This window comes from Pristiophorus japonicus, chromosome 4 (assembly GCF_044704955.1).
Source record: "Pristiophorus japonicus isolate sPriJap1 chromosome 4, sPriJap1.hap1, whole genome shotgun sequence".
Lineage (NCBI taxonomy): Eukaryota > Metazoa > Chordata > Chondrichthyes > Pristiophoridae > Pristiophorus > Pristiophorus japonicus.
The window spans coordinates 277,193,699-277,337,877 of record NC_091980.1 but is presented as its reverse complement, the minus strand read 5'-3'; the positions used below and the strand labels follow the sequence as shown (position 1 = coordinate 277,337,877).

The window sequence follows — 144,179 nt, the reverse complement described above, 5'->3', positions numbered from 1 at the left end:
TTCCACATTTCCACGAACCTGTGTGTGAATAAGTGCTTCCTGATTTAACACTGGAATAACTTCGCTCTAATTTTAAAATTTGTCATTTTATTCTGGATTCCCTCAACAGAGGAAATAGCTTCTCTGTATCTTTTTAAAAATGTATTCATGGAATTTGGGCACCGATGGCAAGGCCAGCATTTATTGCCCAGCCCTAATTGCCCATGAAAAGGTGGTAGTGGTGAGCCACCGGTTTGAACCGCTGAAGTCTGTGCGGTGTTAGGGAGGGAGTTCTAGGATTTTGACCTAGCGACGATGAAAGAACAGCAATCTATTTCCAAGTCAGAATGGTGTGTGACTTGGTGGGGAACTTGCAGGTGATGGTGTTTCCATGCGTCTGCTGCCCTTGTCCTTCTAGGTGGTAGAGGTGGCGTGTTTGGGAGGTGCTGCCGAAGAAGCTTTGGTGAGTTGCTGCAGTGCTTCTCATACATGGTACACACTGCAGCCACGGTGTGCCAGTGGTGAATGAATGAATGTTGAAGGTGGTGGATGGGGTGCCAATTAAGCGGGCTGCTTTGTCCTGGATGGTGTCGAGTTTCTTGAATGTTGTTGAAGCTGCACTCATCCAGCAAGTGGGGAGAATTCCAACACACTCCTGACTTGTGTCTTGTAGATGGTAAAAAGGCTTTGGCGAGTCAGAAGATGAGACACTCGCCACAGAATACCCAGCATCTGACGTGCCATTTTTGCCACAGTATTTATATGGTTGGTCCAGTTAAGTTTCTAGTCAATGGTGACCCCCAGCACATTGATCGCCATCAGAAAACATTCCCACTTCTGACCTTATGATGGAGGGAAGGTCATTGATGAAGCAGCCCTGAGGAACACCTTCACCAATGTCCTGGGGCTATGATGGTTCACCTCCAACCACCACAACCATCTTCCTTTGTGCTAGGTATGAGTCCAGCCAGTGGAGAGATTTCCCCCTGATTCCCATTGACTTCAGTTTTAATAGGGCTCCTTTAATATGCCACATTCAGTCAGATGCTGCCTTAGTGTCAAGGACAGTCAAGCTCACCTCACCTCTGGAATTCAACTCATTTTCCATGTTTGGCCCAAGGCCCAATGAGGTCTAGAGCCAAGTGGTGCTGGTGGAACCCAAACTAGGCATCAGCGGGCAGGTTATTGGTGAGTAAATGCCACTTGATAGCACTATCGACGACACCTTCCATTACTTTGCTGATGATTGAGAGTAGACTGATGGGGTGGCAATTGGTCGCATTGAATTTATCTTGCATTTTGTGGACAGGACATACCTGGTGCCGGGTGGATGTTCCAATTCGGCCACCTCTTGAGGTCCCCACCATCACAGAAACCAGTTTCCAGCCAATTTGATTCACTCCACATGATATCAAGAAATGGCTGAGCTCATTGGATACAGCAAAGGCTTGTGCTCCAGAACTAGCTGCACCTCTAGCCAAGCTGTTCCATTGCAGCTACAACACTGGCATCTACCTGACAATGTGGAAAACTGCCACTTAATATGATCAGTTCTCATTTGAGTCAGCAGACAGATAATATAAATATACAACTAGATTATATCCATGAATGGCTTAAATGGGGCTGAATATTCTAAAAAGGATAATGGAGCATGAAATTCCTGGTTTAAGATTTTTGACTTCAGCAGACTCAGTTGGCAGTATGAGAAATGTGCAAACAATTAGGAATCATAATAAAAAAGCAAATTTATTTTAAGATTTACCAATCGTACTTATGTATTGGTACTAACTTTAGATTTTCTTGGAATACTGATCCAATTTGATAAAGATTAGTGTAAGGTTGCAAAATTCGTGGGAACCCCCCCACCACCACCTGTGTTTGGACTCATTGGAAAGGAAATTTAATTTTGAATTATCAACCAGAAAGTTGGAGATCTTAAAGTGCACATGGAAGAAACTATGAGTTTTAATCGAATTTGGGATTTTTCAAGGCAGATTGGGTCCGTGTAGGAAGGACTTAAAACTAAAGGATACCTATCCCTCAAAGAAACTAGCTTTGAGATTTGAAACTGTCTGGGTATTGAAGCTAAACAAATTGTCTGGGGAATTGTGTAAACTCGAAAACCCTTCTCCCCGGGAGACATTAACATAGCAATAATCAACCCAGAGATAGCCAGCCATCACCCTGAGACAGAAACCAATCCAGCATATACATAATGACAATGGCACATCCAGCCCACATGGAAAACTCAGGCCTAGGCAGACATTGCAAATACCAAAGCTAATTTTTCCCATCAAGAAACAAATTTAAAAGATCGACACATCCGAGGCAGATTAACAGTAATGGGCCTGCCAAAAATTAAACAAATAATCGGGACTGATTTGGCGCGAAGATTAGAACAGCTCCCAAAGTATAACTGGAGCCCTGTTTTCACAAAGTTAGGCAATGCATCAGAGGGAGAAAGGAGAGAGACCACCGCAGCAGTTTTAACAAGCCACTCCAGCCTCGACGACACTACCACACTGCCCTGCTATCAAAAAGGAAGGAAAAACATCGCCACGGCAGGAAAAGCAACCCCAGTAACTCTGGGCATCGCCATCACGGCAGCAACCGACGACAGCCAACATGGTACCACCGAAAACACCGCGATCAACCAACTCTGAAACCAAGCTCCTCAAAGAAGAAACCGAAGATTCTAAAGTTTCCACTCTACAATCTAGTCCTGACTACCAACAGATGAAATATTATCTAAAGAGACTTTTGAAACCTATTGCTCACGAAAGAAAGTGGGTACTCACCCCATAAGTCCAATACGCACCCCACTGCATCAGTGGACTCCACCCAACTGAAGACTATGCAGTAAGACGTCTTCTACAATGTTCGGGGTATGGCAAGCAGAATCTACAGAGTCCAGCGAACCCCGAAATCGCAAACCACCGCCAACTGACAATAAAGGATCGGTGAGCATAGTCCCTGTTTGCCCTGGAGTTTAACCTAGTCAGAGTTAGGCATAGAGAGGTGTATTGTTCTTTGTAACCCCTTTGAATGTGTGATATAGTGTTCTTTATTTGAATGATTACAAGTTTTACATTGTATTTTCTTGTCCTTAATAAAATCGAAGTTCTTTGCACCAAACCAGTTGTCTCTTGCACTTTGTCACATCCCCTAAATAAATTCAAAGTCTAGAACCCAGGGAGTGGGAGTGATTTGAACCACTCAGTAGATCAGAGGTGAACCTGATCCCAGAGACCACCCCCTACAGAATCCCTCTACATTAGATTGGATGGGTGAATGAAGGAAATGGGGCTCGAGGACTATGGGATCAGGGTAGGTAAATGTGATTAGAACTACTTGTTCACGTGGAAGATGCTGGTTAGCAGGGACTGGTCAGGCCAAATGGCTTGTTTCTATGTTGTAATTTCTCTCCAATTCTATGTAAGTCGTTCACATGTATGAAAGGGTAGTTGCAAATCATGTATTACGAATAATGACTCTTTGCAACCTTTGGTAGCATTTTAGGCAATACTGTGGGTGGCCTTATTCAGCACAAACAACAGAATGGTCAAGTCCCAATCAATCCTCCCGATGTGGAAACTTTACATAAATTTGTTTAATATTTAAAAGCATTGAAATAAAAAAGTCCTTTTCTCAAATTTTGCTTTCAATCTTGTGCCATTTATTTTAGTTCCTTTACATTTATGCAGGATGTTAAAATATAATTTTTTTTAATTACTAGTCATTTTGTACTTTTGACTAATGGGCTGAACGTGACTTCAGTTTCTCAAAAGCTGTGCTTTATACTGAAAATACCGATCATAAAACATTCTCCTGGAAGTCATAGGGAAATTCAGTCAGTATCAGGTTTTCAAGCTACTAGTTTTCAAGTGACTCCAAGGAACTCCTGAGCTTACCCTTGTCAAGTTATACACTATAGCCACTAATTACTGTTGCTGTAATGCCTGTGCAGTGGAACCGACAGTTTTTCTCAAACTCTATTTAGAGAAAGTGATTTCTGAATATTGAGAAATAATGAGGGAAATTATTTTTCTCTCAAATAAATCATTTATATTATGTTCAATTTTATACTAAGTCCTGCACTTAAGTCTTAGACTTAAAGGCCAGAATTTCGCCTACCTGGGCGGTGCCCATGGCGGGTTGCGACCCTGCTGCTGGCTCCATCCTGCTGCTGAAAATGAAATTACCTTAATGGGGCCTAGTAAGCCCGGTCAGTGCATTGCTAGGCCCAATTAGATGGAGCGGGTCTGGTGATGTAATCCATGATGCTTTTTCAGCCAGAATCCTTAAAGGGAGCATGACCACATTAAATTTGCGTATCAATGTAACTTAGTGCGGTTAGTGCACTACAGCATTGGAGCGCTGCAAACACTGACAATGACTGCACAGAGGCAGAGGCTGCACCCAGGTTCTCCTATGAATCCCTCCATTTATGAAAGGATTCAACGCATGAATCTTTCCTTCCGTTGGGCAAAAGAGACCTCGCCAGGAGACCAAGACAGCCTGGTTACAGATTGCAGAGGAAGTCACAAGCAGGGATGTGTTGAGGAGGACCTGGATGCAGTGGCATAAATGATTCAATGACCTTGAAACATTAGTACAAAGCTATACTCAACTTCATACTGCTGTGCCTCTCATCACATCCCCATCACCCTGCCTTCCCTACCCTACTCCTGTACATCCTTATTCACACCAACATACCTTGCAATGTCCACCCGTCCCCCTCTCTCTATCTACATTATTACATCCCCGTCTCACTAGCCACCCCTCACACTCACTCACATCCTTGTGCAATCCTATCAACTAACAACACACAAGGGCATTTTATCCAATGTTCATAAAAACTTTCTGATAATGTGCTGTAAAACATTAAAACCTTTATTTTCAACGCTTTCCATTCTTGGACAGATTTGTGTGCACATTTGGAAGTGACTTAGTGAGTTGCAGTGAATGGTGAGTGTGGTGAGTGTGGATGGAATGGCTTGGACATTGTAGTGTAAGAATTCGGCGAAAACATACTTTTGGACTTAAGTTTTGGACATTGCTTGGGCACATTTTCTGTTACTGCAAAAGGACAGACAGCTGACATAGGACAGGTCCAAACATGTCCCACAGGAATACACATCAGGTGGACAAGGAATCAATGGCAGGAATGGTTGATGGACAGGCTCTTTGTCATGCAACCAGTGAGAGATCAAACAAGATGGCTCAGTGCTCAGGACACAAAGGGAAGCTATTCGATCACACAGATTCAGCGGAGCCTTATCGAAGAAACAGCCAGTAACAAAGGAGCAAGCCCGGGACATTGATTTTGCTCTTTCAGTTGTACTGCCTCATGCAAAAGGAGAGTTAAACTTTTGGTGCGAGAAGAAGCATTTTTGCAGGTGTAAGGGTGGCAGTTTTCAGCCATCTCTCTCTCTCTCTCCCCTCTTCTATGCCTGCTTGCATTGTTCAACAGACAAGGACTGAGCACTCCGTCTGGGATGGAGCGAAGAAATACCATCTACGAGCAAATCGAGCCTCGCTATTTCGACTGGTAAGCTGACCTTGAGACTGGACTTGAATCATCATCATAGGCAGTCCCTCGGAATCGAGGAAGACTTGCTTCCACTCCAAAAGTGAGCTCTTTGGTGGCTGAACAGTCCAATACGAGAGCCACAGACTGTCACAGGTGGGACAGACATTCGCCGAGGGAAGGGGTGGGTGGGACTGGTTTGCCACATGCTCCTTCCGCTGCCTGCACTTGACCTCTTTATGCTCTCGGTATTGAGATTCGAAGAGCTCAACGCCCTCCCGAATGCACTTTCCCCACTTAGTGCAGAATACCACAGATTGGTACAGAACCAGAAGATACGCCTCATTGGGAGAAGCAGCGAGTAAGCCAGAGGGGTAATTGGTGAGCATTTATCCCAGCCCACGCATCTTTAAAACACCGCATAGTGTGAAAGGGTGTCATGTGTCCCAACCAACCTTAGGGGTTTTAGTGGGGAGGTTTTAGCACAGATCATAAGTGTACGCACAATTCTGTTGGACTGATTTCAGAGGTGCATTTTTGAATCCGAGCAGGGGTGTTTTAGACTTGGGTACTTCGCGTTAGGGGCCTGTTCAGATGAGCCAGGGTTGTGTGTTGTACTGTGTTTGTTTATTTTACACCACCAGGGTGTGTTTTTACTGGGTGCAGGTGTGTGTTTTAACTTGCATAAAAACATTGTGACGGTTGAGACCGAAAGATCCGGCTATAACTGTGTATTTTTGTTCACCACTACCGGTGTCTTGAACTGTTGTAAGGGGGGGTGATTCAAAACCACCAAGGACAAAACCACTTACATGGTACCAATGTGGCGCGTCATGTAGCAGCTAGGGTGTACAGCGTCAATTGAAGTAAATCTGGCCATGGTGAAACCATTCCTGGCCTCCCAGGCAGCAATGTGCTCTGGTGCTGATGTCCCGTGTCCCATGCAGCATCAGGTGAAGATCTGTCAGCTGGGAGCTTTTACTGTACATTTGAAGCTGTCAAGTAATCAGCTGGAGCAAAGGCCACTGAACTCCCACCTCAGGTTGACAGCCATGGTCCCTGAGCAGCGTGATACCCGTGGCCATGAAGTTCAAGTGAAAAGATAAGTTGAAAAAGCCTGTTAATGGTCTGTTAATAAGGCAATAATGAGTTTCATTGGGTCCCCAAATGCTGTCTGTTGGGTCTGCTCAGCGCTGACAGACCTAACATTGGGAAGGTCATGTGGCGGCGGGTAGACACCAGGATCCCGACCCGCTGTAAAAAAAAAACAATTTCCCACCCGATCCGCCACCAGTACCACATGCTGACCAGCAGGAAAATTCTGGCCTGGATGTGCTGTGGCACCTTGCCCCCGGCAATCAGTGTAATCAGTGAAACTGATGAAAACTTGGGCTTTCCCACTGTAATATCGCTGTTAAATACTTAATTAAATGTTAAACCTTGCTGGAATAGGTGTTACTGAAGTTTTAATAGCATATAGATTACAAAATGAATGTTATGGCCCTGAAAAACTAATTTTAATTTTGTGATGTATCAAATTTCTGCTAAAGGATAAAAATTACAATTTTTAAGAATCTTAATTTTTGTTTTAAGTTTGTTCTTGATATTTTTGGTTCTATTTTATTGCTATGTGAGAATCCTTTGTTTTGCTCTCTGTAACATTTTTTAAAAGTTGGGATAAAAGCAGCTTCTCATTTCCTGGTTCCCTGGCTGGGAAAATTCTGCAATGTGATTGGCTGCTTAGACAGCTTGTTGATGTCACAGCAGCATCGCATTTGGAATTCCCACTACAGAGCACTGAAATCAAATTGATTTCTGGCCTAAACGTGAAGCACAGCATGGTCAAAGTCACCTGATAGCGGAGTAACTGCGATTTCTGGAGTCTGATAGCGAATTTCGTCGCAAATTGACTTTTTCTCACTGAGTCCGGCACTATACGTAACCAAAATGCTGTCACTCACAGTGCACCCAAAATGTTTTGGACCACCTCCCCCTCCCATAGGTTCAGAAGGACTAAGTAGCTGGAATGACCTTTCAAATTGGCAGATCCCTGTTCTGCTTTATAATGGAAGAGGAGCAGAGAGGCTTGAGGTTTTGAGAGTGACGTGCCATGACAGAAGTCCCTGACCGAGTGAAGTCACTAGCACAACAATATAATGGTCGGGAAATTTCTCGAGCTACTCGCGCTCTGCTGACATTAATTGACCAGGAGCATGACGATATCCTCAAGGTGACATCACTCAAAATTGAAACTATATCTGACAGGGATGTTAACCTCACTGTAACTCTGAATAGTTCAACAAAGATGGGAAGAAGAAGAATGAATTAGGTTGAACTCATTCACTTGGTGGTTGAGTAGCTTCTCCAAAGCTCGCCTCTAATAAATCCACAATATAACTAAGGTCATATGAGCAAAAGCTCGGGGGGAAATTTGAAACCTCATAGTCGGTTGTGCTTATTGCAATTTTCCACCCACAAAAATGATATCACCCCCAATAATATTAATTCGATTTGAGAAAATCAGACCTAAGCGATAGCACCACCTAGTCCTCAAAATAAAAATTATATCCAGTAGATAAAACAATGTAATGTCTTTGGTGTAAATAAAAATATTCTCGCATCCTTTATTAATTTATCTATGAAAAGTTTATGGTTTACTTTAGGGAGCTTTTATCCCCCACAAAATCAATTGTGGTGCCTTTGATGGTTTAGTTGTGGCACTTGTCATTTCTAAACAATTTTAATCAGATTTTCACACAATCCTCTGCCGGGGATAATTTACAGTTGGTATTAGGTAACACTAACTAGATGCTGGTCTGACATAGTGTATGCAATGTACATTCATTATGTTCAGAGGTGCAATTCAGGATCACAGATAGTAGCAACAGATGTCTCAATCTGCAGGTAATATTACCAACTAAAATGTGTTTGAAAATGCAGTATATGACAGGTATGGGCAGCTGTTAATGCAGGATATGACAGCTGCTGTATTCTTTACAACCATACGAGAGTATTTATGCAGATTACTTCATATGGTCACCCCAGCAAATCATCAGTAACCATTGTGCTCATGGGCACGGTGATGCACATTGCTTGCATCCTGGCCAAAACACAGACATGCATTGCAAAGTGGTTATTTGGTATTTTGGTTATTCAGCTGATGATTTAAAATATTAGGCTCATAATTAACTTATCTCACCTAAAGCTTCAAATATAATGGGCCAGAATTTATTGTAAAAATAACAGAGAGGCTAACCGCTATCAGGGTTATTTATGTGCCAATCAGACAGCAACTTCAGGCGTGCACTGATGAGTGGTTAAATGTGAAAATCCAGAGTTGCTGTCTGAGATGCATCGCTCTTCCATAAGCTGCATGAAAACAACAATCCAGACCACCCATATCCAATGTTCAACCTTGCAAAGCTGCTCTCTACAGACAAGACAGATCGTTACGGAGCTCTACAACTCTGTCTGAGTGATTCCGTGGTCGCTATACGGGCGGGGATACGTGCGGGTGTCCTTATATCAGGGAATCCACCTTGAAGAAGATACCCAAACAAGGAGATACACAGTTGCTTGTTCTGTTCACACAGGTCCCGATGGCCTGTAGAGGGCGCCACACCATTTTGGTGTCTCACTTGCAGCAACTTGACGTGCAAAAGCTCATGGAAATTAAACGGACAAGGGCAAGTCAAATGAAGGACAGGCGCTGTTCATTCAGCGGTTAACGTAAATCCTGACCCCATATGTATGTGATCTATAAAATTATTTTGGTTGAAATGTTTGTTGTTAAAACAAATCTCACATTCTTAACAACTTGATGCAATGTTTATCTTCTCGGAAACTTACTACAAAAGCATGTAATTCTTAAATTGCTGCAAACTACAAACCGTCATTTGGTAAGCAGACCATTCTCATACCTTGCTGCAGCATCACAACAATTTATGTACAATCAAAAAAGACACTGTTAAAGTATATATTCTGTATAGAAGAAATATTTAATGTAATGGAACCTGTTTAATAAAAAGTATTTCCTAAATGTGTAGATGGTACGATTAGCTTAGAGGACAGCCATGATTCGTGGAAATATATATCATCATCATCATAGGCGGTCCCTCGAACGAGGATGACTTGCTTCCACATGAGTTAACAGATATTTCAATGAAGGACCCGATGTTCCAGTCCTGAACTCCAATTGAGGGGGTGGAAGATGCCTGTGCGTGGATTTTCTTAACATGTGGTGACCGTTGCACACCAGCCACCACAATATATATCACATTAACAAGAATAGATCTGTTTATGTAATGCACAAAGAAATAACTTGCATTTATATAGCGTATTTTGAGCAGTCGTTACTTTTGTTTTGTAGTCAAAAGCAGCTTCCCATTTCCTGGTTCCCGGTCTGTGAGAAGTCTGCAACGTGATGGGGTGTTTAGACAGCTTGCTCCTGTCACAGCAGCTCACGTTAGGGATTTCCACTGCAGGCGCTGAAATCAAGTGCGCATCAAAAAAGGCAAGTTCTCCCCAAGGAGATTGCTAGATCTCTGCGGGCAGCTTTCTTCGGGGCCAGAGCCAAACGCTTTTGCTTCGCCGCCAACCGCAAATTCCAGGCCACTGCACTTGACAAACTCTGAACACACTGCATTCTATGGGGGCAGAATTGGTGGTATGCCCATTTCTCGGCAGTTTGCCAGTGGTACGCGTTTCATACCGCCGGGTACCGCTGAGGCGGAGTGTGCACGATTTTTGTCACTTTTTTCTCGGCGATATGCCGAGTGGAGTGCAGCTGGCAGTGTGCGGGTGGTGAGTTATTTTCAATCGTAAATCTTCAGGTCCCGAGTTGTTCGCACGCACATGCTGCTGTGAAGCTCTGCCCCCCGAGAGGCACCGACGAGAATCCACAGAGACTGCCGGCCTGAGAGCGATGTGCAAGTATGTGGGGGGGGGGGGGTGGGGGGGAATCACTGCAGCGGAGGGAGATCGCTGCTTAGGGGGAGATCGCTGTGGGGGGGGGGGAACAGATCGCTGTGAGGGGGGGAAGAGACTGGGGAGTGGGAGAGATGGGGGGGAATGAGGCAAAAAAGCTATTTTATAGGTAAAGATGCACACCACCAACTGAAGATCGACTTAAAATCATCTTTTCCAGGGCGGTCTGCAGGGTCAGCGGTATGTCGGTGGTAAGTGATCAATTTGGCAATTTTGACCACTATGTCGGCGGTTGCATGAGCGGACAGTATGCATACCGCCCGGTGGTATGTCACTGATGAATTTTCCACTGGGTGGTATGTAAGTGTTTTTCAATCAATTTGTCGATTTTGGGTGGTAAGTCGACAGTCCGCGGGTGGTATGTCTACCAATTTTGGGCCCTATAACTGTTGTTTTAAACAATCTTCTGTTGTTCAGTTGAATATGAAAGAATTAAATCTTATAGTTATTGTTGTGTATCTGTAAAACATGCACTCCCATGTTCCGCCACCAGGGAGCGCATCCCCTGAAGTCCCAAGGGATCCCAGCATCCCTTGGGAGCACTGTATATAAGCCGGCCCCTAAGGCCTGTTCCTTACTCTGGAATGAGTTAATAAAGACTGAGGTCACTGTTACTATAACCTCCCTGTATGCAGTCTCATCTGTGTTAGGAACACAACAACTAGCGACGAGTATACAAATCCAACGCAAAGATGCAGCAAACTGTGGGCATCCTGGAGAAGTTCTCGGAGGGTGAGGACTGGGAAGCCTATGTCGAACGGTTAGACCAGTACTTTGTAGCCAATGAGCTGGACGGAGAAGGAAGCGCTGCAAAAAGGAGAGCGGTCCTCCTCACGGTCTGCGGGGCACCGACCTACAGCCTCATGAAGAATCTTCTGGCTCCGGTGAAACCCACAGGTGAGTCATATGAGGAGCTATGTACATTGGTTCGGGAGCATCTTAACCTGAGGGAGAGCATGCTGATGGCGAGGTATCGGTTCTACACGTGCCAGCGATCTGAAGGTCAGGAAGTGGCGAGCTACGTCGCCGAGCTAAGGCGACTTGCAGGACAATGTGAGTTTGATGGCTACCTGGAGCAGATGCTTTTTTGTACTGGGCATTGGCCACGAGACCATCCTACAAAAACTTTTGACTGGAGAGACACCGACCCTCAGTAAAGCCATTGCGATAGCACAGGCGTTTATGTCACCCAGTGATAACACCAAACAAATCTCTCAGCACAAGTGCTAACAATGTTCATAAATTAACTGGAACTGTGTTTGCGAGCAGAAATGTACAGGGCAGAAACCACGAGTCTGCAACTGCAGCAGGCCTCAGGTGACCCAGATGACTCAGAGTCCCCAACAAAAGGATGAATGCAAGGCAATTCACACTTTGTTGGCGTTGTGGAGGCTTCCATTCAGCCTATTCATGCCGCTTCAAAGGGTATGTTTGCAAGAGCTGTGGAACAATGGGGCACCTCCAACGAGCTTGCAGACAAGCTGCAACCTCTGCAAAACCTGCTAACCACCACAAGCAATTTTGACCCTCAGAGAGAGGAGGCAGATGCTGAAGTACATGTGGTGCACACATTTTCGACGAAATGTCCACCTATAATGCGAAATGTAAAATTGAATGCCATACCATAGCCATGGAACTGGACACTGGCGCTAGCCAACCCATCATGAGTAAAAAGATGTTTGAGAGACTGTGGTGCAACAAGGCACTCAGACCAGCCTGAGACCCATCCACATGAAACTGAGAATGTACACCAAAGAGCTCATCACTGTCCTGGGCAGCACCATGGTCAAGGTCACCTACGAGGGCACGGTGCACGAACTGCCATTCTGGATTGTCCTGGGTGATGGCCCCACACTGCTTGGAAGGAGCTGGCTGGGCAAAATACGCTGGAACTGGGATGACATCCAAGCGCTATCACATGTCGATGAGGTCTCATGTACCCAGGTTCTACACAAATTTCCTTCCCTTTTTGAACCAGGCATTGGAAATTTTTCCGGGGCGAAGGTGCAGATCCACTTAGTCCCAGAGGCACGACCCTTTCACCACAAGGTGCGAGCGGTACCTCACATAATGAGGGAGAGAGTGGAAATCAAGCTGGACAGGCTGCAACATGAGGGCATCATCTCCCCAGTGGAATTCAGCGAGTGGGCCTGCCCGATTGTTCCAGTACTCAAAAGTGATGGCACGGTCAGGATTTGCGGCGATTATAAAGTAACTAGTAATCGTTTCTCGCTACAGAATCAATACCCACTACCTAAGGCAGACGACCTATTTGCGACGCTGGCAGGAGGCAAGACGTTCACCAAGCTCGACCTGACTTCGGCCTACATGACGCAGGAGCTGGAGGAGTCTTCAAAAGGCCTCACCTGCATCAACACACACAAGGGTCTGTTCACCTACAACAGATGCCCGTTTGGAATTCGGTCGGCTGCAGCGATCTTCCAGAGAAACATGGAGAGCCTGCTCAAGTCGGTACCACACACGGTGGTTTTTCAGGACGACATATTGGTCACGGGTCGGGACACCGTCGGGCACCTACAAAACCTGGAGGAGGTCCTCTGGATAGCGTAGAGCTGCGGCTGAAGAGATCAAAATGCGTCTTCATGGCAACAGAAGTGGAGTTTTTGGGGAGAAAGATCGCGGCGGACGGCATTCGACCCACAGACGCCAAGACAAAGGCTATCAGGAATGGGCCCAGGCCACAGAACATCATGGAGCTGCGATCGTTCCTGGGACTCCTCAACTATTTTGGTAACTTCCTATCGGGGTTAAGCACCCTCTTAGAGCCCCTAAAGGTGAGAACTTGGTATGGGGAAAAAAACAAGTAATTGCTTTTGAGAAAGCCAGAAACATTTTATGCTCCAACAAGCTGCTTGTATTGTATAACCCGTGTAAAAGACTTGTGTGAGCATGTGATGCATCATCGTATGGAGTCGGGTGTGTATTACAACAAGCTAACGTTGCGGGGAAGTTGCAACCTGTCGCTTATGCCTCTAGGAGCTTGACTGAGGCCGAGAAGGCCCACAGCATGATTGAGAAAGAGGCATTAGCGTGTTGTGTTCGGGGTAAAGAAAATGCATCAGTACATGTTTGGCTTCAAATTTGAGCTGAAAACCGATCACAAGCCCCTCACATCCCTGTTCGCTGAAAACAAGGGGATAAATACTAATGCCTCAGCCCGCATACAAAGGTGGGCACTCGCGCTATCAGCGTATAACTATACCATCCGCCCAGGCCAGGCACCAAGAACTGTGCGGATGCTCTCAGTCGGCTACCATTGCCCCCCACAGGGGTGGAAATGGCGCAGCCTGCAAACTTGTTGATGGTGGCACAGCCCACAGACTTGTTGATGGTCATGGAAGCATTTGAAAATGATTAATCACCTGTAACGGCCCGCCAGATTTGGACTTGGACCAGCCAAGATCTTCTGCCGTCCCTAGTAAAAAACTGTGTACTGCATGGGAGCTGAGCCAGCATCACCGTTGTAATGCAAGAGCTAATCAAGCTGTTCCAGCAGCGAAAGGACGAGCCGTTGTGGGGTAACCGCGTAGTGCTACCCAAAAAGGGCAAGGAGATGTTCATCTTGGATCTCCACAGCACACACCCGGGTATAGTAATGATAAAAGCGATAGCCAGATCCCACGTGTGGTGGCCCAGTATCGACTCTGACTTAGAGTCCTGTGTACGGCAATGCAGCATGTGTGCTCAGTTGAGCAACGCGCCTAGAGAGGCACCACTAATTTTGTGGTCCTGGCCCTCCAGACCATGGTTGAGGATCCATGTCGACAATGCGGGCCCATTTCTCGGTAAAATGTTCCTGGTGCTGGTGGATGCTTTTTCAAAATGGATTGAATGTGAAATAATGTCGGGAAGCACCGCCACCACCACCATTGAAAACCCGAGGGCCATGTTTGCAACCCACAGCCTGCCTGACATACTGGTCAGTGACAACGGGCCATGTTTCACCAGTGCCGAATTTAAAGAATTCATGACCCGCAATGGGATCAAACATGTCACCTCGGCCCCGTTTAAACCAGCCTCCAATGAGCAGGCAGAGCGGGCAATACAAACAATCAAACAGAGCCTTAAACGAGTCACAGAAGGCTCACTCCAAACCCGCCTGTCCCGAGTACTGCTCAGATACCGCACGAGACCCCACTGGCTCACAGGGGTGGCCATGGCTGAGCTACTCATGAAAAGGACACTTAAAACCAGACTCTCGCTGGTTCACCCCAACCTGCATGATCAGGTAGAGAGCAGGCAGCAGCAACAAAATGTAAATGATGGTCGCGCCACTGTGTCACGGGAAATTGATCTGAATGAAACATAGAAATATAGAAACATAGAAAATAGGTGCAGGAGTAGGCCGTTCGGCCCTTCTAGCCTGCACCGCCATTCAATGAGTTCATGGCTGAACATGCAACTTCAGTACCCCATTCCTGCTTTCTCACCATACCCCTTGAATCCCCCAGTAGTAAGGACTACATCTAACTCCTTTTTGAATATATTTAGTAAATTGGCCTCAACAACTTTCTGTGGTAGAGAATTCCACAGGTTCACCACTCTCTGGATGAAGAAGTTTCTCCTCATCTCGGTCCTAAATGGCTTACCCCTTTATCCTTAGACTGTGACCCCTGGTTCTGGGCTTCCCCAACATTGGGAACATTCTTCCTGCATCTAACCTGTCTAAACCCGTCAGAATTTTAAACGTTTCTTTGAGATCCCCTCTCATTCTTCTGAACTCCAGTGAATACAAGCGCAGTTGATCAAATCTTTCTTGATATGTCAGTCCCGCCTTCCCGGGAATCAGTCTGATGAACCTTCACTGCACTCCCTCAATAGCAAGAATGTCATAGAAAATAGAAAATAGGTGCAGGATTAGGCCATTCAGCCCTTCTAGCCTGCACCGCCATTCAATGAGTTCATGGCTGAACATGCAACTTCAGTACCCACTTCCTGCTTTCTCGCCATACCCCTTGATCCCCCAAGTAGTAAGGACTTCATCTAACTCCCTTTTGAATATACTTAGTGAATTGGCCTCAACTACTTTCTGTGGTAGAGAATTCCACAGGTTCACCACTCTCTGGGTGAAGAAGTTTCTGTTCATCTCGGTCCTAAATGGCTCACCCCTTATCCTTAGACTGTGACCCCTGGTTCTGGACTTCCCCAACATTGGGAACATTCTTCCTGCATCTAACCTGTCTAAACCCGTCAGAATTTTAAACGTTTCTATGAGGTCCCCTCTCATTCTTCTGAACTCCAGTGGATACAAGCCCAGTTGATCCAGTCTTTCTTGAAAGGTCAGTCCCGCCATCCCGGGAATCAGTCTGGTGAATCTTCGCTGCACTCCCTCAACAGCAAGAATGTCCTTCCTCAAGTTAGGAGACCAAAACTGTACACAGTACTCCAGGTGTGGCCTCACCAAGGCCCTGTACAACTGTAGTAACACCTCCATGCCCCTGTACTCAAATCCCCTCGCTATGAAGGCCAACATGCCATTTGCTTTCTTAACCGCCTGCTGTACCTGCATGCCAACCTTCAATGACTGATGTACCATGACACCCAGGTCTTGTTGCACCTCCCCTTTTCCTAATCTGTCACCATTCAGATAATAGTCTGTCTCTCTGTTTTTACAACCAAAGTGGATAATCTCACATTTATCCACATTATACTTCATCTGCCATGCATTTGCCCACTCACCTAACCTATCCAAGTCACTCTGCAGCCTCATAGCATCCTCCTCGCAGCTCACACTGCCATCCAGTGTCATCCGCAAATTTGGAGATACTACATTTAATCCCCTCGTCTAAATCATTAATGTACAATGTAAACAGCTGGAGCCCCAGCACAGAACCTTGCATTACTCCATTAGTCACTGCCTCCCATTCTGAAAAGTACCCATTTACTCCTACTCTTTGCTTCCTGTCTGCCAACCAGTTCTCAATCCACGTCAGCACATTACCCCCAATCCCATGTGCTTTAACTTTGCACATTAATCTCTTGTGTGGTACCTTGTCGAAAGCCTTCTGAAAGTCCAAATACACCACATCAACTGGTTCTCCCTTGTCCACTCTACTGGAAACATTCTCAATAAATTCCAGAAGATTTGTCAAGCATGATTTCCCTTTCACAAATCCATGCTGACTTGGACCTATCATGTCACCTCTTTCCAAATGCGCTGCTATGACATCCTTAATAATTGATTCCATCATTTTACCCACTGTCGATGTCAGGCTGACCGGTCTATAATTCCCTGTTTTCTCTCTCCTTCCTTTTTAAAAAGTGGTGTTACATTGGCTACTCTCTGCTCCATAGGAACTGATCCAGAGTCTATGGAATGTTGGAAAATGATTGTCAATGCATCCGCTATTACCAAGGCCACCTCCTTAAGTACTCTGGGATGCAGTCCATCAGGCCCTGGGGATTTATCGGCCTTCAATCCCATCAATTTCCCCAACACAATTTCCCGACTAATAAAGATTTCCCTCAGTTCCTCCTTCTTACGAGACCCTCTGACCCCTTTTATATCCGGAAAGTTGTTTGTGTCCTCCTTAGTGAATACCGAACCAAAGTACTTGTTCAATTGGTGTGCCAATTCTTTGTTCCCTGTTATGACTTCCCTTGATTCTGACTGCAGGGGAACTACGTTTGACTTTACTAACCTTTTCCTCTTTACATATCTATAGATGCTTTTGCAGTCTGTCTTAATGTTCCCTGCAAGCTTCCTCTCGTAATCTATTTTCCCTGCCCAAATCAAACCCTTTGTCCTCCTCTGCTGAGTTCTAAATTTCTCCCAGTCCCCAGGTTCGCTGCTATTTCTGGCCAATTTGTACGCCACTTTCTTGGCTTTAATACTATCCCTGATTTCCCTTGATAGCCACGGTTGAGCCACCTTCCCTTTTTTATTTTTATGCTAGAAAGGGATGTACAATTGTTGTAGTTCATCCATGCGGTCTCTAAATGTCTGCCATTGCCCATCCACAGTCAACCCCTTAAGTATCATTCGCCAATCGATCCTAGCCAATTCATGCCTCATACCTTCAAAGTTACCCTTCTTTAAGTTCTGGACCATGGTCTCTGAATTAACTGTTTCATTCTCCATCCTAATGTAGAATTCCACCATATTATGGTCACTCTTCCCCAAGGGGCCTCGCACAACGAGATTGCTAATTAATCCTCTCTCATTACACAACACCCAGTCTAAGATGGCTTCCCCCCTAGTTGGTTCCTCGACATATTGGTCTGGAAAACCATCCCTTATGCACTCCAGGAAATCCTCCTCCACCGTATTGCTTCCAGTTTGGTTAGCCCAATCTATATGCAATGACCCTGTGTATGTGCTAAACTATGGACATGGTTCCAAGTGGATCGCGGGCACGGTGATATCTAAAGAAGGTGTTTGTCGTCAAACTAAACAAAAGACACATTTGCAAAAAGCACCTGGACCAAACGAGGCTGCGGTTCACAGACTGCCCTGAACAACCCACAGCAGACAGCACCTTTTTCGAGCCCACAACACACACCCAAAGGATCAATGACACCACCCTGGACCAGGAAATCGAACCCATCATGCCCAGCAGCCCAGCAAGGCCAGGTTCACCCAGCAGCCCTGCAGGGCCAACAGCACGCCAGAACAGAGGCGGTCCACAAGGGGAAGAAAGGCTCCCGACTGCCTCACCTTGTAAATAGTTTTCACTTTGACTTTGGGGGAGGGGAGTTATGTTGTGTATCTGTAAAACATGCACTCCCATGTTCCGCCACCAGGGAGCGCATCCCCTGAAGTCCCAAGGGATCCCAGCATCCCTTGGGAGCACTGTATATAAGCCGGCCCCTAAGGCCTGTTCCTCACTCTGGAGTGTTTTAATAAAGACTGAGGTCACTGTTACTTTAACCTCCCTGTGTGCAGTCTCATCTGTGTTAGGAACACAATAGTTATAATTTCTTTATTTTTCTACTTTAACATAAAAAATCAAACAGCGGAGTATAATTACCGCAGCGTATTACGCAGTTTAAAAGCAGAGTGTTTTCAGCAGTTCTGAGAGTATGTGCTCAGATCTTGTCGGTTTCTGACACAAAGCTTTTTTTTTGTATATACTGATTTCTTAATCAAACTGGAAGTGGCCTTGCCTTATTTAGCAGTCACTGGTCAGTGCATCAGCCTTCAGTCGATTCTTATGCACACAAGTTTGCATTTTTCCACACATTCATGTGTTAAAATCACTTTGTCTAGGTTGCAATGTCCTTGCTGAACATTCTATTGGCAGGAATCCCAGTTTCAGTCCCAAGGTCTCAATCTGGTCACTTGAACAGACTGGCTGTTGCTGAATAAAATGCATATCTCTCTCTCTTTCTCTAATCCTCTCTTTAATTATGCCAATCACCTTTTTACTTCCAAATGGAATGAATTAAACATGACCACTTTTCAGAAGCCAAATTAACTGAGTTACATGTACCAACAATAACCTGTAATTAATTATTTGTATAATGTTGAAACCATGCACAATTTAAAAAATGTTTACTTGCACACTTTCAAAAAAACTTGGGAGTATGACTTTAAAGTAAAGTTCGATATACCTCTTAAAATGTGTTCGCAAATGTACTGTAAGGGGCATGATCTATCACAAACTTAAGAGGCTAGATTTTACACTTTTGTGCTTTTCACCCAAAAATGGGCGTTATTTCCGGCGTGGGCAGTAAGAATCGGTTTTCAGATCACCGGCTTCTCGCTCATTCTCAAAGCACCTAGTCTCCATTTTTGAAATTGGGCGTTACCGTGAACAATATTAAATGGGCATCAGCGTTAAATCTCTCTGACCTTCTGCCGTAAAGTGTCGCCGTCCTTAGTAATGGCATAGCTTGATTCCCGCGATTCAGAAGGTCAAGGGTCATCATGACATGTGCAGAAGAGGAGAAAGAGAGAGAGGGAGCTGAGAGGGACTGAAAGTATGTGTGCCTGTGGTGTGTGCTTGTCTGGCTGTTGTGGGAGGCACAAGGGAGATTCACCAGCAGCAAAAAGCCTACTCAGCACCAAGAATATAGTTGGCAGCGAGTTTTTGTCCAACAAATAAGATATAACATGGATGGGATGGTGGAGGCCCTGGAGTTGTTAGCCAGGAATACTGGTGGCAGAGGGCTCCCAGTGGTCCTGGAGCGTGGCACTGCATCCCAAGGTGCCGCACCCCAATTGCCAACCGCACATGAGAGCCAAGAGCAACATTTTGCTTCTGGCTCGAAGCACGTTCCCACCTTCGGACCACTCTCTCCTGTATCCGTCCAAGCAGCGGTTCGGCCATCATCCCCCCCCTCCCACCACAATGAAGCATCACCTGAGAAGCCCCTTGGCCAGGTGGTTTGGAGTCAGGAGGGAAAGGGACAGGTTTATTTAATAAAACCTTGTTGTGCATTGGCTCAGATAGCTGCACCATTACACGCTGGTGATTCCTTAACATCAAAGGGTATAATTACACTTAACTTCAATTAACTTAAACTTTAACTGTCACCAAAGTGATTCCCACCATTGATGTGTGACCTGCACACCCAGCAGTGTGTCAGCCTTGTAAATAACACCAACGTTCTTTCAGGCAAAGCCATCATTGATGAGCTCCTGATATAAGGCTCTTGCAGCTATCATGCCACCACAGGCCCTTTCATGCGGTCTACAAGGGGGCGGGGGCATGACTTCAGCATCAGCCTGATTGTCTGGGCCGATGTCAGTGTCCGCCTCCTCGTCCTCTTCTACCTCTCTGTTGTGAGGTGGACTGTCAGATTCTTCAGGCAATTCTTGTCCTCTCCTGATAGCCAAGTTGTGCAGCATGGAGCACACCACCACGAATTGAGCTACCTGCTCAGGGTGGTTTTGGAGGTCACCTCCTGAGTGGTCCAGGCATCTAAAGCGCTGCTTAACACTCCAATGGTTTTTTCCATGATATTGCAAGTGGCTCTGTGGCTCTCATTCTATCACCTCGAGGCTTCTGTGTGGGTGTCACGCAGGAGGATCATCAGCTAGGTGGCGAGGCCATATCCTTTGTCACCAAGCATCCAGCATTCACCTTGTGGCTGATTGTTAAATAAGTCAGATACAGTGCTTTCACGCAGGATGTGAGCATCATGGATGCTGTCTGGAAATTTGACATTCACTGCCATTATAATTTGCTGGTGGTCGACAACCAGTTGGACATTCAGGGAGTGGAATCCCTTACGGTTCCTGAAAATCTCTGCATCCTGAAAAGGTGCCTGCATCACAATGTGCGTACAGTCTATTGCTCCCTGTACCTTGGGGAAGTTTGCAATTCTGGAGAATCCTAGAGCCCTCTCAGTCTGTGCCTCCCTGATCACAGGGAAGCTGATCAAGTCCCTCCTATGTGAGTACAGGGCTTCAGTGACCTGTGTAATGCAGCAATGTGTGACATGCTGAGACAGACTGCAAATGTTGCCAGCTGAGGCCTGAAAAGAACCCGATGCGTACAATGACAGTGCCGCGGTGACTTTGACCTCGACAGACAGTGCAGTACTGATGGTGTTGGCAGGCTGCAGATCTGCCCTTATCAACTGTCATACCTCAGTGATAACCTCTTTGTGGAAGCACAGTCTCCGAAGGCAGGTGATGTCGGGCAAGTTGAGCTAAGACCGCTTGTCCCTGTACCTGCGGGGGGTGTAACGTCTGGTCCTCCTCATCAGTCTGGCACGTTTTACATTGGGCACATAATGCTGTGGAGCGCACCTTCGGCCATCTTGAGCCTGCAGCATGTAATTCGTCATCAAGAGAGGGTGAGAAAGGACAGGCCCCATTACAATAGCTCTCTGTTTTCCACCGATTGTTCACAAAGAATGAATGTCCCAACGAAGACATCTATCGGTCATAGTATGGTCAAGATGTTTGTACAGATGTTCACATCATCTCTAAACACCTCCAGGGTACATCTGAATTCCCCCGAGGTTGAAGCAGAGCAGCCTTTTAAAGGATGCAACATGTGCTGTAGAACATGGTGTCTATAATGCTGTGATTAGTTCCGGTTAGTTCCATTTTTTCCGGGCGTTTTTTTGGGCGAGCGATATTGTGGCCGATATGTGTGCGAGATGATGAAAGTGACTGTGGGCAATCTCCTGGGCGGTAGTTTCGGCAAATGTGATCTTTACAACAAAAAAAATGGGCGGGCGATATTATTGAATCTCGGCATTAATTCCGTGCAGAAAGTAACGCTGGGATATTGTGGGCATTGATTTCGCCCATTTTGATGATTCCGCCCCAAAAAAGTGGGTGGGCGGTATTATTTTGTCCCTGCGTTACACACATGAGGAAAGTAATGCTCGGCGATAAGTTTCCGAAAAATGCCCGTCAGTTTTCATTTTGTGGCAAAATGGGCGATTTATGGGCTTTATACGGCATTCCAGCGGTAAAATGGACATTAAGTGGGCGTTAAGCATGCAAAAAAAGTGGAAAATCTAGCTCATAAACTTAGAAAAAAACTTGTATTTCCAAATTTAAATTCAGCAAATGTGTTCCTTTGAATAAACTTCATTATGCATAAACTTTTATATTTCAAATTAGTTTTAGTGTTCTGTCCTCCCCAATTTTTGATCAACTGATCTTCAGATCTTTAAGTGAAGATTTCTCATTCAAGTTGTTGCTGATTAAATTAAACATGGCTGTATGAGTACTTATCCTTGATTAGATCATTGTAAATTATCCTTGTTAACAGGATGCACAGCCACAAACAAGTTTAAATAAAATGAGGTTTGCAACTCTCGTTAGTTTTAGTTGCCTAGCTCAACAATTCCAAATTGGTGTTCAAAATTATGAGAGGCTTTGATCAAGTAAATCAGGAAAAATATTTCCACTGGTCAATAAGTCGGCAATTAGAGGGCATAAATCACCAAGAGAACAAAAGGAGAGGTTAGGAGAAATAGTTTTATGCAGAGAGTTGTTATGACACGGAATGATCCATCAAAAACAATGGTGGAGGCAGATCCATAAAAGCTGTTAAAAAGGGAAGTGGATAAATACTAAATAAGAAAAGTTAAAAGGATCTAAGCAAAGGGCATGGGGATGGAACAAAATGGATAGCTCTTTCAGAGAGCTGGCACACCAATGATGGGCCGAATGAAACTCCTTCTTGCTGAAAAATTCTAAGATAGTGTGAGTACTATGCACCCTGACTCAAACTTTCATTACAGTTCATTTTAAATACATTTAATTACAACAAGTTATTTTATTTGCAACATTAAGTACCTTTGAGATTTTAAATATTGGCAATCATTTTATTTCTCTTAAGTTCTCTTAAGTTCTGTTTATAATTCCATGAAAAATCAACTTTGATGGAGTTGTCTAATTAGAATGAATTGGAATTATGGGGCTGTGTAATAGAGCCTCCCCGCCACCCCCACCCCATTGGACTACTGTGGTATTGCAACTACTGCTGTAAATAATAAAAGGGCAATGTGGCAAAGTCACATGATGAAAGTTCCTGTTTTGAGCCATCTTGTGTGTGTGTGTGCTTCTTAGTGATGTCGTAAGAATATATCACAGGCTACAAGTTTATGAACAACAATAGTCTTGTGTAAAAATGTTGGAATTATCAATAAAACTTTAACATTATCCGATAATAAATGACACAATTTATTTAGAACAATGTAGTTTAGGGGACATCAGTCTATAATAAAAGAGGGGAAAAATGGACCAACGTGCACCTTTTCTCAATGCAAACTGTAATACATGAAACTAATGTGACAAAAACCTTTGTACCTTACTTGGCAAAGCTGATATAATTGTAAAGACCATTGGTTAGCAATGATAACTGCTAGACTGAAGGTCAGTTTACTGATTAATGTGTAACTCAGCTGTTTGCATTTGCTACTGTGTAAATTGACAATAAACAACAAGAACCAAGCCTGAGCAGGGAGAAAGCCAAAGTACCAACGGGCTGCTTCATTTTAGGTAGGTCTCTGAAATGATGATCAGAATTTAAGTAAGAAGCTCTGAGTAAATTGACCTGTTTTGGAAGTTAAATTGGCAATATTTGAATCTCTTTAGAACTCAGTTAGTTTACAAGATGTACTAAAGATTCATTGTTAAGGTTGTGCAGAATGTAAGTGTGACTCAGATGAAAGCTGGTCAGAATTTGAACAATCTCAAAACACTGCAATACAAGTATGTTCTTTGCTTTGCAGGTTCAAGATGGAGAAACTGATTCCTGTTGCTTTGCTACTGGTCACTGTGCTCTACAGTGGAATAGTTAGTGTTAATGCAAAGCCAGCTGTACCTAACGAAAACAATCTAAACAGACAACAGTCTATCTTCAAACTTTCAGCTGTAAATATGCATTTTGCCTTGCGTCTCTACAGGCAGATTGCCTCTCAACCAAGCTCGGCTTCTAAAAATATTTTCTTCTCTCCAATAAGCATCTCTGCCGCCCTCGCCATGCTCTCTCTGGGTGCAAAACATAATACTCTAGATCAGCTTCAACAGGTTCTCTGGCTCAGCAATATGACCAAGAATGATGCAGCAGAAATGCATGTGGCGTTCAAATACCTCCTGCAAGATTTAACCAGTGAAAGTAATGAACTGCATTTGAAGATGGGGAATTCTCTGTACATCCAGCAGGGATTAAATTTGAAAAATAAATTCCTTGAGGATACAAGGCAATTTTACGAGGCAGAGGCATCCAATGTTGACTTCACAGCGCCAGAGGAAGCAAAAGAACAAATCAACACTTATGTGAGAAATCACACGGATGGCAAAATTCAAGACTTCATTAAAGAGCTTAATCGTGATACAGTGATGATTCTTCTCAATTATGTCTTGTTCAAAGGTAAGAAATCTTTTTAAAGTTATACACATATCTTGAAGCATTTGAATGAAGAGAAGGTACAGCTTCTGCACCTTGAGTAGGACAATTTCTTAATGATTTGTTCAAGTTAAGTTCTTTGGAGCTAGACGATTGCTTTTATAATGCAGTAATTTTGATGATTGGTAATACAGACAAAAATGAAGCTATATTAAAGTGTATTGATAAGATATTAATCTTCAAAACAATTATTTTTTTTCATTTCGATATCTAAAAGAAAATGATCCTTTTTTTTCATCAAAGCTATGTTTTATTTTGAGTTGACTTGTTTGAGGGGTGAAAGTCTGGCTCCATGTTAGCAAATATAAAAGGGGTCAGAGGGTCAAGTAAGAAGGAGGAACTGAGGGAAATCCTTGTTAGTCGGGAAATTGTGTTGGGGAAATTGATGGGATTGAAGGCCGATCAATCCCCAGGGCCAGATGGACTGCATCCCAGAGTACTTAAGGAGGTGGCCTTGGAAATAGCGGGTGCATTGACAGTCATTTTCCAACATTCCATAGACACTGGATTGGAGGGTAGCCAATGTAACCCCACTTTTTAAAAAAGGAGGGAGAGAGAAAACAGGGAATTATAGACCGGTCAGCCTGACCACAGTAGTGGGTAAAATGATGGAATCAATTATTAAGGATGTCATAGCAGCGCATTTGGAAAGAGGTGACATGATAGGTCCAAGTCAGCATGGATTTGTGAAAGTGAAATCATGCTTGACAAATCTTCTGGAATTTTTTGAGGATGTTTCCAGTAGAGTGGACAAGGGAGAACCAGTTGATGTGGTATATTTCGACTTTCAGATGGCTTTTGACAAGGTCCCACACAAGAGATTAATGTGCAAAGTTAAAGCACATGGGATTGGGGGTAGTGTGCTGACATGGATTGAGAACTGGTTGTCAGACAGGAAGCAAAGAGTGGAAGTAAATGGGTACTTTTCAGAATGGCAGGCAGTGACTAGTGGAGTACCACAAGGTTCTGTGCTGGGGCCTCAGCTGTTTACACTGTACATTAATGATTTAGACGAGAGGATTAAATGCAGCATCTCCAAATTTGCGGATGACACTAAGTTGGGTGGCAGTGTGAGCTGCAAGGAGGATGCTATGAGGCTGCAGAGTGACTTGGATAGTTAGTTGAGTTGGCAAATGCATGGCAGATGCAGTATAATGTGGATAAATGTGAGGTTATCCACTTTGGTAGGAAAAAAAAGAAAACTATTATTTAAATGGAGAGAGATTACAAAATGCTGTGGTACAGAGGGATCCTGGGGGTGCTTGTACATGAAACACAAAAAGTTAGCATGTAGATGCAGCAGGTAATTAGGAAAGCGAATGGAATGTTGGCCTTTATTGCAAGGGGGATGGAGTATAAAAGTAGGGAACTCTTGCTACAGGGCGTTGGTGAGACCATACATAAAAACATAAGAACAAAAGAAATAGGAACAGGAGTAGGCCATAGGGCCCCTCGAGCCTGCTCCGCCATTCAATAAGATCATGGCTGATCTATATCATGGACTCAGCTCCACTTCCCCGCCCGCTCCCCATAACCCTTTCTCCCCTTATCACTCAAGAAACTGTGTATTTCTGTCTTAAATTTGTTCAATGTCCCAGCTTCCACAGCTCTCTGAGGCAGCAAATTCCACAGAATTACAACCCTGTGAGAGAAGAAATTCCTCCTCATCTCTGTTTTAAATGGGCGGCCCCTTATTCTAAGATCATGCCCTCTAGTTCTAGTCTCCCCCATCAGTGGAAACATCCTCTTTGCATCCACCTTGTCAAGCCCCCTCATCATCTTATATGTTTCGATAAGATCACCTCTCATTCTTCTGAACTCCAATGAGTAGAGGCCCAACCTACTCAATCTTTCCTCATAGGTCAACCCCCTCATCCCCGGGATGAACCTAGTGAATCTTCTCTGAACTGCCTCCAAAGCAAGTATATCCTTTCATAAATACAGAAACCAAAACTGCATGCAGTATTCCAGGTGTGGCCTCACCAATACCTTTTTATAGCTGTAGCAAGACTTTCCTGCTCTTGTACTCCATCCCCTTTGCAATAAAGGCCAAGATTCTATTGGCCTTCCTGATAACTTGCTGTACCTGCATACTTTCCTTTCATGTTTCATTCACAAGTACCCCCAGATCCCGCTGTACTGCGGCACTTTGCAATCTTTCTCCATTTAAATAATAACTTGCTCTTTGATTTTTTTCTGCTAAAGTGCATGACCTCACACTTTCCAACATTATACTCCATCTGCCAAATTTTTGCCCACTCACTTAGCCTGTCTATGTCCTTTTGCAGATTTTTTGTGTCCTCCTCACACATTGCTTTTCCTCCCATCTTTATATCATCACTGTAGCAACACCTCCCTGCCCCTGTACTCAAATCCCCTCGCTATGAAGGCCAACATGCCATTTGGGCAAATGCATGGCAGATGAAGTATAATATGGATAAATGTGAGGTTATCCACTTTGGTGGTAAAAACAGAGAGACAGACTATTATCTGAATGGTGACAGATTAGGAAAAGGGGAGGTGCAACGAGACCTGGGTGTCATGGTACATCAGTCATTGAAGGTTGGCATGCAGGTACAGCAGGCAGTTAAGAAAGCAAATGGCATGTTGGCCTTCATAGCGAGGGGATTTGAGTACAGGGGCAGGGAGGTGTTGCTACAGTTGTACAGGGCCTTGGAGAGGCCACACCTGGAGTATTGTGTACAGTTTTGGTCTGCTAACCTGAGGAAGGACATTCTTGCTATTGAGGGAGTGCAGCGAAGATTCACCAGACTGATTACCGGGATGGCGGGACTGACCTATCAAGAAAGACTGGATCAACTGGGCTTGTATTCACTGGAGTTCAGAAGAATGAGAGGGGACCTCATAGAAACCTTTAAAATTCTGACGGGGTTAGACAGGTTAGATGCAGGAAGAATGTTCCCAATGTTGGGGAAGTCCAGAACCAGGGGACACAGTCTAAGGATAAGGGGTAAACCATTTAGGACCGAGATGAGGAGGAACTTCTTCGCCCAGAGAATGGTGAACCTGTGGAATTCTCTACCACAGAAAGTTGTTGAGGCCAATTCACTAAATATATTCAAAAAGGAGTTAGATGTAGGCCTTACTACTGGGGGATCAAGGGGTATGGCGAGAAAGCAGGAATGGGGTACTGAAGTTGCACGTTTAGCCATGAACTCATTGAATGGCGGTGCAGGCTAGAAGGGCCGAATGGCCTACTCCTGCACCTATTTTCTATGTTTCTGTGTTTCTATCAGCAAACTTGGCTATGTTACACTCAGTTCCTTCTACTTGGCGTATTGCATACAGTTTTGGTCTCCTTAGTTAAGGAGGGATGCACTTGCATTGGAGACAGTTCAGAGAAGGTTCACTAGGTTGATTCCTGAGATGAAGGGGTTGGCTTATGAAGAATGGTTGAGCAGGTTGGACCTATACTCATTGGAGTTTAGAAGAATGAGAGGTGAAACGTATAAGATTCTGAGGGGGCTTGACAAGGTAGATGCAGAGAGGATGTTTCCTGTCATAGGGGAATCTAGAACTAGGGGGCATAGTTTCAGAATAAGGGGTCGCCCATTTAAAACAGAGATGAAGAGGAATTTCTTCTCTGAGAGGATCATGAATCTTTGGAATTCTCTGCCCCAGACAGTTGTGGAGGCTGGGTCACTGAATATATTTATGGTGGAAATGGATGTTTGAACGATAAGGGAGTTAATGGATATGGGGAGCAGACAGGGAAGTGGAGCTGAGTCCATGATCAGATCAGCCATGATCTTATTAAATGGTGGAGCAGGCTCAAGGAGCCAAACGGCCTACTCCTTCTCCTATCATGCTCTTATGTTCTTGTAAATCTGCTTCAATCTGTCTGCCTCTCTGTCTCTGCTTGAGCTGTTCTTTCTCGCTCCATTTCACTTCTCTTCTATTGGTCTGTCTCTGCTCTTATCTTTTCTCAAACTATGCTCCTGTCTGTTATTTTTTTTCTGCTTTTCTTTCGTTTCGGGCATAGTTTCAGTGGAGGACAGGCATGGCCAGACTCCCAGGTCGATGAGATGTGCCAAGTCGCTGGTGGAGGAGGTTTCAAAGTTAGAGAGAACTTGCATTTATGCCCTGCCTTTCAAGTTCTCCGGATGATGATGCAAAGCGCTTCAGAGCCAATTAATTACTTTAGAATTAGAGGGGTCAAGTTTTGGCCTGAGTTGCTCCTATTTTTTTGGAGCAACTGGTTTAGAATGGAGTATCTTAGAAATTGCAATTCTCGGCATTTAGTTTGCTCCAGTTCTAGTCAGTTAGAACAGTTTCATTTTGGAACAGATTTTTTTTTTCAAAAGGGGGCGTGTCCGGCCACTTACGCCTGTTTTGAAAGTTTAGGCTGTGAAAACTAACTTAGAATGGAGTAAGTGTAGATTTTTGTACACTCAGAAAAACCTTTCCTGCATTTTACAAATCAGGCGTAGGTTACAAATCAGGCGTAGGGAACGAGGGGGGGGTGCGGGGGTGGGGAGGGAAGTAATTAAATTCTACAAGCATTCAACAGTCTTACTTATACAAATAAAGAACCATCCTGAATAAAAAATTATAAACAAAGCAAAGACAAAATATTGAATATTCCTACCTGTGAAGCAGCAGCAGCCTTCGAGCTGTGGTGCTTCAGCCAGGCCTTCCATGTTGGAGACAGGGGCGGCGTCAGTGACTCGACGGCAGCCCAACAACAACGGCAGCAAGCAGCCTTCGAGCTGCGGTGCTTCAGGCAGGCCTTCCTTCCATGTAGGAGGCAAGGGCGGCGTCAGTGGCTCGATGGCAGCCGAAGACACAGCAAGCAGCCTTCGAGCTGCAAGGGAAGTTGAGGCCATTTGGCCACGGGATAGGGGCAGCGGCAGTGGCTGACGGCGGCCGAAGACACAGCAAGCAGCCTTCGAGCTGCGAGGGAGACTGTGGCCATTCAGCCAGGGACAGCGAGAGGCAGCCAGATAGCCAGGTTGAAACTTAAATTTGAAGAATGGGTGCTGCATTGTCAACACCATGGATTATGCAATGGTTCGCCAGCAAATCACTGCATAGGAGAGAATTGATTAGAGCTCACCGCACCAGGAACGTCATAGCCCGTAGGCTGATGGCAGGAGACCTTACCCACGTCGGCAATATCGAGCCAGGCGCTCGTACCTGGACATGAGCAAGGCTGATTGCATCAAAAGGCTGCGTTTCCGCAGAGAAGTTGTCGCTGAGATCTGTGATATGCTGAGAGCAGATTTGCAGCCCAGAAGTAGAACGCCAACTGCCTTATCTGTTGAAGTGAAGGTAACAGCTGCACTTGCCTTCTATGCCTCGGGATCATTTCAGGCTACAACTGGAGATGTGTGCGCCTTCTCTCAACGTGCAATACATGCCTGCGTTTATCAGGTCACGGATGCACTGAATGCGCTGAGGAATGACTTCATCAATTTCCCAATGACCGCACAAGCGATCCATGAGAGGGCTGTGGGCTTTTTCAGGATTGCCGGCTTCCCAAAGGTACAGGGTTGCATTGATTGTACCCACATAGCCTTGCAAGCACCTGTGGAGGATTCTGAGCAGTACAGGAATAGAAAAGGTTTCCACTCCATCAATGTGCTGCTCGTGTGTGACGACAAGCAGTGCATCATGTCAGTCGATGCGAGATACCCTGGCAGCACCCATGATGCGTTCATCCTATGCGACAGCATTATATCTGACATGTTTGAGTAGCAGCCAGAAGGGCAGAGCTGGCTACTGGGAGACAATGGGTACGGCCTGACCACCTGGCTCATTACGCCCCTACGCGTGACACGGACAGAAGCTGACCGTCAATACAACATGGCGCACATTGCGATGCGCAGCATCATTGAGAGGACCATTGGCATATTGAAACAACGTTTCCGATGCCTGGACCATTCCGGGGGCCACTTGCAATACTCTCCTCAGATTGTCAGTCACTTCACTGTTGTGTGCTGCATGCTCCATAACTTAGCCATCATGAGGCAGCAGGAGCTGGTAGTGGAACCAGAAGACCCACGTGAGGGTCCAGTGCCTGATGATAGTAATTTGGAAGAGCAGGATGTGGATGATGACGATGATCAGGAAAGCGTGCAAGTGTCTGATGCCGGAGCACGAGGTTGGAGGAGGGCCGTCCATCATGCTCCTTTAACGATTGCTCGAGCTCTGCGCCAGCAGCTCATCCGTGAACGCTTCAATTACTGATACCTGAGGGCTCTGTGACCACTGTTGCGCATGGACATGTTTATTCTTTGCAGTTGTTCCTACGTTGTGTTGTGTTAATGGAAGATGAATCAGTTTTAATGAAAAAATATTTTATTGAAAAGTTAACATCACTGTAATAAAATATTTGTTGTATCAAACTTTATTTTTTAATATGACTCTTGAAGATCACTTAAAAACTTTAAGATCAATTTTTAGATGCAAAATTAAATAAGATACAAAATGAGAGAGCATTTACACTATAAGATCACTTAAAAACCCTAAGATCACTTATAAGTTGTAAAGTTACAAAACTTACAAAACAATTTCAATTTGAAAAACGTTACTACAGCGACATCAAGAACAAGAACAAAAGCAGCAAAGAAAGGCTGCAACCATCTCTCATCCACATCTCAGTGAATGTTCACTTCTTCATGGGGGTATCATTTGATTGGCGGGTCTGTGTGCTCTTATTTCAGCAGCTACCTCCATGATGGCCTGTGCCGTCGATTGCACTCCCTCGGACATTCCCTCTCTAAGTTCCCGTGTCATTACTGCTATTTCTCCCATCAGGACCGTCACCTCTTCACCCACTGCACTGACGCTACCGATGAGTGAGTGATCGGGTAAGCTCATTGGTCTCCATGCCCAATGCCACAACCTGAGCCGCATCTGTTGCACGCTGCATCGCAGGAGAGCGTGTCTCCAATCTCCTTCTCTTCTGCCTGGGTCTGCCTCGTGGCACCACTACACTGGGAGGCGCGGGCACGGACGGTGGGACGCTTGGTGTTCCAAACGGCACCACTACACAGTGAGGTGCAGGCTGGGATGGTGGGATGCTCTGTGTTCCAGAGGGCAGTACTAGAGAGAGAGGCGCAGGCTGGGATGGTGGGACGCTCGGTGTTCCAGACGACAGCACTCGAGTGCGAGCCGTGGGCTGGGATGGTGGGTGAATGGGTGTAAACTGCTCCATTATATCACCAGCACCACTGGGACCCACAATGTTAGAATCAAAACCATGGGAGGTGGAACTAAAACCTATGCAAGGGGTTGAAACTCTGATGCCTCTTAATGGGGGCTCATAAACGTTAATTTGGAAGCTCTCCCCTACAGACATTTCAATCATTGCCACCATCATCCAGTCTGGATCGTCCGGATCTGGTTGTACTGGTTCTTGTTCTGTATCTTCAAGATCTTCAGGGTTGGCAGCATCATCATCATCAACATGTTCTGCAAAATACATCAGAACAGGCAAATGTTTAACAGCAAGGGAGGGGGCAGGATGGGTGGCATGAGTACTCTCACACATAGCAGGCCAGGCAACAGGTTGATTTGAAGGACCACGATGCATTTTCAGGACTTACCCTCTTCCTCGCGTGCGGGCCCAGCTTGTGCTGTACTGATTGCTTTTCTCCATGTACGACTCATCATAGCAGCTACCCTCTGTTGACTGGATGTAGATTGGGCGTGCCTCCTCCTGTTCGAGTTGCTTCCCTTTTGATGTGGGCCAATTTCTTCTGCAAAGAGTAAAATATAACTTTTTACAGAGTGCGTCTTTCTGCAGGGTGGGACATACAGATAGTCACATTAAAATTACGATTACATTAAAAATGGAAAATATTACTTACATTAACTACTTGATCAAGGTCGCGCCATTTCTTTTTACACTGACTTCCAGATCTCTTGGCATGCACCACTGCGCAGTAATCTTCTGCAACTTGGTTCCAGCGTTTCTTCATTTCTTTAGGTGGCACTTTTATGCGACCTCTGTTGCTGGTATCTAGCTCCTGCCATCTCTGCTCAATGACGTTGACTAATATCTCCACTTCCTCATGCAAGAAATTCTATGTTCTTGGTGGACGTTGTTCCATTGCTGTATTGAATTGACACTCTTATTTTTCAAGACACACAGTCCTTAATTTGCATGCACCAATGCAGCACCTGTTCTGGAAGTTTAGCAGTGAAAAGCAGCACTCACTGATTTCAGCAGGTGATTTATTCAACAGTGCTGCTAAAAGCACTCCTTCAGACACACAAAATCACCAAAATTCAATCCCAAGCCTTTCCAAGGGTCCACGAGACAAATCAACACTTTTCTTTAAGTCCCTTTAAAAATTGCCGAGTGCCAATGTTTCTGGGCTACTGTGCATGCGCGCACTCCAACGCGCACGAGCAGGGCTGCCGGCAGGACGTTGCCTCATTTATCTTAGCCCCGCCCCCCTCCACTTGCAGAATTGCCGTGACTCTGTGGCTCCGCCCCCTGCTGCTGTGTGTGCGCCGCGCCTAGCTCCCAGGGACCAGCAAGGAGCCGAAGAATTAAGAATTCTGTCGCATTTTTAGGCGCGAAAAACAGGCGTCCAGGTCGGGGCTGTGGCATTCTAGGCGTGGCCCGAAACTTGACCCCAATGTTACTGTTATTTTATAGGCAAAAGCAGCAGCCATTTTGCTCACAGCAAAGCACCATAAACAGCAATGAGATAAATGACCAGCTAACCTGTTTTTGGACATTGATAGAAGGATAAAAGTTGGCCACTGGTGGGGGAGGGATCGGTCCAGGATCACAGACTTGCGGAATATGGAGGATGCATGGTAATCTATATGGGAAGGGAAACAATGAGGGGAGCGCCAAAGCCTATAATTATAATGGTAAGTATGTTTGTTACAGCTTACATTGACACCAAGGCATGATGGAAATATTGTGGCAGAGAGACAGCCAAGTCATGATGCAGGAAATAAGGGTAACACTAATTGAAATTCTAAAATATCTTCAAACATTGCAGATATATATGATGATGAACAATACAAGAGAAATCTCAGGTACTGTAGGCTGGATTTTCGGGGTCTCGGTTCGCAGCCAATTGAGCCTTAATGCGAGAATAATACTGTACCGACCAGGCGCGCAGCTTTTAGTGTCCCAACGGAAAATTCAGTAGTAGAGGTTTACCGGGGTAGCAAACTGCTAGCGCCTGGCTGCTGACTATCAGTACGATCATGATATCAGTCCTGGTGCAACGCCCATGCTTGCGTCCCGCTCGCTAAATTAGGTGCGGCCATCTCATTTAGTGACGGCCAATAATCACGTCTGAAAAAACAGTAGGTACAGTCTTCCAGAATCGTTCATTGCTGGTTACTTAAAGAGATGAGGAAGCTCTTTCCTCGGATGTCACAGTCAGTACAACGTTTACACCAAGCACGGTGCGTGAGCCTTCGAGTTTGCAGTGGCAGACAGACATAACATTTCAGCTTGAGAAAAAGTAATTTTGAAAACTTTAATGGGGACATTACAAGTTCAGCAGCATTGCATTCTACATGGGACATTGGAACCGGCTCTGAGGGAGGTGGGACCAGTACAAACCAGACGGTCTGCACCTGGGCAGAACCGCAACCAATGTCCTTGGGGGAGTGTTTGCTAGTGCTGGTTGGGAGGGGTGAAACTAATATGGCAGGGGGATGGGAACCTATGCAGGGAGACAGAGAGAAGTAAAATGGGGGCAGAAGCAAAAGATAGAACAAAGAAAAATAAAAGTGGAGGGCAGAGAAACCCAAGGCAAAAATCAAAAAGGGCCACATTACAGCAAAGTTCTAAAGGGACAAAGTGTTAAAAAGACAAGCCTGAAGGCTCTGTGCCTCAATGCGAGGAGTATTCATAATAAAGTGGACAAATTAACTGCGCAGGCAGCTATTAATGAATATGATATAATTGGGATTACAGAGACATGGCTCCAGGGTGACCAAGGCTGGGAACTCAACATCCAGGGGTATTCAACATTCAGGAAGGATAGACAGAAAGGAAAAGGAGGTGGGGTAGCGTTGCTAGTTAAAGAGGAAATTAATGCAACAGTAAGGAAGGACATTAGCTTGGATGATGTGGAATCGGTATGGGTAGAGCTGCGGAATACCAAAGAGCAGAAAACGCTAGTGGGAATTATGTACAGACCAATAACAGTAGTAGTGAGGTTGGGGACAGCATTAAACAAGAAATAAGGGATGCGTGCAATAAAGGTACAGCAGTTATCATGGGCGACTTTAATCTACACATAAATTGGGCTAACCAAACTAGTAGCAATATGGTGGGGGAGGATTTCCCGTAGAGTATAAGAGATGGTTTTCTAGACCAATATGTCAAGGAACCAACTAGAGGGCTGGCCATCCTAGACTGGGTGATGTGTGATGAGAAAAGACTAATTAGCAATCTTGTTGTGCACGGCCCCTTGGGGAAGAGTGACCATAATATGGTAGAATTCTTTATTAAGATGGAGAGTGACAGTTAATTCAGAGACTAGGGTCCTGAACTTAAGGAAAGGTAACTTCGATGGTATGAGGCTTGAATTAGCTAGAATAGATTGGCGAAGGGTTGACAGTGGATAGGCAATGGAAAACATTTAAAGATCACATGGATGAACTTCAACAATTGTACATCCCTGTCTAGAGTAAAAATAAAACGGGGAATGTGGCTCAACTGTGGCTAACAAGGAAAATTAAGGATGGTGTTAAATCCAAAGAAGAGGCATATAAATTGGCCAGAAAAAGCAGAAAACCTGAGGACTGGGAGAAATTTAGAATTCACCAGAAGAGGACAAAGAGTTTAATTAGGAGGGGGAAAATAGAGTATGAGAGGAAGCTTGCTGAGAACATAAAAACTGACTGCAAAAGCTTCTATAGATATGTGAAGAGAAAAAGATTAGTGAAGACAAACATAGGTCCCTTGCAGTCAGAATCAGGTGAATTTATAATGGGGAACAAATAAATGGCAGACCAATTGAACAAATACTTTGGTTCTGTCTTCACGAAGGAAGACACAAATAATCTTCTGGAAATACTAGGGGACCGAGGGTCTAGTGAGAAAGAGGAACCGAAGGAAATCCTTATTAGTCAGGAAATTGTGTTAGGGAAATTGATGGGATTGAAGGCCAATAAATCCACGGGGCCTGATAGTCTGCATCCCAGAGTATTTAAGGAAGTGACCCTAGAAATAGTGGATGCATTGACGATCATTTTCTAACAGTCTATCGACTCTGGATTAACTCCTGTGGACTGGAGTGTAGCAAATGTACCACCACATTTTAAAAAAGGAGGGAGAGAGAAAATGGGGAATTATAGACCAGTTAGGCTGACATTAGTAGTGGGGAAAATGTTGGAATCAATTATTAAAGATGAAATAGCAGTACATTTGGAAAGCAGCGAAAGGATGGATTTATGAAAGGGAAATCATGCTTGACAAATCTTCTAGAATTTTTAGAGGATGTAACTAGTAGAGTGGACAAGGGAGAACCAGTGGATGCGGTGTATTTGGACTTTCATAAGGCTTTTGACAAGTTCCCACACAAAAGATTGGTGTGCAAAATTAAAGTATTGGGGGTAATGCATTGACGTGGATAGAGAACTGGTTGGCAGACAGGAAGCAGAGAGTCCGGATAAATGGGTCCTTTTCAGAATGGCAGGCAGTGACGAGTGGGGTGCCGCAGGGCTCAGTGCTGGGACCCCAGCTATTTACAATATATATCAATGATTTAGATGAAGGAATTGAATATAATATCTCCAAGTTTGCAGATGACACTAAGCTGAGTGGTGGTGCGAGCTTTGAAGAGGAGGCTAAAAGGCTGCAGGGTGACTTGGACGGGTTAGGTGAGTGGGCAAATGTATGGCAGATGCAGTATAATGTGGATAAATCTGAGGTTATCCACTTTGGTGGCAAAAACACGAAGGCAGAATATTATCTGAATGGCGGCAGATTAGGAAAAGGGGAGGTGCAACGATACCTGGGTGTCATGATACATCAGTCATTGAAAGTTGGCATGCAAGTACAGCAGGTGGTGAAGAAGGCAAATGGTATGTTGGCCTTCATAGCTAGGGGATTTGACTATAGTAGCAGGGAGATCTTACTGCAGTTGTACAGGGCCTTGATGAGGCCTCACCTGGAATATTGTGTTCAGTTTGTCTCCTAATCTGAGGAAGGACTTTCTTACTATTGAAGGAGTGCAGCGAAGGTTCAACAAACTGATTCCCGGGATGGCAGGCCTGACATAGGAGGAGAGACTGGATCGACTGGGCCTGTATTCATTGGAGTTTAGAAGAATGAGAGGGGATCTCATGGAAACATATAAAATTCTGACGGGACTGAACAGGTTAGATGCAGGAAGAATGTTCCCGATGTTGGGGAAGTCCAGAACCAGGGGTCACAGTCTAAAGATAAGGGGTAAGCCATTTAGGACTGAGATGAGGAGAAACTTCTTCACTCAGAGAGTTGTTAACCTGTAGAATTCTCTACCGCAGAGAGTTGTTGATGCCAGTTTGTTATATATATTCAAGAGGGAGTTAGCTATGGCCCTACAGCTAAAGGGATCAAGGGGTATGGAGAGAAAGCAGGAAAGGGGTACTGAGGTGAATGCTCAGCCATGATCTTATTGAATAGTGGTGCAGGCTCGAAGGGCCGAATGGCCTACTCCTGCACCTAGTTTCTTTGTTTTTATGATTCTATGCTCTAGCAAGGCATTGAGAAGTGTTGTTGGCCATGTTGACGGCCAAAGGAGGAGAGCCGCTAGTACTGGGGGCAGGAGGCTCTACCCACCACGGTTTTTCCAGCGGCAACCTACTTGGACCTGTCCAAGGAGTAGTGTGCCAGAAAGCTGTGCTTCCGAAAGGAGATCGTCAAAGAGATATCCCATCTCCTGCAGGCAGAACTGCAGCCTCACATCGGCACCAAAACTGCCCGTCGCAGTGAAGGTTACTGTGGCACTCACTTTCTATGCCTCCAGCTCCATTGGGCTTGTATTCACTGGAGTTCAGAAGAATGAGAGGGGACCTCATAGAAACGTTTAAAATTCTGACAGGTTTAGACAGGTTAGATGCAGGAAGAATGTTCCCAATGTTGGGGAAGTCCAGAACCAGGGGTCACAGTCTAAGGATAAGGGGTAAGCCATTTAGGACCGAGATGAGGAGAAACTTCTTCACCCAGAGAGTGGTGAACCTGTGGAATTCTCTACCACAGAAAGTTGTTGAGGCCAATTCACTAAATAGATTCAAAAATGAGTTAGATGAAGTCCTTACTACTAGGGGGATCAAGGGGTATGGCGAGAAAGCAGGAATGGGGTACTGAAGTTGCATGATCAGCCATGAACTCATTGAATGGCGGTGCAGGCTCGAAGGGCCGAATGGGCTACTCCTGCACCTATTTTCTATGTTTCTATCCAGGCTGGATCAGGGACATATGCAGCATCTCAAAATTTGCAGCACATTGCTGCAAGGGCGATGTCACCCAGGCTCTCTACACATGTGGATTGGACTTCATTACCTTCCTGATGACCAGGGAGTAACAGGATGAGCGTGCATGTGGGTTTGCCAGAATAGCGGGTGCAGATCCCTTGGGACTCTGGGGAATGAGCCCTCTGGTGGCTGTACAGAGTATATATAAGTCCAGATACATAACAACATTCCCCCCTAAAGTCAATCGTGTAGCTATTTACAATGTGAGTCGATCTGGGGCCCATCTTGCCCTGGTTGATTGTCTCGGTGTGAAGGCTGGTGTTGTTGAGTCATTTGTTGGGCCTCGCTGGGCTGCTGTGCAGCTGGCCTTGCTGGGCTTCCTTGTGTGTTGGGCCTTGCAGGGCTACTGTGGGTGATGGGTTCTGCTTCGTGTCAACCCTGGTGTTAGTTGCCACTGGTGTGTGTGTTGGGGGATCAAAAAAGGTAGGGTCCAAGGTGGGTTGCTCTGGGTAGTCCGTGAATCTGAGTTTGATTTGGTCCAAGTGTTTCCAGTGAATGAGTCCATTTGAAAGTTTGACCTGAAACACCCTGCTCCCCTCTTTGGCCACGGCAGTGCCGGGTAGCCTCTTGGGACCTTGTCTATAATTTAATACAAATACAGGATCTTTGACTTCAATCTTGCGTGACACATTTGCGCTATCATGGTATGCACTTTGTTGAAGCCGCCTGCTCTCTATCTGTTTATGTAGATCAGGGTGAACTAATGAAAGCCTTGTCTTAAGTGCTCTTTTCATGAGCAGTTCAGCAGGTGGGATCCCAGTGAGTGAGTGTGGTCTCATGCAGTAGCTAAGCAGTACTCAGGATAGGCGAGTCTGCAATGAGCCTTCAGTTACACTTTTCAAGCCTTGCTTGATGGTTTGCACTGTTCTCTCCATCGTAGGAGACCTTTACGGTAGTATTGTCAATGGTGGCAATGAATACCTGGGCTATCGCTTTGGCCTTACTCAAGGTTGGGGTATCTACAGTCAAAAGTTTGCGAAGTATGGTTTTGTGGCCAATGCCAAATACGAAAAAGTCTGTGAGCATGTGCTCCAAATGTCCTTCAAATTCGCAATGTCCTGCAAGGCGTCTTAGCTTGGTGACATAACTCACCATTTCCTGGCCTTCAGATCTTTTGTAGGTGTAGAACCGGTACCTCGCCATCAGAACGCTTTCCTTCGAGTTCAAATGCTCTCGGACCAGTGTGCACAAATCGTCGTACGATTTCTCCGTGGGTTTCGCTGGTGTGAACAGATTCTTCATGAGGCCATACGTTGGTGCCCCACAGACGGTGAGGAGGATCGTTCTACGTTTGGCAGTGCTCTCTTCCCCATCTAGCTCGTTGGCCATGAAGTATTGGTCGAGTCGCTGCACAAAAGTTTCCCAATCATCACTCTCCGAGAATTTCTCCACTGTTCTCCGCATCTTTGGGTTCGCTATCTGTGTCTCGTCGCCAGTTGTACTGTATGGAGAAAGAGTCAGACTGGACACTGTGAGCTCAAAGTAACGTGTTACCTTAGTCTTTTATTACAGATCTCCAGAATGCCTCTCCAACCTATGAAGCCTCCTTAAATACCTATGCTCCCAAGGGATTATGAGATCCCTTGGGACCCCAGGGACCTTTGGTGGCTGTACAGAATATATACAAGTCCAGATACATAACAGTGGGCTTCCCCAGAGTGCACGGAGCAATTGACTGCACGCACATGGCCTTGCGAGCATCATTCCAGAATGCAGAGGTCTTCAGAAACAGAAAGGGATACCATTCCCTAAATGTGCAGCTAGTGTGCGAGCACATGCAGCGCATCCTCGCAGTCAATGTTCGCTATCCTGGAAGCACACATAATGTGCTTATCCTCCGAGAGAGCACTGTATCTCGACTGTTTCAGCCACCACGGGAAGGCCGAGGCTGGCTGCTCGGGGACAAGGGATATGTCCTAGCCACCTGGCTAATGACCCACCTCCACAACCCAACCACACAGCCGGAGAAATGCTACACTGAGAGCCATGCCACCACCTGCAACATCATAGAGCAGACAACAGGGGTACTGAAGCAACGATTCCGATCCTGGAGGCAGCGTTCAATACTCCCCTCAATAGCTCACTATTCCTTGTGGTGTGCTGCACGCTGCACAACTTGGCCATCATGAGGGCCCAGGTCTTGCCAGTGGGGATCGCAGGCGCACCTCAGAAGGAGGGGTTGGAGGAGGAGGAGGAAGAGGAACAGGAGCCTAGCGATGCCCCGAATGTCCAGCAAGATGACGAGGACCAGCAGCAGGCACGAAAGAAGCAGCGTGCAAATGTTGGTGGCGCCAGGGCTATTCGACGGTGGCTCATAAGTTTGCTGAAATAGAGGGAACTGAGGGATGCAGCTAATAATGACCGCTTATTGTGCCATGATTATGCCACATCTCCATCACAAGTCCACAGTCATACACCAGAGGCTGAAGGAGATGCTTAAAATAACAGTTTATTTTTCACACGTCCTGCAAACAACCTCAAAAACTCCACACCCGCAAATAAAACAGAATACAACACCCACCCCTTCAAAGAACACAAAAGATGATGGGCTAGATTTTACACTTTTGTGCATATCACCCAAAAATGGGCGTTATTTCCAGCATGGACGGTAAAAATGGGTTTTCAGACCGCCGGCTTCTCGCCCATTTTCAAAGCACCTAGGCTCCATTTTTTTAATTGGGCGTTACCGCGAGCGTTATAAAATGGGCTGTAGCGTTAAATGTCACTAACCTTCTACTGTGACGTGTCGCCATCCTTAGCAATGGCATGGCAATGCTCGATTCCCGTGATTCAAGAGATCAAGGGTCATCATGACATGCGCAGAAGAGGAGACCGAGAGAGAGGGACTGAAGGCGTGTGTGGGCGTGGTGTGGCTGCTTTGGGAGGAAGGAAGGAGAGTTTAGAGCTTTACACCAAATAGAGAAACAAAAATGAGCTTTTCCCTGCCACATATTTGCCTGAATTTGGCCTATAATGGAGGGAGAGGTGGAGGCATCACAGCACGCTGTGGAGACTGACGCTGGAGAGAGCAGTGAGGTGGGAGAGGAGCACATTGGAGGGCGCAAAAGAGCAAGGAGGTTCTCGGATGAGGCAAATGCCTCCCTCCTGCAGGAGGTCGAATTACGCTGGGGTGATTTGACACAGGGAGGGTGTGGGAAGCCCACCCCAAAGGCCTACCAGAAGCTATGGACCGAGATAGCAGAACATGAGGGCAACCAATGCTGCAAACGATGGAACGGCCTTGTGGGATCCGCAAGAGTAAGTATTATATTTATTTACATGTACTTATATATTTACATAATTTGATTTGTAACAGTCATGAGTGACTATAAGCAGATGTGAGATCTTTCACTTTTACCGGGAATGTTTTACTCAAAGCATGCGGTCACGGTGCACATCTTTAAATAAAGAATGATAATTATGATAATAATCATGATTACATCTGTCGGTTATAGGTTTGAATCAGTCTCTGTGACAGTACCTAGCAATTATATCACGCAATGGTCTCATGCCATTTCGTCCTGTCACCTTTCACAGAAGAAGCTATCGACGATGAGGTCCATGCAAATGCGAACGGGTGGGGGGACACCAATCCCCAGCGACATCACTGACATGGAGGAGTGGGTGCTCGCACTCGTGGGGAAGCACACCCAGACAGCCACGGAAGCATCTGCAGACCCTGAAGTGATGCCATGTGAGTAAAGCTTACACCATTGCGTGATGTAATGTCAACAGATGCCACACCCACTCATATCAGAAAAATCATATATGATAGATGACTTCTAAAATTGTCATAGAAATAATGCTGGCCTAATGAAAATCATTGCAATGCAAATGTGTTGATGGTCATGAAATGTGATGTCTGTGATGATTTTGATAGTGGTGGTGCTTTTGTCGTGCACATGCTGTGTGTAGCGCTGGACTCACCTTGTCACCCTAGCACCCGCTTCTCCTCTAAAAAACCTCATTTGTGTTTTGCAGCTCAGCCAGCAGTGCGTCCCAAGGCAAGACCACAGAGGCCAGAAGTTGGGGGCGCGGGGCCCGACTCTCCGGACGATCCTACATCTGGTGCTTAGGAGCTCCGATTCTCGTCCGTCAATCCGCTGGATCTGTTCTCTATGGATGGGAGTGTGGACTTCGAGGAACCTGCATCGCCGCGGTCCAGAAGCCATTCCACCCCAAGACCTTCTAGTGCTCTTCCGGTCATTCCCACCTCCACACTGGAGGTACTGGCCCCAAGCACCTCGCCACAGGGCACCCCATTTGTCCCCAGGATGGCGCCAACCCTTCAGAGGCCTCGTGGACGCGGCAGGTCTGGTCCACGAGCGCCATATGAGAGCGGAGAGATGATACAGTTGTCCAGGAGGACTGTAGACATTGGTGACCAGCTCATCGAAGCATTGAGGGGCATATCCCGGCAGCTGGCCACCATGACTGAGTACACTCCATGGATGGCGGAGGCCCTGAATGCGATAGCAATAAACACTGCTGGCACAGACCTCCCAGTGGTCCCAGAGCGCGGCACTCCACCCCAAGGTTCCGCACCACCACTGCGAATGACAGATGAGAACAAGGACCAAGATCCTGCTTCTGCATCAGAGAATGTTGCCCCCTCAGCACCTCCCGCTCCCGTACCCTTGAAACCACTGCATCTGTCTTCATCCCGCCCCCCAATGAGGTACTGCCTGAGGGACTCCTCAGCCAGGCACATGGAGCGAGGAGGGGAAGGAGTAGAGGTGGGGAGAAGGGGAGGAGGGAAGGAAAGTGAGGTGCATGTCTGCAGGTGATGGCTGTGATATATCTCCATCTGGGTGTATGCAATTTGTTGTAATGTATGGGGGGAGGGGACCACCCTCCTGCTTTGCATTTGTATTCTGTGTTGCTGAACATGTTGAACATTTGATTGATGTCAATGGTGGAAAAAGTTGGGTGTGGGCGGGGTTTAGGTGTTTTTGCCCATGATACTTATGATTTCAAACCAATGTTGGTATGAAAAGTTTTGTTATTGAACATAAGCTTGTTGCGCATTGTCTCAGATAGCTGGACTGTTGCACACTGGTGATTCCTTAACATGAAAGGGTTAAATAAAACTTAACTTCAATCAACGTAAACTTTAACTGGCACCAAGGTGATGGGCACCATTGATGTCTGCGCTGCACACACACAGCAGTGTGTCAGCGTTGTCACTCACAGCAACGTTCTTTCAGGCAAATCGTTCAGATATCAGCTCCTCACGTAAGAGTCATGCAGCTATGTAACCACCACGGGCCCTTTCCTGCGGTCTGGAGGGGGTCGTGAGCATGGTTGCATAGCCAGCCTGATTGTCTGGCCCTAGGTCAGCATCCAGCCATTTCATCGTCCTCTTCCTCTCTCTCCTGAGGTGGAGCATCAGTCCCTTCTGGAAATTCTTGGCCCCTCCTGATAGCCAGGTTCTGCAGCATGGAGCACACGACCACGAATTTACCTACTTGCTCAGGGTTGTATTGTAGCTTCCCTCCTGAGTGGTCCAGACATCTGAAGCTCTGCTTAAGCACAGTTATTGTTTTGTGGACCACATTGCGTGTGTCTCTGTGGCTTTGGTTGTATTGCTTCTCAGCCTCAGTGTGGGTATCAAGCAGGAGGGTCATCAGCCAGGTGGCTAGGCCATATCGGTTATCACCAAGCATCCAGCATTGTCCCTGTGGCTGACTCTTAAAGATGTTAGAGACAACGCTCTCACGCAGGATGTGAGCCTCATCGAAGGTCCCCAGACATTTATCATTCACTGCCATGATGATCTGGTTGTCGTCAACAACTAGTTGGACCTTCAAGGAGTGAAATCCTTTTCTGTTGCAAAAAAGCTCCTGGTCCTGAGAAGGTGCCCGCATAGCGATGTGAGTGCACTGTACAGCTCCCTGCACCCTGGGGAATTTAGTAATGCGGTGGAATGCTCCAGCACTGTCAGTCTGAGCCTCCGTGGTCATGGGGAAGCTGATAAAGTCAACCCTTCGTGCATACAGGGTCTCCGTGACCTGTCTAATGCAACGATGGGTGGCATGGTGAGACAGAGGAAAATTCTCGACCGCGGAGGCCCGAAAGGAACCGGACGCGTAGAAAGACAGTGCCACGGTGAACTTGACCTCGACTGACACTGATGTCCTGATGGCAGGATGCATATGCGGCCTGATGAGCTCACATATTTCAATGATCACCACCTTGTGGAAGCGCAGTCTCTGAAGGCAGATGTGCACGGACACGTCGAGGTAAGACCTCTTTTCCCTGTGCGTGCGGGGTGTGTATGGTCTGGCCCTCCTCCTCATTCTTGCACATCTTAAATTGGGCACATAATGATGTGCATCACACATTGAGCCATCTGTACTCTGCAGCATCTGCGTATTAATCGATGCAGACTGCGAAATAACTGGCCCCATTGCAATGAAAGTATAATAGCGATCGATCAAAGGCAATAATTTCCTCACTAAAATACACGTGGAGTAAACCCCCAATAGTCCAGGGTCTGAAAATATGTCTGTTGAGATGGTCACTTCACCTGAGAAGAACTCCAGAGTCAATGCAAACTCCCCCGAAGTTGAAGCAGCCTTTTGAATGAAATGACCTGCGATTATAAAAATGGCAACCACACCGCTGGCTTTAGTTCAGAGCAGTTCCACTTTGTCCGGGCAGTTTTTTGGGCAAACGATATTGTGGGCGATATATGTGCGAGGTGATGAAAGTGACAGTGGCCGATCGCCTGGGCGTTACTTTCGCCAAATGTGCTCTTTACGACCAAAAAAAATGGGCGGGCGGTATTATTATTGAATCCCAGCATTAATTCTTTGTGGAAAGTAACGCTGGCCAATATTATGAGCGTTGATCTTGCTCATTCTGATGATTCCGCCCAAAAAGGTGGGCGGGCGGTATTATTTTTTCCCGGCATTACACACATGGGGAAAGTAATGCTCGGTGATGTTTCCTAAAAGTGCCCGTCAGTTTCCATTTTGTGGCTAAGTGGGCAATATCTGGGAGTTATACGTCATTTCAGCAGTAAAATGGACATTAAGTGGGCGTTAAGCATGCAAAAAATGAGGACAGTATAGCCCCATATGTCATAACATATCTGCAGAGGTACCAGTCCCTCAACTAAAACAACATGGAGCACCTGCCTCTTCAAATAACATAAAAGATGATTATACTTCATAACATTTCGACAGAGGTCCCGTGGGGGGACATTTGCTCAGTGGGTCTTGCGCAGGAATTTCCCACCCCTCTGCTCTACCCTCTCCTAGGCTTTATTGCTCCTCCTCAATGTGGTCTCAGTGCCTGCAGCAAGGCAGCTTGGGGGCTGCTGTGTGTCTGAGGGAGTCAGGACAGATGACTTACATTGATAACCTGGGCCAGCTGTGGACCTGGAAGGCCTGACTGCTGACTGCACTGCCTCAGGATGGGCGGCAGCAGTGTCGGACGGTTGGGGTGGTGCAGGCCGTGTCGGGTGCAAAGGTGGACTGGCAGTGGCGGGAGCCAGAATGCTGTCATTGTGAGGAAGGACAGCACCTTCCATTTCCAGCGGCACACTGCCATTCCTCCAGGATGGTGCCAGAGCATCAGCAGCAATATGTGGCCCCACATATTGCTGACCTACTGCGGCACCGTCTGTTCCCTGTCCATCTGGGGATGACTGAGAGGATGGCAGCGGTCACTGCTTGCATGGCATCACTCTGAGACTGCATAAGCACAGCCTGTGCTTGAAACGCTGCAGTGTGAGAGTGCATGCCAGCAACCAGTGTCTGCATAACATCAAAAGACCTTGCATGTCTTCGGCCTGTGATATCATGGCTGCTGCCATGCCAACCATGACATCGCTATCACTACGGTCACTCGCTGAGTCTGTTTCCCGGTTTAGCCGGTCAAGCATGGTCTCAGTGGACTGCTGAGAGCCTTGGGCAATGCTTGAGGTGGCCTCTACCTCACTCACAGCAAGTGCATCCACGCTCTGCGGCACCATCCCCAATGCACGGTGCATCTGCATGGACTGCCTGGACATCCAGCTTCTCATCTGCCCGTCTCTGAGCAGGACTCCTGGGCTGACTTATCCTCCAGAGAGCTGGCCCCCTGAGCTTCCCCTCGCGCTGCACGTTGCTGCAGGCCACTGGGGCCAGGAGCGTCCGGATCTGGGAACCCCAGGAACGTGGGCTCCTCCACAGAACTGGTCTCCTCACTCACTGGTACTGAGGACGGGTCCCACTCTGTGGCCACACATGTCTCCCCGTCCTCCTCATCTTCCACTTCGTGTGATGACGGCAGCTGGCAGTCAGACTGCAGCTCATCTGGCTCATCATCTGTAAGCACAAAGCAACAGGAGTGTGCGTAGCAGTTGGGGAGGGGAAAGAAGGAAGAGGCGTCGTTATTTTGGAGCTACATGTTGTAAGGCATGTAGGTCAAGGTTCAGGGCTCTCACAGAAAACAGACATCTCATTCACAAACCGTCACTGTCGAGCGTGGGCTCTGCCTCACCGTCCGCTATCGCCCCGACTGGTGGGCCCATGAGGGCGGACACTCGCTCCTCGATTGCGCTCAGGTCCTCGAGGTCTGGCACCCCGTCTGCTCCTGCTCTCGCCTATTGTGGGTGTTTGGCCTGCAATGACCAAAAACAAGAAGTTGTCATTAGGCTCTGTAGCTACTCGTGTGCCACATGTGTGTGCAGTAAGTGACTCCATACTAATGTCGCGAGGTGTGAATCTCTGCATCTCAGCCTGCGTGGCAGCCCACGGTGGATGTGTAAATGGTGGGATTTGGGGACAAAGAGCTACGAGTAAGTATGCTGCTGAAGGCCTGTGATCGCATCTGGAGAGTTAAAAGGTGTTGGTGGGTGTCCTCAGGCTGAGTCGGGAGCTAGAAGGGGAGAGACGCTTGGATAGGAGGGAATGCCTGGTGAGTGATAGAGAGCTTTTAGGGTGTCTCCAGCAAAGAGGAGCATGGCCTGGTACACATAGAGAAGGGGTGGCCAGTGTAAAGCCTTTACATTGTGTAAGACAGTGAGGCTCACATGAACGCATTGCAAGGTTACTGTAAAGGGTACTCACCCTGACGACCCTTGTGAGGTCATTGTATTTCTTGTGACAGTGCTGTCCTGGCGACCGTGTTGCAGGCAGAGATGTGCTGGGCCACTTCCCTCCACAGCTTCATGAATACTCGTGACGATGACCTTCGTCCCCCTCCAGGATGTAGGGCATTGTTGCGTCTCTCGACGGCCTCCAACAAGGTCTCAAGGGCCGTGGCCGAGAAGTGGTACGCTCTCTGCCTTCCTCCCTGCTCCTCCATTTTCCCGCTCTGAGTTCAGTGAGGAGGTGGAACTGCACATGCACATACTTATCTTGCCGCGCCTTTAAAACTCTGCTTTTCCCAGGATCTGAATTGGATTTCTGAGCATGCACAATGATTCAGCAAAATTTAGCGACAGCATTTTCGTTAGTGCACCCCCCCCCCCGTTCAAGTGTGTAAAGGCTGAGTTAGCGCCCACTTTAGTTCTTCATCCGATTCCAACAAATTTCTCGGCGGGAAACACAAACCTTTTCAAGGTGCAAAATTTACCGCTCCACCTGGATTATTGCCGTTGGATTAACAAAGGCCTGACCCAAGCCCACCCCATGGATGAGATTTTTGGAAGGATTAAATTAATTTAATTAGATGTTTAAAAGATTAATCTGAGTAATTATTTTTGATCAAAGTATTCCTATAAGGAGATTTGGTTAATACGCAAACACAGAGGTGAGATAGCGACATGCTAATGTTAAAATTGAAATAAAATTAATTCCTTGCTCAACATGAAATTCACAAATTATTTAATGTCGCATTAACATATTTTACTGGTTTAAAAGTATTTTATTTCTTGATTTATTTAAAATTATATTCTAAGAAGTAGTCCTCCAGATGATATTGTGGTATCAGGTTATTATTGCTCTGAGTCGCCCAGGCCTTCCAATGTGAGTTCCCTAAAATGGGAAGTCATGAAACACATATTTCACATAAAGTGGTGTTTACCATCAACAGCTCTTTAAAAATTGATGAAGTGGAGTTATGATGACTGTGTCACCTGTCCAATGAGTGTTAAGATCCACAGTGAAACAAATTTGGCCAGCCTTGACTTCATTCTTAGTAGGTGCGTGTCTATAGCACAAATCTGCCCATCATTCAGCAATACTTGCTACTTCGTGGCAGTTTGGCTTCAAAAGTTGTTATGGGATCTGAAGAAAATTTTATCACTCTTGTTCCTTTCAAAAGTTTGGCGTAAAGGTGCAAGGTTGTCAATGCTGAACGGAATATGTTTTACTTTGGTTTTTACACTCAGTGTCATCATGAAGCAATCTGAGGTCAGATAAAGCACAACATTTCTCATTCTACCTCAAAAGAGAACCCCATCCTGATCAATATCAGCAAATATCCAGGATACTTTATAAATCAACTTTCAACTATGTTACTTAACCCTTGCACCATTCCCCCGCCGCGTAACCCCCACTGCTAGTTTCCAGGTTTTATCAATAATTGTTATTTAAATACATAACCCAGAAAAAATAAAAAAATGTGAAACCAGAATTGTAGAACACAGCAACACTCAGCTGGCATTCAATTATTGGATGAATTCCATTCCATTGAGGAAGGAAACAGGATGACAATGTCTGTTCTTTCAGACCAGCTCTTCATTGACATCAGCTGAGTGGGGATTAGTGCCTCCACTTGATACAAAGGGCTAGAAATTGCCCAGCACCCCGTTTGGTGCGATAAATATTCAGGGAGCACCAAAGTATGCCGCGGCTAAAATCATTTTTGCTCCCGGGAACTTCCGCTTTAGCGCTCCAAGAGGGATGTGGAGAGCTAAATCAAGCGCTAGCACTTCCCTTAGGCGCTAAAGTGAGTGAGAGGAGCAGTAGTGGCAGTGCTGCACAATGTTCCGTGCAGTCGTCTTTGGAGGTTCCTGCCCTTGTTTAAATGTTGGTTTGAATCAAACCACATGCTATCTCTGTGGGGCCACGCAACCTGTGCTACATGCATAACAGCCCCAAGCGCTCTCTGAGAGTGCAGGGCTGAGGAATTGTGGCGTCCAAACAAAGCAAGAGGCACCAGAATGGGGAGATAACTAAATGTTTCCCTACCTGACCACAATTGCCTTTAAATATCGCTCCCCAGGCAGCCAGGTGAGGTGACAACGTCTCCTGCAATTGCCGTTGTTGATGCCTGGCAATGCTTCCGGGGCCTTGAGTGAATATTACATCCGGGGCGGTAACGGTGTGCTGCGCAGCAGATGAAGTCACGAGCTACTGTGCACAAGAGAGCAAGACGGTAGTTAGCGCCAGTGTAAAACCACCAGGGAAGTTCGTGGGCATCGGTGATTTCACTGCGCCCGGTTGATAACCCCTTAGCGACCCGTTTCCATCCCCTGCAGGCGCTAACAGGAGGCACTAACCAGGCCAATTTCTCCCTTCTGTACAGAGCTTGGCATCGCACTGAAACTCGCCAGTTCTCCTACAGAAGGAGGTTTTTCTCAAATCTAACCATTGGGAAAATATGAGGTGAACAAAACTATTTGCTTCAAATTAGCTGTAAGGTTGTGCTTTCATTATGCCTTTGTACAGGCTTGTATCTCCTGTGAAACTAGGCGCCTGCTTTACATACTGCTGTGAGGTAATGGACACCCTGCAGGGAGATGTAAATTAGGGGGTGTGACTTATACACATGATTTTACATTATTCTTTGAAGTGGGTCAAATTCTGAGAATATTAAATCTGAATCAATTTGTAGCAATACAGGTAGAGAGTCAAAACTCCCAAGTCTATTCTGCTCAGTTCTAGATTTGATGTCTCATATGTTATGAGAGACTTTCAGAAGGAAAGGAAAAGCAAAAGTTAGTGGGAATATGTTTGAGAAAATATAAGAGGTATCTTTTTAAATTGTAAAAATGATATATAACTTGTGAACTTAGATTCTCAACGGGTACATGAAGAGAAAGAGCAAGACCTGGCATTTATATAGCAGTTTTCACTACCTCAGGAAGTGCCAAAGCAACTCCGAGCCAATGAACCATTCGGTTTTAGAATGCCTGTGTGGTAGGCCTGAGTGCAGGGCATCCACTGACCCACTTTCTCAGGGCATGGCTAGTGTTCCATGCAACAAGATCTGAGTGGAAAAGATTATCTTTAAACTCAGGGATGTGTCACCATCACAGATAAATAACAAATAATACATCAGTTTAGATTTAATAATTGGCCATGAATTCTTTTTGGAATTTCTATGGAATTTAGTTTCCTTCCTTGTGATAGTTACAAGCAAAATCCGTGTCGATAGAAAGTGGGGAATTGTTCTACACTTGCACAGACTGAGGGTTAAATTATTTTTTGCTCTGATTTAATGTGTTGATGATCATTTCCTGTTGACTTTCAGTTAACCCTTACACTAAAATAGTTGCAACAGCAAGTTAACATAGAATCATAGAATGGTTACAGAATAGAAAGATGCCATTCAACCCATCGAGTCCGTGCCAGCTCTCTGCAAGAGCACTTCAATTAGTCCCACTCCCCCGCCCTTTCCCCGGAGCCCTGAATTTTTTTTCCTTCAGGTGCTTATCCAATTCCCTTTTGAAAGCCTCCACCACCCTTTCTGGCAGTGCATTTGGGATCCTAACCACTCTCCGCATAAAAAAGTTTTTCCTCAGGTCGCCTTTGGTTCTTCTGCCAATTACTTAAATCTGTGTCCTCTGGTTCTCGACCCTTCCACCAATGGAAACTGTTATATATGTAAACCAGTAAATACCTTGTTTAACCACCAGAGGGCTCATCCCCTGGAGACCCAAGGGATCCCACAATCTCTTGGGAGCACCTGTACTTAAGGAGGCCTCAAAGGCTGGAGAGGCACTCTGGAGACCTGTAATAAAAGACTAAGGTCACACTTTACTTTGAGCTCTCAGTATCTGGTCAGGCTCTTTAATCATACATGGCGATGAGATACAGATGACGAACCCACTGCAATGATTCAGAGAACAGTGGGCATCCTGGAGAAAGTTTCGGAGGGAAATATTTGGGAAACCTTTGTGGAGCGACTCAACCAATACTTCGTGGCCAATGAGCTGGAAGGAGAAGCGAACGCTGCCAAACAAAGGGCGATTCTCCTCACCTTTTGCGGGGCACCAATGTATTACCTCATGAAAAATCTGCTTGCTCCAGTGAAACCTACAGAGAAATCGTATGATGATTTGTGCACATTGGTCCGAGAGCATCTTAAACTGAAGGAAAGCGTTCTGATGGCGAGGTACCAGTTCTACACATACAAAAGGTCTGAAGGCCAGGAAGTGGCGAGTTATGTCGCCGATCTAAGATGCCTTGCAGGACATTGCGAATTTGAAGGACATTTGAAGCACATGCTCAGGGACTTCTTTGTAGTTGGCATTGGCCATGAAGTGATATTTCGCAAACTTTTGACTGTAGAGACACCAACCTTGAGTAAAGACATAGCGATAGCCCAGGCGCTCATTGCCACCAGTGACAATACCAAGCAAATCTCTCAGCACACGAGTGCTGCGACAAATACTGTGAACAAAGTAAGGTTGTTTTCAAATCGCAACGTACAGGACAGACCTCACATGCCTGCAACTGCATGTCTGCAGATGTCTGAGTCCACGATCAAGGGTGATAAGTGCTCGGCCATTAACACCTTGTTGGCGCTGCGGGGGTAATCATCATTTTCATTCATGCCGCTTCAAAGGATACATTTGCAAGGGCTGTGGGACAATGGGACACCTCCAACGTATGTGCAGGAGAGCTGCAAACCCTGCTAATCCTGCAAAGCACCATATTGCAGAGGAGGACAGATCCATGGTGGATCACGGCGAACCAGAGCCTCAAGCCAAGGAGGCAGAGATATATGTGGTGCACACATTTACCACAAAGTGTCCTCCAATAATGTTGAAGATTGAACTAAATGTCAATGGAGCTGGACATGGGCGCGAGCCAGTCCATTATGAGCAAAAAGACTTTCGATAAATTGTGGTTCAGCAAAGCCTCACGGCCAGTCCTGACTCCCATTCGCACTAAACTGAGAACGTACACAAAGGAACTGATTCCCGTAATCGGCAGTGCTACCGTAAAGGTCTCCTACGATGGAGCGGTGCACGAGTTACCACTCTGGCTGGTACCAGGCAGTGGCCCCACGCTGTTCGGCAGGAGCTGGCTGGGGAAGATACGTTGGAACTGGGACGTCCGAACGCTCTCGCCCGTCGACAACACTTCGTGTGTCCAGGTCTTAAACAAGTTCCCCTCGCTGTTCCAACCAGGCATCGGGAAGTTCCAAGGAGCAAAAGTGCAGATCTGCCTAATTCCGGAGGCGCGACCCATCCATCACAAGGTGAGAGTGGTACTGTACATGATGAAAGAAAGGGTGGAGATTGAACTTGACCGGCTGCCAGGAGAAGGCATCATTTCACCGATCAAATTCAACGAGTGGACCAGTCCGATTGTTCCAGTCCTCAAGGGAAACGGCACTGTCAGAATCTGTAGTGATTACAAAGTAACTATCAATCGTTTCTCCCTGAAGGAGCAATACCCACTACCAAAGGCAGACAACCTTTTTGCGACGCTGGCGGGAGGAAAGATGTTCATGAAGCTGGACTTGACCTCGGCTTACATGACGCTGGAGCTGGAGGAATCATCGAAGGGCCTCACCTGCATCAACACGCACAAAGGTTTCTTCAGTTACAACAGATGCCCGTTTGGGAAAGCCATGGCGATATTCCAGAGAAACATGCAAAGCTTACTGAAGTCGGTCCCGCGCACCGTGGTCTTCCAGGATGACATCTTGGTTACAGGTTGGGACACAGTCGAGCATCTGCAGAACTGGAGGAGGTTCTTAGTCGGCTTAACTGCATGGGGCTCAGGTTAAAACGCTCGAAGTGCGTTTTCCTAGTGCCTGAAGTGGAATTCCTGGGGAGAAGAATCGCGGTGGACGGCATCAGGCCCACCGAATTGAAGACGGAGGCAATCGAGAACGCACTGAGGCCACAGAACGTGATGGAGATGAGGTCGTTTCTAGGACTCCTGAACTACTTTGGTAACTTCGTACCGGGTCTCAGCACACAGTTAGAACCAATGCACTCTTTACTGCATAAAAGAGACGAATGGCTATGGGGTAAAAGCCAAGAAAATGCCTTTGTAAAAGCTCGAAAACTGTTATGCTCAAAGAAATTGTTTGTGTTGTATGATCCATGTTAGCGTTTGGTACTAGCATGTGATGCGTCGTCATACGGGGCCGGGTGTGTATTGCAACAAGCTACTGAATCTGGGAAATTGTAACCGGTTGCTTATGCATCCAGATGTCTGTCTGAGAGGGCCTACAGCATGATTGAAAAAGAAGCGTTAGCTTGTGTTTATGGGGTAAAGAAAATGCATCAATATCTGTTTGGGCTCAAATTTGAATTAGAAACCGACCATAAGCTACTTATATCCCTCTTTTCTGAAAGTAAGGGGATAAATACGAATGCATCGGCCTGCATCCAGAGATGGACGCTCACGTTGTCTGTATACAACTATGCCATCTGCCACAGCCAGGCACAGAAAACCGTGGAGTTCGTGGAGGCGGAGCAGCAGTGTCGGAGAGGACTACAAGAGACCCAACGTCGTCGCGGAGCAGCGGGAATTTGTGGAGGCGGAGCAGCAGCATCGGAGAGGCCTACTACAGGCCCAACGCTGTCGGGGAGCAGCGGGAGTTCGTGAAGACCAGCCGGTGCAGCTGCAGAAGGGAGTGAAGGCAAAAAGGAAGTAGAAAGAAATCGAAGGGTGACGTCACAGCCAAGGGGGTAAATGATTGGCTGGTGATTGGTGAGTAGATTTTCTTTTCTTTTCCTTTATCAGAAGGTAACCTTTGTCACTATTGTTGCCAAATTAAGTTAATCTAGGGGTTAAGTCATGGCAGGAGAGCTCGGACACGTGTTCTGCTCCTCCTGTGCTATGTGGGAAGTCAGGGACACTCCCAATGTCTCTGACGACTACACGTGCAGGAAGTGTATCCTGCTGCAGCACCTGACAGACCGCATTGCGGCACTGGAGTTGCGGGTGGATTTAATCTGGAGCATCCGCGATGCTGAGGAAGGGGGAAATAGCACATTTAGTGAGTTGGCCACACCGCAGGTAAAGGCTACACAGCCAGATAGGGGATGGGTGACCAACAGGAAGAGCAGTGGACGGAAGGTAGTACAGGGGTCCCCTGCGGTCGTCCCACTGAAAAACAGATACACCGCTTTGGGTACTGTTGAGGGGGCTGACTCATCAGGGGAGAGCAGCAGCAGCCAAGTTCATGGCACCGTGGGTGGCTCTACTGCACAGGAGGGCAGGAAAAGGAGTGGGAGAGCGATAGTGGTAGGGGATTCTACTGTAAGGGGAATAGATAGGCCTTTCTGTGGCCACAATCGAGACTCCAGGATGGTATGTTGCCTCCCTGGTGCAAGGGTCAAGGATGTCTCGGAGCGGCTGCAGGATATTTTGAAGAGAGATGGTGAACAGCCAGTTGTCGTGGTGCATATAGGTACAAACGATACAGGTAACAAAATGGGATGAGGTCGTACAAGAGGAATTTAAGGAGCTAGGGGCCAAATTAAAAAGTAGGATCTCAAAGCTAGTAATCTCAGGATTGCTACCAGTGCCACGTGCTAGTCAGAGTAGGAATCGCAGGATAACTCAAATGAATATGTGGCTTCAGGAGTGGTGGAGAGGGGAGGGATTCAAATTTCTGGGACATTGGAACCGGTTCTGGGGGAGGTGGGACCAGTACAAACCAGACGGTCTGCACCTGGACAAGACCGGAACCAATGTTCTAGGGGGGAGTGTTTGTTAGTGCTGTTTGGGAGGGGTTAAACTAATATGGGAGGGGGATGGGAACCTATGCAGGGAGACAGAGGGAAGTAGAATGGGGGAAGAAGCAAAAGATAGAAAGAAGAAAAGTAAAAGTGGAGGGCAGAGAAACCCAAGGCAAAAAGCAAAAAGGGCCACATTACAGAAAAATTCTAAAGGGCAAAGTGTGTTAAAAAGACAAGACTGAAGACTCTGTGCCTCAATGCGAGGAATATTCGTAATAAGGTGGATGAATTAACCGCGCTGATGTTGTTAACGGATATGATGTAATTGGCATCACGGAGACATGGCTCCAAGGTGACCAAGGCTGGGAACTCAACATTCAGGGGTATTCAACATTCAGGAAGGATAGACAGAAAGGAAAAGGAGGTGGGGTGGCATTGCTGGTTAAAGAGGAAATTAACGCAATAGTAAGGAAGGACATTAGCCTGGATGATGTGGAATCGGTGTAGCTGGAGCTACGGAATACCAAAGGGCAGAAAACGTTAGTGGGAGTTGTGTACAGACCTCCAACAGTAGTAGTGAGGTTGTGGACAGCATTAAACAAGAAATTAGGGATGCGTGCAATAAAGGTACAGCAGTTAGCATGGGCGACTTTAATCTATATATTGATTGGGCTAACCAAACTGGTAGCAATGCGGTGAGGAGGATTTCCTGGAGTGTATTAGGGATCTAGACCAATATATCGAGGAACCAACTAGCAGGCTGGCCATCCTAGACTGGGTGATGTGTAATGAGAAAGGGCTCATTAGCAATCTTGTTGTGCGAGGCCCCTTGGGAAAGAGTGACCATAATATGGTAGAATTCTTTATTAAGATGGAGAGTGACACAGTTAATTCAGAGACTAGGGTCCTGAACTCAAGGAAAGGTAACTTCGATGACATGAGACGTGAATTGGCTAGAATAGACTGGCGAATTATACTTAAAGGGTTGACGGTGGATAGGCAATGGCAAACATTTAAAGATCACATGGATGAACTTCAACAATTGTACATCCCTGTCTGGAGTAAAAATAAAATGGGGAAGGTGGCTCAACCGTGGCTAACAAGGGAAATTAAGGATAGTGTTAAATCCAAGGAAGAGGCATATAAATTGGCCAGAAAAAGCAGAAAACCTGAGGACTGGGAGAATGTTATAATTCAGCAGAGGACGACAAAGGGTTTAATTAGGAGGGGGAAAATAGAGTATGAGAGGAAGCTTGCTGGAAACATAAAAACTGACTGCAAAAGCTTCTATAGATATGTGAAGAGAAAAAGATTAGTGAAGACAAATGTAGATCCCTTGCAGTCAGATTCAGGTGAATTTATAATGGGGAACAAAGAAATGGCGGACCAGTTGAACAAATACTTTGGTTCTGTCTTCACGAAAGATGACACAAATAACCTTCCGGAAATACAAGGGGACCGAGGGTCTATTGAGAAGGAGGAACTAAAGGAAATCCTTATTAGGCGGTAAATTGTGTTAGGGAAATTGATGGGATTGAAGGCTGATAAATCCCCGGGGCCTGATAGTCTGCATCCCAGAGTACTTAAGGAAGTGACTCTAGAAATAGTGGATGCATTGGTAATCATTTTCCAACAGTCTATCAACTCTGGATCAGTTCCTATGGACTGGAGAATAGCTAATGTAACAAGTTCAGTTTGAGGGTGAGACAGCTACATCTCAAACTAGTGTCCTGAACCTAAATAAAGGTAATTACAAAGGTATGAAGGCAGAGTTGGTTAAAGTGGACTGGGAAAATATATTAAAGGGTAAGACGGTCGAAAAGCAGTGGCAAACATTTAAGGAGATATTTCATAACTCTTAGCAAAGATTTATTCCAGTGAGAAAAAAAGATGCTAAAGGAAGAATGAATCATCCCTGGCTCACTAAGTAAGTAAAGGATGATATAAAATTGAAAACAAAGGCATACAATGTTGCGAAAGACAGTGGAAGGTCAGAGGATTGGGACATTTTTAGAAACCAGCAAAGGACGACTTAAAAAATTATAAAGACAGAGAAGATAGCATATGAGAGTAAATTAGCATAAAATATAAAAAAACAGAGAGTAAGAGCTTCTACAGGTATATAAAAAGAAAATTAGTAGCTAAAGTAAACATTGGTCCCTTAGAGGATGCAACTGGGGAATTAATAATGGGAAACAGGGAAATCAGGGAAATGGCAGAAACTTTGAACAAATATGTTGTATTGGTCTTCCTGGTAGAGGACACTAAAAACATCCCAATAATAGATAAGCAGCTATTGGGGGGGTGGGGGAAAGGTGGGATTTAAATCAATCACAATCACTCGAGATAAATAGTTAGGCAAACTAATAGGCTAAAGGTGGACAAGTCCCCTGGACCTGATGGCCTGCATCATAAGAACATAAGAACATAAGAATTAGGAACAGGATTAGGCCATCTAGCCCCTCGAGCCTGCTCCGCCATTCAAAAAGATCATGGTTGATCTGGCCGTGGACTCAGCTCCACTTACCCGCCCGCTCCCCATAATCCTTAATTCCCTTATTTGTTAAAAATCTATTGATCTGTGATTTGAATACATTCAAAGAGCTAGCCTCAACAGCTTCCTTGGGCAGAGAATTCCACAGATTCACAACCCTCTGGGAGAAGAAATTCCTTCTCAACTCGGTTTTAAATTGGCTCCCCCGTATTTTGAGGCTGTGCCCCCTTGTTCTAGTCTCCCCGACCAGTGGAAACAACCTCTCTGCCTCTATCTTGTCTATCCCTTTCATTATTTTAAATGTTTCTATAAAATCACCCCTCATCCTTCTGAACTCCAACGAGTAGAGGCCCAGTCTACTCAATCTATCATCATAAAGTAACCCCCTCATCTCCGGAATCAGCCTAGTGAATTGTCTCTGTACCCCCTCCAAGGCTAGTATATCCTTCCTTAAGTAAGGTGACCAAAACTGCACACAGTACACACCAATACCCTGTACAGTTGCAGCAGGACCTCCCTGCTTTTTTACTCCATCCCTCTCGCAATGAAGGCCAACATTCCATTCGCCTTCCTGATTACCTGCTGCACCTGCAAACTAACTTTTTGGGATTCATGCACAAGGACCCCCAGGTCCCTCTGCACCGCAGCATGTTGTAATTTCTCCCCATTCAAATAATATTCCCTTTTACTGTTTTATTTTTCCAAGGTGGATGACCTCACATTTTCCAACATTGTATTCCATCTGCCAAACCTTAGCCCATTCGCTTAACCTATCTAAATCTCTTTGCAGCCTCTCTGTGTCCTCTACACAACCCGCTTTACCACTAATCTTTGTGTCATCTGCAAATTTTGTTACACTACACTCTGTCCCCTCTTCCAGGTCATCTATGTATATTGTAAACAGTTGTGGTCCCAGCACCGATCCCTGTGGCGTACCGATCCCTGTGGCACACCACTAACCACCGATTTCCAACCCGAAAAGGACCCATTTATCCCGACTCTCTGCTTTCTGTTAGCCAGCCAATTCTCGATCCATGCTAATACATTTCCTCGGACTCCGCGTACCTTTATCTTCTACAGTAACCTTTTGTGCAGCACCTTATCGAATGCCTTTTGGAAATCTAAATACACCACATCCATCGGTACACCTCTATCCACCATGCTCGTTATATCCTCAAAGAATTCCAGTAAATTAGTTAAACATGATTTTCCCTTCATGAATCCATGTTGCGTCTGCTTGATTGCACTATTCCTATCTAGATGTCCCGCTATTTCTTCCTTAATGATAGCTTCAAGCATTTTCCCCACTACAGATGTTAAACTAACCGGCCTATAGTTACCTGCCTTTTGTCTGCCCCCTTTTTTAAACTGAGGCATTACATTAGCTGCTTTCCAATCCGCAGGTACCTCCCCAGAGTCCAGAGAATTTTGGTAGGTTATAATGAAAGCATCTGCTATAACTTCCGCCATCTCTTTTAATACCCTGGGATGCATTTCATCAGGACCAGGGGACTTGTCTACCTTCAGTCCCATTAGCCTGTCCAGCACTACCCCCCTAGTGATAGTGATTGTCTCAAGGTCCTCCCTTCCCACATTCCCGTGACCAGCAATTTTTGGCATGGTTTTTGTGTCTTCCACTGTGAAGATCGAAGCAAAATAATTGATTATGGTCTCAGCCATTTCCACATTTCCCATTATTAAATCCCCCTTCTCATCTTCTAAGGGACCAACATTTACTTTAGTCACTCTTTTCCGTTTTATATATCGGTAAAAGCTTTTACTATCTGTTTTTATGTTTTGCACAAGTTTACTTTCGTAATCTATCTTTCCTTTCTTTATTGCTTTCTTAGTCATTCTTTGCTGTCATTTAAAATTTTCCCAATCTTCTAGTTTCCCACTAACCTTGGCCACCTTATACGCATTGGTTTTTAATTTGATACTCTCCTTTATTTCCTTGGTTATCCACTGCTGGTTATCCCTTCTCTTACTGCCCTTCTTTTTCACTGGAATATATTTTTGTTGAGCATTATGAAAGAGCTCCTTAAAAGTCCTCCACTGTTCCTCAATTGTGCCCCCATTTAGTCTGTGTTCCCAGTCTACTTTAGCTAACTCTGCCCTCATCCCACTGTAGTCCCCTTTGTTTAAGCATAGTACGCTCATTTGAGACACTACTTCCTCACCCTCAATCTGTATTACAAATTCAACCATACTGTGATCATTCATTCCGAGAGGATCTTTTACTTGGAGATCGTTTATTATTCCTGTCTCATTACACAGGACCAGATCTAAGATAGCTTGTTCCCTTGTCGGTTCTGTAACATACTGTTCTAAGAAACAATCCCATATGCATTCTATGAATTCCTCCTCAAGGCTACCCGTGCGATTTGATTTGATCAATCGATAGAATCCTAGCATTTTAAAAGAAGTGGCTGCAGAGATAATCTACCAAAATTCCCTGAATTCTGGAGAGGTCCCTGCAGACTGGAAAACCACAAATTTAGCTACTTGTTTCCTTTTATATATCTGTAGAAGCTCTTACTGTCTGTTTTTATATTTTGTGATAGTTTACTCTCATATGCTATCTTCTCTGTCTTTATAATTTTTTTAGTCATCCTTTGCTGGTTTAAGAAAGGAGGGAGGCAGGAAACTATAGACCAGTTGGCCGAACATCTGTCATTGGGAAAATGCTGGAGTCCATCTTTAAGGAAGTAGTAGAAGGACATTTAGAAAATCATAAGGCAGCCAAGCAGAGACAGCATGGTTTTATGAAAGGGAAATCATGTTTGACAAATTTGCTGGAGCTCTTTGAGGATGTAACGAACAGGATGGATAAAAGGGACCAGTTGATGTCGTGTATTTGGATTTCCAGCAAATATTCAATAAGATGCCACACAAAAGGTTACTGCACAAGATAAGAGCTCACGGGATTGGGGGTGATATATTAGCGTAGATAGAGGATTGGCTAACTAACAGAAAAGAGAGTCAGGATAAATAGGTCATTTTCAGATTGGCAAAATGTAACTAGTGAGGTGCCACAGGGATTATTGCAGGGGGCTCAACTATTTACACCTCTAGGGCTAGACTTTCCACTTAGATTGCCCATCTATCACCCATATAGGCAGGCTATCGCATATTTTTGCTGAAAAGTGGAAAGTTGAGCCAAAACATCGCCCGTTAATCGCCGGCCCAACTTTTGGCACACAAGAATGTGCTGCATCGCCCGACCTAAGGCTATTGCCCAGATAATCACCAACCGCAACTTTTGCCATATCGCCCTCACATCGCTGAGCTGATAGCTCACTGAGAAAATCACTGGAGATCGCTGGAGAAAAGCTGCTCTCACATGACCTCGGCACTACAGACGCCATTTTTAACATCAGAAAATCTGAAAGGCTACTTCAACAAGTGCTTATGAGGAGAATCAATTTGTGAGTGATTTTATGGGCTTTTTTGACTGTTGCCCATCATCTAATCACATTTGTATCTGTTGAGGACAAATTTAGGGCATTTATAGCGATGGGGTTTGTAATTTCTCAACCACTATTGGTCACTAATCACATGCTGCAGAAAGAAGATGGGAGAGGTATATTGAAAAGCATTATGTGCCCAAAGAGATGACAGACTCTGCGGCGAAGGAGACTTTACACCCAACGCATTTACAGGGAAAAGCGATCATACCTGAACGTAGCTGAACTTGTCCGATAACATGTGCCTTAGGACACTGCGCTTCCGAAAGGAGGTCATTAGTGAGATAAATATGCCAGCTCAATAAGGGAGATCTGCAGCCTATCAGGACCGCGCTGCCCGTTGAGATCAAGGTTACTGTGGCACTTTTCTTCTACGCATCGCGCTCCTTTCAGGCCTCAGCTGGCGACATTTGCGCTATCTCTCAGCACACCACACATTGCTCTATTCGACAGGTGACTGAAGCACATTACGCTCGCAGGATGGACTTTATAAGCTTCCCTATGACCAGGGAAGCACAGACTGAGAGGGCTTTGGGTTTCTCGCGAATATCGAACTTCCCCAAGGTACAGGGAGCAATAGACTCTACGCACATCGCCCTGCAAGCACCCTTACATGAAACAGAGGTGTTTCAGAACCGAAAGGGATTCCACTCCCTGAATGTGCAGTTCGTTGTCGACCACAACCAAATAATCATGGCAGTAAATGCTAATTTTCCAGACAGCATCCATAATGAGTACAGCTTGCGTGAGAAGACTCTCTCTGACCTGTTTAAGAGTCAGCCACAAGGTCACGGTTGGATGCTGGGGGATAAAGGATATGGCCTTGCAAGCTGGCTCATGACCCCCCCCCCCTGCATAAACCCCAGGCGAAAGCTGAAAAGTGCTATAATGAAAGCCATATAGCTACACGCAATGTTGTGGAAAAGATAATTGGAGTTCTTCAGCAGTGCTTCAGATGCCTGGATCGCTCAGGAGGCAACCTACAATACCACCCTGAGTAGATCGCTGAGTTTATTGTGGTGTGCTGCAGGTTGCATAGCCTAGCTATAAGGAGAGGACAATGCCGAGGTGATCACCCACCGCAACTTTCGCCACATCGCTGGGCGGATTGCTCGCCGAGATGATCACTGGAGATCGCTGGAGAAAAGCTGCTCCCGACTGACACTGTTTGGCAGGACTCGGCACTACAGACACCATTTTGAATGTCGGAGGAAGTGAGAGGCTGCTTGAAGAAGGGGCTATGAGGAGAATTAATTTGTGAGTTATTTTAAGAGTCTTATTGATTATTTGGCAATCATTTCTATTTACTGAGGATAAATTTAGGGCATTTACGGCAATAGTGATGGGGTCTGTAATTTCTCTACCAGTATTGGTCACATGCAGCATACTGAAGATGGGAGAAAGTATATTGAAGTAGGCAGACAGCTGCGGAGGAGGAGACCTTACACCCGACGCACTTACAGGGAAAAGCGATTATACCTGAACTTGTCCAATAACATGTGCCTTCAGAGGCTGCGCTTCCTAAAGGAGGTCATCGCTGAGATATGCCAGCTCATCAAGGGAGATCTGCAGCCTACCAGCACCATCAGGACCCCGCACTGCCCATTGAGGTTAAGGTTACTGTGGCACTTTCCTTCTACACATCGGGCTCCTTTCAAGCCTCAGCTGTGCTATCTCTCAGCACGCCACACATTGCTCCATTTGACAGGTGACTAAAGCCTTTTACGCACTCAGGATGGACTTTATAAGCTTCCCTATAATCAGGGAGGCACAGGCCGAGAGGGCTCTGGGTTTCTCAAGAATAGCAAACTTCCCCAAGGTGCAGGGAGCAATAGACTATATGCACATCGCCCTGCGAGCACCTTTAAAGGATGTGGAGGTGTTTTGGAACCGAAAGGGATTCCACTTCCTGAATGTGCAGCTCGTTGTCGACCACAAGCAAATAATCATGGCAGTAAATGCAAATTTTCCAGGCAGCATCCATGACGCACACATTTTGCGTGAGAGCATTCTCTCTGACCTGTTTAAGAATCAGCCACAAGGTCATGGCTGGATGCTGGGAGATAAAGGATATGGCCTTACCAGCTGGCTCATGACCCCCTGCGTAATACCCAGACAGAAGCCGAGAAGCACTACAATGAAATCCATATAGCTACACGCAATATTGTCGAAAAGACAATTGGGGTTCTTAAGCAGCGCTTCAGATATCTGGACCACTCAAGAGGCAGCCTACAATACCACCCTGACCAGGTCGCTGAGTTTACTATGGTGTGCTACATACAGCACAACCTAATAGAGGACAACAATTGCCAGATGGAACTGCCCGTCCACCTCGGGAGAGAGTGAAGGCGGAAGAGGAAGAGGAGGATGACGAGGACCTCAGGGAGGACAATCAGCCTGGCGATGAACCCATGCCCCCCCCCCCCCCCCGCAAGACTGGAAAAAAGCCCTGGGAGTTACGCAGCTGCAAAACTCTTGCGTCAGCAGCTCATAAATGAACGATTTGCGTGAACTGGCCTAGCCATTGTTTTCCAAGAATTGTATTCATGTTATACCTTACGTTATCAGAAGACAGTGCATGACAATTGTAAAATTTCAAATACATTTTTTTAATAATTTACAAAATTGTATAATTTTTTTTAATAACAGTCACCCAACAATAACATTCAACAAACACCCTCCCACCCTCCCAACATCCCCAGCATGTTAAAAAATAACAACAATAACAATCCCTCCTCCCTATCTGCGGCCATGCTACCCTCCAGATCCTACACCTCCCCCGTGTCCCAGGCCCTCGTTTTAATCCCACAGTATGCACGACTTGGATGACCTCAAGGCTTGCTGCTGTGGGGGAGGATGAAGGTGGCAGGATCCTCTCAGTGGGTGCTGGAGGAGAAGACGTTTCTGACTAAACAACTTCCGAGCCAGAAGGAAGTTCTTCCTCCTGACTCGCACCTGTGCTGACGTTTGGTTGGGTCGGCACCTTGGATTGCAGTGCCGCCTCCCATCATTAATGCATGCCGGAAGGCATTGATGGCGATGGTCTGCTGGCCCATTGCCACAACCATGCACTTGATACCTTCTGATATGCAAGCGGACATGTGGCAATGTTCTCATTCATCACCGTGATTGCCTGGAGGAGCTCCCGACTCAGATGGATGCTCTCCCTGCACAGTGTAGTCATGTCCTCCTTAGAATCTGCCCGTCGCAGCGCGTGCCTATCTCGCTGACTCAATCTCCGTGGGGTCAGCGTGGGCACTGTTGGACGCATTGTGGCCACCTGCTGCAAGCCGCTTGGACCCGCTACTTCTTCGGTCGATGACAACGTGGCCGCAGGTACAATAGATGGGATGATAGGGTCATTGTCCTCGGTGGTCTCCTCCTCATCCTCTCCTTCCATGCTGTCCTCTGCACCCGTGGTGATGACCACCTGTAAGGGGACAGGTGCGGCCTCCCTTTGCACCTGCGGAGTCTGGGGACCTGCAAAACATAATTGAGCTCATTAGAACAGAAGGGAGAATTCTTGCGCTGCTCTGGCATACTTAGGAGGAGCAACACGATTGCAATAAGTGTGAATGAGAGGCGTTACATATATGATTACATCATATGGTAGTACATCTATGGAATTTACTGCCCCAGAGAACTGTGGAGGCTGGATCAGTGAATGATAAGGGAGTAAAGGGTTATGGGGAGCAGGCAGGGAAGTGGAACTGAGTCCATGATCAGATTAACCATGATCTTATTAAATGACAGAGTAGACTCGAGGGGCCAAATGGCCTACTCTTACTCCTATTTCTTATGTTCTTATGTTGTTAACGTGAGAATAGTACAGAAGATGCATGCATAACATGACATCATTCATATATTATAATGAAATGCTGTTACATTACTTTGAATTACCACTGGTTTACACATTACTCACATGACTCAAGGGAGGGATCTGCACCACCACGGGTGGTGGCCAAGCGACTGTGGGTGCCCACAAGTGCTGCTGCACGTTCTTCTAGGTCGGTGAGGATGCTGAGCTGGGCAGGACCTCCTCCTGTGCACCTGCGCTCAGCCCGATTCTTAGATATATTCCTCTGCAAACGTGACAAGAGCATGGCATAAGCTAATTGATTAGGTAAAGACAACAGTTTCCAACGTTATATGCTAATAGGGTATCCACAGTTGATGGATGGTTATAACAAAGATCGTGTTTAGGATCTAATGCTTGACACAAACATCTCCAGTACAATCTCCATGAAGGGCCCCCAGTGGGGTGGGGGGCGGGGGCGGTGGGGAGCGGCGCAGGGGGAGAAATCAGGACAGCTGGTGAGCTCGGCAATGACAGGGGCTAATGTCCCAAAGTGTCCCAGGGCAGACAGTGAGCCAGGGCAGCTCTCTCCCTAGTCCAGGCTGGGTCACTGTGTAAGTGGCAGCAGCCAGAGAGACTGACGCAGTCTGGGTAAAGGTGACCGGGCCCCTCATTGCTCAGTTGTGCCCCATCCACCAACGTAACCCAAATGGAGATGGTGCCAAAATTAGACTTAAATGGTGCAGCTTCAGAACCCTGTCCAGATCTTAGCAGGAAATCTATGCAAGAATAACCAGCTTAATTTCAATACGGCAAATTTACATATTCTGTGGATCATTACAATTTAAAATCTATTTAATACTTACTGTTGTCGAAGCAACCAAGCTGTTCCAGTGCTTGCGGCACTGGTCAGGACCCCTCGGAGCGTGGGAGGCAGACAGCACCACGTCGATGATCTCGCCCCAAATTTTCTTGTAGGCCCGGGGTGGAGGTTTCCCACACCCAGCCGGGTTAATTGGCCCCACCGACTGTGGACCTCGTTGACGAGGGCCTCATTCATCTCATCAGTAAAGGCCTTAGCCCTCCTTCTCCCCTCCACATCCTAGCCACTCTCTGTCGACTCGTGCTGGGACATGGTAAAGGTTTGTAAAGTATTCGGATTTTAATCTCAACTGTTTTTTCTCTCTCTTTCTCAAAGCTCCTTTCTTTGTCTCTCTCTCTCTCTCTCTCTCTCTCTCTCCCTCCCTTTGCCTTCTGTGCATGCCTTGAAGACCCCTGACCTCCCGAATCGCGGGAAACCTTCTTTGCAAAAAAAACGCATGCGCCGAATGGCCGTTACTAGCGACGCCTTGCTTCCCACATTGCTGGGGCCCATTTCGCATCACTAAGGCCCAATCCACATCGCTGAGCTATCGCTGGGCTATCGCCGGAAAGAAAATGCCGAAAGTTGCGATCCATAAAATAGGCGATCGTCCAGCGATCCTGAGAGTTGAAACATCGCTAAGACTGGAACATCACCTATTTTTTGCGCCCAAGCGATCTAAGTGGAAAGTCGAGCCCCAGGAGTACTACGTACAGTTTTGGTCTCCTTATTTAAGGAAGGATATACTTGCATTGGAGGCAGTTCAGATAAGGTTCACAAGGTGGATTCCTGAGATGAAGGGGTTGTCATATGAAGAAAGGTTGAGTAGGTTGCGCCTATACTCATTGGAGTTTAGAAGAAGTGATCTTATTGAAACATATAAGATTCTGAGGAGGCTTGACAAGGTAGATGCAGAGAGGATGTTTCCCCTCATGGGGGAATCTAGAACTATGGGGCATAGTTTCAGAATAAGGGATCGCCCATTTAAAAAATAATGAGGAGGAATTTCTCCTCTGAGGGTCGGGAATCTTTGGAATTCTCTACCCCCAGAGAGCTGCGGAGGCTGGGTCTTTGAATATATTTAAGGTGGAGATAGACAAATTTTTGAATGATATGCGAGTCAAGGGTTATGGGGAGTGGGCAGGAAAGTGGAGTTGAGGCCGGTATAAGATCAGCCATGATCTTATTGAATGGCAGAGCAGGCTCGAGGGGCCAAATGGCCTACTCCTGCTCCTATTTCTTATGTTCTTATGTTCACTGTAATGTCTCATTATCTCTATTTGATTCTTCTAGGTAAATGGGTGAAAACCTTTGATCCTCTGGACACTTCAGAAGCTGACTTTTTTGTCGATGACACAACAACAGTAAGAGTTCAAATGATGAAGAAGATGGGGATGTTTTATCACAGTTACGATCGGCAACTTTCCAGTTCTGTGATTTTGGTTCCATATAAAGGCAATGCTTCCCTGATACTGATTCTACCAGACGCGGGAAAATTGGCGGAAGTGGAACAAAATCTGAATATTACCAATTTTCAAAACTTAATTTTTTCATCACAGTTTAGGTATGTTCATCACATCAGTGAAATCAAGTTAAATATAATTATTTTCTAGCCGCGCAGAGGTGGAGTGCTCCATTCAGCTTAAAGGAGGGGGAATAAAATCATTGGTTTACAGATAATGCTACTCTAGTCATCAACGTCCTTTAGATTGCACAACCTGAATGCTCCCAGGCACCTCAGCCACTAGCCTAAAAATCCATTCCCTCCCTCGCTGATGAACCGTGGTGTCATTGAATATTATCTATAGCATGCACTGCAGCAACTCGCCAAGGCTTCTTCAGCAGCACCTCCCAAAGCCACGACCACCACCACCTAGAAAGACAAGGGCAGCTGGGTTTTTTTTCACAATATGCTGGGATGAGGGCACGGCCAGCATTTATTGCCCATCCCTAATTGTCCTTGAGTAGGTGCTGGTGAGCCGTCTTCTTGAACCGCTGCAGTCCAGGTGGTTAAGGTGCACACTCGGTACATTTTGGGAGGCTGTTCCAGGATTTTGATCCAATGACGAAGTCAGAATGGTGTATAACTTGGAGGAGAACTTGCAGGTGATGGTGTTCCCATGCACCTGTTGCCCTTGTCCTTCTAGGTGGTAGAGGTCGCAGTGCTGCCAATGAAGCCTTGGCAAGTTGATGCAGTGCATCTTTTAGATGTTACACCCTGCAGCCATGGTGGTGGATGGGGTTCCAATCAAGCATAATGCCATGTCTTGGATTGTGTCGAACTTCTTGAGTGTTGTTCTAGCTACATTCATCCAGGCAATTGGAGAGTATTTCATCACGCTCCAGATTTGTGCTTTGTAATTGGTGGAAAGACTTTGGGGAGTCAGGAGGTGAGGCACAGTCTCTGATCCATTCTTCTTTCCATAATATTTGTGGCTGGTCGAGTTGTGTCTCTGGTCAATGGTGACCCCCAGGATGTTGATGGTGGGGCATTCGGCGATGGTATTGCCGTTGAATGTCAAGGGAATGTGGTTAGACTCTCATTTGTTGGAGATAGTCAGTGCCTGGCTTTTGAGTGGCACACATGTTACTTGCCACTTATCAATCCAAGCCAGAATGTCATCCAGGTCTTGCTGCATGCGGGCATGGACTGCTTCATTTTCTAAGGAGGTGTGAATGGAACTGAACACTGTGCAGTCATTAGCGAATATCCCCACTTCTGACCTTATGATGGAGTGAAGGTCATTGATGATGCAGCTGAAGATGGTTGGGCCTAGGACACTGCCCTGAGGAACTCCTGCAGCAATGTCCTGGGCTGAGATGATTGACCTCCAACAACCACAACTGTTATATATTCTTTAGGACCTCACAAAAACACAGTACTTCACAAAATGGCTCCATTCCTTCATCGCCAATGTGATATATTCCTTACGACATCACAACACACACAGACTGCAAGATGGCTTAATTAACACAGGAATTTGTCAGGTGACCTGTCACCTGATGTCTTTATTGCATTTACAGCAATGGCTGCTGTAAAGTCCTGTCCCCTCAGTACAAATTCACACGAGGCATGTAGTGAAGTCAAGGTCACTCTGGACCTGCACCTTTAATTCACAGCTCTGGAATGCTGCACTTGCCTGAGACCTGTGCTTATATACCTATCTCTTGCAAGTGCACCCCCGGTGGTAAGGTATGCTGGTGGTTAGAGGTCATATCTTATTACAGTCATGTATAGCATGTTGGCATACAGTTATATATAATAATGTAAGATACATGACATCACCCTCCCCCAAGGTCTTATTGTCTTTATAAGTTCAGTCTCTCAGGTGGTCTACGCTCTCGCGTGGAGCGTCTGAGTTGTGGTTCAGTTGTTTGCCTTGGTGTCTGTTTTTCTTTGGGTATGGTTGCTGGTATCTCGCCTGGGCTGTCTGTTTCGATTGGTGTGATTGTTGTTGACTCGCCTGTGCTGTCTGTTGGGATTGCTCTTTCCTCAGGTTGTTCCCTCTGTCTGTCCATCAGGTGTGGTGCGAGTTCCACATTGTAGTCTGCCTCTGGTTCCGCAGTGCTGTTAATAAATCTGCTTTTGACTTGGTCTACATGCCTCCGGCAGGTTTTTCCATTGTCCATTTGTACTACCAGTAGCCTGTTTCTTTCCTTGCCCATTACTGTCCCTGCAAGCCATTTGGGACCCCTGCCATAGTTTAGTACAAACACTTTGTCCCCTATCTCATTCCATCTCCCCCTCGAATTTCTGTCATGGTACTCAGTCAGCTTACTGCGCTTTGCCTCAACGATTTCGTGCATGTCTGGGAGGATTAATGAGAGCCTTGTTTTAAAGTCCTTTTCATCAACAGTTGCACGGGGGGGATCCCAGTCAGTGAGTGCGGACGAGATCTGTATGCCAACAGCAGTCGCGACAGGCGACCCTGCAGCGTGGGACCTTGGATTTTAAGCATGCCTTGTTTAATGATTTGCACTGCTCTCTCTGCCTGGCCGTTGGAGGCCGGCTTGAACAGTGCCGCCTTGACATGATTTACGCCGTGGTCAATTGTAAAGTCTTGGAATTCTGCGCTGGTGAAGCACGGACCATTGTCACTAACTAATGTGTCAGGGATTCCGTGCGTTGCAAACATGGTTGCGAGGCTCTCCACAGTGGTGGAGGTTGTGCTCGAGTTTAAAATGGTGCATTCGATCCACTTTGAAAATGCATCTACAATTACGAGGAACATTTTGCCCATGAATGGGCCCGCATAGTCTACGTGCACCCGCGACCACGGTTTGGTTAGCCAGGGCCAGGGGCTCAGTGGAGCCTCCCTGTGGACATTTCTGAGTTGGGCACAAATGGTGCACCTTTGGACGCAGAGCTCCAAGTCCGCATCAATACCAGGCCACCAGACGTGGAATCTGGCTATGGCCTTCATGAGAACGATCCCCGGGTGCTCGCGGTGGAGCTCCCGGACAAATGCCTCTCTGCCTCGCAGAGGCATGACTACTAGGCTGCCCCACATCAGGCAGTCTGCTTGTAGTGATAGCTCATGCACGCGCCTGTGAAAGGATTTTGATTCCTCGGGGCAGGCATCACGAGCCTCTGCCCAGTCACCGGTTAGGACACATCTTTTTACTAAGGATAACGTGGGGCGCTGGCCGTCCAGGCTCTGATTTGGCGAGCCATCATGGGCGAACTTATGGACTCAAAGGCATTGATTGCCATGACTATCTCACAGTCCTGTTCGTCAGACCCTTCCGTGGTCGCCAGGGGTAGCCTGCTGAGCGCGTCGGCACAGTTGTCTGTGCCTGGTATGTGCCTTATTGTGTAGTCGTAGGACGCCAGCATGAGTGCCCACCATTGAATTCGCGCCGAGGCATTGCCGTTTATTGCCTTGCTCTCAGATAGGAGGGACGTGAGGGGCTTGTGGTCGGTTTCTAATGCGAACTTGGCCCCGAAAAGGTATTGGTGCATCTTTTTGACACCGTACACGCACGCGAGCGGCTCCTTCTCTACCATTCCGTACCCGCGCTCCGCCCATGAAAGTGACCTGGAGGCATAAGCTATGGGTTGTAATTTGCCCGCACTATTGACATGTTGCAAAACGCACCCGACCCCATACGCTGACGCATCGCATGTGAGAACTAGCTTTTTACCTGGGTCAAAGAAAGTCAAAACACTGTTGGAACACAGAAGGTTGCATGCCTTATTGAAGGCGCGTTCCTGGGCGTCCCCCCAAAACCAATCGCACCCCTTTGACTAGCACGTGGAGAGGCTCCAGCAGCGTGCTTAAGTTCTGCATAAATGTTCCCAAAGTAATTGAGTAGCCCGAGAAAGGCGCGCAGTTCTGAGACATTCCGGGGCCTGGGTGTCAGGCGAATTGCTTCTGTTTTGGACTCTGTTGGGCGGATTCCATCAGCAGCAATCCTTCTGCCCAAAAATTCAACCTCGGGTGCGAGAAACAGGCACTTGGATTCCTTGACTCGTAGGCCTACCCGATCCAACCGCTTTAGTACTTCCTCCAAATTACGGAGATGGGAGTCGGTGTCCCTGCCCGTGATAAGTATGTCGTCTTGAAATACAACCATCCCCAGGATGGACTTGAGCAGATTCTCCATGTTGCGCTGGAATATGGCAGCTGCCGACCTGATGCCGAATGGGCATCGATTGTACATGAAAAGGCCTCGATGTGTGTTGATGGTGGTGAGTAGCTTGGATTCCTCGGTCAATTCTTGCGTCATATATGCAGATATGAGGTCTAATTTTGAGAAAAGTTTACCTCCAGCCAATGTGGCAAATAAGTCCTCCGCTCTGGGCAGCGGGTACTGGTCCTCTAGAGAGACTCTGTTTATGGTAGATTTGTAGTCCCCACAGATTCATACGGATCCATCAGGCTTCATAACTGGGAAAATGGGACTTGCCCAGTCGCTAAATTCCACAGGTGATATAATGCCTTCCCGCAGAAGCCTGTCTAGTTCGTGTTCAATCTTTTCCCTCATCACATAGGGTACAGCTCTGGCCTTGTGATGGACCGGTCTAGCATCCTGTGTGATGTAGATTTTGACTTTGGCCCCTTTGAAAGTGCCCACACCTGGCTGAAAGAGATGTTCAAATCGCTTTATAACTGTTGAGCAGGAGGTCCTTTTCTCTAATGACATGGCATGGACATCATCCCATTTCCAGTTTAGTTTTTCCAGCCAGCTTCTCCCCAGCAGTGCTGGGGGATCTCCGGGGACAATCCACAGGGGAAGTCGGTTCACTGTCCCTTTGTGTGTGACAGAGAGCATGGCGCTGCCGAGGACTGGTGCAATTTCTTTGGTATAGGTCCTTAGTTTGGTGTCGACCCTTGTGAGTTTTGGTCTGTCTCTTTTATGCGGCCACAGTTGTTCAAATTGTTGAGTGCCCATGAGAGATTGACTCGCTCCTGTATCCAGCTCCATATTGACAGATATCCCGTTGAGTAGGACCCTCATCATTAAAGGAGGCGTCCTGTCATAGGAGCAGCAGCCATTGATCGTTTTGACCCGCTGTACATCGGTGTCCCGGGTACTGTCCCCACCGTCTTCTGGTCCACTTTCCGACCCATCCGATTCATATACCAGCCGAGCTGCAGTTTTTTTGCACATGCGGGCCAAATGACCTATATATTCACAGTTCCTGCAAACAGCCTGCTGAAAGCGACATTCCCTTGACGAGTGCCCACCCCCACACCTCCAGCACAGACTGCTTGCAAAGAATGAGCTGCGTCTGGCTGATCTATCTTGAGCTTCTCTCAGTTTGTAGTTGATTGCTCGCATTGTGGGTTGATGAGGTGTGAACGGCCATTCCTGTAACCCTTGATGGCTTCTTTTGCCACTGCTTGCTGTCGAAAGCCTGTTCTGCCGGTTTTGTCTGTGTGTGGGAGTAGCAGCTTTTCTAATGCTGTGAACTCCTTGTTCCATTATTTCATTAGTTGTCGTACCTGCATTGTAAATCAACCTCGTTTCTTCTTCCCCTTCCAAGAATGTCTGTGCAACCAGTTCTGCTGCCTCGAAGGTCAGGTTCTTGGTCTCTATGAGCTTTCAGAATATGCCTGCATGGCCTATTCCTTCAATGAAAAAGTCTCTCAGCATTTCTCTCCTCAGTTCATCGGAGAACTCACATAAACTAGCCAACCTCCGAAGTTCCGCCACGAAGTCGGGTATGCTCTGGCCCACACAGCGTCTATAGTTGTAGAACCTGTGTCTGGCCATGTGTAGGCTGCTCGCTGGCTTCAGGTGGTCTCTTAACAGTGTGCTCAATTCTTCAAACAACTTGCTTGCTGGTTTCTCAGGTGCCAACAGATCCTTCATTAAAGCGTATGTTTTTGAGCCACAGCTGGTCAAGAGATGGGCTCTTCTCTTGTCTGCCGTATCGTCGTCTAACCAGTCTTTGGTTACAAAGCTTTGCTGGAGCCTTTCTATAAAGTCCTCCCAATTGTCTCCCGCATTGTACTTTTCATCTGATCCGGCGTTCGCCATTCTGTGGATTCTGTAATCCCGTAATCCGTCGCCACTGGAAAGTACTGTCCCCTCAGTACAGATTCACACGAGGCATGTAGTGAAGTCAAGGTCACTCTGGACCTGCACCTTTATTTCACAGCTCTGGAATGCTGCACTTGCCTGAGACCTGTGCTTATATACCTGTCTCTTGCAAGTGCACCCCCGGTGGTAAGGTATGCTGGTCATATCTTATTACAGTCATGTATAGCATGTTGGGATACAGTTATATATAATAATGTAAGATACATGACAGCTGCGTTACCACAGTAGTCTACTAGATGGAGCAGTAGTCCATTAGGTAGAACCATATATTACAACAACCATCTTCCTTTCTGCTCGGTATGATTGCAGCCAGTGGAGAGTTTCTCCCTTGATTCCCATTGACTTTAATTGTAGTTGGACTCCTTAATGCCACATTCTGATGCCTATGCATGTTATTTATATGGACTTACAGAAGGCATTTGATAATGCTCGGTCAAATGCTGCCTTAATCTAATTCTCACCTCACTTCTGGAATTCAGCTCTTTTGTCCATGTTTGGACCAAGGATGTAATGAGGTCTTGTGTCAAGTGATTCTGGCGGAACCCAAAGTGGGCTTCGGTGAGCAGGTTATTGATGAGTAAGTGCCAGTTGATAGCACTGTCGACGACACCATCCATCACTTTGCTGATGATTGAGAATAGATTGGGGACAGAACATACCTCGGCAGTTTTCCACTTGTCGGGTAGATGCCAGCGATGTACATGGCCTACAGGGCTGTATTGATACCTGCCCTCCTGTATGGCTCAGAGACATGGACCATGTACAGTAGACACCTCAAATCGCTGGAGAAATACCACCAACGATGTCTCCGCAAGATCCTGCAATCCCCTGAGAGGACAGACGCACCAACGTTAGCGTTCTTGACCAGGCCAACATCCCCAGAATCGAAGCACTGACCACACTCGACCAGCTCCACTGGGCAGGCCACATTGTCCGCATGCCTGACACAAGACTCCCAAAACAAGTGCTCTACTCGGAACTCCTACACGGCAAGCAAGCCCAAGGTGGGCAGAGGAAACGTTTCAAGAACACACTTCAAAGCCTCCTTGATAAAGTGCAACATTCCCACCGACACCTGGGAGTCCCTAGTCAAAGTGGAGGAAGTGCATCCGAGAGGGCGCTGAGCACCTCAGTCTCATCGCCGAGAGCATGCAGAAACCAAGCGCAGGCAGTGGAAGGAGCATGCGGCAAACCAGTCCCACCCATCCTTTCCTTTAATGACTGCCTGTCCCACCTGTGACAGAGACTGTAATTCCCATATTGGACTGTTCAGTCACCTAAGAACTCATTTTTAGAGTGGAAGTAAGTCTTCCTCAATTTTGAGGGACTGCCTATGATGATGATGATGTACTGGAACAGCTTGGCTAGAGACACCTCTGGTTCTGGAGCACAAGTCTTCAGTATGACAGCTGTGGCCTATAGCCTTTGCTATATCCAGTGCACTCAGCCATTTCTTGATATCACATGGAGTGATTCAATTGGCTGAAGACTGGCTTCTGTGATGATAGGGATCTCAGGAGGAGGCTAATATGGATCACCACTTGGCACTTCTGACTGAAGATGGTTGCAAACGCTTCAGCCTTGTCTTTTGGACTCGCATGGGGATATTCATGGCACCTCCTCCTCCTGTTAGTTGTTAAATGGTCCACCACCATTCTCAACTGGATGTGGCAAGATTGCAGTGCTTTGATCTGACCTGTTGATTGTGGGATCGCTTAGCTTTGTCTATAGCATGTTGCTTCCACTGTTTAGTATGCATGTTGTCCTGTGTTGCAGCTTCCCCAGGTTGGCACCTCATTTTTAGATACACCTGGTGCTGCTCCTGGCATGCTCTTCTTCACTCCTCATGGAACCAGAGTTGGTCCTCTATCTTGATGGTAATTGTAGAGTAAGGGATATGCCAGGCCATGAGGCTATGGATTGAGGTGGAATACAATTCTGCTGCTGCTGATGGCCAACAGTGCTTCATGGATGCCTAGTTTTGAGCTGCTTGATATGTTCTGAATCTATCCCATTTAGTACAGTGGTAGTGCCACACAACACGATGGAGGGTGTCTTCAGTGTGAAGACAGGACTTTGTCTCCACAAGGACTGTGCAGCGGTCACTGCTGCCAATGTTATCATGGAGAGATGCATCCGTGACAGGTAGATTGGTGAGGATGAGGTCAAGTAGGTTTTTCCCTCTCTCTCACCACCTGCCGCAGGCAGCTATATCCTTCAGGACTCAGCCAGCTCGGTCAGTGCTGGTGCTACCGAGCCACTCTTGGTGATGGATATTGAAGTCCACCACCCAGAGTACATTCTGTGATCTTGCTAGTCTCAGTGCTTCTTCCAAGTGTTGTTCAACATGGAGGTGTACTGATTCATCAGCTGAGGGAGGGCGGTAGGTAGCAATCAGCAAGAGCTTTCCTTACCCATACTTGACCTGAAACCATGAAACTTGATGGGGTCTGAAGTCAATGTTGACAACTCCCAGGGCCACTCCCTCAAGACTGTATACTACTGTGCCACCACCTCTGGTGAATCTGTCCTACGGGGGGGACAGAAAATATCCAGAGATGTTGATGGAGGAGTCTGGGACATTGGCTGAAAGGTATGATTCTGAGATTATGACTATGGCAGGCTGTTGCTTGACTAATCTGTGGAACAGCTCTCCCAATTTTGCCACAAGTCCCCAGATGTTAGTGAGGAGGACTTTGCAGGGTCGACTGGGCTGGGTCTGCCATTGCCATGTCCGTAGCCGGTTCCACGGTCGATGGCAAGTGTCCATCTGGTTTAATTCTTATTATTGTTTCTTGTAGTGGTTTGTTACAACTGAGTGGCTTGCTAGGCCATTTCAGAGGGCAGTTAAGTGTCAACCACATTGCTGTGGGTCAGGAGTCACATATAGGCCAGACCAGATAAGAACGGCAGATTTCCTTCCCTCAAGGATACTCTTGAACCAGGGATGGCGGGACTGACCTATCAAGAAAGATTGGATCAATTGGGCTTGTATTCACTGGAGTTCAGAAGAATGAGAGGGGACCTCATAGAAACGTTTAAAATTCTGACGGGTTTAGACAGGTTAGATGCAGAAAGAATGTTCCCAATGTTGGGGAAGTCCAGAACCAGGGGTCACAGTCTGAGGATAAGGGGTAAGCCATTTAGGACCGAGATGAGGAGAAACTTCTTCACCCAGAGAGTGGTGAACCTGTGGAATTCTCTACCACAGAAAGTAGTTGAGGCCAATTCACTAAATATATTCAAAAGGGAGTTAGATGAAGTCCTTACTACTCGGGGGATCAAGGGTTATGGCGAGAAAGCAGGAAGGGGGTACTGAAGTTTCATGTTCAGCCATGAACTCATTGAATGGCGGTGCGGGCTAGAGGGGCTGAATGGCCTGCTCCTGCACCTATTTTCTATGTTTCTATGTTAACGCCATCACCGACAAGTTCCCCTCCAAATCACACAACATTCTAATTTGGGCATATATTCCAGTTCTGACATTGTCACTGAGTCAGAATCACAGAAGTCCGTACCTAACAGCATTCTAACAGCACCTTCACCATACAGACTGCAATGGTTCAACAAGAAGGCCCACCACCACCTTCTCGGCAAACAGGAATGGACAATAAATGTAGGCCTTCCCAGCGATGACCACATCCCGAGAATGATTTTTTTTTTAAATAGCTTAATTCCTCTACCAGTGGAATTTTGAATTATAAATCTTCATCCCCTTAATGTCCTTTTGAAGTTACAATTTTATCACGGTCCTTTCAAAATGAACCAATATTTACCACCTCTTGCCTCTGGCATATAATATTTCTTTACATCACAAGTCTGCCTCTCATACCTGCACTAATATCATAGCAGTTCCCAGAGACTCTCCATGTTGCATCCCTTTTTCTTTTGTTCTCATTCTCCCAGTAGTTCTAAAGCCTAATATTTGTGAATCGAATACGCCTCTCCCAGAATAAGTCCCATTCATTCCTAGGTTACTGTATTACATCAAAGCAGTCTGAGGATGAAGAACAAAGACCATTTACAGAAGTCCAGACTGCCTGACATCTATCGGTCATCTTAAAGATTCTAGGCACAAGACAAACTCTACTTTAACTTTTAATTTATACAAAGAAAATACATATATAAGGCCAGATTGACCAACATATTAATTTATACCATCACTTTTTTTTATTGGTTTAATTTATGTATTGGTAAAAATGACATAACTAAGAAATGGCAAACTTAATAAGAAATGAGAAAATGATGTGGAAAGCAAAACCTTTCTGACACTATTATGTTTGTAATAGCTCTGCAAGCCTGCACCTCCCAAAGTTTTCATTGAAGGCATCGTACAAGCTCAAGGACCTGCTGACGACGATGGGGATTATAGACGCGTTTACTAATAATGCAGACCTTACTGGAATATCTGAATCTGAACCACTTAAAGTATCCGAGGTAATACACTGGAAAACTAATAATATTGAATTTGTTTTTGCAAACTAACAAAAGATCATGGAAACGCTGACCGAATTGGTCAGTGATACAGATGTTAAAATTTGCATACAATTGAATAATTATAATTGGAAGACACAAATATGCCATTAAGTCTTTCTCTCTCACACAATATCTTTCTGAAGTCCCACCTCAAGAAATATTTTACTCTGCATTGCCTAAAAGAAACTTAAACGGCTATTGTTGGATGTTCTGGCTACTGTAGGCCATCAATTTTCTGGCTAAAATAGCAAGTTCCAACTGTGACAAGCATACACATGATCAGTTGTTTCCATGTAATTGACAATATTCTGGAATCCATGATATAACATAAACGGGCATCCAATTTCCAAGCAAGAGTTAATCACAATTATAGAGATTACTACTCAAACAATAACTTAAGAATTATAAAGGATTCACAAGGAATGACGCAACAGGAACACTTTCTCCAGTATCTGAGTGCAATGTAACTTCAGCAAGACACAACTTATTTATTGGGAAACCAAAGTGAAGGGCAGAGGCTCTCAGTTCAAGACATCTGCTTGGTCAATAGTGTAAGAGGTGAGGGGTTCAAATTGCTGTGTGACATGTTTTCCATGCATTGGCCAACAAGATTCCTTCAATAGCCTGTATGATATTATAACAAAGATAAACAGGTTAGTCATATAGCTAAAATAACATACAACATAACTGATGTGAACACATTTCAACCCCAAGATGAGATGAATCATGATGAAGTAGCTGAATGATCTCAAATCTGAGTGTTAAAATCCTGTACATTGCAGACAGTTGGAAAAAAGAAACAAGGAAAGATATTCCACAGATTTGGGGTTCTAGGAAAGATTGAGTTACAGTGGTAAATATTGCTTCAAGTCCAATGATTTGGATGTGGGGACGAAATATAATATATCCAAGTTTACTGATGATACAAAGCTAGGTGGGAATGTAAGTTGTGAAGAGGATGCAAGGTGATATTGAATGGGCAAGAATGTGGAAAAATGTGAAGCTATCTGGTAGGAAAAATAGAAAAGCAGAGTATTTTAAAAATGATGAGAGATTGGGAAATGTTGGTATTCAGAGGGACCTGAGTGTCCTTGCACATGAATTACTGAAAGTTAGCATGGAGGTACAGCAAGCAATTAAGAAAGCAAATGGTATGTTGGCCCTTATTACAAGAGGATTTGAGTATAAGTGTAAAGACATCTTATTGCAATTATATAGGGTCCTGATGAGACCGCACCTGGAGTATTGTGTACAGTTTTGGTCTCCTTACCTAAGAAAGGATATACTTGCCATAGAGGGTGTGCAACAAAGGTTCAGCAGACTGATTCCTGGGGGGATTGAGCAGATTAGGCATATATTTTCTAGAGTTTAGAAGAATGAGAGGTGATCTCATTGTAATATATAACATTCTTACAGGGCTTGACAGGGTAGATGCAGGGAGAATGTTTCCTCTGGCTGGGGAGTCTGGAACCAGGAGTGACAGTCTCAGAATAAGGGGTCAGCCAGTTAGGACAAAGATCAAGAGAAACTTCTTCAATCAGAGGGTGGTGAATCTTTGGAAATCTCTATCCCAGAGGGCTGTGGAGACAGAAATCGATAGACTTTTTTAAATTAAGGGATCAAGGGATATGGCAACAGTGCAGGAAAGTGGAGTTGAGATAAAAGATCAGTCATGATCTTATTGAATGGCAGAGTAGACTCGAGGTGCCAAATGGCCTACTCATGTTCCTAATTCTGATGTTCTTATGTTGTCAATTTAAAAGCAACAAGCATGGAGCAAGGAAGAACAAGGTATGGGAAGAAATATTAGGAAATATGAAGAAACAAATGTTCAAAGCAGTACTGGCCATTTTGGTGTCAATAAAATAGAAAGAGAGAGAAGTTGGGGGCTGCAGGTGAAGGAAGGATCACTTAATTGAACAACAAGCGTTTGTTTAATTCCTGTCAAGGAATTCAAAAGAGTTTCTACAAGAGCCTTCACAAACATGGGAGCAGCACCTTCATCTTAGGCAGATTTGGGGTTATAGGGAGTTAAGAGCTGTTGAGAGGAAAATAAGTTCTTGGCTTTAAAAAGGAAACTGAGCTTTACCAATCAAGGAGATATAGGTGTTCTGTTTGAGATAAGAAGAAATGGAGAAGTTAAGAATGTCCATATACAAAGGAGGACAATGTTTGAGGTAATCAAAGGCAAAAGGTGGTCACTTTTGGTTGGATTTGAAAGTCACATGATAAAACTATATCCCTCGAAATGAGGATGACTTGCTTCCATGCCAAAAAAAAGGATGAGTTCACAGGTGTTTCAAATGAAGAACTCGAACTACTCTACAACAAATGAAAGCATCAACAGAGCTCAGGATTCATCAATTCAACGGTTGCATTGCAAGTAATGTGCACTGAGGGCAGGAATTTAATGACTGTTACACAGATTGTCCACAAAAGAGGAGATAGCGCTAGATGATGAGTGGATGAAGTTGTTGGTATGGAAAGAAAACAGAATTCTGGGGAAAGACTAAAGAGACATAACAAGATGAGAGAAATTCCCAAGGTCCAAAATGGGGATGTACAGTGTAATATCTTCTCTACAACATCACAGATGTTATAAGATGGATCCAATACATCATGTATGAGAGTAAGTTTGCAGGAAACATAAAAACTGACTGCAAAAGCTTCTATAAATATGTGAAGAGAAAAGGTTTAGTGAAGACAAATGTAGGTCCTTGCACTCAGAATCAGGTGACTTTATAATGGGGAACAAAGAAATGGCAGAGCAATTGAACAAATATTTTGGTTTTGTCTTCACGAAGGAAGACACAAATAACTATCCAGAAATACTAGGGAACCAAGGGTCTAGCGAGAAGGAAGAAATGAAGGAAATCTTTATTGGACAAGAAATTGTGTTCGGGAAATTGATGGGATTGAAGGCCAATAAATCCCCAGGGCCTGATAGTCTGCATCCCAGAGTACTTAAGGAAATGGCCCTAAAAATAATGGATGTATTGGTGGTGATTTTCCAACATTCTATAGATTCTGGATCAGTTCCTATGGATTGGAGGGTAGCTAATGTAATCCTACTTTTTAAAAAAAGGAGGGAGAGAGAAAACAGGGAATTATAGACCGGTTCGCCTGACATCAGTAGTGGGGAAAATATTGGAATCAATTATTAAAGATTTAATAGCAGCGCATTTAGAAAGCAGTGACAGGATCGGTCCAATTATGAAAGGGAAATCATGCTTGACAAATCTTCTAGAATTTTTGGAGGATGTAACTAGTGGAGTGGACAAGGAAGAACCAGTGGATGTGGTGTATTTGGACTTTCAAAAGGCTTTTGACAAGATCCCACACAAGAGATTAGTGTGCAAAATTAAAGTACACGGTATTGAGGGTAATGTATTGACATGGATAAAGAACTGGTTGGCAGACAGGAAGCAAAGAGTAGGAATAAACGGGTCCTTTTCAGAATGGCAGGCAGTGACAATGGGGTACCGCAAGGTTCAGTGCTGGGACCCCAGCTATTTACAATATACATTAATGATTTAGACGAAGGAATTAAATGCAATATCTCCAAGTTTGCAGATGACACTAAGCTGGGCGGCAGTGTGATCTTTGAGGAGGATGCTAAGAGGCTGCAGAGGTTAGGTGAGTGGGCAAATGCATGGCAGATGCAGTATAATGTAGATAAATGTGAGGTTATCCAGTTTGGTGGCAAAAACAGGAAGGTAGAATATTATCTGAATGGTGACAGATTAGGAAAAGGGGAGGTGCAATAAGCCCTGGGTGTCATGGTACATCAGTCATTGAAAGTTGGAAAGCAGGCGGTGAAGAAGGCAAATGGCATGTTGGCCTTCATAGTGAGAGGATTTGAGTATAGGAACAGGGAGGTCTTACTGCAGTTGTACAGAGCCTTGGTGAGGCCACATCTTGAACAGTGTGTACAGTTTTGGTCTTCTAATCTGAGGAATGACATTCTTGCTATTGAGGGAGTGCAGCAAAGGTTCACTAGACTGATTCCCGGGATGGCAGGACTGACATATGAGGAAAGACTGGATCGACTAGGTTTATATTCACTGAAATTTAGAAGAATGAGAGGGGATCGCATAGAAATATATAAAATTCTGATGGGATTGGACAGGTTAGATGCAGGAAGAATGTTCCCGATGTTAAGGAAGTCCAGAACCAAGGGTCACAGTCGAAGGATAAGGGGTAAGCCATTTAGGACCGAGATGAGGAGAAACTTCTTCACTCAGAGAATTGTGAACTTGTGGAATTCTCTACCACAGAAAGTTGTTGAGGCCAGTTCGTTAGATATATTCAAAAGGAAGTTAGATGTGGCCCTTACGGCTAAAGGGATCAGGGGGTATGGAGAGAAAGCAGGAATGGGGTACTAAAGTTGCATGTTCAGCCATGATCATATTGAATGTGGTGCAGGCTTGAAGGGCTGAATGGCCTGCTCCTGCACCTATTTTCCATGTTTCTATGTTTCTATGTGACTTTTATTGTATTTACAACAGCAGTTGCATTACCACAGTAGTCCACTAGGTGGAGATTTATATTACAATTCTGCCTCCTTAATGAAGAAGTAATCTTAACAAAAAATCATCATACATAACTTGTATGGTTATACACAATAAAAGATATGGACTTATTTTGCCATATTTACAAATCAAACTTAACCATTGGTTTTCTGCTTCGAAAAGGATACCATCACTCTCGAACTGAACTTTCCAAACTGGTTGCTGAACTTAGACTCATTCTAGGCTGATACTGAGGAGAGTTTTCCTCCAAGGGTAACCCTTGATCAATATTTGGAATCCCTATAACTTCAGACTGTTTGGCTGCCTGACTCGGACTCGGACTTAAATTCTGATTTTCTCTTGGACTTGTTTCAAGTACATCTGATGTAGGAGTTGCTACTGGTACTCTACTTGGGCCAGCCCGGGCTCACCGTATTGGGCCAGCCCGGGCTCACCCTATTGGGCCAGCATGAGCTGCTCCAAGTGAGATGGGCAGGAACATCGGTGGGGCCTAGGTACAGAGGAGTGGAAAGTTCGGGGCGGATGAGCGGTGAGAGTTTGTGGTGGAGGTGTGGTGATTCTTTTTGTGGCGGAGGAATGGCAAGAGATTATGGTGGAATGCGGCAAATGAGGGTACGGGGCCCAGAAGAGCCCAGGGACATCACAGGCCAGCTCACACTGCGATATGAGTGCGCATTAGGTCTGTGCAGCAGAGCAAGTCTTCAGTCGTCCTGGTTAACCCTTGCCACTGGATAAAGGCCTAGCTCTATCAAGCCCGTGTGGTGGCTGGTGTTCAACGGTCACCACACGTTAAAAAGATTACGCACAGGCACCTTCCAACACCTCAATTGGAGTTCAGGACTGGAACATCAGGTCCTTCGTTGAAACACCAATGAACTCGTGGAAGCAAGTCATCCTCGTTCAAGGGACGGCCTATGATGATGATCTACTTGTAACAAGACTATCTGACATCATCTAATCTTTCCAACTTTCAGCTCCTTCCACATCTCTAGGTAAAACATGATCAATGTAAACAAACCTAACCTGTTCATGATCAAACATCTTGACCAACTATGTGTGAGGGCAACATATCTTCAACTCTTCCTGGTAACCACTTTAACCATTTATGGGGATGGTTCTTCACTCTCACTTTCTGATTTAATTTCATACTTCTCTCTCTTACTCAATTCCATCATGATTCTCTTTCTGTCTTAATTGTTTCTCTTTACTGATTGTGCCAAGTTTGGATTTAACAATGAGAACCTGGTTCATGGCTGTCATTTGAGAAACATCTCTGCTGATGTTCTACAAGTAGTTGTACGAGGAGTATTATGATAAGTAATTGGAAAATGTGCCAATTTGTGATCCAACAATAACTGCCGTTTCTTTGGATTTGGATCCAACATTTGCTTGATGAGGGCCATTTTACAATTTGTACTGTGCACTCTGCTGCGCCATTTGACGCAGGGTGGTATGGTGGAACTTTGGTATGTTTCACACCATTTCTGCTCATGAACTGAGCAAATTCTTCTGAACAAAATTGTAGCCCATGATCAGACATAATTTCTTCTGGGAGGCCATATGAAGAAAACAATCTTCACAACTTGTCGAGTGTTTCACTTCTTATTTTCCGCATCGGTAACATCTCTACCCACTTCGAATGGCTATCAATCACAATGAACAATTGTTCTCCCTCTAGTTCAGCAAAATGTACATGTAACTTTTTCCACACCCTGGGAAGCAATTTCCATGGCTGTAATGGTACTGATGGTGATTTCTTGCTTACTGATTGACATGTTGTACACTGACTAACAATATATTCCATGGGCCGGATTTTCGGCTTTTGGATTTTTGCAACGAAAACCGTCGCAATATGTGACACTTACGGTTTTTGCTGCACTACCGTTTTTAGGCCGAATATTCGGGTTTTACGGGATTTGCGGCGCAAAAATACAAGTTTTGCCAAAGTTAGTCCCGGGCCGGGACCGCCTTGGGAGGGGGGGAAAATTTTCAAAAACCATGCCAAAAACATTCACATAACCCTTAACTATCGAATCGGTGAAAATAAAGTAAAAAATAAAAACTTTAACTTACCTTTTTTTCAGGTTTTCGTACTTACCGCTGTTGGTAAGGCTGCAGAGACAGGTTTGACCTATCGGTATTCTGGGTGTACGGGTCGGGGGAGAGCCAAAAGTATGACGCAAACGCAATCTGCGTTGTTGCACATCGGCTCACCTTTCCCCGACGGTACTTGGATACACCGCTGTAAACAGGTACCCGAGGATCCCGCCCGGGCTTTGCAATCGGGTTTTCGCCACGGAGGGTCAAATGGCGGCGAAGACCCGGTCGCAAACTTCTCGAGAACCCGGCCCAATATCTTTATATAGATTTGGCCACTATCAGTAACTGTATGCAAAACTCTTGGTCAAGCACATTCCCAGGTGCTGGTCATGAAGATCTAATAATTTGGACTGAACTTATTTGGAATAACTACTCTTGCACCCCACATTATACAATCTTTATACACTGATAATTCATTCCTACGAACGAAGTATGGATGAATATATTTTTGTGATACCTAGTTTGGCCAGTCATTTGCTATGTAATAATACACCTTTGACATAATTAGGTCACGTTTGGTTACTCTACCTATCTCTTCAGCTGTGACTGACAGTTCATTGATGTATGAAAAATAGAACACTTTTTCCCTATTCGAGATAATGTTCTCAATTTCTAGTCTTTTGAGTTCTTGCTCAACTTTCTCCTTGCTTGCATATGTATGGGACATGGCTTGCAGTAAAATGGTCTCGTGTCCTTCTATACTCTGACACTCATCTTGAAGCCTTGGATCAGAATGCCTCTTTCATGGAACACCTTCAGACATGGCTTGATGACATCATCTTTTGATGCAAATCTCATTTCAACACGAAAAATCTCATTCCAATCCAGCTTCAGTGATCGCAACCAATTTCTACCTATTAAGGCAGGCTTGTCTCCTTGCAGGCAAGCTCTGAAACTGATTCTTGTATTGCACCGATATGATGATACGTCCTACAACAGGGATTTGCTCTCCTGAGTAGACTCGCAGCTCTATCTTTGATTTCTACAGTGGAAAATCACTCAACTTGTCGAGATATAGCAATTCTGGTACAATGCTCATGGATGCACCAGTGTTGATTTCCATGGGTATCCTTGTTCCTGCAACATCTACTTGGATGACAATACCTCATAAATCGTTGTTAGATACCTTCATGTTCCTGATGACGTGTATCTCCAGAACTTTCTCGTCCTGTTGCTTCTCTTTTCCAAACAATGTAGTGTCTGGTGATTTCTACTTATAGCATTAAACATCGGTTTACTCTTCAGTCGGTATGCCTTCGCAAGATGCCCAGTTTTCACGCAGAAGAAATACTCTGCCTTCACATATGGACAGCTTTGAGCAATGTGTTGTCCGATAGCACGACTTCAATTTACTGTTACCCTGGCCAGTTTCTGAGGCCTTGGGACCCCACTGCCTTTTACTTTTAAACTGCAGGCGATTCACCTCGGTTGTCTGATGACTGGAAATGGCATGACATTCTCGGGAGTATTTGTCGACCATATTCATTGCCATAGCAGTCTGACAAGCTAAATCAAAAGTCAAGTTAGGTGTTATCAATCATTTTCTTTTGATTGCTTCATTTTTCATCCCACAAGCAAATCGATCACGCAATGCTCGGTCCTGAAAGTTTCCGAAATGACAGTGAATGGATAGTTTTTTTAACGCAACTGATACGCTCTTCATTCAACTGATTCTGTGTTCCAAAATGTTAACTTTCAGCAATGTACAGGGGCTCAAGACTATAGTGTTGTTCTAACTTGGTTAGAATCTGCGTCAGTGGCATGTCCTTTGGCTTGACGGGAACATGCAAATCTTTCATACACCTTGGGGCCTGCTTCCATCAGGAAAATAGCCTGTTTTCTTTCAAACACCACCTGGTTATGGTTTTCATCATCGGGGACTTCAACGATATTATTTGTAGTAAAAAAACATTTCTAGCCACTCCACATATGCCCGAATGTCTCTCGGTCACGATAGAACTCACCCAAGCGCCCCATTATTCCAATAGGCACGGCAATCTGGGCTCTTCAGTTCAGCCAAGCGTGCTTATAATTTACCTTGGATTTTTAGCTGTTTTGCAAAACAAAGGATCTCTCAAAGCCATTCTGTTGGTTGGCTGGATCATTTACCATCACAAATTTAAGCTAGGGAATTCAAAAATACCATCCTTATCGCCAATGTAAAATCTTCTCTACCACATCACAAACACACAGGGGCAGAAATTCAGCTCACGAATAAGGCCCGTTGCCGATGAATTGTGGCAGCCATGCGGTTGAGTCGAGCGGCCACTGATTTCTGGTCGAATGGCCACCACAAGCTAAATTCAGCAGGGGGGTATTTCTGGCGGTCCCCACTTTTGCCCTGCTGCTGCCAAGTGGCCATGAGTGCATCTTCAGTGCATGCATCGCAAGAACCACACACCTCCCTCAAAATTCAGCCTGAAAATGTAATGCCCTCCGAGCGGTGCCCATGACAGCTTTTTCTGTCGGTGCTCCTTTCATTTCTTCTGTCAGCCCTGGCTGCGCAGTGGTATTAAAGGCAAAGACCCAATGCCACAGCTGCCATTTTATTTTTTTTGCCGGCCAACTTCCATGTCAACCAGACTATGGTGCCTCCTGGTTCAGCCGGGCAGCCAACAGGCAACCTGGCATTCCCTCGTGGATGCCAGGTCGCTGGCCCAACCGAAACCCTCCCTGGTGGCCCAGTGGCTGATCCTAAATAATCATCGATTCTCTTCCCTTTAAGTTAAGGGGAGAGCATGGTGACGCAGACGCGCAATGACATCACCACTGCTCTGCTGCTGAGTGACAGCGACGGAGAATCCGTCCCGCCTCCACTTCCGCCCCGCACCAGCACATACTGCCGCACTTCCGCCCCCATTATAACTGACATCCTGGTCGTTTAAAAAAAGACAAAGCTGAATTTTGGGAAATAAGCGACCTCATCCGAGACAATGGTAAAAACGCTTCTAAAAAGGTAGGTGCACTAGGTTTCCGGCGTTGCTGAATTTTGGCCACACAGACTTTATAAGATGGCTCTAGTACATCATGTGACTTTTATTGTATTTACAACAGCAGTTGCATTACCACAGTGGTACACTAGGTGGAGTTCTATATTGCACACAGGATTAGTGAGCTTATTAGATTCGGGAAAGTGAAGGATCTAACAGACACATGGATATAAAATCTGATGTCTGACATAGTGATAAAGGAGGGAGGTTCTATTTCTTAAAACTAAGATTAATACATTATTGACATTTATATTAATGATTGTGTTCCATCCATTTTATCCCATTTCTTGAACAGGTGTAACACCTCCACACTATACACTGGGTGTGTTGATAGGATTAGATGAAGTAGGGTAGGAGGAAGTGTGTGTGGATAAACACCAGCATGGACCAATTGGGCTGATTGGTCTGTTTCTATGTGGCATTCAACGTAATTCTATGTATGATTGGACGATCCAATGCATGGAAGGTCTGTACTGCCCTAAAGAATGATAAAATTGTCTTTAAACCTACTGATTTTTTAATTGCTGGATTATAAGCATTGAGTTAAAATTAAAGTGTTGTAAAAGCACATTAAATTATTAAAAGGAATGCAATTTCCATTAATCAGATTTCATGACTCTTTGTTCTTGTAGGTGACTCATGAGGCTGTGCTGGATGTTGATGAAAAAGGAACAGAAGCGGCAGCAGTTACCGGAATTGAAATAATGCCAATGTCATTACCTCCTAAGTATGTATTTAATAAACCCTTCTTATTATTAATTGCTCAACACAACACAAAGAGTGTCCTGTTTGCAGGAAGAGTGATGAACCCCACTGTCTGACACTGGCGCGAACTCCACTCATTCACAAACAATGCAGCATCAATAAATGAAGTTACTTCTAACAGCTATTAAGATTTAAATAGTTTGAAGTTTAGCCTGCATGATTAGTTAATAAATTTGCTTTACAATAATGTGACAAGCATCTTATGAAGTGATTTCAAGTCAAATAAAGCTCTCTTCAATACTACCCAAGTGCATCAAATTTATTTCAAATGTAGAGTTATTGGGGGAGAAGTTTAGCTGCTTTGCACCTTCCGTTAGCACTTGCAGGGGTGGGAGGTCGGTAACAGGGAGCTGAGGGGTTACAGACTGGGCGCAGCAAATTCATTGGTGTCTGCGAACTCCCCTGGCGGTTTTGTGCTGACGCCCCATAGATCATGACATCATCCAATGCGCAGCGCATTGTTTTCACCCCGGATATGATATTCACCAGGTGTCAACAACGGCAGCAACAGGAGGCATTGTCATCTCAGCTGACCGCTTGGGGAGCGATATTTAAAGGCAGAGGTGGTCAGTAAGGGCAAACTTTATTCCTCGAACCAGTCTGGTGCCTTCTGATTGCTTTTCACCACTAATTTCTGGGCAATTCCACAGCCCTCCAACCTCTGGGGTTGTAATGCAAGTTGTGCAGGTCTTGTGGCCCCACAGGGAGAGCAATAAGAATGTTTCAACCCATCATTGGCCCTTTCCTTTAAGTGAGGGAAGAAGCCTCTAATGTCAGCAGCAATGCCACTCTCACATACTTTAGTGCTCTAACGCAAGTGGTAGCGCTTGATTTAGCATTCCATTTCCCTCTTGGAGCCCTAAAGCTGAATTCCCAGGTGCAGAAAATAATTTTTGTCTGGTGCTACTTTCACGATAATTCAAAAGTTATCACTCCAAATGGGGTGCTACACGATTTCCAGCCCATTGTTTTCGTGCTTTGCATTATACATAAGTACTTAAATTGCATATCTTATATTAAAGTAGAAATTGCATCTGAATTTTCCCAGTGTCATTTGCAGCTTGTTTTAATTAAATACTATTCGTGAACTAGTGTCTGGTGGACTTATATTTTGTTTGGTGAGTGAAAAGGAATGGAAGAAATAACCAAATTATAAACAGGATAATACCCTATCTGCAAAACACAATAATGCCTTTTTACACGATGACTTTCCATTTCTGTATTCACGACTTTTTTGAAGTGACCACATAAAACATGGGCTAGCAAGCACAGAAATGGAAAAACACTGGCCAATGTCACTGGGTTGTATTTATGAACTAATGGAAAAAAGTTGCCATGTCTTTCAAGAAGGCAATGCATGTAGAAAAAAGCAACAAATTACATTTTTGTTACAATGTGTGTTTACCAAAATAGGAATGGCAATAGCAGTGGCATCTTTTGTACCCTATTATATCCAGTGATGCTATTAAGGATGGCATGAGCAGGGTGTTCCTAGATGGCTCTGATATTATGGTTGAACAGCAAAGTGTCTCCTAACTGAGCATATCATTACGCTTTCTGCATCTTTCAGAGTTTTGGGTATCCTAGTAAAAGAAACACATGGGCCGAGATTTTCCAAACCTCGGCAGGTCCGGTGCAGGTGATGTCGGTGGCAGGTTACGGCCGCGCTGCTGGCTCCATCCCACTCCGCAAAATTAACTTACATTGATAGGGCTTGTTAAATCCACCCAGCACGTTTCCTGGGCCAATTAGAGGAAACGGGTCTGGTGACGTAATTCATCATGCATCATAAGCCAGTTTTTTAAAGGGACAATGACCAACTTTCTTTTGACATTTGTGCTGTCAGTGTTCTACAGCATTGAAGGCTGCAAACACTTACAGTCACTGAACAGAGGTGTAGGGCTGCACACAGGCTCTCCAAAGACTCCCACCATATGTTTCACTTCCGATGGTGGAAGAGGAGAACATAACAGCCTGGTTGCACATTGCAGAGGGGAGTACAAGCAGGGATGTGGTCAGGAGGACTTGGGTTCAATGGTGTGAACCTTTCAATGATCTCATTAGATCACAAAACACTAGTACCAAGCCAAACTCATCCTCATCCTGCTGTGCCTCTCATCACATCCCCATCACTCTGCCTTACCCTACTAATACACATCCTTACTTGTACCAACTTATGTTGCACCCCCACCCATTATTCTCTATCTACATTTTCACATTTCCATCTCATTAGCCACCCCTCCCACTCGCCCTCATACTAGTGCAATCATACCAAGTAACAACACACAAGGATAGGCACTTGGGTGTTTTATTCAATGTTCATGTAAAGTTTCTGATAATGTGCTGTTCAATATTGAAACCTTTATTTTCAACAGATTTGTGAGACATTCATGGACAGATTTGTGTGCACCTTTGGAAGTGGCTTAGTGAGTTGCAGTGAATGGTGAGACAAAGGGTAATCCCCACAATGGTGGTGAGTCTGAAAGGAATAGCTTGGATGGGGATGCTTTATGGTGTTTTAGTTGGGTGGTGCCAACCTAGCATGTCATGTGGCAGCCAGGATGTACAGCATCAAGTGAAGTAAATCTGGCCAAAGTGAAGCCATTCCTTACCTCCTGGGCAGCAATCTGCTCAGGCACTGATGCCCTCTGTCCTATGTAGCATCAGGTGATTGTGGAGAAGGTTGGTGTTATTGTTGGTGTTGCTGGTGTTGGGACTGATCGTGGTCAGATTCTGAGGACCAAGGTGAGACAGTACACCTGGCATCCATAGATGGCAGGTGAAGTACAGATGACAGAAACATTCTGTCACTGGTGAGAGAGTTCTTCCAATGATGTACGAGTGGATGGAGAGTGGGATGTGCAAAGCCTGCAGAATCTGTGCTGGAAGGAGACTGAGAAACAGCTTGTGGCTGAGAAAAGTGATGATCTGTCAGGTAGGAGCTTTTACTATACATTTGAAGTAGTCAAGTAATCAGATGTTGCAATTGCCACTCAAATCCTGCCTCAGGTTCACAGACATGGTCCTCGCGAAGCGTGGACCCTGTGGGTGGGCAGTTAAACGTAAGAGCATAAGAATTATAAGCAGAAGTAAGCCATTTGACTCTCGAGCCTGCTCCACCTTTCAATAAGATCATGGCTGATCTTCTACCTCACTTTCCTGCACTATCCCCATATCCTTTGATTCCCTTACTATCCTAAAATCTATTGATCTCGGTCTTGAACATACACAAAGACTGAGCCTCCACAGCCCCCTGGGGTAGAGAAAGTTAAAAGGTAAGGTTAAAAATAATCCAATAATTGGTTTACTTGGGTCGCCCGTCTCTGCCGGTCAGGTTGGATCGGAGATCACACATGGACCTTTAGGAAAGACGTGTTGCTGTGGGTTGACAGCAGGGTCCCAACCCGCAGTCAAAAAAATAAAATTTCTCACCTGACCCGCCAGCGATCCCGCCTGCTGACCCCCTGAAAATTCTGACCAGAGAGTTAGCATGCACGTACAGCAAGCAGTTAGGAAGGCAAATGGCATGTTGGCCTTTATTGCGAGAGGATCGGAGTACAAGAGTAAGGAAGCCTTGCTACAATTGTATAGGATTCTGGTGAGACCACCCCTGGAGTACTGTGCTTAGTTTTAGTCTCCTTATTTAAGGAAGGATATACTTGCCTTAGAGGCAGTGCAATGAAGGTTCACTAGGTTTATCCCTAGCATGAGAGAGTTATCCTCTGAGGAGAGATTGAGTAGATTGGGCCCATACTCTCTGGAGTTTAGAAGAATGAGAAAATATAAAATTCTGAGGAGCATTGACAGGGTAGATGCTGAGCAATTGTTTCCCCTGGCTGGAGAGTCTAGAACTAGGGGTCATAGTCTCAGGAAAGAGGCTGGCCTTTTAAGACTGAGATGAGGAGAAATTTATTTACTCAGAGTGTTGTGAATCTTTGGAATTGTCTGCCTCAAAGTGCTGCGGATGCTTAGTCATCGATTATATTCAAGGCTGAGATAGATATATTTTTGGATTTCAGAGGAAATAAGGGATATGGGGATAGGGCAGGAAAGTGGAGTTGATGTCAAAGACCAGTCATGATCTTATTGAAAGGCGGAGCAGTCTTGAGGGGCCATATGGCCTACTCCAGCTCTTAATTCTTATGTTCTTATCTTTTTATGCTTATTTACATATATTGATGAGGCAGTGATAAAAATGAATGTTAAATAAGTACTCATTTGACACCAAGGAGCACAGTTCACAAATAATATTATGAAGTAGTACATAAACTTAATTAGGCCTAGAAGTTCGGGTTGTTTGCACCTCCCGTTGCTAGCAGGGTGCAAACGACTTTCCGCAGGAGTTTAGCAGCGGCGGTAACCCACAGCACTCAGCTCCGCTGTGCCTCTGATGCTGCGCTCCATTATCGCCCCGGACCCTAAAAGATGCCAGCGACAGCTTCAGAGGATGTGAACAGGGCAGCAGGCCACTGGCGGGATGAGAGTTAAAGGGGAGGAGTCATCCATTGAAAAAGATATTCTGCCTATTTTGCTGAGCACCCCATTGGTGCTTTGAACGCGGGGTCCATCCTGCGATCGGTCAATCTGGCACTCTGCTTGAGTGCCGGGCAGTTGGCACAGCACCCATGGTCCCCGGTGGTCCAGGAAGGCCCATGTTTATACTGCAGAGATTGCAGCTTGGGCCCTTCCATTTAATTAAGGAAGAGCCCCACCTACGCGGCAGTGCTAAATGGCCCAATGCATAGCGCTGCGCCTCACTCCTTATGCGTGTATCCAGCTAGCACTTCAGAAAGGAAATGGAATGTGTTATTTTTGTGCTCCACTACCTTTCGGGGGCGGTAACCCGAAGTTAGCGAGCAGAGCAGGACTTCCCAAGTCGGGTGCAAAATGTCCCGCGTCCAGGATGTTACCACCCCCAAATGGGGTGCAACTGAATTTTTCCCCCCCAAGAATCAGATCCTAAACATCAAGTCAAAATGAACTTGGGGTCGAGAAAAGAGAAGCACTTTGTAGAAATTAGTGGACCTAAAATGTATATGGTTGTGAATGAAATTGTGACGCGAATAATACTGTATTTAGATGATTGCATTAGAGCTCAAGACAAAAGTCTCTTCAGACTAGTATTAGAATAACTGAATAGATGCTTAGAACTTGCTTATGTTTTTGGTTCCCCGTGGATGTTATAACATTTACATATGACCTTGTTTCCGTTAGCTATCTGTTATTTGCAAATTAGGATTTCGACTTTGTTTTATGTATCTTGAATCTGACCAACTAAGGCCCAAGTCCTATGTTACATCCATGACTGCTAATAACCATATTATAATGCTAAGTTAGGATTGTGACTTTGTTTAACAAAGCTGCTTAAAAATGTGTAAGCTAACCAGTGTCTGAGAATAGAATAGAGGATATCTTTGGGAATTTAATGATTCATTCCATGGTACAATAGTCTCATAATGGTTTTCCACAGCTATAGCTACATGAACAACATAAATAACTGATAACAAGCAGCTACGAACATCTGAAGGCCGAGAATGGCATGTCTGACTCCAAATGTGAGAGGATAAGGATGGGAGAGATAGGAAATCTGATGGATGGGCCTTCAGAATGTATAAACAGGAAAGACATGTGAGCAAAAGCATGAGACCCCTTAGGGGATGGTTTTCATCTGAAAATTAAGACAAAGAACTCGACATTCCATTGGGCAGCTTGGTTTAAGAAGGACCCTTACAGGTTAAATGGTCCTGTCCATATTCTACATCAGGATAACACCTGAAACAGAGAATAAAAGCAAGACCTAAAGAGTCCTTAGCACAGATGGTGAAGTGGAGAACTTCCAAGATTCATCGATGATTTAACACTCTTCCTTGCTGATCCTGGTCTAACACTCTTGGTGGTTCTAGAAGAGAGGAAAAGTGGGAGAAAGACGATAAGCTGAAGAGCTGCTCGCGCATGCCAGCCGTCTGTCCAATTGAGACCGGTATCAGCTACTTGTCACGGCCATATGTTTTTGCTGTATAACTAATGTCATCCTAAACTCTGATTAAACATATACCTAACATAATGGTTTACACTCGATCCTGATTATTTGAAAGACCAGAGATAAACTGATCTCAACAAATTGGCGAGCAAGGCAGAAGTGCAAAAGGGTAATTGTGGAGAAACGACTCAGTCTATAACATCACCACAAGGCACCAGGCAGGACAATCGGGTGGGAAAACCTCATAAGGGGTGCATTTAATCACTGAAACCTGAAACAAAATGGCAGATGCTTATTATAGAGATAAAGTCAGAGAAATTTGGAGATCCAAGAGGTTATCGGAGTTATCCAAAAGGTCGGATGTAGTTACTCCAAGCACTTAAATGAGATAGCATCCCAAGTGAATAATAAACTTAAAGAAGCCAATATAAACTGACTTTCACAACCCACCTCTGCGCCAAGCGTGGAGACTTGAGAAACAAAGATAGAGAGGGGAAGAGATCTAAACTGCACGCTTACCCATCTGAGAATTCAGCAAAGGAAAGGAAAAACAGGGAATTAGTGAATAAGCCGCCGAGACTAGAGTTTAAAAAGTGAAGCAAAAAAAAAACTTAAATTTGAAACTGACACGGAAGATTCTGAAAAATAAAACATAAAGGGGTAGAAATTACCCCGTGCCTGAAACGGGGCACTGCCCACCCCGTTTCGATGGTTTTTACCACAGCTGCTGTTCATGTCGCCTCTTGGGCGACATTCAGCTCTTTGTTGTTTTTCCGTGGATCCAGAACTCGATCATAATTGGGGTGATGACTGTTCCTGAGGGGCAGATACAGGGCGGTGACAGCAACTGAGGGGCTGAGGTTGGGTGCGGAGCGGAGTCACTGCCGCAATGATGTCATCACAGCACTGTGTCACCATGGCTCTCCGCTTCACTTAAAGGGGAGCACCTCCACGCTTTTAAAACTTCGGGCCACTGGGCCACCAGGGAGAGTTTCGGCTGGGCCAGCGGCCTGGCGGCCCGGCCAAACCTGGGAGCCTATTTGTCAGGCCGACAAGGCAGTCGGTCGACAGAAATAAAAACATGGCGGCAGCGGCAGTGCATCCTCCCCTTTAAGGGAAGCCATACCGCCGCTGAAGAAGGCCACAGCCTCAATGGATCATTGGGAAAAAAACAGGTCGGGCCGAAGATTTTCCATGGGGAATTGGGGAGGGTGGATCAGCGGTGCATATGATGATAATGTGCTTAACACCGATCGGCAGCAGCGAAACATTGGGAGGGGGATCAGGGCACCACCGGGAAAACTCGGGAGGGCAATTGGGCTAGCAGCGGCCATTCCACAAAAAGTCAGTGGCCACTCCATTCTGCAGCATTTGCAGTGGTTACAGGTCTTAAGGGGAGGGGCAATTCCGGCCCCAAGATTTGCTGAGTGAAGGAACCTTGAAAAAAATGGTGGAATTTCATTTTTTGTGAAAGTATGTGTTAAAGTATGTGCTGACTATGAATGTTTAAGAAGTTACAGTATTCCATTAGTTTGATAGATTGTCTTTAAACGAATGTGTTTGTTATGTTTGTTTTAACTCCATCCACTTCTTTGTGTATAGAGTTAAAAGCTGTTTAACCCATTGTAGTCTTGTCTTGTATGTTGGAAGTTTTAAGAAAGTGTGAATATGTTGAGTATGTTCATTTTAATTTTAGATTGTGTACCCAGAATTGAATTATATTTTAAGTTAAAGACGCAAGTACGGATTCTTTTTTTTACTATGATTTATCCAGCTATGAAATGCACAGAAGACAGTTTGTTTTACAAAAGATAAATTTCAGTCTTGAAGTTACGGTTGTCATGATGCCTGGAAAAAAAAATGCATTTGAACATTTACAAAGTACTTTGTTTTAATTGGATTATGGTAAAAAAAATTGCTATTGGCTTGTATAGTTTAAATTAAAAATGTGTAGTTTTATGTTGAATCAATTTGTCACTGTCTTCTTAATTTGGTTACTGCAAGTCCGAGAGGCCCACTCTCTAAGTTTTTGATAAGTAAGAAGTAATCAGTAATTATAAATTGGGTTGAAAGAAAAAAATTAATTAGCCTCTGATGAAATAAAGAAAGGAGAAGGGGAAAGATTCTGTCCCTTTTCTACTTTCACTTTCATGTCCCTTGTTTAAAAAATGTCTATATGAATGTTTTGAAACACTAAGTTGAGGAAAGCTCCGCCCTCTTTTTCCTTTTGTATAGAATTTTCATGATTTTTGTTTAAATATGAAAACTAATATTCCTCCAGTTATATTCAGTATTTTACAGTCATTTGGAAAGGCATCTGAAGAAATAACAAAGAGAAATATGATGGTTTACTGTTTTTTGTAAGCACGTGTTATTTTGCTTTGTTCTGTATTGTGTTTAGTTGATAAGATATTTGTCTGAATTAAATTGGAACTATTTAAGTTAACTAACCTATTGAATTGTAAAAACCCTACTTACATTGTGACCACAGTGAAATTCTGGTTTTTATTTTAAATGAGTTTCTAGTTCCGTAGAAGAGTTTCTCACTTTTTTTTAAATGGGAGTTTTTGAATTGGTATTTTGAGCCATTTGAGGTGATTCTCCTTGTTAAACATTTTGGTTGTACTGTAAAATCTTGGAGTTTGGAAAAATTTTTAAAGTGTAAAAAATGTAAAAACAATTGAAGTTTAATCTAAAATGCTCTCTTCCCTGATGAGAATGTTTTATTTAAAGCTAATCATTATAGCTTTACTAATGATTTCTGATGTTTTAACAGATTTTTTAATTCCTAAGGACGTTTTGAAGGTACAAAGTGTTGGGAGAAAACGTTTTGATCGGGAAAGTTTTTCAAAATGTTACATGAAGTGACGCAATTGCGTGTATCTGACAATATTTGCTCCACTTTCTTATAAACCTGCAAAGGTGTTAATCCTTTCTTCTGACAGCTGTATTTTTTAAGTTCACCAAGCAATAACTTTAATATTGCTGAATGAAATTTAAAAATACCGGACATTATTAAATTTAAGTTTTTTTAATTACAAGTGAATATTTTCTCAGTAGAGAAGAGAAATTATGATTTGGAAACTATGTATTAAGCGGATCCATAATGAATTCTCTGCTTTCTTTTGTTATGCGGAATTTACCTTGTAAACTAATTGCAAGCACTTCTGTCTCTAATGTTAAAACACCATGTAAAGCCATCAAGTCTGTTTCTGAAATTGGAATTGGTAAAGATAAATTGAAAAAAATAATGAAATTGATATGAGTTACTGTTTCAAGCGCTCGAGAAAGGAAAATCTAACTTAAGTTTAAGGGGATAATCAAATTTTAATTAAAAGAAACTGGTGGTTTCTGGAAGAAGGTTTTAGGGAAATAAAATTGAACATTGTCAAAACCTGTCAGTGCAACAATACTGCTATTTGGATATGGATATGTTTGAAGTGATAAAATGGACTTGGGCACAACATACTGGCTTATAAATAAATGTTAAAACTATGTTAATAACTTGGACTAAGTTGGAACATTTGATCTATGTTTTCTATATGTAATATTGTAGTGGACAGTAAAGTTCCTCCAGGGCTCATGAATGAGATATGAATAGTAATTAATGGGATGCCCTACTTATAATGCAGATAGAAACAGGAATGTTTCATTACACCACAAAATGGGAATTTTTCTAAAATTATTTTATTTATTTGAATTGGCATAAATCACCTGGGGCAATCTGGTATTAATCGACATTCTAGTGAAAGTCAGGAAAGTACCGTTGCGAATAGTAAATTGATAGCTTTCTCGGAGATATTTGTGTCCCTGTAGAGAATGAACTTTTTAAGAAAACTGAAGTTGATGGTCTGGTCACTATCCAAGACATTGGGACCATGCAGTGGAAGATGCGCAAAGATCTCCAGACAATCTTTTGATAAGATCACGTAAAAGCCCGAGAATGGCTTGGATCAGATGTCACATGTGGCATGACATTGGGATACTGGTGTGAATGTGAACGTAATTTGTAGTTTATGAAACAATTAGCATGCAGAAATGCATGGTGAATTTGCGCTGAAGAACGAGTCTCAGACATGCTCAGTCACTTGACAACAACAAGACATGAGATGGTTAATGTGGCTCAAGAGAGTGAGACAGCTTTTAAAGCATTGGCAAATACTCCACCAAGAAAAGATCTAATGAATGAAACAATCAGAATTGTGTTAAACATGCTGGTACCTGTCAGAGGGATTAACAATTACATAAAAAGTGACTTAGAATTTTGATTGGGACAATTGAATTGGGACAAGAGAAATCAGTTTAGCAAGAATTAACCACAAGATTGATACGAATAAAAGAGAGATCTGGAAAATCTTTTGAGATAATGATTTGTTGATTAGATGTTAAACTGTAGTTTTCTTTGCAATGTATCATGATTTTCTTTGTCTGTATCATTATCGCTTGATATGTATGTACTTGGTCAATGTATTAATGATTATAAAACTGAATTATAACTTGCAACTGTAATAATTGTGTTTTGTATGTATCAGTGTGTGGGAAAAGCCAGTACAAATCCAAGGTTTTGGTGATGCCTCCTGTACCATGCTTTACCACGAACCAACATGTCTTACTTAATATCAAAATCTATGCTCAAGTGAAGCTGACAGTAAATGAAACACTTAAGTCTGAGCTGCACAGTTATGTGGCACAATTCGGGTACGACATTCCCCTGTTGTCTGAGGGCTTTGGTGAGCTCGTGATGTGACTGAACTCCTCCCTCATGCAGAGGGTTGTGGGGGTCTGAAACTCACTGCCTGGAAGTATGGTGGATGCAAAAACCCTCACCACATTTAAAAGGTGCATGGATGGACACTTGAAGTGCCATAACCTGCAGGATTACAGACCTAGAGCTGGTAAGTGGGATTAGACTGGATAATCTCTTGTTGGCTGGCACAGATAAGATGGTAAGTACTGCAGGGAATTGAATATGGCCACGGTCATCACTAACATGGAAGGTGTCATCTGCAGTGCTATCAAGCAGCACTTACTCAACAATAACCTGCTCATCAATGCTCACTTTGGGTTCTGCCAGACCATTCAGCTCCAGACCGCATTGCAGCCTTGGTCCAAACATGGAAAAAAAGAGCTGAATTCCAGAGGTGAGGTGAGAGTGACTGCCCTTGACATCAAGGCAGCATTTGACCGAGAATGCCATCAAGGAGCCCAAGTAAAATTGAAGTCAATGGGAATAGGGGAAAAACTCTCCACTGGCTGGAGTCATACCTAATACAAAGGAAAATGGTTGTGGTTGGTGGAGGTCCATTATCCCAGCCCCAGGACATCACTGCAGGTGTGTCCTAGGCTCAACCATCTTCAGTTGCTTCATCAATCACCTTCCCTCCATCATCATAAGGTCAGAAGTAGGGATGTTAGCTGATGATTTCAAAGTGTTCAGTTCCATTCGCAATTCCTCAATAAATGAAACAGTCCATGCCAGCATGCAGCAAGACCTGGATGACATTCAGGATTGGGTTGATAAGTGGCAAGTAACATTCGCGCTACACAAGTGCCAGGCAATGACTATCTCCAACAAGCAAGAGTCTAACCACCTCTCCTTGATATTCAACAGCATTACTATCGCTGAATCCCCCACCATCAATATTCTCGAGGTCACCACAGACTAGAAACTTACCTGAACCAGCCACATAAATACCGTGGCAATAAGAGCAGTTCAGAAGCTGTGTATTCTGCAGCGAATGTTTCACCTCCTGTCTCCCCAAAGCCTTTCCACCATCTGCAAGGCACAAGTCAGGAGTGTGATGGAATATTCTCTACTTGCCTGAATGAGTGCAGCTCCAACAACAATAAAGAAGCTTGACACCATCCAGGACAAAGCAGCCCACTTGATTGGCACTCCAGCCACCACCTTAAACATTCACTCCCTCCGCCACCAGTGCGCCGTGGCTGCAGTGAGTACCATCTACAAGATGCAATGGAGCAACTTGCCATGGTTGCTTTGGCAGCACCTCCCAAGCCCGCGACCTCTACCACCTAGAAGGACAAGGTCAGGAGGTGCATGGGGGCACCATCACCTGCAAGTTCCCCTCCAAGTTACACTGACTTGGAAATATATCGCCCTTCCTTTATCGTTGCTGGGTCAAAATCCTTGAACTTCCTCCCTAACAGCACTGTGGGAGTTTGTTCACCAAAAGGACTGCAGCGGTTCAAGAAGGCGACTCACCTCCACCTTCTCCATGGCAATTAGGGATGCGCAACAAATGCTGGTCTTGCCAGCGACACCCACATACCGGAACAAACTTTAAAAAAAAGATGGAGTAGAGTGGGGAATGCATTTATACTTCTCAGTCAGGCATAACTACTGCAAATCCGGTAAGGGGCTTTCCATCCCTATGATAGGATGATCCATCAATGTAGACGATCTGGGCATCCCTTAGTGGAGTAGGAAAGGTGGGGTGATGGTCGAACGTCACTGCTGGAAAGGAGCATTCATGGTTCCTGCCCTCATACAATAGGAGCTAGGGTAGTAGAGTTGTCTGCCTTGGCGTTATTTGCAAATCATCTCTGAGTGAACAGAAGAGTCCTGTGACTGAGTCGAGCAGAGGAGACCAAAGTGTATCCCAGTGGAAAGGCTTTTCTCGATCAGGGCTTGTCAGGCATGTGACTTGCATAACGGCAGTTTTAAGTAGGTACACAGCCGTTGTATGATCGGTGGTCCAGTCACAGGCCACAGCGATGTCTTCAACATTTAACAGCTCATATAAGGGTTTGATCAGTTCTGCAAATCTAGATATAAACCCACTGATGGATCAAACAGTAGGAATTAACCCCTGGTTAACCACTTGTGTAGCAGCATTAAAACCGGAACGATTCAGAGCAGTACCTGAATGGGAGAAAGGGGCAGGATCATGTAGAATAGTCACGGCAGAGCCCGAATACATGAGCATGACATGGTGGCAGCCTTCATGATCAAAAGCTCATATGAAGGGTCTTGCATCCTTCTTATACCAAATGGGAGAGGAGGAGACGTTTGTCACTGGCGAGGCCGGTGACCATCAGTGTTTTGGAAGGGGGTGGGTGTTTCCGGCCACACACCCCCCCACTGCAGGAGACAGTCGCAACGGTTTGCCTCGTCCCCACCCACAATTGACCATGTCTCATGGTCCCTACCAGTGCCGACAAGCACTCCAATTGCTGTAGCACCTGCTATGCTGTCGTCCTGACCCGGAGGACGGTAACGTGCCCTATTATTTGGCCACCGACTGCTTCGGCATTTGCGAGCATAGTGTCCGGTCTTGCGCCAGTTAATGCAAGTCACATAGCGCCTCTCCTTCTCATTGTGAGGGCACCGTGGTTGTTGGGGATCTGGGATTGGGGGACCCTCCACTGCTGAAATCCTAGCTCGAGGGCGAGCAAAGGGATTTGCTAGGGTCCCAGGCTTGAATACAGGCTTCCATCAAGTCCGCCCAATGGGTTTGTTTATCAACTGCGATTCCCAGAGCATCGCTTATCATAAGCAAGAGACCGTTCAGAAATGTCACTTTGAATTTCTCAGCGTCCCAGTGCCTTTATTCATATCAGTATAATTGGGACTGATCGTATGTCATATAACCAATTACCAAAGGAAACGAGGTGTTCCTCCGGTCTCTGACGAGCGTCCCCAACCAGCTGGTTAAAGTCAACTAAATCCATTCCCAGGCAGGTGGGCACTGCCTCCGACACCGACCACCATTCTTCATTTGAATCATATATACCCTGGGAGAGTGAATCCTTAAGGTTAGGTGAGTGGGTAAATGCATGGCAGATGCAGTATAATGTAGATAAATGTGAGGTTATCCACTTTGGTGGCATAAACAGGGAGGCAGAATATTATCTGAATGGTGACAGATTAGGAAATGGGGAGGTGCAACGAGACCTGAGTGTCATGGTACATCAGTCATTGAAAGTTGGCATGCAGGTACAGAAGGCAGTGAAGAAGGCAAATGGCATGTTGGCCTTCATGGCGAGAGGATTTGAGTATCGGAGCAGGGAGGTCTTATTGCAGTTGTACAGGGCCTTGGTGAAGCCACACTTTGAATATTGTGTACAGTTTTGGTTCTCCTAATCTGAGGAAGGACATTATTGCTATTGAGGGAGTGCAGCGAAGGTTCGGCAGACTGATTCCCAGGATGGCAGGACTGATATATGAAGAAAGACTGGATCGACTAGGCTTATATTCACTGGAATTTAGAAGAATGAGAGGGTAATACATAGAAACATATAAAATTCTGACGGGACTAGACAGGTTAGATGCAGGAAGAATGTTTCCAATGTTGGGGAAATCCAGAACCAGGGGTCACAGTCAAAGGATAAGGGGTAAGTCATTTAGGACCGAGGTGAGGAGAAACTTCTTCACTCAGCGAATTGTGAACCTGTGGAATTCACTACCACAGAAAGTTGTGGAGGCCAGTTCGTTAGATATATTCAAAAGGGAGTTAGATGTGACCCTTACGGCTAAAGGGATCAAGGGGTATGGAGAGAAAGCAGGAATGGGGTGCTGACATTGCATGATCAGCCATGATCATATTGAATGGTGATGCAGGCTTAAAGGGCCAAATGGCCTACTCCTGCACCGATTTTCTATGTTTCTATGTTCTCGGAGATACACGCTAACAGAACTTTTTTGAAGTCTGCCTTTTCCAATTTAAGATGGCTGCGGTAGAACCTACCCCAATTACGGGCCAGGGTGACCGGTTTCATTCCCCAGGTTATCGGCCCCATTTCGTCTACTAGCGCCTTGCATTCTGCCGGATTCAGGCTCCTGCTAGTGGTAATGACTCTTTCTCTAGTGATTCAGTTGTATGTTACAGTAAAGGTAGAGACCTCAGAATTGGTATCAAACTCATCCTCGCCATCTTCTAGGACGGTCCAGGTAGTGGTAGTGATGAGACAAACTTTTTTTTGTCTCTACCGGGACGTTCTGTCCTGAATAAGGGGAAGGGAGTGCGGAAGGCAACAACACAAAACAACTTGTATTTATATAGTGCCTTTAAAGTAGTGAAATGCCGCAATGCGCTTCACAGGAGTATTATGAAATGGCAGGGGGCTATAAGAACATAAGAACATAAGAATTAGGAACAGGAGTAGGCCATCTAGCCCCTCGTGCCTGCTCCGCCATTCAATAAGATCATGGCTGATCTGGCCGTGGACTCAGCTCCACTTACCCGCCCGTTCCCCGTAACCCTTAATTCCCTTATTGGTTAAAAATCTATCTATCTGTGACTTGAATACATTCAATGAGCTAGCCTCAACTGCTTCCTTGGGCAGAGAATTCCACAGATTCACAACCCTCTGGGAGAAGAAATTCCTTCTCAACTTGGTTTTAAATTGGCTCCCCCGTATTTTGAGGCTGTGCCCCCTAGTTCTAGTCTCCCCGACCAGTGGAAACAACCTCTATCTTGTCTATCCCTTTCATGATTTTAAATGTTTCTATAAGATCACCCCTCATCCTTCTGAACTCCAAGGAGTAAAGACCCAGTCTACTCAATCTATCATCATAAGGTAACCCCCTCATCTCCGGAATCAGCCTAGTGAATCGTCTCTGTACCCCCTCCAAAGCTAGTATATCCTTCCTTAAGTAAGGTGACCAAAACTGCACGCAGTACTCCAGGTGCGGCCTTACCAATACCCTATACAGTTGCAGCAGGACCTCCCTGCTTTTGTACACCATCCCTCTCGCAATGAAGGCCAACATTCCATTCGCCTTCCTGATTACCTGCTGCACCTGCAAACTAACTTTTTGGGATTCATGCACAAGGACCCCCAGGTCCCTCTGCACCGCAGCATGTTGTAATTTCTCCCCATTCAAATAATATTCCCTTTTACTGTTTTTTTTTCCCAAGGTGGATGACCTCACATTTTCCGACATTGTATTCCATCTGCCAAACCTTAGCCCATTTGCTTAACCTATCTAAATCTCTTTGCAGCCTCTCTGTGCCCTCTACACAACCCGCTTTCCCACTAATCTTTGTGTCATCTGTAAATTTTGTTACACTACACTCCGTCCCCTCTTCCAGGTCATCTATGTATATTGTAAACAGTTGTGGTCCCAGCACCGATCCCTGTGGCACACCACTAACCACCGATTTACAACCCGAAAAGGACCCATTTATCCCGACTCTCTGCTTTCTGTTAGCCAGCCAATTCTCCATCCATGCTAATACATTTCCTCTGACTCCGCGTACCTTTATCTTCTGCAGTAACCTTTTGTGTGGTACCTTATCGAATGCCTTTTGGAAATCTAAATACACCACATCCATCGGTACACCTCTATTCATCATGCTCATTATATCCTCAAAGAATTACAGTAAATTAGTTCAGCATGATTTCCCCTTCATGAATCCATGTTGTGTCTGCTTGATTTTACTATTCCTATCTAGATGTCCCGCTATTTCTCCCTTAATGATAGCTTCAAACATTTTCCCCGCTACAGATGTTAAACTAACCGGCCTATAGTTACCTGCCTTTTGTCTGCCCCTTTTTTTAAACAGAGGCGTTACATTAGCTGCTCTCCAATCCGCAGGTACCTCCCAGAGTCCAGAGAATTTTGGTAGGTTATAACGAATGCATCTGCTATAACTTCCGCTATCTCTTTTAATACCCTGGGATGCATTTCATCAGGACCAGGGGACCTTGAGTCCCATTAACCTGTTCAGCACTACCCGCCTAGTGATAGTGATTATCTCAAGGTCCTCCCTTCCCATATTCCCGTGACCAGCAATTTGTGGCATGGTTTTTGTGTCTTCCACTGTGAAGACCAAAGTAAAATAATTGTTAAAGATCTCAGCCATTTCCACATTTCCCATTATTAAATCCCCCTTCTCATCTTCTAAGGGACCAACATTTAATTTAGTCACTCTTTTCCATTTTATATATCGGTAAAAGCTTTTACTATCTGTTTTTATGTTTTGCGCAAGTTTACTTTCGTAATCTATCTTTCCTTTCTTTATTGCTTTCTTAGTCATTCTTTGCTGTCGTTTAAAATTTTCCCAATCTTCTATTTTCCCACTAATCTTGGCCACCTTATACGCATTGGTTTTTAATTTGATATTCTCCTTTATTTCCTTGGTTATCCATGGCTGGTTATCCCTTCTCTTACCGCCCTTCTTTTTCACTGGAATATATTTTTGTTGAGCACTATGAAAGAGCTCCTTAAAAGTCCTCCACTGTTCCTCAATTGTGCCCCCGTTTAGTCTGTGTTCCCAGTCTACTTTAGCCAACTCTGCCCTCAGCCCACTGTAGTCCCCTTTGTTTAAGCACAGTACGCTCGTTTGAGACACTACTTCCTCACCCTCAATCTGTATTACAAATTCAACCATACTGTGATCACTCATTCCGAGAGGATCTTTTACTGGGAGATCATTTACTATTCCTGTCTCATTACACAGGACCAGATCTAAGATAGCTTGCTCCCTTGTAAGTTCTGTAACATACTGTTCTAAGAAACAATCCCATATGCATTCTATGAATTCCTCCTCAAGACTACCCCGTGCGATTTGATTTGACCAATCGATATGTAGGTTAAAATCCCCCATGATTACTGCCGTTGCTTTTTCACATGCCTCCATTATTCCCTTGATTATTGTCCACCTCACCATGAGGTTATTATTTGGGGGCCTATAAACTACGCCCACCAGTGACTTTTTCCCCTTACTATCTCTAATCTCCACCCACAATGATTCAACATTTTGTTCATTGGAGCCAATATCGTCTTTCACAACTGCCTTGATATCATCCTTTATTAACAGAGCTACTCTACCTCCTTTCCCTTCTTGTCTATCTTTCCGAATTGTCAGATACCCTTGTATTTTTAATTCCCAGTCTTGGCCACCCTGCAACCACGTTTCAGTTATGGTCACCAAAGTATACCCATTTATAATGATTTGTGCCGTCAACTCATTTACTTTGTTTCGAATGCTGCGTGCGTTTAGGTAAAGTGTTTTAATACTAGTTTTTAAACCGTGACTACCCCAGTGCTACTCTGCTCTGTTGCCTCCTGCCTTTTGCATCCTTTCATGGGGTCTGTTCATCTGAGCTCTCACCCACTCTAACTAGCTCAGAGCCCTCTCCTGGGTTCCGATCCTCCTGCCAAGCTAGTTTAAAGCCCTCCCAACCGCACTATCAAAACCACCCGCGAGAACATTGGTCCCGTCTCTGTTGAGGTATAACCTGTCCAACTTGTACAGGTCCCATCTACCCCAGAAGCGGTCCCAATTGTTCAGGAAACTAAAGCCCTCCCTCCTACACCTATGCCCCAGCCACGTATTTATCTGACTAGCCTTCCTATTTCTACCCTCACTGGTACGTGGCACTGGCAGCAATCCCGAGATTACCACCTTTGAGGTACTGGCTTTCAATCTTACTCATCGCTCCCTAAACTCAGCTTTCAGGACCTCACCCCTCTTTCTACCTATGTCGTTGGTACCAATATGGACCACAACCACTGGCTGTTCCCCTTCCTTTCCCAGAATGCCCTGCAGTCGCTCAGTGACATCATTGACCCTTGCACCAGGGAGGCAACACACCATCCTGATGTCACTTTTGCTGCCGCAGAAGCGCCTATCTGTTCCCCTAACTATTGCATCTCCTATCACTATAGCCCTTCCCGTCTTCTTCCTCCCCCCCTGTGCAGCTGAGTCACCCACGGTGCTGTGGACTTGGCCCTGGCTGTACTCCCCAGAGGCATCACAGCCCTCAACAGTAGTCAGAATAGAGTACCGGTTGGAGAGCGGGATAGCCTCAGGGGACTCCTGCACTACCTGCCTCGCCATACTCTTGTGTGCGACGGTCACCCATTCCCTATCCTCCTGCACCCTTTTAATCTGTGGGGTGACCAACGCCTGAAACGAGCTATCCACTTACCTCTCGTTCTCTTGGATGCTCCTCCGGTGCTCGAGTTGGAGGAGCTGGAGACACTTCCTGCACATGTGGTCATCCCCGTTGCGGGAAGCATCTAGGAATTCCCAAATGGCACAGGTGTTGCATTCCGTTTGAATGAGCTGCCCTGCCATCCCACTAGTTACCCTTAAATTACCCAGCAAAAACACTGACGCCCACTACACACACTAAACAGCTATTTAGCAATTTATCCTCTGATCTATTAGAACACAAAATCAAAGAGATATACTCACCAGCCGATCAGCCAACCATTTACCAGCTTGGCTGTGACGTCACTTTTTGATTTCTTGTCCCTCCTCCCCGCACTGCTCGCTCACCGACTGCCGCTGGGCCTTTGTAGGCCACTGACCCCGGATTGCCGCTGCCGCTACTCCTCCCCGCACCCTGACGTCACCTCTCAATTTCTCACCCCTCTATTTTTGTCTGCAGCTGGTTGGGCTGGTCTCTGGGCCTCCGTCTCCTAGTCTCGCACTCCTTATCAGTTGCCCTAGTGTCAGCACTGGTAGGAAAAACAAGACAAAACAGCACCTGCCACCCCCGCTTGCCCGGACTCAGCCACTTACCAAACTCATGAATGCCACTCTATGCTGCTGCACTCCATGCTCTGCACGAGCTGCCTCTTTTTAAACTGTATCTAGGTCAGTCGTTGAAATCCTAACTTGAAAACAGCAGATAGTCAGTTTGAAAACAAGATTATATGGGACTGTGCAGAATGCTATAACGTCCACAGGGAACCATAACCATAAGCAGATTCTAAGCATCTATGTAGTTATTCTAACAAATGTCTGAAGAGAATTTTTGACTCCAGCTCTAACACAATCATTTAAACACAGCATTATTCATGTCACAGTTTTGCTTGCATAACCATTTTTACTTTGGACACCACTAATCTCTAAGAGTTTGGAGAACTGCAGGCAGCATCACATTTCACACTACCCACTGATTAGCATGATTGTAATATTCAGCACAGTGTTGAACACGCTGTTGAATGGCTGAATGCTCAGTAAAGGGGCTCAAGTTCGTGCGAGACTAGCACCAATTAATGCTGGCCTGCACTACTTAAAGGCATTCTGCATCTTTTAAAGGGGAGGTGCAATCTGCCCACGGCAGCACAGTGAACTGTCTGGCAAAGAGATTGGCAAAAATCTATTAATAATGGCAAAACAGGGGAGAGAGCATGCACCAAGTTTTTCCGATGCAGCACTGGAGGCCTTGGTGCAGGAGATCAGTTAGAGGAGAGAGGAACCATTCACACAGGGGGCCAGGGGGCCTTCTAGCCAACAGACTAATGTGGTGAATGGCAGCAGTGCTTCCCCAAAGAGCTGGACTCAATGCAGGAAGAAGTTTAATTACCTCACATGAGTGGTCCAGTAAATTCATCTTCAAATGCCATATCCCACCATCTGCACAACTAGCCTCATATACTGCTCAATTAAATCTTATCGTAATGAAAGCTAACATACTATTTGCTTTCATAATTGCATGCAGTACCTGGACATTAACTCTGTAAGAACATAAGAACATAAGAAATAGAAGCAGGAGTAGGCCATATGGCCCCTCTAGCCTGCTCCGCCATTCAATAAGATCATGGCTGATCTGATCATGGACTCAGGTCTACTTCCCTGCCTGTTATTCCCTTATCGGTTAAGAAATTGCCAATCTCTGTCTTAAATATATTCAATGACCCAGCTTCCACAGCGAATTCCACAGATTTACAACCCACTGAGAGAAGAAATTCCTCCTCATCTCAGTTTTGAATGGGCGGCCCCTTATTCTAAGTTTATGCCCCCTAGTTCTAGTCTCCCCCATCAGTGGAACCATCCTCTCTGCATCCATCTTGTCAAGCCCCCTCATAATCATATACATTTCGATAAGATCATCTCTCATTCTTCCGAACTCCAATGAGTGGAGCTCCAACCTACTAATCCTTTCCTCATAAGTCAACCACCTCATCTCCAGAATCAGCCTAGTGAACCTTCTCTGAACTGCTTCCAAAGCAAGGCTATCCTTTCTTAAATATGGAAACTAAAACAGTCACAGTATTCTAAGTATAGCCTCATCAATACCCTGTATAACTGCAGCAAGACTTCCCTACTTTTATACTCCATCCCCTTTGAATAAAGGACAAGATTCCATTGGCCTTCCTGATCACTTGCTGTACTTACATACTAACCTTTTAGGCTAGACCTTCCACATTTCTGCAGATCGGCCAAAACTGGGTGTTATTTCCAGTGTGGGCAGTAAAAATGGGTTTTGAGACCGCTGGAGTATCATCCATTTTCAAAACCCTAATTTTCTATTTTTGAAAATGGGCGTTACTGCGAGCGACCTGAAATGGGCGTTAGCATTAAATTTTTTGACCTTCTACTGTAAAGTGTCGCCAACCATAGCAATGGCATGGCAATGCTCGTTTCCTGCATTTCAGGAGGTCAGGGGTCATCATTACATGAGATAAGAGGAGACAGAGAGGGAGGGTGCAGAGAGAGACTGAACGCATGTGTGGGTGTGGTGTGTGCTTTTTTGGCTGTTGTGGGAGGCACGAGGGAGATTCACCAGCAGCAAAAAGCCTACTAAGCACAAAAAAGATAGTTGGCACTGAGTTTTTGTGGAAAAAATAATATTTAACATGGAAGGGATGGAGGAGGCGTCCCAGCATGCTGTGGAGACTGAGTACACTGGCGAAAGCAGTGAGCTGGGAGAGGAGCAATTAGGAGGATGCAAAAGAGCAAGGAGGTTCTCGGATGAGGGTTCTCTGCCTCCCTCATGCAGGAGGTCGAGTCACGCTGGGGTCAATTGACCCACGGAGGACGTGGGAAGCCCACCCCAAAGGCCTATCAGAAGATATAGGCTGAGATAGCCGAGGTGGTCTCGTCGGCAACCAAAGAGGTGCATGAGGGTAACCAATGCCGAAAGCGATGGAACGACCTTGTCGGATCCGCCAGAGTAAATATAACATTTATTTACATGTACTTATATATTTATATAATTCTTTTACAAAAGAAGCTTTCGAGAAATAGGGCCAAACAGAGGCGAACAGGTGGGGGCCCACCAGTCATCATCGACCACACCGACATCAAGGAGCAGGTGCTGGCACTAGTGGGGACCCACCCCCGATCTGCCAGGCAAGTTTCAGCAGAGCCTGATGTGATGCCACGTGAGTAAAGTATACACCATTGCGTGATGTAAAGTCAGTAGATGCCACACCCACTCATATCCGACCAATATTATATGATAGTTGAATCATAAAATTCTTCTCTAAATAATGATGTCCTCATGAGAATCATTGCAATGCAGAATTTGGTGATGGTCATGAAATGTGATGTCTGTGATGATCTTGATAGTGTTGTTGCTTTTGTTGTGCATCTGCTACTGTTATGGAGGCTATAGACTACACCCACCAGTGACTTTTTCCCTTTATTATTTCTTGTGTAGCGCTGGACTCACCTTGTGACCCTAGCACCCCCTTCTCCTCCTCATTGGAATATATTTTTCTTGAGAGTTCTGAAATAACTGCTTAAATGTACACCACTGTTCATCAACCGTCCTACACTTTAATCTATTTCCAAGTCCACTTTAGCCAACTCTGCCCTCATACCTTTGTAGTCTCCATTATTTAAGTTTAGTATGCTGGTTTGAGATCCATTTTTCTCACTCTCCATCTGAATTTGAAATTCAACCATGCTATGGTCAGTCGTTCCAAGGGGATCCTTTACTAGGAGATTGTTTATTAATCCTGTCTCATTACACAGGACCAGATCTAAGCTAGCCTGCCTCCCGAGCTGATTCCATTACATACTGCTCAAGGAATCCATCCCTTATGCACTCTATGAACTCTTCCTCAAGGCCATCCTAACCAATTTGCTTTGTCCAATCAATATGGAGGTTAAAATCACCCATGATTATTGCTGTTCCCTTTTTACAAGCCCCTACTATTTCTAGGTTTATACTCCGACCAACAGAATTGCTACTGTTAGGGGGGCTATAGACTACACCCACCAGCGATTTTTTCCCCTTATTATTTCTTATCTCCACCCAAACTGTTTCAACATCCTGATCTCATTTGATTTCTGTACAAGGACACACAGTTCCCTCTGAATACCAAACTTTCCCAATCGCTCACCATTTAAAAACATTTTGCTTTGCTATTTTTCCTACCAAAAGCGATAACTTCATATTTCTCCACATAATATTCCATCTGCCATTTTCTTGCCCACTCAATCAATTTTTCTATATCCCTTTACAATCTCTTCATGACTTCCTCACAACTTACTTTCGCACCTAGCTTTATATCAACAGCAAACTTGGATTCATTACACTCGGTCCCCTTATCTGAGTCATTAACATAGATTGTAAATAGCTGAGAGCTGAGGCCCAAGCACTGATCCTTATGATGCACCACTAGTTACAGCTTGCCAATCCAGAAGTGACCCGCTTCTTGCTGATCTCTGTTTTCTGTCTGTTAACCAATCCTCAATCCATGGCAATATATTACCCCAATCCCATGAGCCCTAATTTTGTGTAAAAACCTTTTGAGTGCCATCTTATTGAATGCTTTTTGAAAATCCAAATACACCACATCAACTGGTTCCCCCCTATCTACTCTGCTCCAACAGATTTATCATACACAACTTCCCTTTCATAAATCATTGTTGACTCCACCTAATCATATTATAATTTTATAAGTGCCCTGTTAAAAATAATAAATTCTAGCATTTTCACTACCATTAATGGCAGGCTAACTGGTCTATAGTTCACTATTTGCTAAGTTCACCTTTTGACAACCCTAACAGAAACAGACCAGAACGCCACATCGCTATCATTGCCCGGGAACTCGGGCGCTTCAACATTGACATCGCCGCCCGAAGCGAGACCCGGCAGGCAGGGGAAGGCCAGCTCAAAGAACAAGGTGGTGGCTACACCTACTTCTGGAAAGGCAAACCAGAAGCAGAACTCCGCCTCCATGGGGTTGGCTTCGCCGTAAAAAGTGAACTAGTGGGCCATCTCAGAGATTCCACCTGCGGGATAAATGAATGCCTGATGACTCTTCGGCTCCCCCTAGCCCGGAACCAGTGCGCTATGGTCTTCAGCGCATACGCCCCAACACTGGAAGCTACAGACGAGACCAAAGAGGAATTCTACTCCAGCCTCGAACAATTACTGTCTCGAGTCCCAATGAGCGACAAGCTGATCCTCCTTGGCGACTTCAACGCCAGAGTAAGAAAGGACACTGATCTCTGGGGAGGTGTGATCGGCAGAGAGCGGGTAGGGAAAGTCCACTCCATTGGCACCCTCCTCCTGATGAAATGCTTAGAACACGGCCTCATCATAACCAATACCCTGTTCCGTCAGAAGGACAAATATAAAGCTTCATGGCAACACCCTCGCTCCAAGCATTGGCATCTGCTAGACTACGTCATCGTCCGAGCGAGGGACGGCAAAGACGTGCGCATCACCCGCGACATGACAGGAGCTGACGACTGCTGGATGGGCCACCACCTAATTCGCTCTGTCATCACCATCAACATTGCCCCAAAACAGAAATAATGCCGCAGGAAAATCAATGCCAGTGCACTCAAAGATCCTTCTAAGAAAGCCCTATTCAGCCAATGTCTCGCTACCAGCCTGACAACTTCCAGTGACCCAGAGACAGTGTCTCCAGAGTGACTGGTCAACCCTCAAGGCTTCCATAATCAGCACCTGCGAAGAGACGCTTGGTCAGTCGACCAGGAAACACCAAGCCTGTTTGATGAGAACGACCAGGAGATCCAGGAGCAAATATGCCGTAAGTGCAAGGCATTCTTGGACTGGAAGCAGCAACACAACCCAAAGGCAAGAAAGCAGCTCTACAGACATCTGACGGCCGAGGTCCAACAGAAAACCTGTGACATAAAGAACAAATGGTAGGTGGAGAAAGCTCAAGAAATCCAACAGCTAGCCGATAACCATGATGTGCGAGGATTCTTCAGCGCATTCAAGATGACCTACAGCCCAAGCACCCAAGGCCCTACCCCACTACTGGCCAAGGAGAGATGCTCATCAAGGACAGAGAGACAGTCAGTGGCCAATGGAAGGAGCATTTCGAGGATCTCCTCAACCGAGACTCTGTCTTCGACGTGAGTATCCTCGACTCCATCCCACAGCATACCACCAGCTACCATCTCACCACAACCCCAGCCTGGCATGAGGTTGAAAAGGCCACCCGACAACTGAAGAACAACAAGTCATCAGGAGCAGGTGGAATCCCCGCCGAAGCACTAAAACATGGCAGAGAAGCACTTCTGGCACGGATCCATGACCTCATCTCTCTTATCTGGAAGGAGGAGATCATGTCAGGAAATCTCAGAGACGCTGTAAACGTGACCAACTTCAAGAAAGGTGACAAGTCCGACTGTGGTAACTACAGAGGAATCTCCCTGCTGTCGGCCACCGGGAAAGTCATCGCAAGATTCTTCCTGAATTGCCTCCTTCCTGTGGCTGAAGAACTCCTCCCAGAGTCGCAATGCGGATTCCACCCACTAAGGGGCACAATGGACATGATCTTCACCGCGTGGCAGATACAAGAGGAATGCAGGGAACAGCACCAACCCCTGTACATAGCCTTCTTTGAACTCATGCAAGCCTTCGACACTGTCACCCGTGAGGGATTATGAAGCGTCCTCCTCAGATTCGGCTGCCTTCAAAAGTTTGTCATCATTCTCCGCCTGCTCCATGATGACATGCAAGCCATGATCCTGATGAACGGATCCACCACAGACCCAATCCACGTCCGGACCAGGGTCAAGCAAGGCTGTGTCATCGCACCAACGCTCTTCTCGATCTTCCTTGTTGCAATGCTCCATCTCATCCTCAGCAAGCTCCCCGCTGGAGTGGAGCTAAATTACAGGACAAACAGGAATTTGTTCAACTTCTGCCGCCTCCGGGCCAGATCCAAGGTCATCCCATCCTCCATCATCAAACTACAGTATGCAGACGACGCCTGCGTCTGCGCACACTCGGAGGCTGAACTCCAAGCCATCGTCAACACTTCACCTAGGAGTACGAGAGCATGGGCCTTACACTAAACATCTTTAAGACAAAGGTCATCTACCAACCTGCTTCCACCACACAGCACAGCCCTCCGGTTATCAAAATCCACGATGAGGCCTTGGATAACATGGACCATTTTCCATACCTCGGGAGCCTACTGTCAACAAGGGCAGACATCGAAGACGAGGTCCAACACTGTCTTCAGTTTGCCAGTGCAGCCTTCGGTCGCCTGAGGAAGAGAGTGTTTGAAAACCAGGACCTCAAACCCTGCACCAAGCTTATGGTTTACAGAGCAGTAGTGATACCCGCCCTCCTATATGGTTCAGACACACAGACTATGTACAGCCGGCACCTCAAATCACTGAAGAAGTACCACCAACGCTGTCTCTGCTAGATCCTGCAAATTAATTGGCAGGATAGGCGCATCAACTTCAGTGTTCTCACTCAGGCCAATAACCCCAGCATCGAAGCACAAACCATGCTCGATCAGTTCCGCTGGATGGGCCACATTCCCCGCATGTCTGACAAGAGACTCCCAAAACAAGCGCTCTACTCTGAGCTCCGACACGGCAAGTGAGCCCCAGGTGGGCAGAGGAAATGCTTCAAGGACACCCTCAAAGTCACCCCACCAATACCTGGGAATCCTTGGCCCAAGACGGCCCAAAGTGGAGGAAAAGCATCCGGGAAGGCGCTGAACACGCTGAGTCTCTTCGCTGAGAGCAAGCTGAAGCCAAGCGTCGACAGCAGAAGGAGCGCACATCCCACCTGTTCCTTCAACCACCGTTTACCCCACCTGTGACAGAGACTGTAGGTCCCGCATTGGACTCTTCAGTCACCTGAGAACTCAGTTCTAGTGTGGAAGCAAGTCATCCTCGACTCTGAGGGACTTCCTATGATGATGATGATGTTTGCTATCGCTTTCCTTTCTTGAATAGCGGGGTTACATTTGCTACCTTTCTATTCGCGGGGACCATTCTAGAATCTAGGGAATTCTGCAGAATCAAAACCAATGTGTCCACTATCTCTGTAACAACCTCTTTTAAAACCCTAGGATGTAGGCCATCAGGCCCGGTGGATTTGTTGACTGTTAGTCCCATTAATTTCTCCACTACTACATCTTTACTAATACAAATTTCTTTAAGTTCCTCCTTTCACTAGGTCATTGGTTCCCCACTAATTCCAGAGTGTTTCTTGGGTTGGGGGGTGGGGGGGGCAGTCTTTTATTTTGCCAGCGGGTCGGGAACCCACTGTCAACCCGCCACCACACAGCTTTCCCAATGTCAAATATCTCAGCACTGAGCAGACCCAACAGTAGGGACCCAATTATGCTGATTATTGCCATGTTGAGAGATCATTAAGAATACATTTTACCTTACATTTCCATTTATCTGCTCGCCCACAGGAACCACGCTATTCGGGGACTATGGATATCAACCTGAGGCGGGCGTTCAGTGGCCATTGCTCCAGATGATTTCTTGATCGTATCAAATCTACAATAAAAGCTCCACCAGTCTGATCATCACTTTCCTCAGCCACAAGCTGTTTCTCAGTATATATCCAGCACAGATTCTGCAGGCTTCCCACTTTAAACTCTCCATCCAGTATCACCACTTTGGAAGAACTCCCACACCATTAACAGAATTATTCTGTCATTTCTACTTCACGTGCCATCTATTCCATCAACATGGGTGTCTCAACTTTGTCCTCAGAATTCAACTATGATCCGCCCTACCAGCAGCATCAGGCACACCAGCAGCACCAACAACAACACCAACAACAACACCAACATTCTCCACAATCGCCTGATGCTGCACACGACACAATGCATCAGCACCGAAGCACATTGCTGCCCGGGAGGCCAGGGACGGCCTCACCATGGCTATATTTACTTCATTTAATGCTGTACACCCGACTGCCACACCATAAAGCATTCCTACAATGTCCAAGCCGTTCCTTTCACACTCACTACCATTGCGGAGGGTACCGTTATGACTCACAATTCACTGCAACTCAATAAGCCACGTCCAAAGGTGCAAACAAATCTGTCCAAGAACGCAAATTGTTGAAAATAAAGGTTTCAAAGTTTTACAGCACATCAACAGAAATTTTACATGAACATTGGATAAAACACCCAAGTGGCTACCCTTGTGTGTTGTTAGTTGGTATGATTGCACTAGGATGAGGGTGAGTGTGAGGGGTGGCGAGTGAGATGGGGATGTGATATATGGAGAGGAATGGGCGGAGGTCAAAGGTAAGTTGATGTGAGTAAGGATGTTCAGGAGTAGGGTAGGGAAGGCAGAGTGATAGGGATGTGATGAGAGGTACAGCAGGATGAAGGTGAATGTGGCTTTGTACCAAAATTTTGTGATCTATTGAGATAATTAAAAGGTTTGCAGCACTGCACCTGACAACATCCCTGCTTGTGACCTCCTGTGTAATGTACAAGCATGCTGTGTTGATCTAGCGAGGTCTCTTCCAACCATCGAAAGGGAAGAGGACCTCTCTGCATGCTGTGACTCCCTCCATAAGTATATGGAGAGAGTCATGGGAGAACCTGGGTGCGGCCCTGCACCTCTGTGCAGTGATTGTCAGTGTTTGCAAGGAACATAAAAACTGACTGCAAAATTTTCTGCAAGTACGTAAAAAGAAAAAGATTAGTGAAGACAAATGTAGGTCCTTTACAGACAGAAATGGGAGAATTTGTAATGGGGAACAAGGAAATGGCAGAACAATTAAATAAATACTTTGGTTCTGTCTTCACGGAAGAGGACACAAATAACATCCCAGAAATGCTAGGGAACCAAGGGTTTAGTGAGCATGAGGAACTAAAGGAAATGATCATTAGTAAGAAAATAGTGCTGGAGAAACTAATGGGACTGAAGGCCGATAAATCCCCAGGGCCTGATGATCTGTATCCCAGAATATTAAAAGAGGTAGCCACGGAAATAGTCGATGCATGGGTTGTCATCTTCCAAACTTCTATAGATCATGGAACAGTTCCTGCAGATTGGAGGGTGGCAAATGTAACCCCACTATTTAAAAAAGGAGGGAGAGAAAACGGGGAACTACAGACCAGTTAGCCTGACATCAGTAGTAGGGAAAATGCTGGAGTCTATTATAAAGGATGTGATAATGGTACACTTAGATAATATCAACGGGATTAAACAAAGTCAACATGGATTTATGAAAGGAAAATCATATTTGACAAACCTACTGGAGTTTTTTGAGGATGTAACTGATAGTATAGATAAGGGAGAACTAGCGGATGTAGTGCATTTGGATTTTCAGAAGGCCTTTGATAAAATCCCACATAAGAGGTTAGTGTGCAAAATTAATGCACATAGGATTGGGAGTAATGTATTGGCATGGATTGAAAATTGGTTAACTGACAGGAAACAGAGAGTAGGAATAAACGGGTCTTTTTCGGGATGGCAGGCAATGACTAGTGGGGTACCACAGAGATCAGTGCTTGGGCCCCAGCTATTCACAATATATATAAATGATTTGGAAGAGGGAATCAAATGTAATCTGTAATATTTCCAAGTTTGCTGACGACACAAAACTAGGTGGGATTGTGAGTTGTGAGGAGGATGCAAAGATGCTGCAAGGCGATTTCGATAGATTGAGTGAGTGGGCAAACACATGGCAGATGCAGTATAACGTGGATAAATGTGAAGTTATCAACTTTGGTAGGAAAAACATAAGGACAAAGTACTATTTAAATGGTGATGGCTTGGGAAGTGTCAATGTACAGAGGGACCTGAGTGTCCTTGTACACCAGTCATTGAAAGCAAACATGCAGGTGCAGCAAGCAGTTAGGAAGGCAAATGGTATGTTGGCCTTCATTGGAAGAGGATTTGAATACAGGAGCAAGGATGTCTTACTACAGTTATACAGGGCCTTGGTGAGACTGCACTTGGAGTATTGTGTGCAGCTTTGATTTCCTTACCTAAGAAAGGATATACTTGCCATAGAGGGAGTGCAGCGAAGGTTCACCAGACTGATTCCTGGGACGGCAGGACTATCGTATGAGGAGAGATTGGGTCGACTAGGTCTATATTCACTAGAGTTTAGAAGAATGAGAGGGGATCTCATTGCAACGTATAAAATTCTGACTGGGTTGGGTAGACTGGATGCGGGGAGGATGTTTCCCCTGGCTGGGAAGTCTAGAACAAGGGGTCACAGTCTCAGGATACGGGGTAGGAAATTTAGGACCGAGGTGAGGAGAAACTTTTTCACTCAGAGGGTGGTGAACCAGTGGAATTCTCTACCACAGAAGACTGTGAAGGCCAAGTCACTGAATATATTTAAGAGTGAGATAAATAGATTTCTAGACACAAAAGGCATCAAGGGGTATGGGGGGAAAGTGGGAATATGGTGTTGAGAGAGAGGATCAGCCATGATCATATTGAATGGCGGAGCAGACTCGAAGGGCTGAATGGCCTATTACTGTTCCTATTTTCTATGTTTCTATGTTTGCAGCACTTCAATGCTGTTGAACACTGACAGCACAAATGACACAAGACCCACTTCCTCTAATTGCCAGGGAAACGTGTTGGGCGGGTTTACCAAGGCCCATCGAGGGAAATTCGTTTCACAGAGCAGGGTGGGGAGCGAGGTCAAGATCTGCCATCAACATCGCCCACCAGGGACCGGCCAATGTATTTGTTTAATGTCTCTGTCATTTTGTTATTTCCCCATTATAATAACTCTGAACACACTGCACTCGACAAACTCTGAACACACTGCACTCGATAAACTTTGAACACATTGCAATCTATAATTGTTGTTTTAAACAATCTTCTGTTGTTCAGTTGAATAATAAACAATTCAATCTTATGGTTATAATCTCTTTATTTAATCTACTTTAACATGAAGAACAACCTAAAAGCAGAGCATAATTTCTTCAGAGCATAATGCAGTTTACAAGCCGAGTTTTATCAGCAGTTCCAAGCGTATGCGCTCAAATCTTGTCGGTTTCTGTCTTTTCTCAACTTAACAAAAAAGCTACTTCTTTATATATACTGATTTCTTTATCAAACTTAAAGTGGCCTTGTCTTATTTAGCAGTCGCTGGTCATTGCACCATCCTTCAGCCGATTCTTATGCATACAAGTTTGCATTTCTCCACACATTCATATGTCAACATCATTTTGTCTAGGTTGCAATGTCCTTGCTGAACATCCTATTGGCAGGAATCCCAGTTTCAGTCCCAAGGTCTGAATCTGGTCACTTGAACAGACTGGCTGTTGCTGAATAAAATCAGTACCTCTATCTAATTCTCTCTTTAATGATGCTAATCACCTTTTTTCCTCTATAATGGAATGAACTAAACAGAAGCCGAATTAATTGAGTTCCATGTACCAACAATAACCTGTCATTGATTTATTTGTACAATGTTGAAACCATGCACAATGTTTAAAATTATTACTTGTACAGTGTCAAATTTGGATGTAAGACTTTAAAGTCAGGTTCGATATACCTCTTAAAATCTGTTTTCAAATGCACAGTAAGGGACCTGATCTATCACAAACTTAATAACTTTGAAAAAAACTTGTATTTCCAAATTTAAATTCAACTGGCATGTCCCTTTGAATAAACTTCATTAACTAACTTTTGCATAAACTTTTATACTTCAATTTAGCTTTATTGTGCTCAGCCTCCCCGAATTTTGATCAACTGATCTTCAGATCTTTAAGTGAAGACTTCTCATTCAAGTTGTTGCTGATTAAATTAAACATGGCTGTATGAGTACTCATCCTTGACTAGATCATTGTAAATTATCCTTCATAACTGGGTGTGATATGTCCTGACTATATAGTATAAATGCACACGAGGCCCATACTTGAGAGAAGGTCACTCTGTGACCAGTTACCTTTATTACCAAGACCTCAAGTGATGAAGGTGGGTGGAGCTTCCCCTTTTATACCTGAAAGTCCAGGTTAAGAGTATCTCCCACAAGTTCACCCCCTTGTGGTCAATGTTCTCAAGGTGTACAACTTAGGTCAGCTTATACATGGGTTACAATGATAATTGAATACATGACATCACCTCCCCCCCAAAGTCTTATTGGGATCACAAGTTAAGTCTCTCTGGTGGTTTACGCTCCCTTATAGAGCACCTGAGTTGGGGCTCCGGTTGTTAGGCGCTGGCCTGAGTGTCTGCTGTTTGCGGTGCGTCAGGCCTGTCCAGATTGCCCACAGTGAATGGGCTCTCTTCCACTTGGTTCCGGTGTTCGGTCACCTGTGGTGGAGTAAACTCTACATCGTGTTTTTCCTCTGCTTCTTCTATGGTGTTGCTGAACTTCCTTTTAGTTTGATCCACGTGTTTGCGGCAGATTTGTCCATTGGTAAGTTTAACTACCAAAACCCTATTCCCCTCTTTGGCAATCACAGTGCCTGCAAGCCATTTGGGCCCTGCAGCATAATTAAGGACAAAAACAGGGTCATTGACATCAATACATCAAGCCCTCGCATTCCTGTCATGGTAGTCACATTGTGACTGACGCCTGCTCTCAACAATTTCTTTCATAGTAGGGTGTCTAAGGGATAACCTGGTTTTGAGCGTCCTTTTCATTAGCAGCTCTGCGGGTGGGACCCCTGTGAGCGAGTGTGATCGGGATCTATTGCCTACAGGAGGCGTGATAAGCGGCTTTGTAGGGAACCCCCTTGGATTCTGAGCATCCCCTGTTTGATTATCTGCACTGTTCGTTCCATCTGGCCGTTTGAGGCTGGCTTGAACGGTGCCGTTCTGACATGGTTGATTCCATTGCCTGCCATGAAGTCCTGGAATTCAGTGCTTGTGAAGCATGGGCCATTGGCACTGACCAAGACATCCAGTAGACCATGAGCGGCGAATATTGCCTGTAGACTTTCTACCGTGGCAGAGGATGTGCTTGAATTTAAAATGGCACACTCAATCCATTTGGAGTAGGCGTCTACGACAACCAAAAACATTTTTCCCATGAAAGGAGCTGCGTAGTCTACATGGATACGTGACCATGGCTTGGCGGGCCAGGACCAGGGGCTAAGGGGGGCTTCCCTGGGTGCGTTGCCCAGCTGAGCACACGTGTTGCACCTGCGAACACAAAGTTCCAGGTCTGCATCTATTCCTGGCCATCAAACGTGTGACCTGGCAATTGCCTTCATCATGACAATACCCAGGTGCTCATTGTGAAGTTCTCTGATAAACACCTTTCTGCCCCTCTGGGGCATGCCTACTCAGTTTCCCCACAGTAGGCAATCGGCCTGAATCAAAAGTTCATCCTTGCGCCTATGAAACGGTTTAAATTCCTCAGGGCATGCCCCGTACGTGGCTGCCCAGTCCCCATTCAGGACACATTTCTTAACTAAAGACAGTAGCGGGTCTTTATTTATCCAGACTTTAATCTGACAGGCTGTCACAGGTGAGTCTTCGCTTTCAAAAGCTTCAACAGCCATGACCATCTCAGCATCATGCTCAGTTGCCCCCTCAGTGGTGGCTAGTGGGAGCCTGCTGAGTGCATCGGCGCAGTTTTCAGTGCCCGGTCTTTGCTGAATTGTGTAGTCATAGGCGGCGAATGTGAGTGCCCACCTCTGTATGCGGGCTGATGCATTCGCATTTATGGCCTTGTTGTCGGCCAAAAGGGACATTAGGGGTTTGTGATCTGTCTCCAGCTCAAATTTCCTGCTAAACAGGTACTGGTGCATTTTTTTTACTGCATATACACATGCTAGTGCTTCCTTTTCTACCATCCTGTAGCCCCTTTCTTCCTGGGACAGACTTCTGGAGGCATAAGCAACCGGCTGTAACTGACCATTAGCATTCACATGCTGCAACACACACCCGACCCCATAGGACGACGCATCGCACGTTAGAGCAAGTTTCTTACACGGGTCATATAACATTAACAGTTTGTTGGAGCAGAACAAGTTGCGTGTTCTATCAAAAGCCCTTTCCTGGCTGCCCCCCCAGACCCAATCGCGACCTTTGCGTAGGAGCACGTGCAGCGGCTCTAACAGCATGCTCAATTTGGGAAGAAAGTTACCAAAATAGCTCAGGAGCCCCAGGAACGAACGCAGCTCCATCGTATTACAGGGTCTGGGTGCTCTCTGGATCGCTTCTGTTTTAGACGCAGGGGGTCTGATCCCGTCTGCTGCTACCCTCCTCCGCAGGAATTCTAGCTCTGGAGCTAAGAAGACGCACTTCGTCTTTTTCAGTCGCAACTCTATCTGGTCCAGCCTGTGTAGCACCTCCTCCAAGTTGTGGAGATGTTCTTCAGTATCGCGACCCGTGATGAGGATGTCGTCTTGAAAAACCACCGTCCTTGGAATCGACTTGAGGAGGCTTTCCATATTTCGCTGAAAGATCACGGCGGCCGAACGAATCCCTAACGGACATCTGTTATTCTCAAACAACCCCTGATGGTGGTCAGCTTCTTTGACTCACTCGCCAGTTCCTGGGTCATGTAAGCTGAGGTCAGGTCCAATTTTTTTTTAAGTTTGCCACCGGATAGCATCACAAAGAGGTCCTCCACTCTCGGTAGCGGGTACTGGTCTTGGAGTGACACCCGATTGATGGTGGCCTTGTAATCGCCACATATCCTGACCGACCCATCTGCCTTGAGCACCGGCACGATCGGGCTCGCCCAGTCACTGAATTCGACTGGTGAGATGATGCCTTCCCTCAGCAGGCGGTCCAATTCGCATTCTATCTTTTCCCACATCACATACGGCACCGCTCTGGCTTGTGGTGTACTGGCCTGGCGTCCGGGTTTATGTGAATCACTACCTTGGCCCCCATGAAAGTGCCAATGCCGGGTTGAAATAGTGAGTCAAAATTGTCCAGGACCTGTGAGCATGATACTCGCTCCACAAAAGAAATTGCATTGACATCGCCCTATTTCCAGTTCATGACAGCAAGCCAACTACCCCCCAGTAGTGCAGGACCGTCCCCCAGGACAATCCAGAGTGGTAACCTGTTCTCCGAATCTTTGTGGGTCACGACTACTATGGCGCTGCCTAGCACCGGAATGATCTCCTTTGTATATGTCTGTAGCTGTGCATCAATTGGCAATAATTTTGGCCTCCTGGCCTTGGACACCCACAACCTTTCGAACTGTTTGATACTCATCAGGGACTGGCTGGCCCCCGTGTCTAGCTCCATGAATACTGGGATGCCATTGAGGAGCACTTTCATCGTTATCGGTGGCGCCCTGGTATATGAACTGTATATATGCTGCACATGAACTCGCTGAATTTATATATGCTGCACATGAACTCGCTGAATTTCAGCTTCCAGTGATTTCCCCCAGTATTCATTTGGCCTTGCAGGGCTTACATCGGGCCCGTCCTCCTTGTACATTAACCCGGCTGCAGGCTTCCTGCACCTACGCGCCAAGTGACCACTGACGTTGCAGTTTGTGCAGGTATATTGCTGATACCTGCAAGCTCTGGCTGGGTGTTTGCCTCCACACCTCCAGCATGAGCTGGAGGCCCCATTGTTGGAAACAAAAGGTCCATTACCAGTCGAACGCCTCTGACTCTCTCTGTAACTGTCCTTAAGTGCACCATTGACAGGTGTTGATGGCCCCATTACTGGCCGCATTGTCCATTGCGATGGCATGAATTGAATCGCTGTTCAGCTAGCCATTGTCTCTGTTGAATTCCCCCTTTGGGTTCGACTACATGCTGGGGCATGTCCGATTGCCGTTGTCTGCCCAGAGAACTGTGTGCCGCGTTAACAATGTTGACTCCCTGGTCGTTTGCCGCATTTGAGCCAAGATTTTTGTCATACATCATTCTGGTCTCTTTCTTTCCTGAGATAAATGTCTAGGCTATCAGAGCCGCTGTTTCCAAGGTCAAGTCTTTGGTCTCAATCAGTTTCCTGAAAATCCCAGCGTGCCCGATGCCCTCAATAAAAAAGTCTCGCAGCATCTCCGCTCTGAATGCATCTGGGAACTTACATAGACTCGCCAGTCGCCGGAGGTCTGCTATGAAGTCAGGAACGCTTTGCCCTTCTCGCCACCGGTGCGTGTAAAACCGGTGTCTCGCCATGTGCCTGCTGCTCGCCTGTTTAAGGTGTTCCCCGATCAGCTTACTGAGCTCTTTGAACATCTTGTCTGCCGGCTTCTCTGGCGCTAGAAGGTCCTTCAGGGAGTATGCTCTGGGTCCACAAACCATCAGGAGATGAGCCCTGCGTTTGTCGGCCGAATCCTGTCTCAACCATTCCTTAGTGACAAAACTTTGCTGTAGTCTCTCAATAAAGTCCTCCCAATCATCAGCAACACAATACCTCTCTTCTGTGCTGCTAGTAGCCATGCTCGCGTGGTTTAAATCCCAGTTTCTCGTCGCCAATGATATGTCCTTACTATACAGTATAAATGCACACGAGGCCCATAATTGAGAGAAGGTCACTCTGTGACCAGTTACCTTTATTACCAAGATCTCAAGTGATGAAGGTGGGTGGAGCTTTCCCTTTTATACTTGAAAGTCCAGATTAGGAGTGTCTCCCACAAGTTCACCCCCTTGTGGTCAATGTTTTCAAGGTGTACAACTTAGGTCAGCTAATACATGGGTTACAATGATAGTTGAATACATGACAGGGTGCACAGCCACAAACAAGTTTAAATAAAATTAGGTTTGCAATTCTCATTAGTTTTGGTTGTTTAGCTCAACAATTCCAAATTGGTGTTCAAAATTATGAGAGGCTTTGATCAAGTAAATCAGGAAAAACTATTTCCACTGGTCAGTAAGTCAGCAATTAGAGGGCATAAATCACCAAGAGAACAAAAGGAGAGGTTAGGAGAAATAGTTTTATGCAGAGAGTTGTTATGACACAGAATGACTCGTCAAAAACAATGGTGGAGGCAGATACATAAAAGCTGTTAAAAAGGGAAGCAGATAAATACTAAATAAAAAAAGTTAAAAGGGTATCAGCAAAGGTATGAGAATGGAACAAAATGGTAGCTCTTTCAGAAAGCTGGCACACCAATGATGGTCCGAATGAAACTCCTTCTTACTGAAAAATTCTAAGATTGTGTGAGTACTATGTACGCTGACTTTTATTACAGTTCATTTTAAATACACTTAATTATAATAAATTGTTTTATTTGCATGATTAACTACATTTGAGATTTTTAAATTGGTAATCATTCTATTTCTCTTAAGCTGCCGCTGTTTATAATTCTATGAAAAATCAACTTTGATGGAGTTGCCTAATTAGACTGAATTGAAATTATAAGGCTGCAAGTTTATGAACAACAATAATCTTGTGTAAAAATGTGGGAATTACTAATAAAACCTTAACATTATCTGGTAATAAATGACTTACAATTTATTTAGAACAACGCTGTTTCGGGGACGTCAGTCTATAATAAAAGAGGGGGAAAATGGACCAACATGCACCTTTTCTCAATGCAAAATGTAATACATGAAACTGATGTGACAAAATCCTTTTAACCATATTTGTCTAAGCACAAAGTTGAAAGAATGGTAAACACCATTATGTAGTAATGATAACTGCTAGACTGAAGGTCTGATTAATGAGTAACTCATCTGTTTGCATTTGCTACGGTATAAATTGACATTAAACACCAAGGACGATACCTGACCAGGGAGAAAGCTAAAATACCAACAGGCTGCTTCATTTTAGGTCGATCTCTGAAATTATGATCAGAATTTAAGTAAAACTCTGAGTAAATTGATTTGTTCTAGAATTTAAATTAGCAATATTCAAACTTCTTTAGACTCAGGTAGCTCATGGGATGTAATAAAGATTCATTAATGAGGTTCTACAGAATGTAAGTGTAATTCAGATGAAGGCTGGTCAGAATTTGAACAATCTCAAAACACAGCAATACAAGTATGTTCTTTGCTTTGCAGGTTCAAGATGGAGAAACTGATCCCTGTTGCTTTGATACTGGTCACTGTGCTCCACAGTGGAAAAGCCCAATATTTTGGAGAACTTGCTGTACTTTACGTAAACAATCTGACTATACCAATGTCACCAAACAGATTTTCAGATGCAAATATGGATTTTGCCTTGCGTTTCTATAAACAGGTTGCCTCTCAACCAAACTCGACTTCTCAAAATATTTTGGTCTCTCCAATAAGCATCTCTGCCACTCTCGCCATACTGTCTCTGGGTGCAAAACATAACACTCTCAATCAGCTTCAGCAAGTTATGGGGTACAACAATATGACAGAGAATGATGTTGCAGGAATGCATGTGACGTTCAAATACCTCCTGGAGCGGCTAACCAGTGAAAGTAATGAACTGCATTTGATGATGGGGAACTCTCTAAACGTCCAGCAGGGATTACATTTGAAAAAGAAATTCCTTGAGTATACAAGGCAATTTTACAAGGTAGAGACAACCAGTGTTAATTTCACAGAGCCAGAGAAAGCAAAAGAACAAATCAACACTTATGTGAGAAATCAAACGGATGGCAAAATTCAAGACTTTATTAAAGAGCTTGATCATGATACAGTGATGATTCTTCTCAATTATGTCTTGTTCAAAGGTAAGAAATCTTTTTAAAGTTATACACACATATCTTAAAGCATTTGAAAGAAGGGAAGATATTGGGCTCAAGTTTCGGCCTGAGCTGCTCCTATTTTTTTGGAGCAACTAGTTGAGAATGGAGCAACTTAGAAATTGTAATTCTCGGCATTTAGTTTGCTCCAGTTCTAGTGAGTTAGAATAGTTTCATTTTAGAACAGATTTTTTTCAAAAGGGGGCGTGTCCAGCCACTTACGCCTGTTTTGCAAGTTTAGGCAACAAAAACTTACTCCAAACTAACTTAGAATGGAGTAAGTGTAGATTTTTGTACGTTCAGAAAAACCTTGCCTACACTTGAGAAATTGGGCGCAGGGAACGAGAGATGGGGGAGTTGGAGCGGGGGGCGGGTGGGGGGCAGGGAACTTTAGCATTAAACACTTCACTTTTACAAATAAAAAGCCATCATCAATAATAAATGATAAATAAATCAGTAAATCAACCAATAAATCAATCACTATAATGTTTTAAAAATGATTACACCATCCCACACCATAACTATTTTTTGATGTAGTAAATTTGCTAATTAACTGTTGACATGCCTAATCACAACCGACTATCTCAGCCAGTTCCTCCGAACGTACATCTTGGATTACAAGCTTACTGCTTCATGCATTGCTAAATCAGACGTGCTTCAGAACGGCCCCTCCTTTACCATATTGATTGCTTTTACAGAATCCAAGGTAAAGTAACACAAATCTACACGCAACACTTCGGTGGAGATAAAAGCTGCATAAAGTACTTTAAAACATCCAGTAACACAGGATCTTTACACTCTCAAGTGATTTTTGTATAGTTTATCAAATTATTTGAAGCTGTCTGCACAACAATACATTTTTAGCTTTGTCATTGTAAACCCCCCCAAATGGCTGAGCCACTGTGAGAAAGCTTCTTCAGAAATTAATGCAAAAACACACAACTCCATGGGGTGGGGGAGAACAGACACGTGTTTAGGAACAAGCCCATTTTAAATAATCTTAACCCCAGGAACCCAGCTTTTCCCCATACCCTTCAATCAGTTTCTCTCCAGAAACTTACCTTAAACTCATTGCTCTCTCTCTCTCTCTCTCAAGCAACTTCTTCCACAACGTCATTACTCTTTGTGTAAATAAATGCTCACTGACTTCCTTCTTGTTCCATGATACAATAATAAGGTATGGATTCAGGATGGTGTCGGCTTGATAATTCAAATGAGCCTTTCTCAATCCATACTTTATGTTCTTTATAGTACTTCCAGCTGAAGAAACCTCCTGGGGCTCAGCAAGTTGCAAAGGTTAGAGATGTAAACTACTGCACCGCAAGAGTGGTGGGATGTGGGTTTGATTCTGTGACTGGCTCAGGCAGTGAGTTCCCGACGAAAGCCAAGACCCACAGGAGTGGTCAACCTTTTCTTTGCAGAGAGGAAAAAAGGAATGTCTGAGAGATCCCCCAACCCTGGAGCACCCTTTCCAGTCTCTAGTTGTCATTGTGTCTTTAGTAGGTTAATGGGAAGAGAATTGCAGCCTGGTCTGATGGGATGAAAGTTTTTTTTCTTTTCTGAAAGAAACAGGGACACAATTAAATTTGTGGAAAATCAGAATTACAGAACTTCCAGGATTGCATTCAATTACCCTTCAGAGAAAGCTCTGTTAATCGTTGGACATGGAGGCCAGTTTGGACTGCAGTGAGACTGCGATGATGTTGGAATGCGTCTGCAAGTGTCGGCCATTCTGACTGCCCTTGGCCCTGACGAAATCTTGCAGTTATGTAATCTGCTTGTTCAGGCTGTTTATATCCTGTTTGATGATGTACGTCAACTGATCGATTTCAATCGCTTTGTCGTCGAACAGCGATTTCCTCTTCGCCAATATGGTCAGCTTTTCCAGTTTGGAGATTGCGTTACTCAAATTTTTGCCAATTCGCTTTGCCATGACCGTGAACTCACTCCGCTGCCGCACGGCGTTCAGGAGAGGCTTGCTGACCTGCAGTCCGTTCTGTCTATTCTGCATCGACTTGTAGGCAGCAAAGAACTCCTTCAGATAAGGCAGGCACTGTTCCCGCAGGTCGCGGCGGGGAGCCCATTCGGTCAGGGCTAGGGACGGCATGCTTCGGGCCCCTCCCACACAGCCTGCACAGATTCGGACTGCGAGGAGCTACTGCACATGCGTGTACACTCTAGCGTGCATGTGCAGAGGTCCCGGCACTGTTTTCAGTGCCGGGACCTGGCTCCGCCCCCCCCACCCCTTGTGCTACGCTGCGCTGAGCCCGAAGACGTCCTGAGAAACTCAGAGAATTACAAGGTAAGTTTTCGGCACTGTTTTTTTTCTAGAAAGTCGGCGCACCTGTTTTTACAGGGGGCGGAAACTTGGGCCCATAGCTTCTGCACCTTGAGTAGGACAATTTCTTAATGATTTCTTCAAGTTAAGTTCTTTGGAGGTAGACAATTGGTTTTATAATGCGGTATTTTGGACGATTGGTTATACAGAGGAAACTTAAGCTACATTAAGGTGTATTGATGAGATATTAATCTAGAAAACAATTAATTTATTTAGATATCTTAAAAACAATGATGCTATATGTTTTGTTTTTAGTTGACTTGTTTGAGGGATGAAAGTCTGGCTCCATATTGGCAAATCTCTCATTATTGTGTAAGTCGAAGAAGTCTTTCTCCTAGCTGTCTCTGTCATCTTCATGTTGCATCTGTCTCTTTATATTGTGTTCTGCTTCTTTCTCATTAGCTCCTTTCCTACTTCTTTCTGTTCCATCTTCTGCTTTTCTCTATCTCACTTGTGTTCAATTTCACTCTCTGATCTTGTTATTCTGCTTCTGTCTGCCTGTCTCTCTGTCACCGCTTGAGCTGTTCTTTCTCTCCCCATCTCGCTTCTCCTAAGAACATAAGAACATAAGAAAAAGGAGTAGGAGTAGGCCATATGGCCCCTTGAGCCTGCTCCACCATTCAAAAAGATAATTGCTGTGATCATCGACCTCAACTCCACTTTCACATCCGATCTCCACATCCCTTGTATCTCAGCCTTGAATATATACAAAGACTCAACATCGACTGACCTCTGGGGCAGAGAATTCCAAAGATTCACAACCCTCTGAGTGAAGAAATTCTTCTTCATCTCAGTCTTAATTGGTCTACCCCTTATCCTGAGATGATGCCCCCGAGTTGTAGACACTCCAGCCAGCGGAAACAACCTCTCAGCATCTACACTGTCAATTCCCTTCAGAATTTTGTACATTTCAATGAAATCACCTCTCATTCTTCTAAATTCCAGAGAGCACAGGGCCATTCTACACAATCTCTCATCATAGGCCAGCCCTCTCAACCCATAAATCAATCCAGTGAACCTTCATTGTAATGCCTCCAAGGTAAGTATATCCTTCCTTAGATAAGGAGACCAAAACTGTGCACAGTACCCCAGGTGTGGTCTTACCAAAGCCCTGTACAATTGTAGCAAAACTTCCTTACTCTTATACTCCCTTGCAATGAAGGACAACATGCCATTTGCCTTCCTTATTGTTTGCTGTATCTGCAAACTAGCTTTCTGCGTTGCTTGCATGAGGACACCCAAATCTCTCTGAACACCAACATTTAAAAGTTACTCATCATTTAAAACATATTCTGTTTTTCTATTCTTCCTACCAAAGTGAATAACCTCACATTTCCCCATATTATACTCCATCTGCCATCTCACTGCCCACTCACTTAATCTCTCCCTCTTTTTTGAATAGCGGTGTTACATTTGCTATCTTCCAATCCATTGTGACCTTTCTAGAATCTAGTAAATTTTGGAAGATCAAAACCAATGCATCACTATCTCTGCAGCCATCTCTTTAAGAATTCTAGGGTTGTAGGCCATCAGGTCCAGGGGACTTGTTGGCTTTCCGTCCCATTAGTTTATCTAATACTTTTTTGTTATTTATATTGGCCTGAAAATTGAGTCCTCTCTGGGTGCATACGATGTGCACACGCACCCGAATAGGCCTCGCAAATGCCAGTTCTTGGTGCGGAATTTTCATGCGCCGAGAACCGGCTTTTGTATCCACGGGAGAATGACATTCGCCCAACTCTTGCCCAGCGAATGTCCTTCAAACTCTTACGCCTGGTAAAAGCCTACTTTTACCAGCGTAACAGTTTTAAAACATAGGAAAATTTAATGTTACTACTTATTTTATATTAAAAACCCTGTCTATTAAGGTAAGTTTATTTTTAAGACTAATAAAACATTTTTTTTAATTTCAAAAAAATAAATATTTCTCTAAAACATTTAATTTAATGCAATTTCTATTAATTTAAAAAAAGTGAAGTGTTTTTTTTAATTCATGTTTGTATTTTATTTAATTTTAGGGGTATTCTTGTTCACAGTAATGGGAGCTCGGAGCTCCCATTACTATGAATGAGAATAATACATTGTGATTGGTGGTCCAGGCATACGTGATCCCAGGATACACATACGATCTTGGAAGACATGATCCCGTACGCTGGACTGCAAATTTAGGCCTCGGAGCGTTCTTCCGGGACTACCAGGTATTTTCGTTAAAGTTTTTTTAACCAGAGGCATTTGTCCGCAGGAAGTCTCCTAACCCAATTTTGCCCCATCAATTATGTTAAGTTCCTCACCCTCATTAGACTCCACCATTTTTGGTCTGGTTTTTGTGCCTTCTACTGTGAAGACAGATATAAAATATTTGTTTAACATTTCTGCCTTTTCCTTATTCCCCATAATAATTTCTCCTGTCTCAGCCTCTGAGGGATCAAAGCTTACTTCTGCTACTCTCTTCCCTTTTACATCCTCTTACAATCTGTTTTTATACTTCTTGATAGTTTTCTATCATATTCTACTTTTTCCCTTTTTAGCAATTTTCTGATCATCCTTTGCTGGTTTCTGAAACTCTCCCAATCCTCAGGGTTACTGCTATTCTTCACAACATTATAAGCTTCTTCTATCAATCTAATTTCTTTAGTTAGCCGCGGATCGATTGATCTCTTCTACTGCTCTGTCTCTGCTCTTATCTTTCACTGCTTCTTTCTCTTTTCTCAAACTATGCTCTTCTACTCCTCTCTGTTTCTTTCTTTTGCTTTTATTTCATTTAGGTCACAGTTTCAGTGGAGAACGGGTGTAGCCAGACATCCAAGTCGATGGGTTGTCTGCTGGAGGAAGGTTCAAACAAAGAGTTAACTTGCATTTATGCCCTGCCTTTCACGTTCTCAGGATGATTCAAAGCACTTCAGAGCCAATGAATTACTTTAGAATTATAGTTACTGTTATTTTATAGGCGAAAGCAGCAGCCATTTTGCTCACAGCAAGGCGCCATGAACAGCAATGAGATAAATGACCAACTAATCTGTTTTTGGACAGATTGGTTGAGGGATAAAAGTTGACCACTGGTGGGGGAGGGACCGGTCCAGGATCACAGACTGGCGGAATATGGAGGATGCAAGGTAATCTATGTGGGAAGGGGAACAACGAGGCTAGGGCCAAAGCCGATAATTATAATGATAAGTATGTTTGTTACAGCTTATACCAAGGCATGATGGAAATATTGGGCTGGATTTTCTAGAGGTTTGTGACCTGGTTTTCGCCGCGTTTTGACCCTCCATGGTGAAAACCAAGTCGCCAAACCCAGGCACGATCCTCGGCTCCTTGTTTGCAATGGCAATGGCGATGGGAAATTCCGCCGGAAAGACTTGTGCCAGACGTGTAATGACGTGGGTTGCATTACCGTCCGAGTTTCGGCACTCTCCCAATCCGTACACCGCGCCCAGAACAGCGACAGATAAAACCTGTCAGTGCAGCCCTGCCAGCAGCGGTAAGTTAGAAAACCTGCAAAAAAGACAAAGTTAAAGTTTTTATTTTTAAATGTTTTTGTAGCAATTTATTAGGTAAGGGTCTTGGTAAGGTTTTTTGAATGTTTTTGGAATTTTTTTCCCCCCTGCCAAGGCCTCTCTCACAGCGTTCCCGACCCTGCACTAAATTTGGTGAGGATCTCGTTTTGCACCACAAGTAATTGTGCAATGCCTCCCTTTGCGCCTGGCGCAGACCCCAAGTGCCAAAAGTTCAACTTAAAATTGATAACGCAGCGAAAATGGTAATTTTCACGCATCACTTACATTTTCGCCCAAAAACCCCAAAATCCAAAAATCCAGCCCATTGTGTGACAGCCAAGTCATGATAAAGGAAATAAGGGTAACACAAAGAGAAATTCTAAAATCTCTTCAAACATTACAGATAAATTTGGCAATTGACAATACAAAAGAAATTTAAGATACATTAAGTTGCATGGATGAGATTTTTGGAAGGGTTAAATTAATTTAATTAGATGTTTAAAAGATTGATCTTCAGTAATTATTTTTCATCAGAGTATTCCTCTCAGGAAATTTGCTAATATACAAACACTGAGGTGAGATAGAGACATATTAATTTTATCAATTGAAATAAAGTTAATTATTTGCTCAACACTGACATGAAATTCACAAATTATTTACTGTTTCATTACAGATAAATATTTTCTTGATATAATTAAAATTATATTATAAGAAGTAGTCCTTCAGATGATATTGTGGTATTGGATTATTATTGCTTTGAGTCACCCAGACCTTGTGAGTTCCCTAAAATGGGAAGTCATGAAGCACATATTTAACATAAAGTGGAGTTTACCATTGACACCTCTTTAAAATTGACAAAGTGGAGTTATGATGACTGTCTCACCTGTCCATTGAGTGTGAAGATCCACAGTGAAATGAATTTGGCCATTCTTAGTAGGTGCATGTCTACAGCACAAATCTGCCTATCATTCAGCAATATTTGCTAGTCAGTGGTAGTTTGGCTTCAAAAGGCCGAGAATAGTTGTTATGGGATCTGAAAAAATGTTAGCACTCTTGTTCATTTCAAAGGTTTGGCGTAAAGGTGCAAGGTTGTCAATGCTGAGGAACGGAATATTTTGCTATTTTGGTTTTTACACCCAGTGGCATCATGAAGCAATCTGAGGTCAGATAGAGCACAACATTTCTCATTCTACCTCAAAAGAGAACCCCGTCCTGATCAATATCAGCAACTATCCAGGATATTTTATAAATCAACTTTCAACTATGTTACTTAACCCTCGCCCCTCATACCACTGGCTGAGTAACCCCCACTGCTAGTTTCCGAGTTTTATCAATAATTATTATATAAATACAAAACCCAGAAAAAATCAAAGATGTGAACCAGAATTGTAGAACACAGCAACATTCAGCTGGCATTCCATTATCGGATGAATTCCATTCCATTGAGGAAGGAAACGGGATGACAATGTTTGTTCTTTCACACCAGCTCTTCACTGACATCAGCTGAGTGGAAATTAATGCCTCCACTTGATACCAAATGTTGGGTCTGTACAGAGCTTGGCATCACACTGAAACTCGCCAGTTCTCCTACAGAAGGAGGTTTTTTGTTCAAATCCATGCTTTGGGGAAATGGGGGTGAACAAAACGATTGGCTTTAAATTGGCTGTAAGGTTGTACATTCATCATGCCTTTGTACAGGCTTGTATCTCCTGTCAACTTCGGGGCCTGCTTTACATACTGCTGTGAGTTAATGGACACCCTGCAGGGAGATGTAAAATAATGGATGTGACTTATACAACAGTGTGACCTATACACACGAATTTACAGTAATTCTTTGAGATTGTTCACATTTTGAGAATATTAACTCTGAATCAATTAGTAGCAATACAGGTAGAGAGTCAATACTCTCGTCTATTCTGCTCAGTTACAGATTTTATGACTCATATGTTATGATAGACTTTCAGAAGGAAAGGAAAAGCAAAGGTTAGCGAGAATATGTTCAAGAAAATATGAGAGGTATCTTTTTAAATTGTAAAAATATTGGCCCAGAAATCACGGCCTCCCCGGATCTATATGAAGTTTCTACAGACTCGGGAACATAAGAACATAATAAATAGGAGCAGGAGTCGGCCATCTAGCCTCTAGAGCCTGCTCCGCCATTCAATAAGATCATGGCTGATCTGATCATGGACTCAGCTCCACTTCCCCGCCGCTCCCTGTAACCCCTTATCCCCTTATTGTTTAAGAAACTGTCTATTCCTGTCTTAAATTTATTCAATGTCCCAGCTTCCGCAGCTCTCTGAGGCAGCGAATTCCACAGATTTAAACCCTCTGAGAGAAGAAATTTCTCCTCATCTCTGTTTTAAATGGGCGGTCCCTTATTCCAAGATTATGCCCTCTAGTTCTAGTCTCCCCCATCAGTGGAAACATCCTCTCTGCATGTTGAGGCTGGAGAAGCTAGTTAAAACTGCTGCGGTGGTCTTTCTCCCTTCTTGATCTGATGCATAGCATAGCATACCAAAGCATTGCCTAGCATAAGCGTGTCCTTTGTTAAAGCAGGGCCCAGTTATACCTTTGGCTCTGTTCTAATCTTGGTGCCAAATCAGCCCGGATTCTTTGTTTAATTTTGGCGGGCTTGATATTTCTTTGTCACATTTTGGCGAGCCCATTAAATGTTAATCTGTCTCGGATGTGTTGATCTTTTAAATCTGTTTTCTTGATGGAAATATTAGCTTTAGTGTTTGCAGTGTCTGTCTGTGCTTGGGTTTTTCATGCGGGCTGGATGTGCCATTGTTATTATGTATGTGCTGGAATGGTTTTCCAGATCAGGATGATGGTTAGCTATCTCTGGGTTAATTGTTGCTATGCTAATGTCTCCTGGGGAGAAGAGTTTTCGAGTATCCACAAGTCTCCAGACAATTTGCTTTAGCTTCAATAACCCAGACAGCTTCAATACTCAAACTGGCTTCTTTGAAGGATAGTTCCTTTAGTTCTTAGCCCTGCCCACACAGACCAAACCTGCCTTGTAAAATCCCAAATTCGATTAAAGTTCGTCGTTTCTTCCATGTGCACTTTAGGATCTCAAACTTTCTGGTAGATAGTTCCAAATTAAATTTCCTTTCCAATAAGTTCAAACATGGGGGCGGGGGGGTTCTCCCACAAATTTTGCAACCCTTCAAGCCTGAGTGCAGGGCATCCACTGACCCACTTTCTCAGGGCATGGCTAGAGCTCCATGCAACAAGATCTGAGTGGAAAAGATTATCTTTAAACTCGGGGACTTATCACCATCATAGATAAATAACAAATAAGAGATCAGTTTAGTTTTAGTAATTGGCCATGAATTCTTTTTGAAATTTCTATGGAGTTAATTTCCTTCCTTTGTGATTGTTACAAGCAAAATCCATGTCGATAGAAAGTGGGGAATTATTCTACACTTGCACAGACTGAGGGTTAAATCCCTTGGCAGATTATAATTAGTACACTGGTTAATGTGATAATCATTTCCTGTTGACATTCTGTTGACCACTCCACTAAAACAGTTGCAACAGCAAAGTTAATATGAATGTTTTAATGAGTGTACTAAACATAGTGTACAGAGGAGATTGAACTCCTTTTTTTATTTAGTGAAGGTAAGAAATTATGTTGTATGTGTTATGTATGGAGAAAGAGTCAGACTGAACACCGTGAGCTCAAAGTAAAGTGTGACCTTAGTCTTTTATTTGCAGGTCTCCAGAGTGCCTCTTCAACCTGTGAGGTCTCCTTAAATACCTGTGTTCCCAAGGGATTATGGGATCCCTTGGGACTCCAGTAGATGAGCCCTCTGGTGGCTGTACAGAGTAAATACAAGTTTACATATATAACAGTATGTTCATATGATTTAGCTCATTGTAGGGTCTCATTAACTCTATTTGATTCTTGTAGGTACATGCGTGCAACCTTTTGATCCTCAGGACACTTCAGAAGCTGACTTTCATGTAGATGACACAACAACAGTAAAAGTTCAAATGATGAAGAGGACGGGGATGTATAAGAATGGCTATGATCAGCAACTTTCTAGTTCTGTGATTATAGTTCCATATAAAGGATTTTCTTCCCTGATACTGATTCTACCAGACCCGGGAAAATTGGCGGAAACGGAACGTATTCTGAACTATTACATTTTCCAAAACTTATTTTATTTACAGAATAGGTATGTTCATCACATAGGTTATATCAAGTTAGATATAATTGACTTTTTCAGCTGCACAGAGATGGAGTGCTCAATACAGCTTACAGAAGGGGGGAAAAAAATCATTGGTTTACAGATAATGCTACTTTAGTCATCAACGTCCTTTAGATTGCACGGCCTGAGTGTTCCCAGGCAACTCAGCCACTAACCTAAACATCCATTCCCTCCCTCGCTGATGAACCGTGGCATCATTGTGTACTATCTACAGCATGTACTGCAGCAACTCGCCAAGGCTTATTTAGTGACACCTCACAAAGCCATGACCTCCATCACCTAGAAGGACAATGGCAGTAAAAAATGTTTTATTCATTCCGGGATGTCGTTAGCAAGGCCAGTGTTTATTGCCCATCCTTAATTGCCCTTGAGAAGATGGTGGCGAGCCACCTTCTTGAACCATTGCAATCCTTGTGGTGAAGTAGACTGGGTCTTTACTCATTGGAGTTCAGAAGGATGAGGGGTGATCTTATAGAAACATTTAAAATAATGAAAGGGATAGACAAGATAGAGGCAGAGAGGTTGTTTCCACTGGTCAGGGAGACTAGAACTAGGGGGCACAGCCTCAAAATACGGGGGAGCCAATTTAAAACCGAGTTGAGAAGGAATTTCTTCTCCCAGAGGGTTGTGAATCTGTGGAATTCTCTGCCCAAGGAAGTAGTTGAGGCTAGCTCATTGAATGTATTCAAGTCACAGATAGATAGATTTTTAACCAATAAGGGAATTAAGGGTTACGGGGAGCGGGCGGGTAAGTGGAGCTGAGTCCACGGCCAGATCAGCCATGATCTTGTTGAATGGCGGAGCAGGCTTGAGGGGCTAGATGGCCTACTCCTGTTCCTAATTCTTTTGTTCTTATGTTCTTATAAGGTACTCCCACAGTGCTGTTAGGGAGGGAGTTCCAGGATTTTGACCCAGCGACAAGTAAGGATGGTGTGTAACTTGGAAGGGAACTTGCAGATGCTGGTGTTCCTAAGTGCCTGTTTCCCTTGTCCTTTTAGGTGGTAGAGGTCATGGTGCTGCCGAAGAAGCCTTGGCAAGTTGCTGCAGTGCATCTTGTAGATGGTACACACTGCAGCCATGGTGTACTGGTGATGGAGCGATTGAATGTTGGAGGTGGTGTATGGGGTTTCAATCAAATGGGCTGCTTTGGCCTGGATGGTGTCAAGCTTCTTGAGTGTTGATGGAACTGCACTCATCCAGGCAAGTGGACAGTATTGCATCACACTCCTAACTTGTGCATTGTAGATGGTGGAAAGGATTTCTGGAGTTAGGAGGTGAGACAATCACCACAGAATACCTAGCCTCTGACCTGTTCTTGTTGCCACAGTATTTATGCGGCTGGTCCAATTATGTTTCTGGTCAATGGTGACCCCCCAGGATGTTGATGGTGAGGTATTCGGTGATGGTAATGCCAAGGAATGTCAAGGGAAGGTGGTCAGACTTTCGCTTGTTGAAGACAGACACAAAGTATTTGTTTAATTTCTCCGTCATTTCCTTATTCTCCATTATAATTTCTCCTGTCTTAGCCTGTAAGGAACCCAGATTTATTTTCGCAAAACTCTTCCTTTTTCGTACCTATAGAAGCTTTTACAGTCTGTTTTTATGTCTCTCGCTTGTTTACTCATCCTATTTTCCCTTTCTTTATCAATTTCTTGGTCCTCCTTTGCTGAATTCTAAAATCCTCCCAATCCTCAAGCTTACTGCTCTTTACTGCAACATTAGAAGCCTCTTCCTTTGATCTAATACTATCTTTAACTTCACTTGTTAGCTACAGTTGGATCACTTTTCCTGTGGGGTTTTTGTGCCTTAAAGGAATGTATGTTTGTTGTAAATGATATATTAATTCTTTGAATGCTAGCCATTGCTTGTCGACCATCATACCTTTTAATGTCATTTCCCAATCTACCTTAGCCAACTCGCCCCTCATACCTACATAGTTTGGTTTGTTTAGGATTAAGACCCAAGTTTTTGATTTAACTAAATCACTTTCAAACTTAGTATAAGATTCTTTATACTATAATATTATGATCACTCTTCCCTAAGGACCCACTTACTAAAAGGTTATTAATTAGCCTTTTCTCACAATATTAGATCTAAAATAGCCTGTCCCTCATTGGTTCCTCAACATACTGATCGAGAAAACTATCTTGTACATTCCATGAATTCATCCTCCACAATATTTCTGTATATTTCATTTGCAAAGTCTATCTGTAGATTAACGTCCCCCATCATTACTGTATTACCCTTGTTACATGCATCTCTGAGCCCTACATTACCACTACTGTTTGTGAGCCTATAAACAGTGCCCACCAATGTTTTCTGCCCCTTGCTGTTTCTTATCTCTACACAAACTGATTCTACTTCTTGATTTACGACCTAAGATCCTTTCTCTTTACTGTCTTTGTCCCATCCTTTATTATCAGGGCTACACCTCCTCCATTTCCATTTTGCCTATCTCTTCGAAAAGTTAAGTATCCTGAAATATTTTGTTCTCAACCTTGGTCACTTTGCAACCACATCTCTGTACTGGCTGTTAGATCAAACCTATTAATTTCTATCTGCACTATTCATTCATCGATTTTGTTGCGAATGCTTCACGCATTCGTATTTAGGGCCTTTAGCTTTGACTTTTTTCTATTTTTCCCTGATATCACATTAGTCACTGATGCCTTAATACCTTTGTTACTCTCTCTGACCCACTCTGCTTATTTTTACCCAAAACTCTGCTCTGCTCTGGAGGCTTGACATTTCTCTTGCTGCTTTTAAATTAACTCTTTTCTGAATCCTCCCACCCCCCACCTTGTTCATTAGTTTAAAGCCCTGTCTACTGCCCTTGTTATTCGATTCGACACTGGTTCCAGCCAGGTTTAAGGGAGTGCATCCCAAAGAAACAGCTCCCTCTTTCCCCAGTACTGGTGCCAGTGCCCCACAATTAAATTTATATTTAATTAACATAGTTTACAATTTAGTTTCCTGACTAATTACTTGATCTAGATTAAGTTATGGGTAATGAAATTAAGTATTTACAAGTAGTGTAGGCAAAAAGGAGCAACTCCTTTCCCCGCTTCTCTGAATTCCCACTCTTTCCAAATTCCAAAATAAAACACTCTTAGAAATTCGCCGACTTTGCGACCGTTTTTTGGGCGATATTTCACCATATTTGGCGAAAATCCGATCGGCGGGAAATTCAGTGATGTTTTGCGGCGGCCCTTTCCATGTACCGTTGGATAGAGGAGCGCCGCCATGCAAGACTCGAAATAGCGTTTTCGCCAAAAATTTGTCTCTCTCCGCACCCATATTCTGCGCTCAGAATACGGACAGTGATAAACCTGTCATAGCAGCCCTGCCAGCAGCGGTAAGTATGAAGACCTGCAAAAAGGTACGTTTTTATTTAAAATAAAGTTTTTAATTCTTTTTCAGCGATTCGATAAATAAGTGTCTTGTAAATGTTTTGTGAATTTCTTTTTCAATTTATTTTTTGGTGTTTCTCCGCCCTCTCGCAGCAGTACCAGCCTCAATTTAAAGTTGGCGAGGATCGCGGTTAGCACCACGAATCCTCATGCAACATCAATTTTTACCGCTTCGCAAATTAAAGATTGAATTTCCGGCCTGGTAACGATAACAAAGTGAAAACAGTAATTTTGGCGAAAAAATACCATTTTCGCTGAAAACTGAATTTTTAGCCCTTAGTTTAAGTGCACTCTGTTTACTGCCGCTCTGCGCAGACTGCCAATATTTACCATCTCTTGCCTCTTGTATCATACATCTTTGCATCACAAGTCTGCCTCTCATTCCTGTACTATTATCATAACAGTTCCCAGAGACTCTCCATGTTGCATCCCTTTTTCTTTTGTTCTCATTCTCCCAGTAGTTCTAAAGCCTCATGTTTGCGAGTTGAATATGCCTCTCCCAGAATAAGTCCCAATCATTCCTAGGTTTCTGTATTACATCAAAACAATCTGAGGATGAAGAACAAAGACCATTTACAGAAGTCCAGACTGCCTGACATCTATCGATCATAAAGATTCTAGGCACAAGACAAACTCTACTTTAACTTTTAAATTATACAAAAAAAATACATATACAAGGCCAGATTGACCAACATATCAATTTATACCATCACTTTATTTATTGGTTTAATTTATGTATTGGTAAAAATGACAAAACTAAGAAATGGAAAACTTAATAAGAAATGAGAAAATGACGAGAGAAGCAAAAACTTTCTGACACTATGTTTGTAACAGTTCTGCAGAGTTGCACCTCCCAAAGTTTTCGTTGAAGGCATCCTACAAGCTCAAGGGCCTACTGACGACGATGGGGATTATAGACGCGTTTACTAATAACGCAGACCTTACTGGAATATCTGAATCTGAACCACTTAAAGTATCCGAGGTAATACACTGGAAAACTAATAATATTGAATTTGTTTTTGCAAACTAACAAAAAAAAATCATGGAAACACTGGCCAAATTATTGGAATGATACAGATGTTAAAATTTGCACACAACAGTTGAAAAATTATCATTGGAAGACAAAAATATGTCTTTAAGTTTTTATGTGATCTTTCTCTCTTGCACGTCATCTTTCTGAAGTACCACCGCAAGAAATATTTTACTCTGCGTTGCCTAAAAGAAACTTAAAAGGCAATTGCCAGATGTTCTGGCTACTGTCAGCCATCAATTTTCTGGCTATAAGTAGGCTGAGTCCCTCTGTACACAGCAACATAACAATTTTCACATTGAAGGTCTGTATAAACTGCAGAGAGCAAAGTTCACCAGAACGCCGCGCCCCCCCCTACTGTGTTTGGGCTCATTCGAAAGGAAATTTAATTTGGGACTATCTACCGAAAAGTTTAGAACCCTAAAGTGCTTATGGAAGAAACTACGAACTTTAATAGAGTTAGGAACTTTTACAAGACAAATTCAAGCCTGTGGGCGGACCTAGGGAACAAAGGAAGCCTACTTGATTATTGGAACTGTCTGGGTGTGAGGACTGAGATAACCTGTCTAGAAGAATGAGTATTTGGAAATCTTCCTCCACAAGAGACATTACCACCCAGAGATAGCTCCCCATCAACATGGGTCTGGACAAACCATTTTCAGCATATACATCACAAAGAGGCCCAATCCAGCCTGTATGCGAAAGACTAAGCACAAAAGGACGTTGCAATTACCAAACTAATATTTCCATCAGGAAACAGTTTTTCGAAGATCAACCCACCCAAGACATATCAACTTTAACAAGCCCGACAAAATATTACAAAGGAGAACCAAGCCCACCAAATTATACAAAGCATTGTGGACAGATTGGGCGGCAAGATTAGAACACTGAAATCGTATAACTGCCCCTGTTTTCAACAGAGGTTAGGGAGGGAGAGAGGTGGTCGCTACTACCTCATCAAGACAAGGAGAGAAACCAACATGGCAGTTGTAAAACTAACTTCTCCAGCCTCGAAGTCTTGAAGTCCTGAAGGAAGGAAGAACATCACCATCTACCATTAACTATCAAAAGGACTGGTAAGCATAAATCTCTGCCGCCCTGGAGTCTAACCTAGCTCGAATTAGGTATTGGGAGGTGGGAGGTATAATTTTACTGCAACCCCCTTTGAATGTGTAGTGTATGGTACTTTATTAGAGTGATTATAAGTTTGACCTTGTACCTTTCCTTGTATTGTTCTTTGTTAGAGTGATTGTAAGTTTGGCCTTGTATTTTCTTACTAGAGTAGTAGGCCTGTATTACTTTAACTGTAATAAAACCGAAGTTCTTTGCATCAAACCAGTGTTCTCTGCACTTTTGTCACACCCCCCAAATAAATCCAGAGTACAGAACCCAAGGGAGGGGGAGCGATTCGAAACCGCTCAAGTTGGTCAGAAGGGAACCTGACCCCCTCATAGAGACCACAACACCCCGCCCCTTACAAAACCTACTATTACTAGGCAGTCCCTCATAACGAGGATGATGCTCTTCACACCAAAGAAAGATGGGCCCACAGGCGTTCCAATGAGTTACATCTTAAAGGGTGGAAGATGCCTGTGCATGGATTTTTTTAACGTGTGGTGACCGTTGCACATCAGCCACCACACGGGCTGGACAGAGCTAGGTCTTGGTCCAGTGGTGAGGATTGACGAAGATGACTAGAGACCAAGCTCTGTTGTGCCTCCCCTGAGCCCTGACCCCACTGCTGTTAAATGCTGCACCACTCCTGGTCCACGACCCCTCCGTTGTTAAATAATGCACCGCTCCTGGGCCACAATCTCTCTGATGTTATATATACCGTGCCGCTCTTGGGCCACAGCCTCGCCGCTGTTAAATGCTGCGCCGCCCCTTACTGGGCTCCAATGCCGCCCTCGCTGGGCTCGACCTCCGCCCCTCGCTGGGCTCAAACTCTGCCCCTCGCTGGGCTCTGTATAAACCATGTCCAAAATCAGGGTTGACTTGTGGACACAACATAACAAGTTGCAACTGTGACAAGCATACACATGATCACTTGTTTCCATGTAGTCGACAATACTCTGGAATTCATGATACAACATCAATGGGCATCCGATTTCCAAGCAACAGTTATTCACAATTATTGAGCTACTCTTCTTCTTAGGCAATCCCTCGGAGTTGAGGATGACTTGCTTCCACACTAAAAATTAGTTCTCAGGTGACTGATGAGTCCGATGTGGGACCTACAGTCTCTGTCACAGGTGGGGCAGGTGATGGTTGAAGGAACGGGTGGGTGGGTAGGGTGCCTGGGTTCCCCTGGGTGGGCGCTACTTCCGCTGGCAATGTTTGGCTTCAGCATGCTCTCAGTGAAGAGACTCAAGGTGTTCGGCGCCTTCAAGGATGCTTTTTCTCCACTTTGGGGGCAGTCTTGGGCCAGGGATTCCCAGGTGTTGGTGGGGATGTTGCACTTTTTCAAGGAGGCTTTGAGGGTGTCCTTGAAGTGTTTCCTCTGCCAACCTGGGGCTAGTTTGTCAGGTCGGAAAGTGGAGGATCAAACAAATATATGGGTATAAAATCTGAAGTCTGATGTAGTGATAAAGCAGGGAGATTCTATTTCCTAAAACTAAAATTGATAAACTTATATTAATCATTGTGTTCCATCCATCCTATCCCTTTTTTGGACAGGTGCCACACCTGCATACTGAAGTAGAGTGAGAGGAGACTGTTGTGTGGATAAACACCAGCATGGACCAATTGGGCCGAATGGCCAGTTTGCATGCTGTACTTAATGTAGTTCTATGTACGATTGGACGATCCAATGCATGGCAGGCCTGTAGAGCCCTAAGGAATGATAAAATTGTATTTTAAACCACTGGACTTTTTAATTGCTGGATTATAAGCACGGATTTAAAACTAAAGTGTTAGAAAAGCATATTAAACTATTAAAAGGAATGATATTTCTATTAATCAGATTTCATGGTTCCTTGTTCTTGTAGGTGAGCCATCAGATAGTGTTGGATGTTGATGAAAAAGGAACAGAAACGACAGCAATTACCGGAGTTGAAAAAATGCCAATGTCAATGCCTCCTCAGTATGTATTTAACAGACCCTTCTTACTATTAATGGGTGATCACTTCTCAAAGAGTATGCTGTTTGCAGGAAGAGTGATGAACCCCACTGTTTGACACAGGTGCAAACTCCACTCATTCACAAAAAATGCATCATCAATAAATCAAAAGCGATGAAGTTACTTCTAACAGCTGTTAATGTTTAAATAGTTTGAAGTTTAGCCTGAATAATTAGTTAATAAATTTTCTTTACAGCAGATTAATGTGCCAACCATCTTATGAAGTGATCTCAAATCAAATAAAGCTTTCTTCAATAATAACCAAGTGCATCAAATGTATTGTAGGCTAAATGTAGACTTTTTGGGCTGGACTTTCCCCTAATGATCGCTGGGCTATTGCCCAAATAGGCAGGCTATTGCCCATTTTACCTTAAAAGTGGAAAGTTGGGCCAGAACATTGCCCAAAGATCGCCAGCCCAACTTTCAGTACACAAGAATTTCACATCACCGAGGTGA

At 44.8% G+C, this 144,179-nt stretch overlaps 2 protein-coding genes across 3 annotated transcripts; both read left to right on the top strand.

The window, feature by feature from the left end:
* Positions 1 to 23,376: 23,376 nt before the first annotated feature.
* On the top strand, positions 23,377 to 88,627 carry LOC139262365 (alpha-1-antitrypsin-like). Of its 2 annotated transcripts, none has more exons than XM_070877554.1 (5): positions 23,377 to 23,429; positions 23,663 to 24,303; positions 66,532 to 66,802; positions 77,079 to 77,226; positions 87,520 to 88,627. In XM_070877554.1, exons 2-5 carry the CDS (start codon positions 23,670 to 23,672, stop codon positions 87,706 to 87,708), a joined length of 1,242 nt encoding a protein of 413 aa, XP_070733655.1. In that variant the 5' UTR covers positions 23,377 to 23,429; positions 23,663 to 23,669; the 3' UTR covers positions 87,709 to 88,627. The 2 variants fall into 2 exon arrangements, with proteins under 2 accessions (XP_070733655.1, XP_070733654.1); XM_070877553.1 differs by lacking the exon at positions 23,377 to 23,429 and adding an exon at positions 23,505 to 23,580.
* Positions 88,628 to 125,461: 36,834 nt separating this feature from the next.
* Positions 125,462 to 143,781, top strand: LOC139262364 (alpha-1-antitrypsin-like). The gene is made up of 4 exons (XM_070877552.1): positions 125,462 to 126,095; positions 135,865 to 136,132; positions 140,410 to 140,557; positions 143,593 to 143,781. The coding sequence occupies exons 1-4, from the start codon at positions 125,462 to 125,464 to the stop codon at positions 143,779 to 143,781; spliced, it is 1,239 nt and encodes a 412-aa protein (XP_070733653.1).
* Positions 143,782 to 144,179: the final 398 nt, after the last annotated feature.

Bases quoted from the DNA above. Each gene is read 5' to 3' on its own strand.
- LOC139262364 (XM_070877552.1), top strand. From the start codon at position 125,462: ATGGAGAAACTGATCCCTGTTGCTTTGATACTGGTCACTGTGCTCCAC. The intron at 126,096-135,864 runs GTAAGAAATCTT...TGATTCTTGTAG, and splicing joins CAATTATGTCTTGTTCAAAG to GTACATGCGTGCAACCTTTT. The intron at 140,558-143,592 runs GTAATACACTGG...TTGTTCTTGTAG, and splicing joins AACCACTTAAAGTATCCGAG to GTGAGCCATCAGATAGTGTT.
- LOC139262365 (XM_070877553.1), top strand. The intron at 24,304-66,531 runs GTAAGAAATCTT...TGATTCTTCTAG, and splicing joins CAATTATGTCTTGTTCAAAG to GTAAATGGGTGAAAACCTTT. The intron at 66,803-77,078 runs GTATGTTCATCA...TGTTTGTAATAG, and splicing joins ATTTTTTCATCACAGTTTAG to CTCTGCAAGCCTGCACCTCC.